Genomic DNA, 129,937 nt, shown 5'->3' with positions numbered 1-129,937 from the left:
GAAATGGAACTGGGAACTCAGCAGGGGCCAGATGGAGAGGGATTTGCAAGCCTTGTTAAAGATTCTTTTTTAAAAAATTTTTAATTGGAGGATGATCGCTTACAATGTTGTGTTAGTTTCTGCTGTACAATGAAGTGAATCAGCTATGTGTATACAAACAGCCCCTCCCTCTGGGACCTCCCTCCCACCTCCCATCCCACTCCTCTGGGTCATCACAGAGTGCCAGGCTGCCCTGCGCTCTACAGCAGCTTCCCACTAGCTATCTATTTTACATATAGAATCCCACGGGTGGAGGAGCCTGGTGGGCTGCAGTCCATGGGGTCGCTGAGGGTTGGACACGACTGAGCGACTTCACTTTGACTTTTCACTTTCATGCATTGGAGAAGGAAATGGCAACCCACTCCAGTGTTCTTGCCTGGAGAATCCCAGGGACGGGGGAGCCTGGTGGGCTGCCGTCTCTGGGGTTGCAGAGAGTCGGACACAACTGACGTGACTTAGCAGCAGCAACAGCAGTGTATACATGCCAATGCTACTCTCCCAATTCATCCCAATAGATTCTTAAGGATTATTTTAAGGGTAATGGGAAGTGATTGAAGAGTTTAAAACAGGAGGATGACAGCATCAAATTCTTTAAACATTTTTAAATGAAAAAGTTAATTGTGGAAGTAATATATGCACGTTACGAACAAAGGAAGAGCACAGAAGAGTACATACAACCGTCTCCTGACTCACCTTGCCTTGGCCCTATTCCTCTCCCTAGAGAAAACCACTTTCAACTTTGTAAACTGTTTTTCGGGTGGTTACCTTCTTATCTCTAAATGTGAGTTGTCATCATTCGGGTTCTCTGGGAAACAAACTGAGATAGAGGTTTGTGTGCAGGTGGCTCACAGAGGGAAGCGCAGGAACAGCTCTGGTCAGAGAAGGAAGTGGGATTGGCCAAGGGAGAAGGGAAGCTACAATGAGAGTTCAGCCAAACCAAGGGGAGATACCAGGCTAGGATTGTGTTGTAATAGAGAAGAGCCTCATATTCTCTAATGAGTTAATCACTAAAGGGATGTTAACCTATAAGTTAAACTATACATAATGGCTCATTGTTGGGAACCCTGCCTCCCAAGTAATGAAAGTTAACATGAAATACCTTTGTTCAGCTCATAGGAAACATCCTGAGCAGGTTCACCTGTGAATGACTGCAGGAAGGAAGAAATTAACACAATCTCTCCTAACTCTGGCTGGAACCAGGACTTTACACCCTCCTCTTTCAGTATAAAAGAAGCCTGAATTCTAACTTTGGGAAGATGGTTCTTTGGGATGCTAACCCACCATCTTCTCAGTCTTATGGCTTTTCCAATGAAACAGCTATTCCTTGCCTCCATAACTCCTCTCTTGATTTATTGGTCTGTCATGAGGTGGCTTTCTGGTATCTCTCTGGTGGCTCAGAATCTGCCTGCAATGCACGAGAACCAGGTTCAATCCCTGGGTTGGGAAGTTCCCTTGGAGAGATAAATGGCAACCCACTCCAGTAGTCTTGCCTGGAGAATTTCATGGACAGATGAACCTGGCAGCTACAGTCCACGGAGTCGCAAAGAGTTGGACACAACTAAGCAACTAACACACACACACATGAGGTGGCACTAGTGGTAAAGAACCCGCTTGCCAGTGTAGGAGACTTAAGAGATGTGGGTTCAATCCCTGGGTCAGAAAGATCCCTTGGAGGAGGGCATGGCAACCCACTCTGTATTCTTGCCTGGAGAAGCCCATGGACAGAGAAACCTACAGTCCACAGTGTTGCAGAGTTGGAAGTGACTTATCATGCATGCATGAGTGGTACAAGCTTGGACTTGTTAACAGGGTGACCCATCAGAGCAGTCCTGAATTAAGGCCATAGGCATATCATCTAGTTTTCAGTATGAACTGTTTCCAGAGAGGTGTGAACTCGGGTGTTGCAGCTGCTTCCGCTGAGAACAAGGCCTGTGAGAGGGCTCCACTGTGAGCTCTCAGAGGACACAATCCCAGCAGATGGGTGAGTAAGTGGCCCTCAAGGGGGAACATGGGCAGCATCACGTGGCATCCATGCAGGTCACCCCTTGGCCTTCTTATCCACTTTCTGTATAATAATTTCATGCCATTTTTTAATCAACCTTTTCAGGATTCTGGTTGATATCTTTTTCTGGAGAAGCTTATGAAAGAAGAGTTATGGCCCCACTATAGCTGTTCTGGGGGCCCCATCTGATCATCATAATCTCCCTTCTTTGTTACTCATTCTAGACTGCTCCTGGCCTTAGATGTTAATAGCACTTTTGCTGACCTAAGGGAAGACATAGCTTGGGGAGCCTGAACCCTTGGTTGGCGTGGCCTTCTCAGGCTGTGAGCCCTTGGTTTCTTCATGTATTCTCCCTGCTCCCTGCAGCCCTGACTCCTCCTGATGGTAAGGAGAGATTCATCCTGCTGGGAGAGTGAATTATATTTTTGCCTACTGCCAACTGCTACATCCCTTGGGCAATTTTTTTTGTTTTGCTGACCTGTTCTCTGCACGGCAAGATGCCAGCATTTGGTTGGCTAAAGGCCTCTAGCATCCCACACAAACAACCACACACATTTTGAGAATACCTTCTAAAGAACAGTACCATCTTAATTGAGAATTACCATTTAAGAGCTTTCTTCCATCTGTGTTTAAGGAACCCCAGTCTCCAGTTCCCTCTCAAACTGAACAGAAGGCAGCAGTTGACCAGGAAATCAGCAATGTGGTCACATGAATGCTCCAAAATCACTGCAGATGGTGACTGCGGCCATAAAATTAAAAGATGCTTACTCCTTGGAAGAAAAGTTATGACCAACTTAGACAGCATATTAAAAAGCAGAGACATTACTTTGCCAGCAAAGGTCTGTCTAGTCGAGGCTATTGTTTTTCCAGTAGTAATGTATGGGTGTGAGAGTTGGACTATAAAGAAAGCTGAGCACCGAAGAATTGATACTTTAGAACTGTGGTGCTTAGAAGACTCTTGAGAGTCCCTTGGACTGCAAGGAGATCCAACCAGTCCATCCTAAAGGAAATCAACCCTGAATATTCATTGGAAGGACTGATGCTGAAGCTGAAACTCCAATACTTTGGCCACCTGATGTGAAGAACGGACTCATTTGAAATGATGCAGGGAAAGATTGAAGGTGGGAGGAGAAGGGGACGACAATGGATGAGATGGTAGGATGGCATCACCAACTCAATGGTCATGAGTCTGAGTAAACTCTGGGAGTTGGTGATGGACAGGGAAGCCTGGAGTGTGCAGTCCATGTAGTTGCAGAGAGTTGGGCACGACTGAGTTACTGAACTGAACTGAATGCTCGGCATGAAACGTCTTGACTTTTCTGAACTTTGCCCTCACTCAGCCTGCGCTACAGCCACTAGACCAGCCTAGGACTCCACTCTGTTTCCTTGGAGTCTCTTAGGTCTGTTCTTCTGTTCTCTGGCTTCCCAAATGGTCTCCATCTCTGTTCTAGCCAATTTGCAGTCCCTAAGCAGTGTTCTCATTTTTTATTTTTGAGGATTAATTTAAAAATTTATGGTAAACACACATAACATAAAATTTACCATCTTAACTTTTTTTGGGGGGGGTTGGGGATGAGGCATGCAGGATCTTAGTTCCCTGACCAGAGATTGAATCCATACCCCTTTCAGTGGAAGCACTGAAATGGAGTTGTAACCTACTGGACTACCAGGGAAGTCCCCATCTTAGCTACTTTTAAGTGAACAGTTCACTAGTGTTAAGTACATTTGTATTGTACAGCCAGTCCCCAAAATCTTTTCATCTTGCAAAACAGAAACTCTATATTCATTAAACAACAACACCCCATTTCCTCCTCTCTTCAGCCCATGACAACCACCATTCTGTTGTCTGTCTCTATGAATTTGACTTTATCATTTAGGTGAAATCACATAGTATTTGCTTCTTTGGAACTAGCTTAATTTATTAGCATAATGTCCTCAAGATTTAGACTGAATAATTATTCTATGTATATACTATGTTTTGTGTATCTATTCATCTGCTGATGGTCTCTTGGGTTGCTTTCACCCTTTTGGCTACTACGAATAATGCTGCTATGAACATGGGTATTCAAATCTCTCTTCAAGACACTGCTTTCAATTCTTTTGTGTCTGTACCTAGAAGTGGAATCGATGCATCATATGGTAACTCTATATTTAACTTTTTTAAGACCTCATATATTATTTTCCCCAGCAATTGCACCATTTTACATTCTCTCCAACAGTGCATAAGGTTCCAATTTCTCCACATCTTTATCAGGACTTGTTTTCTGTTCTTTTGATAACAGTCATCCTAATGTCTATTGTAGTAGGAATTCCTAATAATGTACCTTCCCAGCCTTGAGAAATTTCATAGAAGTAGAATCTGGAAAAACAGCATACATTAAGAAACTATGCTAATGATTATCTTTCATGTTTTTCTTAGAATAATAGCCTTGTTACAAACCCCAAGGCCAGATCCAGAAGGGAGTATGACCGGGATCATGAAGGTATGGACTTTGGAACCCCAGGTCAGTGCCAGGCAGGAATGCTGCCTATGCACTTGCTGATTGCTCCTGAGACTAGCCGGGAAGGGAACAGCCTGGGGTGAAAACCAAGGAGATCTGGACTATGTCAGTGTAATCCATGACATTTAGGAGTACATGATTAAAACAGCGTATGTCTTGAGAAAGATAAGATTAAATGAATTCTTGTGGTCTGCACTTAGGAATAAAGCTGGACTCAGAGTGGGCTCTGCACCTCTGTCCAAGAGAGGCTGCAGGTCCCCTGAACCATTGCACCAGATTTCATGTTTTGTCTTCATTCTCGTCACTTGCTCCCAGACCACTAAGGCAATAGGGTATGAAGTGGTATCTCTTTGTAGTTTTGATTTACCTTTCCTTGATAATTAGTGATGTTGAGTATCTTTTCACGGGCTTGTTGGCCATTTTATGTCTTCTTGGGAGCAATGTCCATTCAAGTCCTTTGCTCATTTTTAAAAAGCTATTTTATTATAAATTTTATTTTTTAATTTTTGGCTGTGCTGGGTCTTTGTTGCTGTGCAGGCTTTCTCGAGCTGTGGCGAGTGGGGGCTACTCTGTAGTTTCGGTGCTCCAGCTTCTCATTGCTGTGGGTTCTCTTGCTGCAGAGCACCGGCTCTAGGGCATGCAGGCTTCAGTAGTTGTGACACGCGGGCTCAGCAGTTGTAGCTCCCAGGCTCTAGAGCACAAGTTCAATAGTTGTGGTATGTGGGTTTAGTTACTCTGTGACATATGGGATCTTCCCTGACTAGGGATTGAAACCGTGTTCCCTGCATTGCCAGGCAATTCTTAACCAAGGGACCACCATGGAAGTCTGTTTGCTCATTTTTTAATTGGGCTTTTTAAAAAAGCTATAGTTGTTTATAGATTCTAGATGTTAAGCCCTTGTCAGACATAGGATTTGCAAATATTTTCTCCCATTCCATAGGCTGCGTTTTCCTGCTATTGTGAAACTGGATGCACAGTTTAAATTTTGATATAGTCCAATTTATCTATTTTTTTACTTTTATTGTCTATGTTTTTGAAGTCATTCAGACTTCACTTTCACTTTTCACTTTCATGCATTGGAGAAGGAAATGGCAACCCACTCCAGTGTTCTTGCCTGGAGAGTCCCAGGGATGGCGGAGCCTGGTGGGCTGCCGTCTATGGGGTCGCACAGAGTCGGACGCGACTGACATGACTTAGCAGCAGCAGCAGCAGTGGCCTCCTTTCATTGCCAGTCTAGAGAACACTTCAGGCTGGGGAACAGGAGGAGGAGGATTGGATTAATCTTTAGAGTCTCACTCAGTTATTGCAATGGTGGTCTTTCTGCCTCCGTGCTTGATCCCACCAATCCATTCTCTGTAAGACAGTGAGAGTGAAGTTAAAACATACTAAAAAGTGTGATTTTGTCACACTGCTTCTTGAAGTTTGAAACACCTATCATTCTCAGGAAAATTATAAAGCCCAGGGATGGTGGTGGAAGTGGGGAAGGAATTTTGTCCCTGATTCTCTTTCCAGCTTTATCTAGCCCTCTAGTTCTTTCTCCTCCTTTTTCATGCTTTTGCTGTACTAAATTATTAATAGATGCCTAACCACTTCATGCCTTTTATTTTTCTTACTTCCAAACCACTATGTACTCCTGGGTTTTCTGCCTAGAAAATTCACCCTCATCTAGGTCAGCTCATACTCAGACTTCAGATTTCAACAAGATGCATCAGCCTCTGGGAAGTGTGCCCTGACCCCAAACAAAAAATTAGGTTAGACAATACTCCTCAACACAGCACTCATTATAATTGCCATTTACTTGTCTTCTCTCCTCTAGACCACTGTAAAATACTGTGTCCTGTTAAATAGTGTTTCCCTGTCCAACACTTTGCTGAAGGAATAGGTAGGCAGCTGGTGTAACAAAGGTTACTGAATCAAACTTGTGTCTGCTTGCCCATGCTGAGTGGAGCCAGCCTACTGACACTGAGTTGTGGTGAAGTAAAGTACAGTGTTTGTTGCACAGGGTCAAGCAAGAAGTCAGGCAGCTAATGCTTAAAAGACCTGAACTCCCTGATGGCTTTCATGGACAGGTTGTAAAAGACGAGGTGAAGGAGTGAGATTGTGGGGTATGTGATCAGGTTGTGAACATTCTCCTGTTTCGCTGGTGGTGAGGTTACTGGGAGTCAACATTATCAACCTTCTGGTTTCAACCAGTCTGGGTCTACGTGCTGTGAGTAACATACGGTTAACTCTTTCCACCTGGTGGGGGTTTCAGTATCTGCAAAACAGCTCAAAGGATATGGTACAGAATATTATCTATAGCCCTTAAAGAGGAACTAAAGGTCCTTGACTTTGTTTAGTGGCTAAACTATCATCGTTTTGCTTGACTATTTTCCTTTATTTCTGAATATTCTGACTTCTCTGATTGAACCCCAGTCCTCTGCATTAGAATTACCAAGTCTTAGCACTGGACCACCGGCGAAGTCCCAAGCTCCATATTTTAAAAAAATGTATTGCTGATTGATTTTGGCTGCGCTGGGTTGTCATTCCTGCATGCAGGCTTTCTCTAGTTGTGGTGAGTGGGGGTTACTCTCTAGTTGTGATGCTCAGGCTTCTCAATGTGGTGGCTTCTCTTACTGCAGAGCACAGGCTCAGTAGTTGTGGTACATGGGCTTAGTTGCCCTGCGTCAGTGTGAGATCTTCCCAGACCAGGGATTGAACTGGTGTCCCTTGCATTGAAAGGCAGATTCTTAACCACTGGACCACCAGGGAAGCCCAAGCTCCACATTTTTAATAGTCTGCCCTTTCCCCACCTTTTTGACATGTTACCTGTATTATATACCAAAGTTTCATATGTGTGAAGGTCTAACTAATGGGCTATGATTGTTTCACCGGTTAATTTTTCCATCCCTACATCAATACCACATCATCTTTATTGTTTTCTCTCTTTTTTCAAAATTGAGGTAGAGTTGACTAACAATAGTACGTAAGTTTTAGCCGGGCAACATAGTGATTCACAATTTTTAAAGGTTATATTCCATTCACAGTTATTATAAAATATCGGCTATATGCCCTCCGTTCTGCGGTATATCCTTGTGGCTTATTTACTTCACACGTAGTAGTTTGCACTGCTTTATCCCCTGTCCGTATCATGCCTCTCTACCCTTCCCCTTCCTAGTAGCCACTAGTTTGTTTTCTATACCTGTGAACCTGCTTCTTGTTTGTTATATTCACTAGTTTGTTTTAGTTTTTAGATTTCACGTGTAAGTGATAACATATTATTCGTCTTTCTCTGACTTTTTTCACTGAGCATAATACCCTCCATGTCCATCCATGTTGTTGCAAACAGCAAAATTTCATCCTTTTCTATGTCTGAGCAGTATTCCATTGCATACGTATGTTACGTCTCTTTTATCCATTCATCCATTGATGGACACTTAGGTTCCTTCCTTATCTTGGCTATTGTAAATAATGCTGCTGTGAACACTGGGGTGCATGTATCTTTTCAAATTGATGTTTTCATTTCCTTCAATATATACCCAGGAGTGGAATTTCTGGATTATATTGTAGTTTTATTTTTAGTTTTTTGAGGAACCTCCATACTTTTCCCCACAGTGGCTGCACCAATATGTATTCCCACCAACAGTGTAAAAGAGTTCTTTTTTCTCCACATCCTCTCCAACATTTGTCACCTGTCGTCTTTCTGATGATTGCCATCCTGACGGATGTGAGGTGATATCTCACTGTGGTTTTGACATTTCTCCAACCACATTATCTTACTTTTTATAACTTTATTATAAATCCTGGCATCTGATAGAGTAAGTTCTAAGCCCTGTTCTTTTCAAGTGTCCTGTTTTGGGCCTTTTACTTTTTCATATAAATTTGGAGTCATTAATAGTTTCATGAAAAACCCTTCCAGAATTTTGTTAGAAAATGAAATAGATTTGTAGATCAGTTTGGGGAGAATTGGTATTTTTATAATATTAAGGCTTTGAATACATGAACATGGTATAGCTTTCCATTTATTTATTTTGAAATGTCTCTTGGTGGTGGTGGTTTAGTCGCTAAGGCATGTCCAACTCTTACAACCCCATAGACTGTAGCCCACCAGTCTCACTTGTCCATGGGATTTCCCAGGCAAGAATACCGAAGTGAAGGAGTGAGTACATTTCCTTCTCTAGGGATTCTTCCCAACCTAGGGATCAAACCCATGTCTCCTGTGTTGCAGGCATATTCTTTACTGCTGAGCCACCAGGAAAGCCCCAAATTGCCTCTTAAGAATGTTTTAAAATTTCCTCTATCTAGGTTATATTTTGGGGGGAGTTATATAGGTTATATTTTGGGGGGAGTTATATTTTTGTTGAATATACTCTGAGACTATGGTAAGTGGTATATTTTTTTAAATTGAAGTATAGTTGATTTAAAATACTAGTTTCAGGTGTATGATATAGTATTCAATTCAATATTTTTAGAGATTATACTCTAAAGTCTTTTTTAAGCTGTTTTTAGTTAATTGTTGGGGTATATAAGTGTTTCCTAATAGTATGTATATTAATCTTATATCTGTTTCATTGCTAAATTCTGTTATTCCTAATCATTTGTTTATATTTTGTTTTGGCATTGTGGAAAATTGTGTCATCTTCAAACAATCACAGCTTTAGTTCTTTTTTTTTGCTCTGTAAACTGTTAATTTGTTTTCCTTGTTGTACTCTGCTGGGTAGGGTCTCTGATACAACATGGAATAAAAATAGGGACACTGGGCATTCTTCTCAGTTCTTAATTTGGAAATGAATCTGCTGTTAGGATAATATTTGTTAAAGGATTTTAGTAGTTACTGTTTATCAGGTTAAGGAATTCCTATCTTGTTCCAATTTACGAAGTTTTTATCCTGCATAGGCATGGGATTTTATTCATGCTTTTTCTGCTTCTATTGAGCTGCTCATGTGGTTTTTCTCTTAACCTGTTTTTGTGGTGAATTACATTTGCAGATTTTCTAATATTAAGCCATTGTTATATAACTGATGTTGGGCTGCACCCCACAGGCCGGTAAACCTTGTAGTTGCCTGGCCTTGAGACCAAAGAAACAGCCTGGAGACAGTGACAGAGACATCAGGGGTTATTGGACAGGGGATCTTATGAAAACAGACTTGGAGCCACACCCACCATGTGCGGCAAACGGTGAGAAGAACACAGCCGTTTTTACTGCTTGCAGGGGTGAGGGGGTAGTGGGAGAAGGAGGCTACCATTTATAGAGAAACTGACACTAGGTGGGCTCAGTTACCAGGGACTAATTAAGCCCTATAAGTAAGAGGATTGGATAGTCATGACGGTGAAGCAGGGACTGGTTGAACAGATGGACAGAGAGCAAGAGAACAGCCATCTTGAATGGTCTGCCATATGACTAGATAAATCCTATTTTGCAGCGGTTCCCTCCTTCCTCCTTTCCTCCCTCTTTCTCTCTCTTCTTTTTTTAACTCGGTTGGATTCAATTTGCTATTTTGTTTAGGATTTTTCCTCTATTTTTCATTAGTGAATTAGGCTTGAAGTTTCTTTGTTGTAGTGTCTTTGATTTTTGTATGGGGGTTATGCTGGCCTCAGTGACTGACTTAAGTAGTATTTTATTTCTTCAATATTTTGGGAGAAATTTAATTTGGGGGGGCATGATAAGTGATTTGCCACCCATTTACTGGTTTTTCAGCTTCTAAACTTTTTTTCCACTTCCTATCTGGTGTTATCTTCATATTCTCCTTGTCTTTTATGGGTATATGCCATTTTAGCAGGGTTTCAGAAGTTAAAGGGGATAAGTACCACATATGTGTTAAGTTTGCAATGTTTAACCCCATTTATTTGTAAAATTGAACTAATTGAGAGTTGATGGTATAAAAAGTAGACTCAGATATGAGCTTGCATATGTAACCTTAAATTATTCATTTTAATGGAAGGACTGAGAAGCCTATATAACATAAAACAGAACATAATTCAAAACAATTTAGCAATCCAGTAGCAATAAGTACCCTTAATGCCTAGGTTCATTTTAGTTGAGTTTAGTCGCTCAGTCGTGTCTGACCACCTGCAAGCCCATGAATTGCAGCACGCCAGGCCTCCCTGTCTATCACCAACTCCCGAAGTTTACCCAAACTCATGTCCATTGAGTTGGTGATGCCATCCAGCCATCTCATCCTCTGTTGTCCCCTTCTCCTCCTGCCCTCAGTCGTTCCCAGCATCAAGGTCTTTTCCAATGAGTCAAATCTTCGCATGAGGTGGCCAAAGTACTGGAGTTTCAGCTTCAGCATCAATCCTTCCAATGAACACCCAGGACTGATCTCCTTTAGGATGGACTGGTTGGATCTCCTTGCAGTTCAAGGGACTCTCAAGAGTCTTCTCCAACACCACAGTTCAAAACCATCAATTCTTCAGCGCTCAGCTTTCTTCACAGTCCAACTCTTGCATCCATACATGACCACTGGAAAAACCATAGCCTTGACTAGACGGACCTTAGTTGGCAAAGTAATGTCTCTGCTTTTGAATATGCTGTCTAGGTTGGTCATAACTTTCCTTCCAAGGAGTAAGCGTCTTTTAATTTCATGGCTGCAGTCACCATCTGCAGTGATTTTGGAGCCAAAAAAAAAAAATAAAGTCTGACACTGTTTCCACTGTTTCCCCATCTATTTCCCATGAAGTGATGGGACCAGTTGCCGTGATCTTCGTTTTCTGAATGTTGAGCTTTAAGCCAACTTTTTCACTCTCCTCTTTCACTTTCATCAAAAGGCTCTTTAGTTCTTCTTCACTTTCTGCCATAAGGGTGGTGTCATCTGCATATCTGAGGTTATTGATATTTCTCCCGGCAATCTTGATTCCAGCTTGAGCTTCTTCCAGCCCAGCATTTCTCATGATGTAATCTGCATATGTTAAATAAGCAGGATGACAATATACAGCCTTGACATACTCCTTTTCCTATTTGGAACCAGTCTGTTGTTCCATGTCCAGTTCTTCCTGACCTGCATGTAGGTTTCTCAAGAGGCAGGTCAGGTGGTCTGGTATTCCCATCTCTTTCAGAATTTTCCACAGTTCATTGTGATCGACACAGTCAAAGGCTTTGGCATAGTCAATAAAGCAGAAATAGATATTTTTCTGGAACTCTCTTGCTTTTTCGATGGTCCAGTGGATGTTGGCAACTTGATTTCTGGTTCCTCTTCCTTTTCTAAAACAAGCTTGAACATCTGGAAGTTCACGGTTTACGTATTGCTGAAGCCTGGCTTGGAAAACTTTGAGCATTATTTTATTAGCGTGAATCCCGGGGACAGGGGAGCCTGGTGGGCTGCCGTCTGTGGGGTTGAACAGAGTTGGACACAATTGAAGTGACTTAGCAGCAGCAGCGGGCCTAAAAAATGATTTCCCACTAGAAGTAATCAAGGATACGTGAAGATTTGTGGATGATTTCAGAGGGCAAGAAATAGACAAGATGAGGCTGGAACATCTTGTCATATGTGTCAAAAAGAGTGTCATGTAAGAAATAACTCTAATGTTATCATGGCCTCCTGATACGTGCGTGCTCTGTCTCTCAGTCGTGTCCGACTCTGGAATGCCTTGGACTGTAGCTGGCCAGGCTCCTCTGTCCATGGGATTCTCCAGGCAAGAATATTGGAGTGGGTTGCCATTTCCTCCTCCAGGAGATCTTCTGGACCCAGGGATTAAACCTGCACCTCCTGTGTCTCCTGCATTGGCAGGCAGATTCTTTACCGTGAGCGCCACCTAGGAAGTCCTAATATATGATATACAAACAATCCCAGAGATCACAGAGCAGAATGGCTTACAGATAAAATGAATACCCTTGATTCATTTTGTGTATTAAATCAATTAGAAACATTTCATGGAAAAGAATCTAAAAAAGAGTAGATATACATACATGCATAACTGATTCACTTTGCTGTACAGTAGAAACTAATACTTTTTTTTTTTTTAGAGAACAATTTCTTGTTACAATGAACCAGAAACAAAAGATTCTACTGAAACTGAAGAGTTGACAGACTATGGTTGAACTTAAACCTTCAAGGGGAATAAGAAGAGGGTCAACAAAGTCGATGAATGGAGAAGCCCAAAACTAGTCTGGGGTAAATAAAAGGAAAACAGCACTCCAGCAAGGTTATCTTCTGACCCCTCCCACCAGGCATCTGTCATCAATTTTCAGCCCTTTTCCTTCTGAGGCATCTGCCAAACCAAAAGGCTTTCTCCTCTTTTGTAGGGTGTTCAGCCAACCCAAAAACATCCCTTAGAGCATGATGCAAAACCAAGAAGAAAAGTTTATAAATCTCATTCCAGGGTAGAAAGTGCACATATCCAACCCAGCACAATGGTTATGTGGTGCAAATGTACATGGTAATAACTTGAATCAAATCAGAGCTGCTACCATGTGTAACATGTTAGGTGGCCCAGTAGATATGTCAATGCTCCCAATTGACTAAAGCATCAGTGTGGCAGAATGCATTTATGAGCTCCAGATTTTCTGAAGCCTTTAAAGAGGCTATTAAAAATGACGTAAAACAGAATTCTATCTCAGAAACCTAGACATTAAGGTGGAACACTGGCGGGCTATTTCTGGATGCCCGCCCACTGCCTGGAGGAAAGGAACATTCTTATCTCCAAAGATCCAGAAAGTTTCCCCCAGTGTAGTATACAATGACCTTATACTCCTCAAAATATTATTCCCCCACAATGGTCCACTCTTTCCTTTAGTATTAAAATTTTTACTTATTTAGCTGCCTCGAGTCTTAGTTGTGGCATGAGAGATCTTTCACTGAGGCATGTGAACTCTCTAATTATGGGGTGCAGGCTTAGTTGCTCTGTAGCATATGGGAGCTTAGATTTCCAATCAGAGATTGAACCCATGCCCCTTGCACTACAAAGTGGTTTCTTAACCACTGAACCAATAGCGAAGTCCCCACAATGGACCACTCTTCATCAAACTCAGCAAAAAATACTCAGGTCTATTTCTTTGAGTCTTCATTTCATTATGAAATCTCCCATGTAGTGCAAAAGTTGCATTAAATCAATATGTAGGTTTTCCTCCTATGAGTCTTTGTTAGTTTAATTTTCAGACCTAGCCAGGGAACCTAAGAGTATCAAGGAAGCCTTTTTGTTGTTCAGTCACTCAGTCCTGTCTGACTCTGCGACCCCATGGACTGCAGCATGCGAATCTTCCCTGTCTTTTATCATCTCCTAGAGTTTGCTCAAATTCATGTCTACTGAGTCGATGATGCCACCCAACCAACTTGTCCTCTGTTGTCCCCTTCTCCTCCTGCCTTCAATCTTTCCCAGCATCAGGGTCTTTTCCAATGAGTCAGTTCTTCGCATCAGGTGGCCAAAGTATTGGACTTTCAGCTTTAGCATCAGTCCTTCAGCAATATTCCCATGAATATTCAGGGTTGATTTCTTTCAGGATTGACTAGTTTGATCTCCTAGCTGTCCAAGTGACTCTAAAGAGTCTTTTCCAGCACCACAGTTTGAAGGTGTCAATTCTTTGGCACTCAGCCTTTTATATTGTCCAGAACTCACATTCCCATATGAGTACTAGAAAAACCATAGCTTTGACTATACAGACCTTTGTTGGCAAAGTAATGTCTCTGCTTTTTAATACACTGTCAAAATTTGTTTGTTTCCAAGGCAAACCATTCAATATCACAGTAATCCAAGTCTATGCCTCAACCAATAATGCTGAAGAAGCTGAAGTTGAACAGTTCTATGAAGACCTACAAGACCTTCTAGAACTAGCACCCAAAAAAGATGTCCTTTTCATTATAGGGGACTGGAATGCAAAAGTAGGAAGTCAAGAAATACCTGGAGTAGCAGGCAAATTTGGCCTTGGAGTACAGAATGAAGCAGGGCAAAAGCTAGCAGAGTTTTGTCAAGAGAACGCACTGGTCATAGCAAACACCCTCTTAAATATAAGAGAAGACTCTACACATGGACATCACTAGGTGGTCAATACCGAAATCAGATTGATTATATTCTTTGCAGCCAAAGATGGACTGTTTATACAGTCAGCAAAAACAAGACCAGGAGCTGACTGTGGCTCAGATCATGAACTCTTTATTGCCAAATTCAGACTTAAATTGAAGAAAGTAGGGAAAAACCACTAGACCATTCAGGTATGATCTAAATCAAATCCCTTACGACTATACAGTGAAAGTGACAAATAGATTCAAGGGATTAGATCTGATAGAGTGCCTGAAGAACTATGGATGGAGGTTCGTGACATTGTACAGGAGGCAGGGATCAAGACCATCCCCAAGAAAAAGAAATGTAAAAAGGCAAAATGGTTGTCTGAGGAGGCCTTACAAACATCTATGAAAAGAGAAGTGAAAGGCAAAGGAAAAAAGGAAAGATATACCCATTTGAATGCAGAGTTCCAAAGAACAAGGAGAGATAAGAAAGCCTTCCTTAGTGATCAATGGAAAGAAATACAAGAAAACAATAGAATGGGAAAGGCTAGAGATCTCTTCAAGGAAATTAGAGATACCAAGGGAATATTTCAGGCAAAGATGGCATAATAACAGACAGAAATGGTAGGGACCTAACAGAAGCAGAAGATGTTAAGAAGAGGTGGCAAGAATACACGGAACTGTACGAAAAAGAGCTTCACGACCCAGATAATCACAATGGTATGATCACTCACCTAGAGCCAGACATCCTGGAATAGGAAGTCAAGTGGATCTTAGGGAGCATCACTACAAACAAAGCTAATGGAGGTGATGGAATTCCAGTTGAGCTATTTCAAATCCTAAAAGATGATGCTGTGAACGTGCCACACTCAATATGCCAGCAAATCTGGAAAACTCAGCAGTGGCCGGAAAAGGTCAGTTTTCATTCCAATCCCAAAGAAAGGCAATGCCAAAGAATGCTCAAAGTACCGCACAACTGCACTCATCTCACATGCTAGCAAAGCAATGCTCAAAATTCTCCAAGCCAGGCTTCAACAGTATGTGAACCGTGAATTTTCAGATGTTCAAACTGGATTTATAAAAGGCAGAGGAACCAGAGGTCCAATTGCCAACATCCACTGGATCATCAAAAAAGCAAGAGAGTTCCAGAAAAACATCTATTTCTGCTTTATTGACTATGCCAAAACCTTTGACTATGTGGATCACAACAAGCTGTGGAAAATTCTTCCAGAGATGGGAATACCAGACCACCCGACCTGCTCCTGAGAAATCTGTATGCAGGTCAAGAAGCAACAGTTAGAACTGGACATGGAACAACAGACTGGTTCCAAATAGGAAAAGGAGTATGTCAAGGCTGTATATTGTCACCCTGCTTATTTAACTTATATGCAGAGTACATTATGAGAAAAGCTGAGGTGGAGGAAGCACAAGCTGGAATCAAGATTGCTGGGAGAAATATCAATAACCTCAGATATGCAGATGACACCACCCTTATGGCAGAAAGTGAAGAAGAACTAAAGAGCCTCTTGAGGAAAGTGAAAGAGGAAAGTGAAAAAGTTGGCTTAAAGCTCAACATTCAGAAAACTAAGATCATGGCATCTGGACCCATCACTTCATGGGAAATAGATGGGGAAACAGTGGAAACAGTGACAGACTCTTTTCTTAGGCTCCAAAATCACTGCAGATGGTGACTGCAGCCATGAAATTAAAAGACGCTTGCTCCTTGGAAGAAAAGTAATGACCAACCTAGACAGCATATTCAAAAGCAGAGACATTACTTTGCCAACAAAGGTCCGTCTAGTCAAGGCTATGGTTTTTCCTGTGGTCATGTATGGATGTGAGAGTTGGACTGTGAAGAAAGCTGAGCGCCGAAGAATTGATGCTTTTGAACTGCAGTGCTGGAGAAGACTCTTGAGAGTCCCTTGGACTGCAAGGAAATCCAACCAGTCCATCCTAAAGGAGATCAGTCCTGGGTGTTCATTGGAAGGACTGATGCTGAAGCTGAAAGTCCAATACTTTGGCCACCTGATGTGAAGAACTGACTCATTTGAAAAGACCCTGATGCTGGGAAAGGTTGAAGGCAGGAGGAAAAGGGGACGACAGGGGATGAGATGGTTGGATAGCATCACCAACTCAATGGACATGAGTTTGAGTAAATTCTGGGAGTTGGTGATGGACAGGGAGGCCTGGTGTGCTGCAGTCCATGAGGTCGAAAAGAGTCGGACATGACTGAGTGGACTGAACTGAGGTTTGTCATAGTTTTTCTTCCAAAGAGTAAGCATCTTTTAATTTCATGACTGCAGTCACCATCCACAGTGATTTTGGAGCCCAAGAAAATAAAGTCCATCACTGTTTTCATTGTTTCCCCATCTATTTGCCATGAAGTGATGAGACCACATGCTGTGATCATAGTTTTATGAATGTTGAGTTGTAAGCCAGCTTTTTCACTCTCTTCTTTCAATTTCATCAAGAGGCTCTTTAATTTCTATTCACTTTCTGTCATTAGAGTGGTATCATCTGCATATCTGAGGTTATTGATATTTCTCCCTGCAATCCTGATTCCAGCTTGTGTTTCAAGGAAGAGTTTTCCCTCTCCTATATTCCTTTGGAGGATTCCCAGGTGGCATAGTGGTAAAGAACCCGACTGTCAATGCAAGAGACATAAAGAGATGGGTCGATCCCTGGGTTGGGAAGATCCCCTGGAGAAGGGCATGGCAACCCAGTCCAGGATTCTTGCCTGGAATCCCATGGACAGAGGAGCCTGGCGAGTTACAGTCCATAATGTCGCAAAGAGTTGGACATGACTGAAGCGACTTCACACACGCACACGCACACACACACACATGCACACGCACACGCACATGCACACACACACGTAGACACATGCTCTGCTGCAGAAACACAAGGGCAAGAATTCCAGGCTGCAGCTGTAGTGTGCCAGTTACCATAATAGGCAGCCATGCGTTCTACCTGCATATCTTTTCACTCTCCTCTTTCACCCTCATCAAGAGGTTCTTTAGTTCCTCTCCACTGGAGTGGTGTCATCTGCATATCTGAGGTTGTTGATGTTTGTACCTGCATGCTAAGTCCCTTGGGTCATTTCTGACTCTTTGTGACCCTATGGACTGTAGCCCGCCAGTCTCCTCTGTCCGTGGGATTCTCCAGGCAAGAATACCAGAGTGGGTTGCTGTCCCTGCCTCCAGGGGATCTTCCTGACCCAGGGATCAAATCCCTGTCTCTTGTGTCTCCTGCACTGGCTAGCGGGCCACCTGGGAATGATTATTTGCAATGCGTTGAATATGTTTAACGCCATGAGTTTATAATGACCTACAAACAAACAAACGCATACACAGAAAATCCCTAAGTGGTAACCATTGGACGATGCTAGTGAACTAGCTGGGTAACCATTTTGTAGATGAGGGAAATTCTCTTCCTAGAAGTAGCCAGGCTAGTAACTGAAGCAGGAATGATAGAATTAGAACTCATTGTTTTGTAACACCTAATGAAGGAGTAGTTCTAGACACTGAGTATCAAAGACTGCTGCTGCTGCTGCTAAGTCGCTTCAGTCGTGTCCGACTCTGTGCGACCCCATAGACGGCAGCCCACCAGGCTCCCCTGTCCCTGGGATTCTCCAGGCAAGAACACTGGAGTGGGTTGCCATTTCCTTCTCCATCAAAGACTGCTAACATCACCAAAAAAAAGACAGGAAGAACACCACATCACCCATGAGGAAAAATCAACTCTGAATCTGACTGAGGCTTGGCCAAGTCTACAGCCTGACTCGTAGGTGTGGTCAGCATCACCTGACAACCTGTTAGAAATGTAAAATTTCAGAACTCGCCTCAGACCAGAAACAGAAGTGCTCAAGGTGAGGTCCAGCAATCTGTTTTGACAAACCATTCAGAAGAGACTCTGATGCCCACTAAAGACTGAGAATCATTGCTCTAAATCCGATAGCAATTTATAGGAAATACAGAGGAATATATTATGTAATATCCTACCAACGCAAGCCAAAAATTCAGACTGTGGAAAAATCCAGAGACAAGTGACCCAGTTTCTTTACATGTAATTTGCAAGGAAATAAAAAAAGAGATGAAGAGGAACATATAGATTAAAAAAGACTTAGGAAATATATAGATCAATTGCAAATTTTGCACATTATTTTGATCGTAATTCAAATATATAAACTGAAGGGACTCCCCTGGTAGTCTAGTGGTTAAAACTCTGCACTTCCACTTGAGGGGCAGGTTCGATCCCTGGATGGGGAATTAAGATCCCACAACCCATGCGGCACAGCCAAGAAAAAAAAATGATAAGCTGTAAAAGCATTTAAAACATTTATGATATAATTGGAAATTTTAACACTAGATACTTAATATTTAGGAAATGTTCATTCTTTTTATGTGTGACAATGGCATTGAAATTACATTTATGGGTGAAATGGTATGATTTCTTCAATTTGTTCAAAATAGGATTGGATGGGTAGGTCAAGGTATAAATGTGAAAAAGTTGACTGTGGGTTGCTTATAGTTGGAGCTGGGTGATAGGTACCTAGGGGTCATTATACCATTTTGTATACTGTTGTATGTGTTTGAAATTCTCTATAGTAAAAAGCTAGACAAGAAATTGCCTTTGACTCTGTGGGGCTTTGTGAAAAACCCATGGGAAAAGTTTTGGATTTAAATACAGAATTCCCAGACTGGGCCCCGATTCTTCCATATACTTTATCGGGGGACTGAGCTGGATAGCGAGGGTAATCACTTCATATCACCATTCTCATTTTCTTCATCTGTTAAAAAGAATATTGAGAATTAAAGGATGCAATGTCTTCAAATGCTTTGCACAGTGCTTTGCAGATGGAAGGTTCTAGTATCAACGATCTGAATTTCTTAAAGCTGGCTAAGGCATCTTCTAACGTTTCTTCAGCACAGTGTGGGACATATATCAGGTGATACTTAAGTGTAGACTCAATTTCTTTAATCAAATCATTATTATTTATTAAATAAATGAGTGACAGAGTACATTCCGAATTCTATTACAGAACTCTAGGTTGAATCATTCATTCCATAATTAAGACCTAGAATGACTGAATAAAAGTAGGAGACATATCCCGACAATTATAATTTAATATATTACATTATCCATTTTCAAATAGAATCTGCTATATATTATAGACTATAGTTGCTCCCCGCCTTTCATGATCACTCCTAGGCTGAAAATAGTGTAAGGTGGAAACCTGTTGATCAGTGTGCAACGTTCAGTCATGAATGATCTTTGCGTGGGTGTGTGCTCAGCTGTGTTCCACTCTTTGGACTCTATGGCCTGGAGCCCATCAGGTTCCTCTGTCCATGAGATTTCCCAGACAAGAATACTGGAGCGGGTTGCCATTTCCTTCTCCAGGGGATCTTCCCGACCCAGGGATCTTTGTGTGCTAAGTCGCTTCAGTGGTGTCCGACTCTTTGAGACCCTATGGACTGTAGCCCACCAGGTTCCTCTGTCCATGGGATTCTCCAGGCAAGAATACTGGAGTGGGTTGCTATTTACTTCTCCAGGGGATCTTTCCGATCCAGGGATCGAACTGCATCTCTCGCATCTCCTGCATTGGCAGTCGGGTTCTTTATGACTAGCGCCACCTGGGATCTTTGCTGAGATACAAAAATAAGCAAAGTTAAAACTGGAACTTAGTTTTAGGTCTTTACCCTGGAGCTTCTTTGGGTTCCACCAGAGGGCGCTCCATATCGCATGCCTTTGCTGAGATGTGGAGCCCACAGGAACCTGTTCTGTAAGCACGCAGTCACCCCTTTAGCAAATGTACATTGAGCGTCTACCATGTGCCTAGAAGTTGTAGGTGCTGAGGACACAGAGGTGAAAAGACCTGGACCTGTCCTCAAGGGACTCAGACAGACATGTAAACAAGAAATGATGGCACAGTGCAGCAAGGGCTATAATAAAGGTATTACAAGGTGTAAGGAACTATTAATTCTGGCTCCAGAAGTTAGGGAAGGCTTCATACAATGTGAGATTAAATTTGAAAGGCAAGTAAGAATTCATCAGGCGGACAAAGTAGACAGAATAGCAAGTACAGATACATGTGTGTGTTTATGTGTTAGTTGCTCAGTGTGTCCAACTCTTTGCAACCCCATAGACTATATCCCAGGCAAAAATACTGGAGTGGGGTGCCATTTCCTTCTCCAGGGGATCTTCTCTACCCAGAGATCGAACTTGTGTCTCTTGCATTGCAGATTCTTTACTGCCTGAGCCACCAGGGAAGCCCACAGATATATATACATGAAGGTAAGAACATACATATAGTTAGTTTGCCATGGCCAAGAATAAGTTTCAAGGAACCTGAAAAGTGGGGAGGTGGGGCTGGATAGGTGGTGGGGCCAGATCATAAAAGGCCTTATTCTGTGAAGAGGAATGCGTCCCTTAGCATTTTTTAATTTTATTTTTATTTTTAGGCCTTGTGCATGCAGCATGTGGGATCCTAATCGCCTAATCAGGGATCAAACCTGCAGCCCCTCTATTTGAAGGGTGGAGTTCTAACCACTGGACCGCCAGGGAAGTCCTCCCCTTTATGGTCTGTGTTCAGCTCAGTAACTATAGGGGCAATGTTAAACTCTAGGAGAGATTATCTCCTCATCACAGTTGTGCACAAAATGGTTCCAGAGTTTTTTGTCTTTGAAAGGATCCTTAGGGAGCACATACCCTTCACAAGATCTTCATTCTCCCAATTTTATAATTAGAGGCATTTGGTTGCTCATTTTCTCATGATTTTTAGATTTGATTAATGTGTCAGAGAATCAAACTAGCTCTCAAAAGTGTGATGATTTGCCATTATTAAGGATCTAAAGAAACTGTGGTTCAAGATGCTAAGAATCATTCTAGAAATGTTTGGAGTAATGTTAGCATCCTTAGAGTAAGAGCTTGCACTTGACAGTTTTAAACGGTCATTTTTTGCTGTTTTTCTTTGAAAATCTCGTTTCCTTTAGTTCCTGCTACAATAACTCAGCAGACGCTGACGCTAGTTTAGTCGCTGAGTCGTGTCCGACTCTGTGCGACCGCATGGACTGTACCCTACCAGGCTCCTCTGTCCATGGGGTTTCCCAGGCAAGAGTGGGAACTGACACTGAGAGACTGTAAACACAGGGACATTTGGGAAGAAAAAAACAGCAACGTTGCTGAGACTTTTCTCCAGTCTTCTGGGGGAAGCTGGGGTTGGGGCTGGGGGGCTGGGGGCGGGTGGTGGTGCGTGGGGGCGGGGAATCCCCCAAGGGACTGGGCAGGTGTGCTTTCTCTCTTAGTCTCTTACTTAGCAGGAAAGACTCATACTCTGTTTGCCTGGACAAGCAGCGGATCTGCCCTTTTTACCCAGAAACACTTCTGAGCAAACGAGTCCAACGTTCCCTTGCAGGCATCAGACCGCCATGGGAAGTGGAGGGGAGGGCAGAGAGGATGGCCTTCGCTAAGTCAGCACCTTGGCCGCTTCTCAGCATTCAGCGAATCTGTGATGGGAAAGAGTGGTTCTGAGACCTTGTGGCATCTGAGGTTTCCTGAGCAAGACTGAACTTCATGGATGAAGCACTTTAAATCAGAACAGCAGACTCTTCGAAGGTTAAGACTGGAAGGGTCAGGAGTTCCCTGGTGGTCTAGTGGCCAAGACTCTAGACTTCCAATGCAGGGGGCTGGGGTTTAACCCCTGGTCAGGAAACGAGATCCTGAATGCTGCAACTAAGACCTGAAGCAGCTAAAAAAAAGGAAGAGGAGACTGGAAGAGTCCTTAAAAGTCACTTGTTCCAAACCCCTCATTTTATTAAGGTGGAAACTGAGGACACGAGAGTTTAAAACAGGGTGATACTATGTTTTAGTGTCCCTGGAAAAGTTCTGGTTTATGCCTGTTTTTCCAGTGAAAATATCAATCATGCCAGTTTCACTCTCAAAACTGTTCCAGTTTGGACAATAAATGATATGATCACTCACATCCACCATAAAAGAGAAGAAAGGGTGTGAATAGGTGAGAAGCAGTGAAGAAGGAATGTTAGAGGAAAGAAACAGTTTGGAAAAGGTATAGAGATGAACATAAGAATGAGTCTAGTACAGCAGAGTTCTTCTTCAGTTTTTCTTCTAAATTACATTTTGTTTCATAGAGGTTTTGCTTCTCCAGATAAAATTGAGAGGAATAAATATTAAAGTCTTGGTCATTTTCAGTTTCTCGTTACTAGTACTATGGTTAAATTCTGTTTGGCTGTTATAAACAAATTACATAAATTGGTCATATAAAAATACCAAAGAAATAAATGAGGTCAGGGGAAAATCTCAAAGTGCTAGTGGGTTTTTTTTTTGGTGAAAGAACACCTTGATTTTTGTTTTGTGAAGAAGAAAGAATTTTTAGTCAAAATTTATGCTTCTTCTCTGAGAAGGCAATGGCACCCCTCTCCAGTACTCTTGCCTGGAAAATCCCATGGATGGAGGAGCCTGGTGGGCTGCAGTCCATGGGGTCGCTAAGAGTCAGACATGACTGAGAGACTTCACTTTCACTTTTCACTTTCATGCATTGGAGAAGGAAATGGCAACCCACTCCAGTGTTCTTGCCTGGAGAATCCCAGGGACTGGGGAGCCTGGTGGGCTGCCATCTATGGGGTCGCACAGAGTCGGACACGACTGAAGCGACTTAGCAGCAGCAGCAGCATGCTTCCTCTGTTATCCTAAAAGTACTTGTTTCTGCTAATCTGAGACCAGTTTACTCAAATTACCAGTGTTTACTGAACACCTACAGTGTGCTAAGAACTGTGTTTGATCAGTAAGACAGAGCATGTTTTTCCCCAAGGAGCCGGTAAACTTTTTTTTTAAATTGAAGTATATTTGATTTACAATATTGTTTTAGTTTCAGGTATACAGCATAGTGATTTCGTTTTTTGTATTTTTTTGGAGATTATATTTTATTTGGAAAACTCAGCAGTGGCCACAGGACTGGAAAAGGTAAGTTTTCATTCTAATTCCTAAGAAAGGCAATGCCAAAAAATGCTCAAACTACTGCACAATTGCACTCACCTCACATGCTAGTAACGTAATGCTCAAAATTCTCCAAGCCAGGCTTCAGCAATACGTGAACCGTGAACTCCCTGATGTCAAGGTGGTTTTTGAAAAGGCAGAGGAACCAGAGATCAAATTGCCAACATCCGCTGGATCATGGAAAAAGCGAGAAAGTTCCAGAAAAACATCTATTTCTGCTTTATTGACTATTCCAAAGCCTTTGACTGTGTGGATCACAATAAACTGTGGAAAATTCTGAGAGATGGGAATACCAGACCACCTGATCTGCCTCTTGAGAAATCTGTATGCAGGCCAGGAAGGAACAGTTAGAACTGGACATGGAACAACAGACTGGTTCCAAATAGGAAAAGGAGTATGTCAAGGCTCTATATTGTCACCCTGCTTATTTAACTTCTATGCAGAGTACATCATGAGAAATGCTGGATTGGAAGAAGCACAAGCTGGAATCAAGATTGCCGGGAGAAATATCAATAACCTCAGATATGCAGATGACACCACCCTTATGGCAGAAAGTGAAGAAGAACTAAAAAGCCTCTCGATGAAACTGAAAGAGCAGAGTGAAAAAGTTGGCTTAAAGCTCAACATTCAGAAAACAAACATCATGGCATCTGGTCCCATCACTTCACTGGGGAAACAGTGGAAACAGTGTCAGACTTTATTTTGGGGGCTCCAAAATCACTGCAGATGGTGATGGCAGCCGTGAAATTAAAAGACGCTTACTCCTTGGAAGAAAACTTATGACCAACCTAGATAGCATATTCAAAAGCAGAGACATTACTTTGCCAACTAAGGTCCGTCTAGTCAAGGCTATGGTTTTTCCTGTGGTCATGTATGGATGTGAGAGTTGGACTGTGAAGAAGGCTGAGCGCCGAAGAATTGATGCTTTTGAACTGTGGTGTTGCAGAAGACTCTTGAGAGTCCCTTGGACTGCAAGGAGATCCAACCAGTCCATTCTGAAGGAGATCAACTCTGGGATTTCTTTGGAAGAAATGATGCTAAAGCTGAAACTCCAGTACTTTGGCCACCTCATGCAAAGAGTCGACTCATTAGAAAAGACTTTGATGCTGGGAGGGATTGGGGGCAGGAGAAGAAGGGGACGACAGAGGATGAGATGGCTGGATGGCATCACTGACTCGATGGATGTGAGTCTGAGTGAACTCCGGGAGTTGGTGATGGACAGGGAGGCCTGGCATGCTGCGATTCATGGGGTCGCAAAGAGTCAGACACGACTGAGCAACTGAACTGAACTGAACTGATAGGTTATTTTAACTTATTAAAATAATTTCCTGTTCTATACAGTAAATCTGTTGCTTATCTCTTTTAAGTATTATAGTTTGTATCTGCTAATCTCATACTCCTAGTTTATTTATTCCTACCTCCCTGTTCCATTCAGTAAACATAAATTTGTTTTCTATGTCGATGAGTCTGTTTCTGTTTTGTATACAGATTAATTTGTATAATTTTTTAGATTCTACATATAAGTAACATCATATGATATTTGTCTTTCTCTGTCTTGAGTTTCTGCATGTAGTATGATAATCTCTAAGTCAATCCATGTAGCTGCAAATGGCAAAATTTAATTCTTTTTTGTGGTTAATATTCCATTGTGTGTGTATATATATCTAAATATATATATAAAACATCTAAATATATATAAAACACATATATATAAAACATCATATTATATATATATGTGTGTGTATATATATATAAAACATTCATCTATCGATGGACATTTAGGTTGCTTCCAACCAGTGACTATTGTAAATAGTGCTGCTATGAACACTGGGGTGTATGTGTCTTCTCAAATTAGATTTTTTGTTTTTCCCATGTCCAGGAGTGGGATTGCTGAATCATGGGGTTTTTAGTTTTTTAAGGAACCTCCATACCATTTTCCGTAGTGGCTGCACCAGTTGACATTGCTACCAACAGTATAGGAGGATTCCCCTTTCTCTATGCCTTGTCTAGTAGACTTTTTAATGATGGCCATTCTGACTCACTGTTCTTTTGCTTTGCATTCCTCTAAAAATTAACGGTGTTGAGTATCTGTATGCTTTTGGAGAAATATGAATTTAGGTCTTCTGCCCATCTTTTGGTTGGGTTTATTTATTTATTTATTTAGATATTGAATTGTATGAGCTGTTAGTATATTTTGGAGATTAACCTCTTGTTGGTTGCATCATTTGCAAATATTTCCTCCCAGTCCATAGGTTGTCTTTGTTTTGTTGGTGGCTTCCTTTGCTGTGCAAAAGCTTATACGTTTAACTAGGTCCCATTTATTTCTTTTTGCTTTCATTTCTTTTGTCTTGGAAGACTTATTTGAGAAAAGATTGCTACAGGAATTCCCTAGCAGTCCAGTGATTAACGCTCTGTGCTTCCACTGCAGGAAGCATGGGTTTGATCCCTGGCTGGGGAACTAAGATCCTATATGCTGTATTAAAGAAAAAAATGTTTTAATGTAAATTCATTGTCAATATTTATAGAATGAATATTTTCACCAAAAACCCAGATTTTCCGTTTCTTTTCAAAAAATGATGTGACAGGATCCTTGTGGAGATGGAAATGCTCTGCATTTTGACTGAATCCGTATCAGTATCCTGTTGTGATATTGCACTGAAAGAAAGTGAAAGTGTTGGTCGCTCAGTCTTGGCCCACTCTTTTCAACCCCAAGGACTGTAGCCCACCCGGCTCCTCTGTCCATGGGGTTCTCCAGGCAAGAATGGGTTGTCATGCCCTTCTCCAGGGGATCTTTCTGACCCAGGAAACAAAGCTGGGCCTCCTGCATTGTAAGTGGATTCTTTACTGTATGAGGATATTGCACCAGAACCTGGCAATATGTTATCATTGGGAGAAACTGAGTAAAAGGTACAGCTATCTATATTACTTCTGAGACAGACTGGGACCTGGGACCCTTTGCTGCAGTGCTTTGCACCTGGACAAACATCTCAACAACAGAATACAAAGAAAGTATAAGGGATTCAAAATAACTGCATGTGCAGTTGGGGCAAATTATGAACAAGATACAAAAAGGCCCAAAACCCACATAACACCATCAAGGCAGACCACCTGAGCCACCCCCTCAGGCCCCACCCCTGGACCCAACCTTACCCTTATCCCATATAAGGAACCGGCTCGGCCCTCCTTAGGGAGTGAACAAGGAAACCAGTTCTTTGTTTTGGCTCCCTCCTTGTAAAGTCCCTGTAAAGCCTTGTCTGAATTTCTTATCTGGCCTCCTATCAATTTCTATTGATTAAGGAGGCCAAGAACCCTGGTGGGTAACACTTCTTACAGCCACATGTGCATCTGTAAGTATCTCAAGACAAAAAGTCAAAGATGAAAATAATATACTAAAGAAGATGTGATAGTGCTAGGCCTGCATTTCTCATGGCGGCAGCTGGCTAGAGCTGAGGAGCAGAGGTGCCTGTGGGCAAGGTCACCTTCTCTCTGGTTGGCCGCAGTCCCTGCTGGCCTCCTCCTACCTGTCCCTTGGCCAGCTTCACTCATTTGTTACCTGCCTGCTCCTGAGTCTGGGTCAATGCCAGACAAAGGAAGGAGCTACACCCTGTTCTCCCACGGTTTCCAGGTATGAACTATTTCAAGACTGAATTTCCTCAGTCCTGCTTATCATGGAGGTTATTAGCAGATTTCAGCATTAGCTTTGTCTAGCTGACTGAATTTTCATTTTCTTTGTAGGGATCCTGGGAAGGGCTGCATGGAGACCTGCTAGATAAATGCCACTTAAAAATCAGAACCACTGTCATGAAATCATTTTCAAGTGGCATTTTTCTTCTATTTTTAATTTTTCCTTCCATCTGGCTCCCCTGGTGGGCAATCCTTAGAGTCAGCCCTTTGCTACTGACCCTCATGACCTTGAACAAGTCACTTTATGTCTCTTGAGTGTCAACACCCAGTGTGTACAACAGAGATTGGGTTCATCAGTGTTTCTTAAACCAGTGATCGGCAAACTCTGCTGTGCAATCTGTATGTGATTCTGCTGCACGTGACTAGGACAAGGCTAACACCCTATGCCACCTGCCCTGCAACCTGCAACACCCACACTGTTCTGTACCTTATACAACAAGCCCTCTGATCATGGCCTTGGATATTGTGGCAATCAGATTACTTATAATAGCTTTGAACGCTTTGTTTCCGGTTGTTTGTTTGCTTGTTGTTTATCTCTTGGAGGATCTGTGAGAGTTTTGGGGATTCTGCAGATCGCACTTTGAGAAGCACTGTCCCCAAGTTTTTCAGTGAACAGAGTTCTAGAAGGATTAACAGATGATGTGTAAGAAAACTGGCTTCATGCTAGCATTTTAAAAGCCCTGAGAAATATTGTAGCGAAAACCAAAAATAAACCAGTATCTGTTTAGTTTAATTGAGCATTTCCCCATGAGTACAGAATCCTCTTTTCATTCAGTACCTACTCACATCTTGGGGAGTGGTCTTTGTCTGAATGCCAATTAAGGGGCGTGTGGCTCAGTGGTAAAGAATCGACCTGCCAATGAGGGAGACATGGGTTCGATCCCTGGGTTGGGAAGATCCTGTACAGAAGGAAATGGCAACCCACTTCAGCACTTTTGCCTGGAAAACTCCATGAACAGAGGAGCCTGGAGGGCTACAGTCCATGGGGTTGCAAAGAGTCAGACACGACAGAGTGACTACATGCATGTGTGCATAGTGTAACAGGTCTCCAGACTTCTTGCAGTGCTTAGAATTTGACCTATGATCCTGTGCTCTCTTCTCGGCTACCCTAGGATCAGACCACTCCTTCCTATTGCCTCAGTTACAGATTCCATACTGTTCCTGCTTATGACATCACCACAAACCTAGTGTGACTGAACTCTTTTTCTCTGACGGTTGCTGCAAAAAGAGTAAAGAGCAAGAGGTGGTCTTACAATATATCAAGGACTCTGGACAGAAAATTGCTAGCACTAAACAATAAAGTCCTACTATATAGCACAGAGAACTATATTCAAAATCTTATGATAAACCATAATGGCAAAGATATAAAAAAGTATATATATATATAACTGAATCACTTTGCTGTGCAGCAGAAACTAACACAATACTATTTTTAAAACAATCAAGTTGTTTTTTCGGTTGCTAAGTTGTATCTGACTCTTTGAGATCCCATGGACTGTAATACACCAGGCTCCTCTGTCCGTGGGATTTCCCAGGCAATAATACTCCAGTGGGTTGCCATTTCCTTCTCTAGGGGATCTTTCTGACCGAGGGATCCAACTTGTGTCTCCTGCATTGGCAGGTGGATTCTTTACCACTGAGCCACCAGGGAAGCCTGTATATCAACTATATTTCAATTAAAAACAAAAACCCTAAGAACAGAATTGATGATTTGGATTATAAGTCACTTAAAATCAAAAGTTGCAAGTTTCTTTAGTCAGCTTCTACTTGCTGTTATTCTGTAAGCAGGCTAATTGCAAGGTCAGCTTCCTCCAGGAAGCTCAAGTCTCTTTCTAAAGGTAAGTGCACAGTCTCAGTGATACTTACGGAGCAAAATATATGAAGGTGTTGGAAAAGGTGAAGCTTTTTCCCACCCTACCTGGCACAGTGTTGCACATTTGGAGACTCCATCTTTTAGTGAACTAACAGATTATTCTCTTACTGTTATAATTCACTGAGTGCTTGATGCAACTACTTTTTAAAAAATTAATTAATTTTTAAATTGAAGGATAAATGTTTTACAGAATTGTGTTGGTTTCTGCCAAGCATTAACATAAGTCAGCCATAGGTATGTATATGTCCCCTCCTTCTGGAACCTCCCTCCCACCTCCCACCCCTCTAGGTTGCTACAGAGCCCCAGTTTGAGTTCCCTGAGTCATACAGCAAATTCCCATTGGCTATCTATTTTACATAGGGTAATGTAATCAGCCCTGGGATTTCTTTGGAAGGAATGATGCTAAAGCTGAAACTCCAGTACTTTAGCCACCTCATGGGAAGAGTTGACTCATTGGAAAAGATTCTGATGCTGGGAGGGATTGGGGGCAGGAGAAGAAGGGGACGACCGAGGATGAGATGGCTGGATGGCATCACTGACTCGATGGACAAGAGTCTGAGTGAACTCTGGGAGTTGGTGATGGACAGGGAGGCCTGGCGTGCTGCGATTCATGGGGTCGCAGAGTCGGACACGACTAAGCTACTGAACTGAACTGAACTGAGTGTAAGTTTCCATGTTACTCTCTCCATACATCCCAACCTCTCCTGCCTTCTCCCCACCCCTGTGTCCATAAGTCTGTTCTCTATGTCTGTGTCTCCCCTGCAAATAATTTCATCAGTACCATCTTTCGGGTTCCATATATACGTGTTAGTATATGATATTTATCTTTCTCTTTCTGACTTACTTCACTCTGTATAATAGGCTCTAGGTTCATCTGCCTCAATAGAACTGACTCAAATGTGTTCCTTTTTATGGCTGAGTCATATCCCATTGTGTGTATGTACCACAACTTCTTTATCCATTTATTTGTCAATGGACATCTAGGCTGCTTCCATGTTCTAGCTACTGTAAATAGCACTGCAGTGAACACTGGGGGTACATGTGTCCTTTTCAACTTTGGTTTCCGCAGGGTATATGCCTAGTAGTGGGATTCTTGGGTCATATGGTGGTTTTATTCCTATTTTATAAAGGAATCTCCACACTGTCTTCCATAGTGGCTCTGTCAATTTACATTCCCAACAACGGTGCAAGAGGGTTCCCTTTTCTCTACATTCTTTCCATCTTTTGTGGAGACTCCATCTTTCAATTAACTAACATATTATTGTCCATCCCACTTACTGTTATACTTCATGGAATGCTTGATGCAACGGCTTAAAAAAATTATTTATTTATGGCTGTGCTGGGTCTTCGTTGCTGAACAAGGGCTTTCTCTAGTTGCGGTGGGCAGGGGCTACTCTTCATGGTGGTGTATGGGCTTCTCACTGGGGTGGCTTCTTTTATTGTAGAGCGGAGGCTCTAGAGTGAGCAGGCTTCAGTAGTTGTGGCACACGGGCTTAGTTGCTGCACTGTATGTGGAATCATCCTGGGCCAAGGATAGAACCTGTGTTCCCTGTGTTGACTTCTGCATCGGCAGGCAGATTCTTGTCCACTGGACCACCAGTGGTATTTTGATTATCTATGCTTAAATCCTTAAATGTGTGTAAAACCCTTCAATATCTTTCCCTTTAGAAAAAAGTAAAACCTCTTTAGCATACTGTCAAGTTGCCATTGCCTTACTCTTTTAAAAGTTTCATTACTCATTAGAATCTCCCTTACTTTATTAGAGTTTAACTGAAAACCCTTGTAATGCAATGCAGATGAAAGAATCTCACCTTCAAATAGCTCCTTTCCTGCTGTTTTCCCTCTTGTTTTTCTGAACTTGTTTTATAGAGGAACAATTCTAGAGTCCAGAGTTCAAGGCCAGCTGATACTGTTTCCTAGCTACATGACTTTGGGCAGGTTACTAATCTCCCAGCCTCATTTTACTCATCTGTATAATGAGATTAGTGAAGTACTTTCAAGGGTTGTTGTGGATGTGAAGATACTAAAACTAAGTTATGTAACAGATGGTGGTTATTATTAGTACTATGAGCAAGCCCCAGCATCCTCCTTGGAGTTCCTACACAAGCCATGCTGGTCCACCCCTAACTCAAGGCCTTAGCCCAGAGTGCCCTCCTCTTTTGTCAACTGGTCTTCCTTTTTCAGGATGCCTTGTATATTTAACCCTTTCAGAGAAGGTTCCCTAGTGCTCCCAAGCAGAGTTTATCCTTATTCTTGTGTGATCACTGGTTATCTGGTATGTACTTCTGCACTGCTTCTCAGCCTGTATTGTGACTATTTTTTTTGTTGTTATTAGCCTGATCATGCCTTGAGGGCTATGATCTTATCTCTTTTTTTTGTTCCTGAGTTCCTGAGGACAGTGTCTGATGCCTGGTAGCTGCTCAAAACTATTAAAAAAAAAAAAGAAGAAGAAAAACACCAACAATAAACAAATGAGTAACAAGACACAGAAGGAACAACATGGTGATATTTGGGCACAATCCAAACTGCATTTTTGACAAAATTTCCAAGTAATTTCCCACCAAATCTTTTCTTTTAGGAGACATGCCAAGAAGAGGATGCCTAATGTTTATTTCATTTCCTTGTGCTTGGAAAGTCTTCCAGAATGGTGGTGATGGTTGTGATGGGGAGAGGCAAAAGGCACCCCTGCTCAAAGAGTGGCCTGAACATACAATAGAGGGCAGACATGATAGATACATTCTAATGAGGAGGGGAGACTGGTATTATAGAAAGAATGCAAACTATCTCTGGAGTTGACTTCAGAGCTGGGCAGGACTGGTTTTGAATTCTGACCATGTCACCAGGTAGGTGACCTTGGAGATGCCACTTGACTTTGGCCAGTTTCTCCTCTCATTCCTGTCATAAACTGTCCGAATCCATCTCTCTTTCTGGCTTCTGCTCCTCCATCTCTAACAGCAGGGAAAGGGGCAGGACACAATTTTGAAAGAATGACATAGTCCATTACTTCATGGCAAATAGACAGGGAAACAATGGAAACAGTGAGAGACTTTATTTTCTTCGGCTCCAAAATCACTGCAGATGGTGACTGCAGCCATGAAATTAAAAGGCGCTCCTTGAAAGAAAAGCTACAACCAACCTAGACAGCATATTAAAAAGCAGAGACATTACTTTGCCGACAAGGGTCCGTCTAGTCAAAGCTATGGTTTTTCCAGTAGTCATGTATGGATATGAGAGTTGGACCATAAAGAAAGCTGAGTGTCGAAGAATTGATGCTTTTGAACTGTGGTGTTGGAATAGACTCTTGAGAGTCCCTTGGACTGCAAGGAGGTCAAACCAGTCAGCGTTAAAGGAAATCAGTCCTGAATATTCATTGGAAGGACTGATGCCGAAGCTGAAGCTCCAATACTTTGACCACCTGATGCAAAGAACTGACTCATTAGAAAAGACCCTGATTTGGGGAAAGATTGAGGGCAGGAGAAGGGGATGACAGAGAATGAGATGGTTAGATGGCATCACTGACTCGATGGACATGAGTTTAAGCAAGCTCTGGAAGTTGGTGATGGACAGGGAAGCCTGGGGTGCTGCAGTCCATTGGGCCACAAAGAGCTGGACACAACTGAGCAAATGAACTGAACTGAAGGACACAACATAGGCCAGTTAGAACCAAATGGGACCAAGATGGCAGACAAGACCAGACCTTGATCCTCAATCAGCAAGTGAAATGACAGACACAGAGGTGCCATGACAGTTCCATGCACTGTCAAAAGACCAAGGAGTGGGTGGTGGCCCAAATCCTGGAAATCTCCACTTTTCCCCAAAATAGTTGGAATAATCCTCCCACTCATTAGCATATGAAATTACCCAGCCTCTAGAAACTAACCAGGCCACATTTCATGGCTGCACTTGCCCTCTGCGATGGCCCACACTCTGTCTGTGGAGTGTGCTTCTCTCTAAGTCTGAATAAATAAATTTCTTACCTATCACTTTGTCTCTCACTGAATTCTTTCTGTGATGAGACATCAAGAACCTGAGCTTTATTAGGCCCTAAAACCAGGTACCATTGGTTTTGGCTGGGTTTGAGTCCCAGCCATGTGGGTTCAAGTCCCAAACTGGGTTTTGACTGGGTTCAAGTCCCAAGCAGGGTTTTGGCTGAGTTTGAGTCCCAGCTACTGGGTTCGAGTCCCAAAGTGGGTTTTGGCTGGGCTTGAGTCCCTATCTGAGATAAATGGTTTCACATCTCCCTAAGACTGGGACATTTCTTCCCTAGTACACAAAGGAAGTAGAAACCACTAGATGAGAACTCTCTCAGGAGGGGGGAAAAAAAAAACAACCAAAACTAAATATACATAGATGAAAACTTCAATTTTGGGGCCCAATTCTTTCATTTTCAACATTAGCCAAATCTGGACCCATCCTGGGCTTCCCCCTTGTTTAGGCTGACCATAAAAATTATCTCCCACATTGTCACAGTGTGAAGTGTGAAAGAGGTACTGTTAACCATTACAGTGGCACAGCAAGTATAAACCAGGGCTGTCCTGAGCATTCCAAACATTCTTAACCCCTTGTTAATAATGAGGGAGGTACAATTTTTCCTGTTTACTGGCTCATTTTAACATGCTAATACTTTACCTTCTTAAAACCAACAAATGAAGTGAAGTGACAGTCACGTCCCACTCTTTGCCAGAATACTGGAGTGGGTGGCCTTTCCCTTCTCCAGGGGATCTTCCTGACCCAGGGATCAAACTCAGGTCTACCTGCATTGCAAGGCAGATGCTTTACCAGCTGAGCCACAAGGGAAGCCCAAGAATACTGTAGTGGGTAGCCTATCCCTTCTCCAGTGAATCTTCCTGACCCAGGAATCCAACCAGGGCCTCCTGCATTGCATACTAACACTTTACCTTCTTAAAACCAACAAATGAACCCCAAACTAAAAAACTTCTTTCTCCCTTCCAGCTATGAGCTTCCCAGGGAAAAGGGAACCCGGGTTCAATCACTGGTCAGGGAAGATCCCACATGCCTCAGGACAACTAAGCCTGTGTACCGCAACTACTGAGCCCACATACTGCAACTAGAGAGTAGCCTGCCCGCAGTAATGAGGGCCCAGCATAGCCAAAAATAAATGAATATGAAAAAAAGTATTCAATAAATGACAAGACCAAACTTAGAAATACAATGTTTGAGTCATTATTTTATATCACTTGAGTTTAGACATCATTTCTTAGAATATTGGTTATATTTTAACAAAAGTTACTATTAGTTTAAAAGTTCCCATTTATCAAGTGCCTACTATGCACCCAGCAATGCAGCAGGCATGTCACAGATAATTATTTCTGATTATCATAATTGCAAGAGAAGCAGATGTCTCCATCTTATAGATGAGAAAATTGAGGCACAAAGATACTCATTCATTCTAATACCTATTGAACCTATTCATTCTAATACTTAGTGGAGAGAAAAAGGGAAAAAGGAGAGTGAATGACCAGGGATGGGACTGAAACTCTAACCAGGGTCCAGACCCTAAAGATCCTTGATAAGGGTTAAAGAGTGTAGACTTTATCTAGAGGGCAATGGGGCAACATTGAAAACTTTTCAGGGGAAAGGGACCTGATCAGATTTGTGTAATTAAAAGAGCATGGGGATTTCTCTGGTGCTCCAGTGGCTAAGATGCCGTGCTCTCAATGCAGGGGGCCCAGGTTCAATCCCTGCTTAGGGAATGAGATCCCACAGGCCACAAAGAAGATCCAGCCCAACCAGATAAAGAAAATGAATAAGTATTTTTAAAAAATAATAAATAAAAGAGCACACAAATACAATTTGGAGAAAGACAATGCAGTGAAACAAGGCTGAAAGCAAGAAGCTGCTTCTGGGAACAGTAATCCAGATGGATGATTTGACCGGAACTGAAACAACGGCGGAGGGAATGGAGAGAAGTTAGGATCTGAGAGCTAGGAGGTAGAATGCAAGAAGACTGGTTTACCACTGAGCCACCAGAGAAGCCCCTATTCAATACTTAATGCTAAGGAAACTTGGTAAATGAGGAAGCAGATTTTTGCCAACATTTTATTATGAAAATTTTCAAACATGCAGAAAAGTTGGAAGAACTTTATAGTGAACACCTATATTCCCTACCTAGGTTCTTCAGTTAACATTTTACTATGTACATGCTTTATTGCATATCTATTCAATCTTTTTCATCCTTCAATCCACCTATCCATTAATATGTTATTTATTTATTTTTTTGATGCATTTTAAAATTGCAGACAAGGGAGGTGGGAGGGGGGTTCAGGTTGTGGGGACACCTGTACACCAGTGCCTGATACATGTCGATGTATGGCAAAAACCACCACAATATTGTAAAGTAATTAGCTTCCAATTAAAATTAATAAATTAATTTAAAAAATAAAATTGCAGACAGTGGGACACATCTCCCTATATATTTCAGCATTAGTGAAAGTTCAATATTTATTTACAATTCTTTTTAAGAATATACTGAAATAAAATTTGAATACAATGTAACACACAAGACTTAAGCATATACATTCAAATAACTTTGGCAAATTCAAAGCCTGTGTAACACAAATCTATATCAAGGTGCAGAACATAAATATTACTCTAGAAATTCCCCTCATGCCTGTCCAGTCACTTGCCCAAGGGAAACACCATTAGGATATTTTTCCACCAAACATTAGTTTTGCCTGTTCTAGAACTTCATATAAATAGAATCAAAGAGTAAGTACTGCTTTATGTCTGGCTAATTTTGTTCAGCATAATGTATTTGAGATTCATCAATGTTGCTGTATGTATAAGTAGTTTACTCCTTTTTATTGTTGGAGAAGACTCTTGAGAGTCCCTTGGACTGCAAGGAGATCAAACCAGTCCATCCTAAAGGAAATCAGTCTTGAATATTCATTGGATGTACTGATGCTGAAGATGAAGCTCCAATAATTTGGCCACCTGATGCGAAGAACTGACTCATTGGAAAAGACCCTGATGCTGGGAAAGATTGAAGGCAAGAGAAGAAGGGGACGGCAGAGGATGAGATGGTTGGATGGCATCACCGACTCAGTGGACATAGGTTTGGGTGGACTTGGGGAATTGGTGATGGACAGGGAAGCCTGGTGTGCTGCAGTCCATGGGGTCACAAAGAGTTGGATGCTACTGAGCAACTGAACTGAACTGAACTGATTGTTGAGTAGTATCCCAAGGCATGAGTACTCTACAGAGTGTTTATCTCTTGATGGACCCTTGGGCTATTTCCAGTTTGGGCTTAATATGAATAAAGCTTCTTCAAATATTCTTATACAAACCTTTTTGTGGGTATATTACTTCATCTCTCATGGATAAATACTAAGGGTTAGGGAGTGGAATTGCTAAGGTGATCAGCTTTGTGGAGGAGCTGGAAGGTTTTAAGCAAATACTGAAAATGTATTTGCTCCACTCATGAGGAAGGTTGAAAGCTGAAACAAACATAACAAAGGGTTATGAGTGTTCACCGAGTGCTGGAGGCTGGGAACGGATAACAAAGGGTTATACGCCCGGCCTTGAGGCGTTCAAAGGCTTCTTCTGACCACCAGTTTCTGGGAGCAAGGACTGTTGTTTCTAGAGAAGACTCCCTTTAGAGTTTCACCAAAGCTATGTTATGGCTTGGGCGGTGGGAACTGTATTTTATGCTTAAATGCTTTGATGTTTATCTAAAATGGATATGTGCAAGTCTGTCTTATGCTCTATTCCATAAAAATTATAAAACTACACAATTAGATAATAAACTTTGTCAGTCCACTAGAAAGTGAAAGTAAAGTCGCTCAGTCCAGGCAAGAGTACTGGAGTGGGTGGCCATTTCCTTCTCCAGGGGATCTTCCCCACCCATGGATCGAACCCAGGTCTCCCGCATTGCAGGCGGACGCTTTAACCTCTGAGCCATCTGAAGGTCCACTAGAGGTGATCCCTAAATGTCCTTTTCAGAGCGAGGTTCTCCGAGCCTTACAAATGGCGCCCAACGTGGGGCTCAAAGCAACAGACTGATTTTAAAAAAGGGCCGCACTCCTGCAGAAGCGAGGTAAGCAGGATGGGACATCAGACAAGTAAAATTCCTTTTGTTCATCTCATGCATCATTTCTTGAAACAATACGGGGTTAATCTGCCTAAAGAGCAGTTAACTAGCTGTTACCAGACAGTGGTTGAATATAATCCATGGTTCCCGGAGGAAGGATCCTTAGATTTACAAACTTAGACTAGAGTAAAAAATAATGTTTTAAAAGCTTATAGACAGGGGGTAAAAATTCCCCCACAATGGTGGGTAACTTGGTCTCTTTTACGGGCTGTTATGGAACAATTAGATGGCTCAGGAAGAGATTTAGAGGTTAAAACTGTTCGATCCCTGCATAAATGTGAATTAAAAGAAAAAGATCTATCGAAGGTTTTAAATCAAAAAAATGTCATGCTAGAATAGAATACAGACAAACAAGGGTCACAGATGCTGAAAGCAGTTAAACAATCAACTTTGCCAGAGGCCCCTGAACCGCCTTTACCTTGCTTTTCGTGAGCTCATATTCAGTTCAGTTCAGTTGCTCAGTCGTGTCCGACTCTTTGCGACCCCATGAATCGCAGCACACCAGGCCTCCCTGTCCATCACCATCTCCCGGAGTTCACTCAGACTCATGTCCATCGAGTCCGTGATGCCATCCAGCCATCTCATCCTCTGTCGTCCCCTTTTCCTCCTGCCCCCAATCCCTCCCAGCATCAGAGTCTTTTCCAATGAGTCAACTCTTCACATGAGGTGGCCAAAGTACTGGAGCTTCAGCTTTAGCATCATTCCTTCCAAAGAAATCCCAGGGTTGATCTCCTTCAGAATGGACTCGTTGGATCTCCTTGCAGTCCAAGGGACTCTCAAGAGTCTTCTCCAACACCACAGTTCAAAAGCATCAATTCTCTCTCCGGCGCTCAGCCTTCTTCACAGTCCAACTCTCACATCCATACATGACCACAGGAAAAACCATAGCCTTGACTAGACGGACCTTAGTCGGCAAAGTAATGTCTCTGCTTTTGAATATACTATCTAGGTTGGTCATAACTTTTCTTCCAAAGAGTAAGCTCCTATTAACCAGCCTCTAACACTGGCCTTTCCGCCCGCTGCAACGCTGTCCGCTGCTGCTACTGCTCCCCTATTTCCTAGCGTTCCTCCTCGGGACATGCCTCTTTGTGCGTGGGTTTTTCCGGTCCAATGTAATAATCCTCAACCTGGACATAATCAATGGCAATCACCTGATTTTGGTTTGCTCACGCAATTCAAAAAGGCATGTACGCTATATGGACCTACCTCACCCTACTGTTTGGAATTTCTTAGGGGCCAGGCGGATCAGTGGCTTCATGCACATTTTTTTACAGTTGCTAAAATGGTTATGACTCCACAACAGCTATTACAATAGCAAATATGGGTCACAGATAAAGCCAAATTAATCTTGCAAGAACAACAAAGCAGGGAAAACCCTGCTAAACTAAATTTTAAAATTCTCACCGGCACCAAAACTATAGCTAAAACTGCTGCGCAATTACAATTTGTGCAGCCGCCCATGTTACACTAGATTAAAAAAGTAGCTATCAGAACATGGGCTACAGTTCCACCTCTGATAGATCTTTTGTAAAAATATTGCAGAGACCAACTAAAAAATATGTTCAATTTATTGATAAATTAAAGGAGGCCATCGATCACAGTCTTAAAGATACATCTTTGCAAAAAATCATTTTAAAACAATTAGCCTTTGATAATGCTAATAAAGATTGTCAGGCTATTATCAGACCTATTAAGAAGCAAGAATGAGTTATAAAATACTTAAAAGCCTCCAAAAATATGGGGACGATTCAACATAAAGCTAAAATAGCCTCTTTAAAAACCTTAAATGTTTCCCAAAAGTCTAACGTTAAATGTTTTAACTGCGGCAAGCCGGGACACATGCAAAAGCAGTGTCACTTGCCTCGGCAAACAGGTCTTTCTCCTGACAAAGGAGGGGCTATTAAAACTAAGCCCCCTGGGATCTGCCCAAGATATAAAAAAATCATTGGCTGAGTAAATGCCGCTCTAGATTTGATAAACAAGATAATGCTTTACCCATTCAGACACCTCCTTCGAAAAACTAAAACAGGGGCTCTCCTCTAGCCCCGTTAAACAAAGACGACGACCAAATATTACTAAATTAACAGCGGCTACCAGACATAGCGCATGTATAGACATTCCTGCTCCACGAGATATAAAATTATTAATGGTAAATAATCCTATGAAAATCTTAACTTGATATTTTGGCCCTATACCAAAAAATACTATAGGCCTCCTGTTAAAACAAAGCAATAGTACCATGTACAAGATAATTGTTCATACTGAGATCATTGATAAAGATTACACAGGTAAAATTGCAGTAGTGTTACATGTGATTCGCAACTTGTATTTACAAAAGGGTGACAGATTTGCTCAGCTATTGCTATTACCTTATGTGCCCCCACTTAATAAAAAAACAGATACCAGAACAGGTGGCTTTGAGAGTACCAACGTTACTGCAGCCCTTTCTACTGTTATAAAAAAAAATCAATAGGCCCATGTTAAAATTAAAAAAAAAAAAACTTTAAAAAAAATGTTAGACACTGGGACAAATATCTCCATCATAAAAACAAAACAAAACAAAAAAAATGGGCTTCAGATTGGCCTACGGTTTTAGCCTCCCACCAGCTGGTGGAAATAAAAACTACAGATACAGCTCAAACTTCTGTTAGTTCATCTTACAAGCCCTGGGCCCTGATCAATTAATTAGTCGTTTAGATTAAACCATATATTGCCCCATTACCATTAAATCTGTGAGAAAAAGACTTTCTATAACAAACTCAGGCGACTATACAATTAAATGAACATTTTTCTTAGGGGTCACGAGATAAAGCCACTAAAGTTAAAATAAAAGTCTGATAAACCTATCTAAACAACTCAGTGGCCCCTATCAAAAAAAAAACTGTCCACTTTGCATACTTTGGTGGCTAAACTACTACAACAAACTAAAATAAAAACTGCTCAATCACCATGAAAGTTACCCGTTTTTGTCATTAAAAAAAAATCAGATAAATAAAAAATGCTAACAAATTTAAAAAATATTAACACTATAATGATTCCTATAAAAACATTACAATCAAGACTCCCAAGCCCTGCTATGGCCCCTAAAGACTGGGCCATTATGATTATTGATTTAAAAGATTGCTTTTTCACTATACCTTTACATCCAGATGACAGGCAATGCTTTGCCTTCTCAATACCTTCTATTGATAATCAATCCCCTGTTCAACGATATCAATAGAAGGTCCTACCCCAAGGTATGATAAACTCCCCTACGGTCTGTCAATTCGTTGTTGATAAAATTTTGCAGCCCATCAGACAACAATTCCCTTAGGCATATCTCATTCATTACATAGATGATATTTTATTGGCTTCTCCCTCAAAATCTCAATTAAGTTCATTACATAATGAGGTCATAACTAATTTAACTAATCATGGGCTGCTAATAACAAAAGATAAATTGCAACACCATTCCCCTTTTAAATATCTTAGATATCTTATGGACTGCTCCACTGTAAAGCCACAAAAACTTTCTATTAAAAAAAATAATTTACAAACACTTAATGATTTCCAAAAACTTCTTGGAAATATTAATTGGCTATGACCTACCTTAAAAATTCCCACATATGCTTTACAAAACTTATTCAAATTATTAAAAGGTTCCTCTGATTTAAATAGTCCCTGACAACTTACCCTTAAAGCTAAAAAAAAGTTACAATTGATAAAACAAAAAATTCAACAAACATTTGTTTACCATATTAATTACAATTCCCCGTTTCAGATATATGTCTTTGGTACTAAGATATCTCCTACTGCCATTATAGTACAAGATAATCACCCTATTGAATGGGTATATCTCCATTCCAAACAGACTAAACACATTGTTTCCCATAGAGACTTAACAAAAAAATAATTTTTCTTACATGCTCTCATTTGTGTGCTATAGCTAGATATGACCCTACTCAAATTTACCTACCTTTGACAAAAACAAAAATTGATAATGCTCTCCAGGTGTCCACTACCATTCAGATAGCCCTTGCTGATTATTCAAGAGAGTTATTGGCCAACCCACCTAAAAAAAATTATAAAATTTCTTACAAAATACTTCTTTTATCATCAACAATATTGTTTCTAAACACCCTCTCATAAATACACCTAATTATTTTATAGATAAAAATAAGGCAAGATGGACAGCCATAATAGGTCCCAACCTACAAAAAAACATTAAAAGTCCTTATCAAAAAAAAAAGTCCTTATCAATCTGTTCAAAACACAAAATTATTCACATTATATTGTTTACTTATTCTAATAAAAACCCCACTAAATATTTTAACTGATTCTCGCTACACGACACATCTTTTTCCATCCTTTATAACGGCTCATTTTATACCCAATAAAAGTGATCTTATACATTTGTTCTTACTGATTCAGCAAAAAATAAAAGCTAGACTCCATCCCTTCTTTATTACTCACATTCGTGCTCATTCCCATTTACCAAGACCCCTCAGTTTAGACAATGATTTGGCTGATCGCCTCATCGCCCCTATTATTTTCTTCCCCCAAACAAAAACATCAGCTCTTCCATACTAACACTAATAGACTACACGTTCAATATAAAATACTGTTGCTGCTGCTGCTGCTGCTAAGTTGCTTCAGTTGTGTCCGACTCTGTGCGACCCCATAGATGGTAGCCGTTATAAACGGCTAAAAAAATTGTTCCAGACTGTGCTACATGTTCCCCCTTTCATTTGACCACTAATCCCCAAAGGACTAATCCTAGAGGCTTACAAGCAAATATTTTATGGCAAGCTGATTTTATACATTACAAACTGCCCCCTTTTAAATTGTTGTTTATAGTCATAAATACCTTTTCCGGCTTCATTTGGGCAGTTCCTTCCACTGCCAAGACTACTAAAGCTGCCATCACAGCTCTTCTACAATGTTTTTCAGTGATGGAGATCCCTACCTCCATCAAAACAGACAATGGTCCTGCTTTTACAGCCAATGCTTTTCATGATTTCATACATCAATGCGGTATTTTCCATCTTACTGGCATCCCATAGAAGTCTCAAGGTCAAGCCATCATTAAACGGGCCCACCATACACTCAAGCTCGTTCTTAATAAACAAAACAGAGAAAATAAGCTAAGAGACCCCTATAGACCTAAAGCCATTTTGCCTATAGTCCTTCTAACAATCAATTATTTTAATTTGCCTCTACACAGTCAAGAGACACAGGGTTAAATGTCTTAATCAATGGCGGCCAAAAACACTTAAGTTCCTAGACAAGAGATATTATCTTGTCATTTTAGATGATAAAACCAAACAGTGGGTCCCACTCAAAAGAGTCAAAAGACAGACAGATCTTGCTTCACACCCCCCGACTGGCCACAACACTAAAACAAAAATTACAACAGATGCCTTCTGAGCCTCCTTGTGACAGCATATCTTAAAAAAAAAAATCATCTGTGCCAGAGATGGACTGGTCCACCTATAAAAAAAGATTTTAAAAAGTCTCTGTTCACGCCAACATGACTTTTGTCGATTGGGGGCCTCATAGACTCTTTGTAAATTGCTCAAAATCACAAAAAAATAATAACACCTGCCAATAATATAATGTTTCAACACCACATTTTAACAAAACACAAACAAGACTTTGACATCAACGCGATAAACTTTTAAACTGGTACAACAAAGGTCCTTCACCTCCCAGACCCCAGACAATCAGTCCAGTCCTGGGGCCTAAACACTGACATCTTTAAAAAATTCCTACTTGTCTCGATTTAGCGTCTCATATACTTATACACGTTTCCATCCTACAAAATTATACTATTAAATATAATTATACCGGTTATGTTTGTGCTTGTATAAATGCGCCCTATCTTTTTGCTATTAGACAATTTAAAAATAATGGCTCAATTCTGTCCTACACTAAGTGTCATTTATATACTTGTTTAAATCATTAATGTGCCAATTAATGTTACTAAAGACTGTTTTTTTTTTTAAGTCCGACAAAAGACTAATTTGTGGGTTTCAGTTAAAATTTCTAAACCCTGGTCAAATTCCATGTTGTTGTCTTTTGTTCTAAAAAAATTCCTAAAAAAACCCAAACGCTTTATTGGCTAGATTATAGCTGCCATAGTGAATATTATTTCAGTTGTAACTGTTGGTACAGTTTCTAAAATGGCATTATATAATTCTATTCAAAATCATAATTTCATTACTTCTTTAAAAAAAAGATTCTCATGATCTCTGGGCCCGACAAGCTCAAACAGATCAACAAATACAAATCACGTCTACCTTCAACAACATTCCCCCTATGTGATATAACACTGACTTCTATGATACACTATCCGCTAATACTTCCTTTCTAAATCCAAAAAATTGGGTACCCCATACGGTGGCTTCTTATGCGCTGATCTGTTTGTTGTTTGTTATTGTTCTTATAAAATTCCAAACGTTATGTGCTCAAGCCACCGCCGCTCAAAAAACAGAAATAACCATGGCTGCAGCAGTCCTTGCTCTTAAAAAAAAAAGAAAAAATGTGGAGGAGCTGAAAGGTTTTAAGCAAATACTGAAAATGTATTTGCTCCACTCATGACAAAGGTTGAAAACTGAAACAAACATAACAAACGGTTAACAAAGGGTTATACGCCCAGCCTTGAGGCATTCAAAGGCTTCCTTCTGACCACCTGTTTCTCGGAGCAAGGACTGTTGTTTCTCGGAGCAAGGACTGTTGTTTCTTGAGACGACTCCCTTTAGAGTTTCGCCAAAGCTATGTTATGGCTTGGGCGGTGGGAACTGTATTTTATGCTTAAATGCTTTGATGTTTATCTAAAATGGCTACGTGCAAGTCTGTCTTATGCTCTATTCCCTAAAAATTATAAAACTACACAATTAGATAATAAATTTTGTCAGTCCACTAGAGACTGTCCCTAAATGTTCTTTTCAGAGCGAGGTTCTCCAAGCCTTACAAGCTTTATATGAAGCTTAGCTTTATGAGAAACTGCTAGACCTTTTGGACTTCACCTTTGTGGTCCAGTGGTTAAGAATCCACCTGCCAACATAGGGGGCATGGGTTCAATCCCTGGCCTGGGCAGATCCCACATGCCTTGGGAAAACTAAGCCCCAGCACCACGACTACTGAAGCCCTTGCGCCTAGAGCCAGTGCTCTGCAACAAGAGAAGCCACTGTAATGAGAAGCCCGCACGTCACGGCTAGGAAGTAGCCCCCACTTGCCACGGCTAGAGAAAGCATGCCTGCAGCAAGACCCAGCACAGCTAAAAAACAAACAAAAGACTGCCAGACCTCTTTTCAACACGGTCATGGGAACAGCTTTCAAAAGCCAACTAAGTATAACCACAAACAACTAAATCTACTGAGTGTAAATTTCTATGGGAACTGAGCATAGAGCTTTACTTAAATATAGCATTTCATCTGATTCTTATAGCAAGTGTATGGGGAAGAAATTATTATTCTCATTTCTCATGTAAGATAATTGAGGCACAGAGAATTAAATATCTGCCCAAGGTCACACAGCTAGTAAGTGGCCAAGGTTGGATCAGGACTCCAGCTCCTCTGTCTCATGATTCTAGCAAAACAGAAGAAAAGAAGAAGGAAGTGGCTATTTCTTTTCTTAAGGATGAAAATTGGTCCTGGTAAACAAGAGATACTGAATTCATCAATAAACACTATACAAATGTAAATTGTCCTCAGTTAGTTAAATGTGCTGCATATGATTAACAGGGAGATAGGCAGATACATCCATTGAGGATTCTTTATCTTCCTGGGAGACTCTTCAAGGTTATCTTAAAAACACCCCATCTATCCAGCTCTGGGCAAATCCGTCTAATGTCTCTTTAGAATATGAAGGGTTAAACTTCAGAGTCTCTTCCTTGGGCTGATTAACTAGATTATGATGCCTCCTCTATAATTAAGAAAAGAGTCTGAGGTTTTACTGGGGAAGTGTTCACATCAGCTGCCAAAAGACTGAGAGACAGGAGCACATTCCTGCCCACGGTTTTACTAAGTAGAGCTCAGTTTCAGATCCCAACTTGCCCTGGACCATCTGTAGGGAATTTGAGGCAAGGAGGAGGACCCATGTGAACACATGTCTCCCTTGGGCTGAGAGCCCACCTCTCATCTAGGACTTTGACATCCTCTCTCATCTTTGAGAGACCATCCCCATGGAAAAGAAATGCAAAAAAGCAAAATGGCTTTCTGGGGAGGCCTTACAAATAGCTGTGAAAAGAAGAGAAGAGAAAAGCAAAGGAGAAAAGGAAAGATATAAGTATCTGAATGCAGAGTTCCAAAGAATAGCAAGAAGAGATAAGAAAGCCTTCCTCAGCAATCAATGCAAAAAAATAGAGGAAAACAACAGAACGGGAGACTAGAGATCTCTTCAAGAAAATTAGAGATACCAAGGGAACATTTCATGCAAAGATGAGCACAATAAAGGAGAGAAATGGTATGGACATAACAGAAGCAGAAGATATTAAGAAGAGGTGGCAAGAATACACAGAAGAACTGTACAAAAAAAGATCTTCACGACCAAGATAATCACAATGGTGTGATCACTCACCTAGAGCCAGACATCCTGGAATGTGAAGTCAAGTGGGCCTTAGAAAGCATTCCTATGAACAAAGCAAGTGGAGGTGATGGAATCCCAGTTGAGCTATTTCAAATCCTAAAAGATGATGCTGTGAAAGTGCTGCACTCAATATGTCAGCAAATTTGGAAAACTCAGCAGTGGCCATAAGACTGGAAAAAAGGTCAGTTTATATTCCAATCCCAAAGAAAGGCAATGCCAAAAATGCTCAAACTACCGCACAACTGCACTCATCTCACACGCTAGTAAAGTAATGCTCAAAATTCTCCAAGCCAGGCTTCAGCAATACGTGAACTGTGAACTTCCTGATGTTCAAGCTGGTTTTAGAAAAGGAAGAGGAACCAGAGATCAAATTGTCAACATCTGCTGGATCATGGAAAAAGCAAGAGAGTTCCAGAAAAACATCTATTTCTGCTTTATTGACTATTCCAAAGCCTTTGACTGTGTGGATCACGATAAACTGTGGAAAATTCTGAAAGAGATGGGAATACCAGACCACCTGACCTGCCTCTTGAGAAACCTATATGCAGGCCAGGAAGCAAGAGTTAGAACTGGACATGGAACAACAGCCTGGTTCCAAATAGGAAAAGGAGTATGTCAAGGCTGTATATTGTCACCCTGCTTATTTACCTTATATGCAGAGTACATCATGAGAAACGCTGGGCTGGAAGAAGCACAAGCTGGAATCAAGATTGCTGGGAGAAATATCAATAACCTCAGATATGCAGATGACACCACTCTTATGGCAGAAAGTGAAGAGGAACTAAAAAGCCTCTTGATGAAAGTGAAAGAGCAGACTGAAAAAGTTGGCTTAAAGCTCAACATCCAGAAAATGAAGACCATGGCATCTGATCCCATCACTTCATGGGAAATAGATGGGGAAACAGTGGAAACAGCATCAGACTTCATTTTTGGGGGCTCCAAAATCACTGCAGATGGTGATGGCAGCTGTGAAATTAAAAGACGCTTACTCCTTGGAAGAAAACTTATGACCAACCTAGAGAGCATATTCAAAAGCAGAGACATTACTTTGCCAACAAAGGCCTGTCTAGTCAAGGCTATGGTTTTTCCAGTGGTCATGTATGGATGTGAGAGTTGGACTGTAAACAAAGCTGAGCACCAAAGAATTGATGCTTTTCAACTGTGGTGTTGGAGAAGACTCTTGAGAGTCCCTTAGACTGCAAGGAGATTCAACCAGTCCAGTTTGAAGGAGATCAGCCCTGGGATTTCTTTGGAGGGAATGATGCTAAAGCTGAAACTCCAGTACTTTGGCCATCTCATGGAAAGAGTTGATTCATTGGAAAAGACTCTGATGCTGGGAGGGATTGGAGGCAGGAGGAGAAGGTGACAACAGAGGATGAGATGGCTGGAACTCCGGGGTTGGTGATGGACAGGGAGGCCTGGCGTGCTGCGATTCATGGGGTCGCAAAGAGTAGGACACGACTGAGTGACTGAACTGAACTAAGTAAGAAAAAAGTAAGAAGGCAAAGCTTTGAGTCATCAACCAGCACATACTCTACCAACTGTCTCATAGGCCCCTGGCCTAGGAGCCACAATGAAAGGTAAACTTTTTACTTGTTTTCTGAAGACTCGGACTTCTAGCCTTCCCTAACCAGCAAATCCAATCTACAGCCCCTTTTCCTTTTTTTTTTTTTTTTTTTAAACTTTTTCTGGTTTAGAAGGTCTTCTGCCTGCAATGCAGGAGTCTGGGGTTCAATCTCTAGGTCAGTAAGATCCCCTGGAGAAGGAATGGCAACCCACTCCAGTATTCTGGCCTGGGAAATCCCAGGGACAGAGGAGCCTGGTGGGCTACAGTCCATGGGGTTGTAAAGACACGACTTAGCGTCTGAAAGTGAAAGTGAAGTCACTCAGTCATGTCCGACTCTTTGGGACCCCATGGACTGTAGCCTACCAGGCTCCTCCCTCCATGGGATTCTCCAGAGTACTGGAGTTGGTTGCCATTTCCTTCTCCTGGGATCTTCCCGACCCGGGGATCGAACCTGGGTCTCCTGAATTCCAGGCAGACGCTTTAACCTCTGAGCCACCAGGGAAGAAACAACAACCCTGTGGATACCACATTCCACCCATCTGCTTCTTCTCTCTATTCATCCTTTTAGGGCTGGGTCAAAAGTCACAAAAATGGTGATTACTTGTTTACATCCACCCTCCACCTTTCAATCCTCTTCAGGCTGATTCCTCCCTGCCCCAGACCCAGGCAGAAATGTCTAATTCTACTTTGCGTTTCTAGCCTAGCAACACAGTAATAAAAATTTCATAAAGCTTTTCTAGTAAGAAAGACATATGGACCAAAACTTTTGAGTAAATAAATACTTTATTTGAATCACCCTAAGAGCTAAATTATCTGTTTCCCTTGTTTCACAGAATGTTATTTTCATCTTGTAGTGAAAAAAAAATTTTTTTCCTAGGATGCTAAGATAACAAATTTTACATATACTGATACGGGTCAATTAACCTTTTTGTCTTCTGAGCCCCCAGTGAGTTTCCTCCTGACCAGAGCCTAGGTATCCATTAGAAATATTTTTAGGAGGGACTTCCCTAGCAGTCCAGTGGCTAAGAGTCTGGTCTCCTAATGCAGGGGGCCTGGGTTTGACACCAGTTGGGGAACTAGATTCCACATGCCACACAACTAAGACCCAGGTATCAGTTCAGTTCAGTTCAGTGGCTCAGTCGTGTCTGACTCTTTGCGACCCCATGAATCTCAGCACGCCAGGCCTCCCTGTCCATCACCAACTCCTGGAGTTCATCCAAACTCATGTCCATCGAGTCTGTGATGCCATCCAACGATCTCATCCTCTGTCGTCCCCTTCTCCTCCTGCCCTCAATCTTTCCCAGCATCAGGGGTCTTTTCAAATGAGTCAGCTCTTCACATCAGGTGGCCAAGGTACTGGAGTTTCAGCTTCAGCATCAGTCTTTCCAATGAACACCCAGGACTGATCTCCTTTAGGATGGACTGGTTGGATCTCCTTGCAGTCCAAGGGACTCTCAAGAGTCTTCTCCAACACCACAGTTCAAAAGACCCAGGTATAGCCAAATGAAGTCGTGTCTGACTCTATGCGACCCCATAGTCGGCAGCCCACCAGGCTGCCCTGTCCCTGGGATTCTCCAGGCAAGAACACTGGAGTGGGTTGCCATTTCCTTTTCCAGTGCATGAAAGTGAAAAGTAAAAGTGAAGTCGCTCAATCGTGTCTGACTCTTAGCGACCCCATGGCCTGCAGCCTACCAGGCTCCTCTGTCCATGGGATTTTCCAGGCAAGAGTACTGGAGTGGGTTGCCATTGCCTTCTTCGATATAAGTAAGTGAATTTGGGGGAAAAAAAAAAAAAGAAACATTTTTAGGGAATGTGTAGCGGGAGTGATAGATGGGGTGCTTTCAAAACTTAGTACACTGTAAAATTTTAATGACAATCAGAATTTTTCTCTGGAGAAGTTTAAATAGACAAAGTGATGTCTCTGAAAACTTCACTTTTCTTCCTTTTTAACTGTTTTTTTGTTTCACTGGGTCTTTGTTGCTGCATGTGGGCTTTCTCTAACTGTGATGAGCGGGGGCTTCTTCTTGCGGTGGTGCTTCTTGTGCAGAGCACAGGCTCTAGAGTGTGGGCTCAGTAGTTGTGGCATGTGGACTTAGTTGCTCCACGGCATGTGGAATCTTCCAGGATCAGGAATTGAACCTGTGTCCCCTGCATTGGCAGGCAGACTCCTATCCACTGGGCCACCAGGGGAGTCCATTTCTCTTCCTCTCAATCTCCAGAAGTCCTCTTCTTTTTCTCTCACTTGCCCAGATACAAACTGTAACTAAGGCCTCACCCAGATGTCTCCATCTCTGATCAGAGTCCTGCTGAATGGCACCCTGGGGACTCTTAGGGACAGGCCTCCTTTTTCTTTAGTGTTCTCTCTACTTAGCAAGTCCAGCCCTTGGCCTCTCCCCTCCCCACCCAGGGAGGGGAACCAGGTGACTCTGCTGTTAACTGGAAGGAATTGGGCGTTGTTGGGCACCCCGCCAGGAACTTTAACTCTGCTGAGGAGGAATGGGCTCTGGGCAGCGGCTAACTTCCAGAGCAGCGCTGTCTGCCTGCTCAAAGGGCGCCTGGCTACCTAGGGAAGGGTGGGGAGGAGGAGTCTTCCCTCCTGATAACAGTTTGTTCAGCTCTTCCTGCCCTGATTCCCCTCCTGCGGCTGTTTGCTGCATCCTCTGAGCCTTGTGGTAACTCTGCTGCTGCTGCTGCTGCTAAGTCGCTTCAGTCGTGTCCGATTCTGTGCGACCCCATAGATGGCAGCCCACCAGGCTCCACCATCCCTGGGATTCTCCAGGCAAGAATACTGGAGTGGGTTGACATTTCCTTCTCCAATGCATGAAAGTGAAAAGTCAAAGTGAAGTTGCTCAGTTGTGTCCGACTCTTAGCAACGTCATGGACTGCAGCCCACCAGGCTCCTTCGTCCATGGGATTTTCCAGGCAGTGGTAACTCTACCTCTCACCAAAAATTTGCAGTTTGTGGCAGACTTCAAAACCTTAGGCTTCTCCTCTCCTTCCTTTAGAGCTGGACTGCCCTGCAAGTTGAAAGCCAGCCAAAGCTCAAGTTTCCTTAACTGCTTTTCTTTCCAGCTCTTGGAGCTGAACTCTTTCAACCTGCATGCCAGAAAGGCTCTTTTATCCTATCACCATTTAAAATGTTTCCCCAGCATTCTGATTTGAGGTTGACTGCTGACTGCGTGTGATTTCTGACCTAGAGGTTGACAAAGGAGCCAAACATCCTGTGTTCAGGAGCACTCTTCCTAGGACACTCACGCGTGGGGCGCCATGCCTCTTCACGTGTGGAGCCCCTGGTTTCTCAGTTCTGATGGGGGCTATTTTGGTTGTTGTTAACTTTTTAAATGACACATCTTTCTCCTGCTGCTTTTCTCTCTTTTGCTTTTTTCTTCTGTAATCTGCCTCTCAGTGGAATTTTCTCTTTGCTTCCCTCTTTATGCTGTTTTATTTTTTCTAGTCAGCCTGCCCCTTCCTCCAGGTCCTAGAAACTTCTTTGTTCTGCGGTTTCACTGGGAGATTTTATGAATCACTTAAGAGTATCTAGATCGCTAATCCAGGGATAGCAATTTATTTCTTCTGTTCTGGGTTAGATTACCGGTCAAGCCTGCTTCTTTTCTTTTTGGCTGTGCCACACAGATTGTGGGATCTTAGTTCCCCACTCAGGGATTAAACCCTGGACCCAGGGCAGTGAGAGATTACGTCTTAATTGTATGGGTAACCTTCATCCTCCTTCTACTGAGTTTCCATACAGCTTCACTAATTTGTAACAATTACCCATCATCCTTCCAGACAAGGAGACATCTTGTCTCACTTCAAATCTTCAGCTCTTCAGATTTCTCAGACAGTTGACTGACCCCAAAATGGCAAATAAAACCTGAAGTACAAAAAAGTTATTAGGAAAAGCTTTTCCTTGAGGATCCTCTGTCTGATTGCTCACATGAGCTATGATTTTTGTGGAAAGAGCACTAGACTGAGTCAAAAAAGAGAACTTCCCTGGCAGTCGAGGGGTTAACAGGCATAGCTTCCGCTGCAGGGGGCAGGGGTTCGATCCCTGGGGAACTAAGATCCCGCATGCTGTGTGGCCAAAAACAAAAAAAGAGTCAAAACAAGTTCCAGTTCTGCTACCTACTGGTTGCACAAATAAATCACCTCTGGGTTTTTAGTGTCTGTCTTCACTGGTGAAATGGGAACACTTCAGGGCAGGGTCGTGTCAATGAAAGCACTTTGCAAAGTGTCTTGAGATAGCACGTGATTCCTCTTTAAATCCTTCAAACATAAAGGGTCATTAAACACAGATTTATTTTGGTCAGCCTGTTTTAGATGGGGCAGGGGTGTGGAGGGAAGGGGGTTTTCAGGGGAAATCTACCAGCTAGAAAAAGCACAGGGATCCTTGTGGTAACATTTGGTTAAAATCAAGTATACAAACTCTAGGACTTTGTGAATACAGAGGGTCCTAAGGAATTCTGATTATTTTGGAGGTGGTAATCCAGTTCAGGCTACTGTGGCCTGAGGGCGGTGCTTTGATAAGTGAAATCACTGCAGATAAGTTCAACATTCACTTCTTAGGCAAGCTTAAAACCTGTTTTTTAAAAAAAATGTGTGCGTGTGGGCCAGACCCAAAGCAGCCTGGGACCTTTCAGACAGGCACCACCTCCTCTGGCTGTTTCTGAGGCCATCCAGAGGCCAGGGTCCAGATGAGCTGAAAAGACAGACCTGCAGAGTCTGGGACTTTGTGTAGACGTGTCTGTAGCGCAGAGGGTGGAAGGGAGGCAAGGAAGGAGGGGAGGAGGGTGTTAGGAGCTGAAGCCCCACCTTTCATTCCAGCAAAGTGCACTGGCAGAGCAGGAATGACTCACAGGCACGGGTGCTCAGGTTCCCACAGGTGAGGCGACAGACTCCTTTCTCCGGAAAAACGCCGAGGTGCTCTCTCCACCAGGAGTGGCCTTGGCAGGGTGCTGGCGTGCTTGGTCTGCCCGGTCTGGTCTCTGGGGCCAGGGCTGGGTTTCCCTCATGTATGGCAAGAGCCCTACGCGTGCTGTGCTTTTTCTCCTTGGCTTACAGCTAACAGGTAAGAGCTCACGGGCTTTTCTGAGGATTTCCTCCACTGCCTACCCTATAAAGTTAGCTCATTGTCCCAGAAGTTGCAAGAGTCTTTTACTGGAGCCTGAGCCACAGTTACATTTTGCTTTAGTGTTAACTTTAATGAAACTGAAGTGGGGGGTTGTTTCGGGGGAACTGCTTTTGGAAAAACAGGTTTAGGTGTTTTCTGGTTGCCAGTGATTGGGGCACAGAGAGGGTTTTCTAATCTCAGGTTACACTCCATTTTTTTGGTGGCTGCTCTCCACCTCCCACTACAGGCAGAACCCGGCTCTTGGATTTCTGTGTGTGGGTCTTGTCTGAGACTCTGGACAGCATTGGGAAAGCGGAGCTGGTTAAGGAGAGAGACCCACTGTGGCTTGCTAACTGCCCCAGCATGCACACACGAAATGTAAATATCATGCTAAAAAAACGCTATGTGGTATAAAGGTTCCAGCCGTTCAAGCAAGCTAAATTGTCTGGGGATGATTAATTCCATTTTTTTGCAGAAGACTAGGAATAGTAGGAAATTCACTTAACAAGGACCCTTTCTGGAAAACTTACTGCTAGGGGACCATGATACACATAATGTATTATGGTTAATCTGAACAGAGGTCTAATTCATGTTTTGACTAGTTTTTTTTGTTTCTGCCTTCAATCTTATTTTCCAATGCTTATAGTTTGTTAGAGCAGTTTTGAAGTGGGTACCATGAGGCTAGGGTATCCTGTTTTAGAGAAAATGTGACTGCTAAGTAAAGTTTACTGGGTGCTATTTTTAGTTGTTAAAGGAATGGGAGGGTCAAGGTTACATGTAGGTAGGAATATGTGGTGGGTGAAGCTGAGTTTGAGTGAGAGCTGGGGCATCTCAGATCTGTTGGATGCCCTACTCAGACCTTTATTTTGGTAGTGTCAGCAGAAATTCTCTTAAGACACATCTCCTGTTAACCCTTCATTGCCTTTTTTCCATTGCAGCTCTTTGGCCAATAGCAGCTGTGGAAATTTACACTCCCCGCGTGCTGGAGGCTGTCAATGGGACAGATATTCGGTTAAAATGCACTTTCTCCAGCTTTGCCCCAGTGGGTGATGCTCTCACGGTGACCTGGAATTTCCGTCCTCGAGATGGGGGTCCTGAGCAGTTTGTAAGTTTGGGGCCCTGGATAAGAAAAATAAGCCAGTCCATTGCTCCTGGCCCTTTTGTATTTTTCTTGGCGATAAGCACAGGGTAAAGCTGGGGAACGATTCTTGGCACAGAGACAGAACTGAGAGGCTGGTGAAGGGGAAAGCAAGAGGTTGTTGCAGGAGAGCTGCAGACCGGACAGTCAGGCTTGCTGATGTTTCTCTTTTGAAGATTTTTCTTTTTGATGTGGGCCATTTAAAAAGTCTTTATTGGATGTGCTCCAATATTGTTTCTGCCTTATTGTTTTGGTATTTTGGCCACGAGGCAAGTGGGAACTTAGCTCCCTGACCGGGCATCACACCCACACCCGTGCACTGGAAGGTGAAGCCTCAACCCCTGGGCCGCCAGGGACGGCCCTGCTGTTTCTTTTCTGCTCCTGCCACCCGTCTCCCTGCCCAGGTGCCGAGTAAAACCTCTGGCGTGACTCCTCTCTAGGTTTTCTACTACCATGTGGATCCCTTCAAACCCATGAGTGGGCGCTTCAAGGACCGAGTGGTCTGGGATGGGAACCCTGAGCGGTATGATGTCTCCATCCTCCTCTGGAAGCTGCAGTTTGATGACAACGGGACATACACCTGTCAGGTGAAGAACCCGCCTGACGTTGATGGGCTGATCGGGGAGATCCAGCTCAGCGTCGTGCAGACCGGTAGGTGATGCAGAGACAAGTGTTTTTGGAAAGTATGAGAGCTTGTAGGAAACAGAAGGGCAAAGTTTTGTGATGGCTGAAAGAGTAGAGAGGAGGACCAACTCTTTGGATCTGGAGATTGCAGAGGCAGAGTGAAGAGTCCTGGGGTAAGAAGAGAAAGGCTTTGTTTGGCTGTGGAAAGAAACAGAAAATAAGGCAAAGGGACCTAGGGAACTGGTTACAAAAATGGCATTGAGATCATGAAAGGGAGAGGAAGCAACTCTCTGATAAAAGGCTAACAATAAGTCCATTCATCCACTCATCTAGTCACAAGATTGAGTACCTACTTGCTGTCCAAAGTGCTTGACATGTACCATCTCATTTAATTCTCACACTCACTGTTGGAAGTAGATAGCAATAATGGTACCTATTGTTTATTGAGCCCTTCCCGAATGCTAGGAGATTTATGTAACACATCTAATCTTTGTTGTTGTTCAGTGCTAAGTCATGTCCAACTCTTTGCAACCCCAGGGACTGCAGCGACCCCATGGACTGCAGTATGCCAGGCTTCCCTGTCCTTCACCATCTCCCGGGGTTTGCTCAAGCTCATGCTCGTTGAGTTGGCGATGCCCTCCAGTCACTGCGTCCTCGGTCTAATCTTTACACATGTCAATCCACTGTGCTCTTAGTGCTCCCTTCCCCCCATCTTACTAACGAGGAAACCAGCACTCATACAGGTTAAGTCACTTGTCCAAAGTCATGGAGCAGATAACTGGAGTCACTCACAACTCAAACCCAAGCATCTCTATCTCCAAAACTGTGCTCCATCTAATGCACTGTATTGCCTGCAGGCCTAGAAAGGACAACCCGGAAAACTGCCAGATAACAAAAATAAAAGACCACAAAACTTAAGAGTTGTAAATTTGGGTCTGAGTCACTGCTACAGTTTATCAGCTGTAAATAAATTTTTTTTCTTCTGTAAAGTGAGACTAATAGAGCTAAGATTATGATGAGGATAAAATGACATAATAAAAGTAAAAATCCCCAAAGTGTGAATTGTACTGAAAATTATAATAGCTAACATATATTGAAAGTATTATGTGCAGGCACAGCGTGGAACAATTTACATAAGCAATTTTATTTTTTTATAAGAAATGAGTATTGTCATCTCTGCTTTATACATTGAAGAAACTGAGGCTACCCAAGTCACATAGGAGCTGGTATTTTAACCTAGCTGTCGTTGGTGTATTCTCTTAACCAACATGTTACTATCCAAACATAAAAGCCTATAAAATGGTATGAATTCCTTTCAGTCCTAGCATCATCCTTCAAGGCCCTATCAATAGAGAGCTGTGTGACCTTAGAGAAGTCATCTAAGTGTTGAAAGAAGTAATGTAATGTCTTTGGATCTCAGTTACCTCTTTGCAAAATGAACAGGTAGATAAGAACCCACGGGTCTTAAACATACTAGGATGACTACTCTGAGGACCTCACGAAAGCGATAAGCCGTTTACCACAAACAAGGCACACAATCTGACATGGATTTCGTGGGTTTGTTCTCCTTCACCGTCCCCCGCCCCCCCCCCCCGCCCCCGCCCTCTTCCTTTATACAGACTTGAGGCTCGGGAACCCCTGGGCTAGATATTCGCTAATGTCCTTTCTAGCTTTGTAGGTTTTTTGAAATTTAAATCAGAAATCAAGCTCAAAATCAAGAGATTCAGACTTCACAGTCTCTAACCTTGTTTAGGGACCCTTCCCTCTGGGTTGGACTTCCCTGGTGGCTCAGATGGTAAAGCATCTGTCTACAATGCGGGAGACCTGGGTTCGATACCTGGGTTGGGAAGATCCCCTGGAGAAGGAAATGGCAATCCACTCCAGGACTATTGCCTGGAAAATCCCATGGACAGAGGAGCCTGGTAGGATACAGCCCATGGGGTCGCAAAGAGTCAGACACGACTGAGCGACTTCGCGTCACTTCCCTCTGGGTTCCCTCTTACATCATTGATCCACTAGACTACAGTTACTTGCCTCTCTTTCCTGTGGGCTTCAGTTCCTTGAAGGTAATGTCTTTTCTGGCTTTGTATTTCCACCAAAGTGCTAGGACATAATAAACTCTTAATAAACCTGAATAAATGACTGACTGAATGACAGAGGTTAAGAAGGATTCAGGGAGAAATAAACACTGGATTTGATGAGGTCAGCAATAACCTTACCCCATTAGCTAGGTTACCTGCCCCAGTGAGTCTCAAATTTTTTGCATGCATCAGAATCACCTGGAGAACAAGTTAAAACAGATTGCTGGGCCCCACCTGTAATTGGGTAGATCTGGGGTGGGGCCTGATGGAACTCGCCTTTTGAAGTTCTCAAGTCATTCTGTAGCTGCTCCTCCTAGGACCATAGTTTGAGAACCACTAAAGAAGTCTGCATGGCTTTCCTATTGCTACCAGTTTACACAGTTAGTATGGTAGAAGAAAGGAATATTTCATTTAAGGGTGAAAACACACCCCTATTATATCTTTAGATTTCATCACAGTCCTCCTTTTCAGAATCCCAACTTGATCTTTTCTCCTTACAGTACGCTTCTCTGAGATCCACTTCCTGGCTCTGGCCATTGGCTCCGCCTGTGCACTGATGGTCATAATAGTAATTGTGGTGGTCCTCTTCCAGCATTTCCGGAAAAAGCGACGGGCTGAAAGAGCACATAAAGTGGTGGAGATAAAATCGTAAGGCTGGGCAGTTCTGGAAAAGTCTTCTTCTAACACTGTTTTATGGCAACTGTTGGTATTTTATAATCATTCTTGAACAAATGCCCTTTCTTTTGGATAAATCTCATACAGAATTCAAATTCACAGGATGGATAAATTAGGGTGTGAATTAGTAAATTTAGCTTTTTCTGTGTCAAAATACAGTTGATTTACACTGTTGTGTTAGTTTCAGGTGTATAATAAAGCGATTCAATTATTTACACACATATATATATATATTCTTTTCCAGACTCAATTCCCTTATAGGTTATTACAAAATATTGAGTATATTTCCCTGTGCTATACAGTAGGTCCTTGTTGGTTCACTATTTTATATATTATAGCATGTATATGTTAGTTCCAAACTCCTAACTTACCCCCCCGCCAACCCTTTCTGGCTTGGTAGCCGTAAGTTTGTTTCCTCTGGGGTGTTTATAGTTTCTTAATTTTAGGGAAGATTTCATCATAGGCTTTCTTTACTATGTAGGATTTGATATACAAAAATTTGCTTATGTAAAGCTTTTCTAGGATATTCCTTCCTTTTAATGTAAAGCATACATTTCTAAGAACCACTGGGCTGTCAGCAGGGCCTCTGAATCAGTGCCTAGGGAAGTCAGCCATGCTGATGTAAGGTACACTATACATATATATATATATATATTAGATAAAATTTACATATAATAAAATTCATTATTTAATGTTCACAAAGTTGTGTAACCATTAACGCTAATTCCAGAACATTTTCATCACCTGCAAAAGAAACTCCATACCTTTTAGCTATCACTCCCTATCTTCCTCTCCCACCTGCCCCTGACAGCTACTAATCAATCTGCTTTCTGTCTGTATGGATTTGCCTGTTCTGGACATTTCATGTAAAGAGAATCATATAACAGGTGACCTTTAAAAAAAATTATATTTTTGTAATTTGAAAAAAAATTTTATTTTTTTATTATTTAAAAAAATAATGTAGCCTTTTATGTCTGGCTTCTTTGACTTAGTATAATGCTTTCAAGCTTAAACCATGTTATAGTATGTCATTCCTTTTTGTGGCTGCATTATATTCCATCGTATACATATACCACATTTAAAAAAAGTATTTATTTTTAAATTTATTTGGCTGTGTCAGGTATTAGTTGTGGCACATAGGAACTTTCCTCACAGCATGAAAGTCTTCTCTAGTTGCAGGGCACATAGGCTTAGTTGCCCCAGGGCATGGGGCATCTTAGTTCCCCAACCGGGGGTTGAACCCATGTCCCCTTCATTGGAAGGAAAATTCTTAACCACTGAACCACTAGGGAAGTCCCCACATTTTGTTATTTCATTCAATTGATGGACATTTAAAATTTCCCCACTTTTTGACTATTAGGATTAATGCTACTGTGAATATTCATCTACAAGTTTCTGTGTAGGCATATGTTTTCCAATTTTCTGGAGTATATAAATAGGAGTGGAATTACTGGGATATATAGTAACTCTGGAGAAGGCAATGGCACCCCACTCCAGCACTCTTGCCTGGAAAATCCCATGGACAGAGGAGCCTGGTAGGCTGCAGTCCATGGGGTTGCTACTAGTCGCTACGACTGAGCGACTTCACTTTGACTTTTCACTTTCATGCACTGGAGAAGGAAATGGCAACCCACTCCAGTGTTCTTGCCTGGAGAATCCCAGGGACGGGGGAGCCTGGTGGGCTGCCATCTATGGGGTCGCATAGAGTTGGACACAACTGAAGCGACTTAGCAGCATAGTAACTCTATGTTACCTTCTGTCTGTCCTTTTGATTATAGCCATCTAGTGTGTATGAAGTGGTATCTCATTAAGGTTTTGATTTGTATTTTTCTAACGACTAATGCAATGGCAGCCCACTCCAATACTCTGGCCTGGAAAATCCCATGGACAGAAGAGCCTGGTAGGCTGCAATCCATGGGGTCGAAAAGAGTCAGACACGACTGAGCGACTTCACTTTCAATTTTCACTGTCATGCATTAGAAAAGGAAATGGCAACCCACTCCAAATGTTCTTGTCTGGAGAATCCCAGGGACGGGGGAGCCTGGTGGGCTGCCATCTATGGGGTCTCACAGAGTCGGACACGACTGAAGCGACTTAGCAGTAGCAGCAGCAATGACTAATGATGTTGGGCATCTTTCCATGTGTTTATTGGCTATTTTAACATCTAATTTGGAAAGATATTATTCAAATATGTTAAATATTTGAATTTTTGAATATTTGAAACCATTTCCAAATTAGGGTATTTGTCTTTTTACTGTTAAGTTTTTAAGGTCTTTATATATTTTGGAGTATACAAGAGCACCTTGTTAGATAAAGGATTGGCAATTATTTTCTCTCATTCTGTGGGTTGCCTTTCCATTATTGTGATTGATGTCCTCTGCAGCACAAAAGTTTTAAATTTTGAAGAATTCCAGTTTATCTTTTTTCTTTTGTTGCTTGTGTTGGTGTCATACTAAGAAACCATGGTTTAATCCAAGGTCAAAAAGCTTTCTGCCTGTTTTCTTCTAAGAGTTTTACAGTTTAGTTCTTATATTTAGGCCTTTAATTCTTTTATTATTATTATTTTTTGATTTATTTTCAGTTAATTCTCATACATGGTGTGAAGTAGGAGTCCAAATTCATTCTCTCACAGTCGTAATTTTTTTCAGCTGTCTCAGCATCATTTGTTTCTTTCCCTCAAGAAATATTTACTACAGTAAACAGAACTGATTTTTAAGGAGCTTAATGAATCCAACTCTGAGTTGATTTGAATAGAATACAATTGATAAACATGATTTCTAGGTCAGTCTTTTTTTGTCTTTGTTTGTTTTGGTTTTGATTTTATGCTTTTTTCTTTTTTGAACAAGAAGTAGAATTAGAAGTAGAATACTAATGCTAAACTAAAGTATCTGTTTTAAATACCTGGAGTTCCCAAATGATATTTCCCTCTAGCAACATTCTTGAAAGTGTCTAAATCCACATACCCAGGGTCATGTGGAGGCATGAGTATTATTAGTTAGACAGTGCTAGTGGTTTAGTGCTCTGTAAGCCTGATCTATTCCCAGGTGCATATAATTCTTACCCAAATTTGGGGGAATATATATCTAACCTGAATCTTTGTATACAGATTTGCCTCCCTTGTTCCTAGTCTTGTTCTCCTGACAATGGTTTCTGCTTCTATGTTACAGAAAAGAAGAAGAAAAGCTCAACCAGGAAAAAAAGGCTTCCGTTTCTTTAGAATACACAGACTAACATTCTTACATTGTAAGTTTCACAACTGGGTTGATTTCTTTCCTTAGCTTACTTGCACGTCTCATCTCTACTGCAGATCTCCTAGATGATATGTTGTTCAGTGTTTCCTGTATAAAATGAGAGGAGCTGGGCAGAGAGATAAGTCTTTTCTTGTTATGGATGGCTTCCTCTTTGAGCGTGTTTTGTGCAAAGGACTAGAAAGCTAGAACCTCCTATCATTAAAGCTGAAAATTCTACGATTATTTGAAACTTTGGGGTTATATTTACCACCTCCAATAATAAATTAACTTTCAATATGTAAGTAAATTTTTTTAATGAAAGAATTAATATTCACTCTTGTAAACTAATCATGGCAGTTAAGAGAGTGACTCAATAGATATGCTTGACATTTTGACAAGAGAACTTTTGTATTCTTTGGAACTGATTTCAACTCCTCTCATTTAGTTTTTGGGACTATGAACCTAATTTTAGTGGTGTGTAAGTTTGTTTTTCCAGTTTTTAGGTTTATTAGGCTTAAAAGGTAGGTTGATTTATTTTAATATGATTATAATTTCTATTCCCTGAAGTCAGCCCACTATTATCATTTGCAAAAAGAGCCACAATTTTACAGCCTAAAGCTCCAGGGAAAGTTCACAAGAATTTATAAAAACAGAGTATGGAGAAAAATGATTCTATTGTAAACCTAGGAAAAAAATTTGGTATCACAGAGATTTTTACCAAGGGCTATTTTTAAAATCAAGCAGATTTTCTAAGTCAGGGGCATGGAAAATAAAGACAGAGGCTGTTTAAGATTAAAAGAAATTTAAGGGAGTGATACAATCAAGTGCAGTGTATGACTTTTGACTGGATGGATACTAGTTGTAAAAAGAGTTGGGGGTACAATTGGGAAAGTCTTAATATGAAAAATGTCAATATGGATAATATTAGAGCATTATCATTAATTTTTATTAGGTATATTAAAGATATTGTGCTTACCCAGGAAGACATACATATTTTAAAAATGCATATTGGAGTACTTAGGGGTAAAATGTCAGTAATTTGTTTTAAAAACTCTGAAGTGAAGTGAAGTCGCTCAGCCGTGTCCGACTCTTTGCGACCCGTGGACTGTAGCCCACAAAGCTCCTCCGTCCATGGGATTCTCCAGGCAAGAATACTGGAGTGGGTTGCCATTTCTAAGCCGCCCATATATGTTATTTATAGCAGGTACAATTTATAGCTATACAATTAAGTGAGAGTATATGCCACACACTGACTTCTTTGCTTTTCTGTATATTTGATTTTCTTTATTATAAAGGGGTTGTGGGGAGACAGAGAGAGAGAATGTATATATGTGAGTAAGCAGCTATGGATCATCCAAGGGTCTATGCAAGGCAGGGATTATGAATTAAGGACACTGAACCTGAGAACTATGTAATAAAGATCAGGAAATTTTTTTTTTAAGTTAAATTAGGAGGGGACAAATATACTTAAGAATATTTTTCTTCACAATGGAAAATAGATCTAGTAATATATATGTATTCATGTCAGGTATTCCTATTGTACTCTTGCCAAATGCATTATCCATTTAAACTTCTGCTTTGTATTTCAGGAAGCTGAAGATTTCCCAGAACAAGAACCCTAAGATAAGCTGGAGTTAATGGAAGCTTTTCTTTGGCTTTTTCAGTTGTGACCTGCCTTCCAACCAACACTGCAGTATATAACCACCTAGACCAGCAACGTTCCTCTGGAGCCAGCATAGGGCCCTTCTTGAGTAAATACCACCAGACTCACAAACAGCTCTGTTACTAAGGTTTTATTTAATTTCAGAGTGCAAATATTTTTCAAATGCTCACTAGGTTTTATATACTAAGAAGCTATATTTTTGCCCTTAAACACTCCTTGAGGATTATGATTTATATTCACATATATTGGCCTCAAATGAGATAAAAACCAAACTATTATGTTTACTTTGATATATTAATTTCTTTAGAGCAGCGTTTTAGCTACTAAAGTTAACATGTTTATTCTTTCCTTCTCACCTGCTTGATTAAAAGGTGAGCTAATTCTCTCAACAGTTTTGATTAATTAACAGAAAATCCTAAATTCAAACTGTTAAAGAACAGTTTGATTTTTATGACTCTCCTTAAGCATGAGACACATCTTATTTTATTGAATTTCTTTCAATACCCTAGATGGCAGGGTTTTGTTTTTGTTTGTTTTTGGTCAGTTGACCTAGGGTTTACAGTAGCACAAGCCGAAATCACAGAGTAACTAACTAGGGAAGGTGACACCAATGCTAATAGATCGACTAATGCCACCTCAGGATGAAACGCTTGTCACCTTTTTTCTGTGCTCTGATAAGTGATCAACAGCTCTGATTTTTCACAAGCAGTGAATGACTGTTTAGATTACTATATTCCCCACTTCCAATTCAATTATTTATAACAACAGAGCAAAATCTATGCTCATTTGTAGACTGGAATCATTACGCAGTTAAACAGAAGGATTCTGAAGTAGTATATTACAATTTAAAATTTTAAGGGTAATGAAAAAAAATCAACCCTAAGTGGTGATAATTTTCTCTAGTGTTACCCAAAGCTCTGAGAACTGGAAGAGGTTACATTTTTTCTTTCTTTATTTTTTGTTTTAAGACAGCTTGATACTTTGTTTTCACCAACTAGGTTGAAGATATTATTTCTTTTAACAAACTGGAATTTCAAAGCAGTTTATTTGTATTTAAAGATGATGAACTTTGATTTTTTCCCCCCAATACTGGAAAAAAAAAACAACCTCACCCTGGTATAATTTACTTATGAACTTGAAATGCTTCTCGTATCTGTCTCATTTTGCTTTTTATGCTGTCTGAAAAAGTAGTTTCAGTACCCAGTTTTGAAACTAAAAATCAGATTTAAAGTCCATATTACCTTTCATTCACATTTTCTTTTTTTTCCTCTACATTCAACCTTTGAAAATATAGTAACTGGATATTTCTTCAAACAGATGGCCTGGATAAAGAGTAAAGAGGTAGTTAAAAACTCATGGAAGGTGTTTCCAGCAAAACTTCTGGTTTCCGTGTCTTGGTTAAATGCTCAAGGGTTAATACAGCCCCATTGTTCAGTGTCTTCTACTTAAAGAGAACTTTTGTATTGTAATTTATTTTTTATTGTGCCTTAAACACTATGTAAATAACCATCAGTAATAAAGCATTACAATTATATAATTTGCTTATACAAAAATCTAAAATTTTTACATAGCAGGTAACAGAAAACTAATGGCAATGTATTTTACCTCTATTGAAAAATTTTCTGAGGAGCAGCCTGGAAGTCAATAATAGAATTAGTTTCTACGGGATAAATAAACCTATATGAATTTCCACAGAATTTTCACATTGCTTTGAATAACAGAATTGAGCACAACAAACTACTTAGTTTGGGGACTCTTTTGAAGAAACAGTATTATCTATTCCATCTGATACTCTTACATTATCTTCTTAATAGAGGAAACTACCAGCTTTCAAGTCTAGTAAAGAAATGCGAGTTGAAAAATGTAAAGTTATTAACTATTCCAAAAGCTGAAGCATATTTTCGTTCCATTGCTTTCATTAAGCATGCGTAGATTCCAGAATAGACTAATAATTAAAGGAAGGTACCATCCCATTTCTTTTTCAGAAGAATCTGACACCACCTCTTCATTGCACTTCAAGCGCTGTGAAAACACTTTCTCGCTTTTCCAGCCAAAAGAAGCATAAGTCTCAGCTCCTTTTTGTAATGATTTCATCATTGCCACTGTCAGCAGTAACTTAAGTGAAAGAAAGTGAAGTCGCTCAGTGGTGTCCGACTCTTTGCGACCCCATGGACTGTAGCCTACCAGGTTCCTCTGTCCATGGGATTTCCCAGGCAAGATTACTGGTGTGGGTTGCCATTTACTTCTCCAGGGGAACTTCCCGACCCAGGGATCGAACCCAAGTCTCCAGCAATTTCACACACACCTAATTTAAATCTAGGTACGTACTGAGATGGATGCTGTATTAGCTACACATACACACAAAATACAAATCAGTCTTGTACAAACTGCCCACGAAGGCCTAATACAAATTTATCTATTCACTGAATAACCCTGTATGCTCTCCAGGGTTCCTGTGAACTCTTAAATGCATAGAAATCTATTCCGAAAGCGTTCAATAAAATAATCTGTAAGGAGTTAAAGGATTTCTGGCTTAGAGTCAGAGGATCAAGACGATAAAGTCCTGCAGAATTCCATTACAAAAGTCAATTCTCCAAAGCCTGTCTGACTTCATTTCGAGTAAAAGAGAAGAATGAACTCCTACTTGAGAGTTAAGCATCGCTGACTAGAAGTGAGCAAGTCCAGGTGTGGCTCTGGAAAGAAGCCACGTTGCTATGGCAACTTGAATCGCCATTTTAGGTCTTGCGGCCTCCCGCCCAAGCGTCACTTCCGGTGTTACCTGTGTGGTGATCGGGAGCCGTAAACAAGGTGTGCAAACTTCTGGAGACCTGTCGGGATGCAGCAGAGCGGGGTTCCTGGAAGCCGTGGCTGCGCTCTGTGCCCACTGCTGGGTGTCTTGTTTTTCCAGGGTGAGTGAGCCGGCGGCGGGCTCGACACACTTCCGGCCGGGGGCTCAGGGAAGATGGTCGCTTTTCCGGTTCCGGTGGGGGGTCTGAGGAAAGCCCCCACTGAGCTTCTGGGAAGGAAGGAAGTAAGCGGGAGGCGGTGGCGGGGGATGTTCTCGGAATTACCACCCACTGAGCGGAGTCGGTGGCTTGTCAGTGTTTTCCCGAGCCCCTGAGAGCTCGACCACCTTGCGTGACTCTTGTACTGGGGCGAGGGGGCGACTTGATAGAAACACGGAGGGCACTGACTTTAGGGGGCACCTGGCATTATCTCGTGATGAGTTATCAACGGTTGACTCGGCTGTGGTTTTGTGGGCCTTATCTCCTGCTTGGGAGAGAACAGTTCTAGTCTTCAGCAGTTTGTCCCAGTAATTTTGGGAAAGTGCATTCGTGATTGTTGGCAGTTTTATTTTTTGTAAGAGATTGTCAGGGTCTAGGAAGTAAAACATTTGTTAGCCGCAGAAAGGATGTGCTTTGATCTCTTGATAGTGATGCATTTGTTGAGGAAAAGCAACTGCTTTAGTATTTTAATTTCTTTTTTTTTTTTAAATAGAAGATAGGGAATGTCAGTTCTGTTAAAATTTTAATTAAATATCAGTTAATATTCACTCTATGACATAATCTTAAAATTTGGATAAGTTTTGCTTTCATGCAGTTTTCAAGTTGCATAAATTTCAGTCAACCTAATTACCTTCATCTAGGGTGCAATTATTTCCTGGATTTTTGTGTATGTATGTGTTTGTCTTCCCCAGGAAATCATATGTTAGTAGAGCTAGCATTAGAGTGAATTGTTAACTTTGTAAAAAATTTCCCTGTGGGAATTTCTGAGGAGGACCTTTGACATAAAGGCTTCAGGTGTTGTAAGATTCAGCAGGTAGGGCTAGGGAGTTTTTATTTATTTGATGATGACTAGTATTTATGCCGCCAGGACACTCCCTGATCCCTCCCAGCTTTTCAGCTAAATTATTTTGCAATATAATATTTAGGCTGAATTGCTGTCACTCTAAATAATCCTGGTTTCCTATCTCCCTCTTATTCTCTCTCACACAAATGTTTAAATATTACCCTATTGAAAAAAAATTCTAGAAATAGTGGGTGATTTTGGAGGTGTCTTGAAAGATGGATATTCTTGAAGAATAGAAAATGGAGCTTCCCTTGTGGCTCAAATGGTAAAGAATCTGCCTGCAATGCAGCAGACCCAGGTTCACTGTCTGGGTTGGGAAGATTCCCTGGAGAAGGGACTGGCTACCCCATGGACAGAAGAGCCTGGTGGGCTACAGTCCATGGGATCGCAAAGAGTCGGACAGGACTGAGCTACTAACACCACAACAACAGAGAAAGAGAGTAAGGAAAATTCCAGACATAGAAACATAAACAAGGGATGGTGGTATTAAGTAATTTTCCAAACATTTGATTCAGTTCAGTTCAGTTGCTCAGTCGTGTCCGACTCTTTGTGACCCCATGAATCACAGCACACCAGTCCTCCCTGTCCATCACCAACTCCCGGAGTTCACTCAGTCTCACCTCCATCGAGTCAGTGATGCCATCCAGCCATCTCATCCTCTGTCGTCCCTTTCTCCTCCTGCCCCCAATCCCTCTCAACATCAAAGTCTTTTCCAATGAGTCAACTCTGCATGAGGTGGCCAAAGTACTGGAGTTTCAGCTTCAGCATCATTCTTTCCAAAGAAATCCCAGGGCTGATCTCCTTCAGAATGGACTGGTTGGATCTCCTTGCAGTCCAAGGGACTCTCAAGAGTCTTCTCCAGCACCACAGTTCAAAACCATCAATTCTTTGGCGCTCAGCCTTCTTCACAGTCCAACTCTCACATCCATACATGACCACTGGGAAAACCATAGCCTTGACTAGATGGACCTTAGTCAGCAAAGTAATGTCTCTGCTTTTGAATATGCTATCTAGGTCGGTCATAACTTTTCTTCCAAGGAGTAGGCGTCTTTTAATATCCCATGTTGACCCCAGATATATCTCTGTGGTCAGGAGGATGGTGTGCTGGATCTAGTTCCTACTGGCTTTCAAGAGTTGATCATGCACGTGTCTTCCTAACTCAGCGTTCACAGACTTTGCATTTGTAGCTTGAAAATGGCCATGGTGGGAGTATCTGTACCACAGAAATTGTCAAACCCTACACACCTGGGTTTTCTGTTTTTAGTTTTTCACCAGCACACCTCTGGATGTAATGATTGGTTTAGGTCAATCTGAGGCACCATTCTGAGCTGGGAGTGAAAGTTAAAGTGAAAAGTGAAAGTTAAGTCGCTCAGTTGTGTCCGACTCTTTGGACCCTGTGGACTGTAGCCCACCAGGCTCCTCTGTCCATGGGATTCTCCAGGCAAGAATACTGGAGTGGGTTGCCATTTCCTTCTCCAGAGGATCTTCCCAACCCAGGGATCGAACCCAGGTCTCCCACATTGCAGGCAGATGCTTTAACCTCTGAGCCACCAGGGAAGCTGGGAGTAGGGTCTATTTATTCTTAATTTGCTCCTCTCTCACCAAATCCATTCACTTTTCTTCCCTGTTTTTCCTGCTCCCCGGAGAGCTAACCTATAAACTACCTCATCCAGGTTCCCATCCTCTGGCTTCCAATTAGGTTTGGTCAATGGGAGGCATTGGCAGGAGATTGGAAGGCAGGATGAGAAAGACATTTTTCTTCCATGCTCCCTCCCTGTCATGGTGCCATGGTTGATAGTGGCTGTGTTCTACTGTGGCTATAGCTTCTGTCAAGTGGCCCACACATCCACCTCTTACCAGGCTGCAGTAACACCATTTCCTTCCTTGCCCCTCAGGACTGGAGTGGTAAAGACTTTCTGCCTTTGTTGGCTTCCCTGACCCTGAGAAAAGTCCCTCTGAAGAGTGGCCCATACACTTTGCAAAGTCTTAGCTGACTCTGCCTTCTGTTTCCTGCCTGGACCCTGACAGAGGCCTGCAAGCTCTTGGGCTATGTGGGAAAGCTGGATATCCCAAGAAAATCTGGGTATCATGAGGAAAGGAGATGAGGGGAATGGGTATTGAGCTGGTAACAAGAGTTCACTGCCTTCAGGTTAGAGTCCTGTGGTGGTGATAGTCAAGTGAGTATATGCTGTAATAGTTGGACACTCAGAGGCAGGTCATGGCAAGCAACATACTTTGGGGAATCATTAGCCCATTGGTCGTTGTGAAATCTGTAAAACTGGATAGGGTTGTCTAAAGAGAGCATGTTGAAAGAAGGACCATGGGCTCAGGGTGAACTCTGAGCAACACCAGTGTTTAAGGGATGGGGTAGGAAAAAAGGAGCCTTAGAAGGAAATTTGATAGAAACTCTCAGAGAAGTGAAGTGTGTACTTGTATATGTATATGTAACACAGTCAGTGTGGAGATTTGGTTGGAGGGAGACTAATGAGATTCTGATTTTATAGCTCTAATCCATATTTCTTCTTTGCTATAAACCAGGATTGGCAAACTTTTGTAAAGGGCCAGATAGTCTTTTAGGCTTTGTAGGCAACATAATCTCTGTTGCAACTATTCAATTTTGTTGGAGTAGCATAAAGGGATCCCTACACAATACATAAATAAATGGAGCTGGCTGTGTTTGAATAAAAATTTATCTATAAAAAGATGTTATGATACACACTACTTATATATAAAATAGATAACTAATAAGGACCTACTGGGTAGCACAGTGAACTCTATTAAATACTCTGTAATGACCTATGTGGGAAAAGAATCTAAAAAAATAGATACCTGTATATGTATAACTGATTCACTTTGCTGTACAGCAGAAACTAGCACAACATTGTAAATCAACAATAAAAGTTTTTTAAAAAGAATGTAGAGAATAGAATATAACCGTTTTGCAATCCTAATAAATAAAGCAAATTGACGATTAAAAAAAGGATGATGTGGGCTAGATTTGGCCCATGGTCCATAGTTTGCTGACCCCTGCCCTAAATCAACTGCCTCCCCACCCCCCACCCCCCAATATTATCCCTTGGATATCTCAAAGTCACCTTAAACTTGATCCAAAATCAAACTCATTTTCTTTCTTGCCGAGCCTGGTACCTTTCTAGTCTTCCCTGTGTCAGTGAATAGTATCACCAAGACATAAACTTGGGAGTTACCCTTGATATTTCTCTTACCCAATCATTCCACGTATGACCTGTCACCAGCTCTTGCTGGTTTTACATTGTAAGGAGTGTCTTCTGAGTTCTCTCCACGTCCACTGCCACCAAGTTAGTTCAAGCTTTCCTTATTTCCCCCTTTGACTATTTAAGTAGCTTCTTAGGTTATTTCTTTATATATACTCTTGGCTCACTCTAAGTGTCTTTGCTAGAGTGATGTTTTAAAAATGCAGACTTCGTCATGCCCCTTCTCATTCCGTCCCATACTTAAGGATTTTCGACTTACTTTGAAAATACGACTTCCCATTACTCTGAGAATAAGGACCCAAATCTTTAAAGTCCTGCCTAATCTGGTTTCTGCTTACCTCCTAGTAATGTCCTATTCTTCTCTCTTGTGGTTTTGTGTTGCTGCCATTCTGCTTTTCTTTCTGTTCCCTGACTGACTGTCCTTTTTCTGGCACAAGACCTTTGCATATGCAGAATTCTCTGCCCGGAATGCTCCTGGTCTCCTCACCTTGTTACCCTTCCTTCAGAACTCAACCCAAAAGTAACCTTTTCAGGAAGACTTTCATTAACCACTCCCTGCTCCCCTATCATAACTGATATAGTTCTCATAGCACTCTCTTTGTCTTTTCCATGTAGTGCGTATCAGAGTTTGTAATACATTTGTCCTTATGATTATTTGATTAGTATATTGAACTTCTGCTACCTTTTAAAAAATATTTATTTGGCTATACTTGGTCTTAGTTGCGGCATGTGAGATCTTTTGTTGCAGCTCGTGGGATCTAGTTTCCTGGTCAGGGATCAAACCCCAACCCTGAGAGTGTGGAGTTGTAGCCACTGGACCACCAGGGAAGTCCCCTTCTGCTGCATTTTAAACTCCAAAACAGGGAGTATATGTATTTTGCTCACATTTAATCTTGGACTCAGAGGGTGGCACAAAACAGATGCTCAATAAATCTATGTTTGAAGAATGAGTGAATGAATGAGAGTATCATCCTGGAAACCTTGAGACAGAGAAGGTCATGGAGCAAATGGTCACTCTTGCAGAGGGAGCCAGTAAAGTCAGGAGAGAAAAGTCAGTTTTGATCCCTTGGATTTTTCAGGTTTAAGACAATACTTCCTTTTATTAGAGGTGGTAGTGGAGTCCAGGTTGTGTGGTAGGGGTCCAGGAGTGGATAGGCAGGAAAGAAAGGGAGATGTTAGATGTAGACAACTTTTGCACAAACTTGGCTTAGGAAAGAGAGGGCAGTGGTTGGTAATGAATAGTATGACAGGGTTAAGGAAATTTTGTTATTAAAACAATAACAAAATTTCCTTAACCCTGTCATACTGTAACTGTAATACTGTAACAATAGTTATATGTTTTTATAGATGAGAGAGACTCCTATGTTTTTAGAGGCTGAGGGAAGAGACAGTCCTTCTTGAAAGGGGTAAGCTGAAGATACTGAGAGGGTTTTTGTTTTTGTTTGTTTTTTTCTGGAGCAGGGCTTGGAAGGGAGGGATCCAGGCAGAGAAGGGCTTGATCTTGCATATAAAAAGGGACACCACACCCTTTCAGATTGGAGGTAAGCATGGGTACAGACACACGAAGGTGTGTGACTAAGCAGTTTGTATTGCTTCAAGTTTCTTGAAGAAGAGAGATGTTTTCTTTTGAGAATGAGGTGTTTATAGGTTGTACAGGGGATAAAAGAGAATGGCAAAGTTTGAGGAGTCAGAGGAGCTGACCAAGGCTGGTTAAAGAGTCGTCATAACTTGGGACTTCCCTGGTGGTTCAGTGGTTAAGACTCTGGGCAGAGTGTGTGTTTGATCCCTGGTCAGGGAACTAAGATCCCACATGTTGTGCAATGTGGCAGAAAAAAAAAAAAAGTCTAGATAATTAAAAAAATGTCATCTTGCCTCATTAAAGGCTTAGCTGTGATAGAATTCATGAGTTTCTTATGGTAACTATTTGTGCAATGGTGTGATTTTTCTCCTTCAGTAGATACCAGCTATAGTCTAGAAGTGGTCATTTAGGCTGAGTTTTCCCTGCTGCTGCTGCTGTTGCTGCTAAGTCGCTTCAGTCGTGTCCAACTCTGTGCGACCACATAGATGGCAGCCCACCAGGCTCCACCGTCCCTGGGATTCTCCAGGCAAGAACACTGAAGTGGGTTGCCCTTTCCTTCTCCAATGCATGAAAGTGAAAAGTGAAAGTGAAGTCGCTCAGTCGTGTCCGACTCTTAGCGACCCCATGGACTGCAGCCCACCAGGCTCCTCCATCCATGGTATTTTCTAGGCAAGAGTACTGGAATAGGTTGCCATTGCCTTCTCCAAGTTTTTCCTGAATCAGTGCAAAGAAAAGAGAGGTGTCTAGGAGGCTTAAAAATGTTGAAAAAACTATAAAAATGGGAAAGGAGGAGAGTGAGGGACTAATAAGCACACTTTGTTCCTATATGAGAACTTTGGTGACCTGTCCACCTCTTTCTCTCAGCCTGCTTCTCTTCCTCTGAATTTTGCCCTTAAGTTACTTCTATTTAATGGAGGAAATCATCTTTACAAATTGAGTACAAACAGTGGTATATGTGCTTGAGTAGCATTATATGCTAAATTTTATGTGAAAATTGAAAAAAATAATAAACTGCATCAGAGAATTTGGGAGGGCATTGTAAGGGAGCTGATATTTGAGCTGAGTTTTGAAGGGTGTGGGGGATATTGTGTTGTGGGAACAACCCAGGCAGGTTTGGTAGGGATGGGGAGAGCATTCTAGACAAAGACATATTCAACGAAAGTCACAGTAGCATGAAGGATATAGTAAATTTGGGAAATGGTAGGACATTTTGGGCATAGTGAAAGGGATGGGATGGGTAGTGGGTACAGTAGCAGAAGGAGGCCAGGTTGGCACTATTTAGATTTTATGTTATAGCCCAATAGAAAATTCCTGAAGGTTTTTGAATCTTTGTGGTGTTCATTTTAATGATAATAGCTAGCATTTATCGAAAGGTTCAATTTCAGGTTCTATGCTAAGCATTTTATGTTACCTTCTTTAATCTTATTAGATCCTCCCAGTGACTCAGTGGAGTAGGTCTTTTTTATTATTCCCACTTAAAGTGAGAAAACTGAGTCTGGAACAGATTAGGTAACTAATATCAAGATTTCATAGGCAGAAAGTAGCTAGGCTAGAACTCAAGTTCAAGTCTGTCTAATTCTAAATCCAAACTTTAAAATCTCTCTGGTATTCTTATGTTTTAAGATAAAGATAGTGGGCTGGTCAAAAAGTTTGTTTGGGTTTTTCCATAAGTTCTTATGTAAAACCTGAGTGACCTTTTTGGCCAATCCAAATGTATAAAGGATATGAGGAGAATGTAGATTTGCTAAGTCACTTCAGTCGTGTCTGACTCTGTGCGACCCCATAGACGGCAGCCCACCAGGCTCCCCCGTCCCTGGGATTCTCCAGGCAAGAACACTGGAGTGGGTTGCCATTGCCTTCTCCAATGCATGAAAGTGAAAAGTGAAAGTGAAGTCGCTCAGTCGTGTCCGACTCTTAGCGACCCCATGGACTGCAGCCCACCAGGCTCCTCTGTCCATGGGATTCTCCAGGTAAGAGTATTGGAGTGGGGTGCCATTGCCTTCTCCAAGAATGTAGATTATCTGTTTATTATTTATTTCTGCTTTCCAGTTTTTAGAGCTGTATCTTTAGTACAGAGACCCTGTATCTTGGATCAGGAGTGAGGGCTTAGGAGTGACAAGGTTTTGAAGGATGAAGTCTTTCCAGGCAGAGGAGCAGCATTTGCAAAGGCATGGGAGGAATGACAAGTTTAGCATGGCAAAGTCAGGATGTTTTAGATGAACGAGCCAGAAATAGTCCTCATTTTGGGGATGGGCTTAGTCTTGGTCTTGTAAGCTTAGTCTTGGTCTCCTCCTTTTAAGAGGAATGTGAACAGACTGGATTGTCCAGAGAGGAGAGAAAAAAGTGATTAAAAGCAGCAGAGGTAAAGGGAGTGGAATGGATGACTCATAAGTATGTCTGTGTTAAGAAAGGTTGAGAGCGTAAGTTGAGTTCAGTTCAGTTGCTAAGTTGTGTCTGACTCTTTGCAATCCATGGACTGCAGCATGCCAAGCTTCCCTGTCCTTCACCATCTCCTGGAGTTTGCTCAAATTCATGTCTTTGAGTTGATGATGCCATCCAACAATCTCATTCTCTGTCACCCCCTTCTCCTCCTGCCCTCAGTCTTTCCTAGCACCAGGGGCTCATGCAATGAGTCAGCTCCTTGTATCAGGTGGCCAAAGTATTGGAGCTTTAGCATCAGTCCATCCAATGAATATTCAGGGTTGATTTCCTTTAGGATTTACTGGTTTGATCTTACTGTCCAAGGGACTCTCAAGAGCCTTCTACAGAACCACAGTTCAAAAGCATCAACTCTTTGGCGCTCAGTCGTCTTTTTTTTTTTTTTCTCTAGGCCTTCTTTTTGGTCCAACTCTCACATCCCTACTTGACTACTAGATAAACCATAGCGTTGACTATATGGATCTTTTTTGCAAAGAGATGTTTCTGTTTTTTAGTACGGTGTTTATCAGTTAGTTTATCAGGACTTCCCTGGTGGCTAAGGCGGTAAAGCGTCTGTCTACAGTGAGGGAGACCTGGGTTCGATCCCTGGGTCGGGAAGATTCCCCTGGAGAAGGAAATGGCAATCCACTCCAGTACTATTGCCTGGAAAATCTCATGGACAGAGGAGCCTGGTAGGCTACAGTCCATGGGGTTGCAAAGAGTCATAATTTTTCTTCCAAGGAGCAGGTGTCTTTTAATTTCATGGCTGAAGTCACTGTCCTTAGTGATTTTGGAAGCCAAGAAAATAAAGTCTGTCACTGTTTCCATTTTTCCCCAATCTGTTTGCCATGAAGTGATGGGACCAGATGCCATGGTCTTAGTTTTTTTAATATTTAGTTTTAAGTCATCCTTTTCACTCTTCTCTTTCACCCTCATCAAGAGGCTCTTTAGTTCCTCTTCACTTTCTGGCATTAAGGTGGTATCCTCTGCATTTCTGAGGTGGTTAAGGACGGAACTAAAGAGGTGGCAGTAAGGATGATGAAGCTAGCTAATGCGCATTGATCACTTACCCTGGGTTAGGTAGGCTTCTTAATGTGGCACCTGTTTTAATTCAAACATTTCTCACAGTTACCTACTAAGGTAAGTGTTGTTATTCTCATTCCTACCAGAACGAGAAGCTGAAGAAATCAAGTATGAAGACCACAGAGTCAGCAATTGATAGGGCTGGGATTTGTATACTGTCTCAACCAGAGGGACTGCTGGTTTTCAGAATGGTGTGTGGGTTTGTTCTCTTTTGAAACCTTGCTGCTCTCTTTGCCTTTGGCCTGCCAGATAAATCATAGCTCATTGTGGTGGAGAAGGAAGCAGGAAAAACGAACTGCTAGTGGCTTACTTTCCTAAAAAGTGGCTCCCTAGTGGGAGAGAATTTGCTACTACTGTTCTCTGAAAGTAGAGGGAATTGTCCAAAGAAAGTGCCAACTCTTTTAGGGGAGACAGGGTTTCAGAGTTGGATCTATGGGGGTGGTTTTGGACAGAGGAAGTCTCTAGAGAGTTTTAAAATCATATTTTTACATTTTAAAATGCATTAAATTGCCTAGAGGCTGTCATGCAGAGTGAGGTAAGTCAGAAAGAGAAAAAAATATCATATATTAACATATATTTGGAATCTAGAAAAATGGTACTGATGAACAGATTTGCAGGGCAGAAATAGGGATGCAGAGAATGGACTTGTGGACACGGCAGGGGAAGGAGAGGGTGGGACAATTGACATGAGTAACACTGACACATATATGCTGCCATGCGTAAAGTAGATAGCTAGTGGGATGTAGCTGGACAGCACAGAATACTAAGCTCTGCAGTGACCTAGCAAGGTGAGATGGGGGAGGGGGGAGGCGCAAGAGGGAGGGGATACATGTATACTTACAGCTGAATCACGTTGTTGTGCAGCAGAAATGAACACAACATTGTAAAGCAATTATCCTCCAATAAAAAAAAAGAACCTTACCAAGCCAAAAAAATGCATTAAATTGCAAATTTAATAAACTTTTTCTTGCCCCTGATTTACTTTTAATGAGTATGTGATTCATTCAGATTCAGATCAGTCACTCAGTTGTGTCTGACTCTTTGTGACCCCATGAATCCCAGCACGCCAGACCTCCCTGTCCATCACCATCTCCCGGAGTTCACTCAAACTCACATCCATCAAGTCGGTGATGCCATCCAGCCATCTCATCCTCTGTCGTCCCCTTCTTCTCCTGCCCCCAATCCCTCCCAGCATCAAAGTCTTTTCCAATGAGTCGACTCTTCACATGAGGTGGCCAAAGTACTGGAGTTTCAGCTTCAGCATCATTCCTTCCAAAGAAATCCCAGGGTTGATCTCCTTCAGAATGGACTGGTTGGATCTCCTTGCAGTCCAAGGGACTCTCAAGAGTCTTCTCCAACACCACAGTTCAAAAGCATCAATTCTTCGGCGCTCAGCCTTCTTCACAGTCCAACTCTCACATCCATACATGACTACTGCCTTGACTAGACAGACCTTTGCTGGCAAAGTAATGTCTCTGCTTTTGAATATGCTATCTAGGTTGGTCATAACTTTCCTTCCAAGGAGTCAGCGTCTTTTAATTTCATGGCTGCAGTCACCATCTGCAGTGATTTTGGAACCCAAAAAAATAAAGTCTGACACTGTTTCCACTGTTTCCCATCTATTTCATTAACCACCTTTAAGAAAGGGAAAAACAAAACCAAACCAGAGAGAACCTCAAGGTAGATTTATAAAATTCTTTGAAAAAAATTCCAATTCTTATTTCTGCTGGTGGTTGGGACAGTGATAGCTTTAGGTTAACAGCTGAGCTGTATTTGGGGTAAATCCCTCAGATACAATAGTTGTCATACTCCCGCAGTGTAAGTGTGTCAAGGGAGTGGGTGGCATTGCCTTTTAGCCTTTTGTGGGCTGACATGCTTCATTATAGTTAATTTAACCACAAGTCTATTGGAAAAATGCTGGTATGACCAGGTTTAAAATTTTTACCCAGACTTTCATTCTATGACTTCATTTTGTAAAATGATGAACCACCACCCCACTGTTAATTAATGTAGATATCCACTCCTTATTGTTTTGGGCCTGCCTGAGAAGATATTTATTCCCATAGCTTTTTGATGAGAGACCTAAAAATGATACCTAGTGCTTCTGTGTTGTTCACTCACATCTATGTATTCCATCCAGTGCACACATTTTAAAAGTTTGGGCTTGCTTTGATTAGGTGTTTATGTCGTCTTTTCCCTGGAGATTAAAGCGGATGCCCATGTCCGGGGTTATGTTGGAGAAAATATCAAGTTGAGATGCACCTTCAAGTCATCCTCTTCTATCACAGACAAACTCACCATAGACTGGACATACCGACCTCCGAGCAGCAGTCGCACGGAATCAGTAAGTGTATACTTTAATTTTTACAACATTTATTTATTTGGCTGTGTAGACTCACATGGGCTCTTTAGTTGTGGCACGTGGCTTAGTTGCCCCACGGCATGTGGGGTCTTAGTTTCCCAACCAGGGATAGAACCCACGTCCCCTGCGTTGCAAGGTGGATTCTTAACCACTAGACCACCAAGGAAATCCCAGTAAGTGTATACTTTTATGGCTGTTTCTTTGAGCTTTCTGTGGTCAACAACTCTGGAACCCTTTTATTCTAAGTCACAGGCATACTTCAGGCCTTCTCATCTTCAAATAGAAGATGAGCTTCTATTAAATAGAAGGAGATGAGCTTCTACTCTGTATGACAGCCATTTTTGGTCATGGAGGGCTTTTTCTTCTATGTAAGAATCTTGCAAATATGCTATAGGAAAAAACCAGTCAGAAACTCAGAGGAAATGTGGTTTAATTTTGTTTCCCCTTTGTTGTTTCATTTTGCTTGGCTTCATAGCTTGAGTTTAAGATTTGTTGTACCAAAAGGGTACCTCCAGGCTGTTGGATAGAAAAATTCTATAGGTCCCAGTCTTAGACATCCTTTCACTTAATACTGCTCATTTCCTGTCATGTGAGGTCATCTCTGTGGGTGTATCTGTTTGTATATCAGCACTGTGTAGATTTATCTTGGCATCTTCTCCAGTATATAAACATCTGCGTTGATTTACATAACTCCCTTTGAAGGATGTGGTGGCACCTTATGTTGATGACAGATGCTGTTGGTGACAGATGGTCTTGAAATATTAGAAGCAATATATTTTAATCACACACATAAAACACGTTTATGGCTCAAATCCATTGTGGATGTCTAATTGAAGATTGCAGTGCTATTAAAAAATACTTTCTCTGTATGCTTCCAGCAACATCCTAGGTCAGGATACATTTTATCAAGAAAGTGAATGTCATAGCAGTATGTAAGATTGTGTTTTTGAAAGTATCCTTCATTTGTTATCCTATTTCCTTCACTAGAAGTAATTTCTCTTTGATTTTAATATGTAAGCTTTGGACTTTGTTTTAGGAGTCATTATTGAATGCCATGTAGCATCTCCCAGTAGCTACAGTAGGTGTCCCAGTGGGTTGTTCTAGTGAAGGTGGCTCCAGGGAGGGAAGCAAGGCTGTATTTGCAGTCCTTTTTCTTTAGACTTAAAATAGGTCACTTTATTTTGAGTGGCCAGGAAATTATGGCTGGCTTTATATGACTCCTTTGGCCAAAAGTAGGACAGAATAAACAATGGGGATTTTCTAGGGGTAGAAACCTGAAATGCAAACAGCAGTTCTCATATGGTGCTGCTTTTTCTGAGGCTAGTCAGGAAATCAGCAAACGCACCCAAGCTGGAATTATTGGACCCTTAAAGTTTGCATTATGCTATGTTGCAGTTATGTGCTCAGTCAGGATTCTATCAAACTAATCAGATAACAGGATTTGAATATCACTAGTTTAACTTGAAATTTACAGATTAGATTAATCTTGAAGATTCACAGCAGGCTTTGTTTTGTCAATCAGTTCAGTTCAGTTCAGTCACTCAGTCGTGTCCAACTCTGCGACCCCATGGACTGCAGCATGCCAGGCCTCGCTGTCCATCACCAACTCCTGGAATTTACTCAAACTCATGTCCACTGAGTCGGTGATGCCATCCAACCATCTCATCCTCTGTCGTCCCCTTCTCCTCTCACCTTCAAACTTTCCCAGCATCAGGGTCTTTTCAAATGAGTCAGCTCTTCGCATCAGATAACCAAAGTATTGGAGTTTCAGCTTCAGCATCAGTCCTTCCAATGAACACCCAGGACTGATCTCCTTTAGGATGGACTGGTTGGATCTCCTTGCAGTCCAAGGGACTCTCGAGTCTTCTCCAACACCACAGTTCAAAAGCATCAAAGCACTCAGCTTTCTTCACAGTCCAACTCTCACATCCATACATGACTACTGGAAAAACCATAGCCTTGACTAGATAGACCTTTGTTGGCAAAGTAATGTCTCTGCTTTTTAATATGCTGTCTAAGTTGGTCATAACTTTTCTTCCAAGGAATAAGTGTCTTTTAATTTCATGGCTGCAGTCACTATCTGCAGTGATTTTGGAACCCCCCAAATAGTCTACCACTGTTTCCACTGTTTCTCCATCTATTTGCCATGAAGTGATGGGACCAGATGACATGATCTTTGTTTTCTGAACAAAAATTGTTTTGTCAATAAGGAGTTTTAAATCCTTTTATGCTGATGCTGATAATCTATGATAGTTATTCTTTACCTCCATCTTTGGAACACTCAAAGAGTGTTCCAGCTGTGTAAATCAATTAGTAAACAAATATTGTTTACTAATATCTGTATTTCCCACTAGCTGGTAAATTCCTGCCTGAATCCCACTGTATCATTTTGCTAAACACAGTGACTAAGGGCATGTAGTATGTGTGCAACAAGTATTCATTGAATGAATGCCTGAACCAGGAAGTGATTTAGTGTCTTCTCTGGGAAATTGCTTTTCACAATTGGGCAATGCAGTGTTTGTAAAAGCCTGGGCTCCTAAGTGGGGAGGATACCAAGTAAGAAAAGAACGAGGAAAGGCTAGAGTCTTGCAAAAGAGAGAAAGATGATATTGTAGTGTAGGGCCTGCCCAACATACCATCAGGTGTAATGAGGTGTTTTTTGGTGATTAGGTAGGTGATCACCAATCTGAATCAGTGTTGTTTTAAATCAGTGTATATTCATTGAGTACCAGTCACACATCTGACTTGGGGTTTTATTAATTTCTAAGATAGATGACTTGAGAGAGGCTTATGTTATAGCCTCTTGGTGATTCTGACGATAAATGAAAACTCCCTCCTTTCCCGCTTATTCGTTGTGTGCCTTTGAGGAACTCACTTAATTTTTTGTTTTTGGCCTTGTTTCCCTGTCTGCCCCATGGATAGTTCAGTGTTGTTGTGAAGGTCAGGTGAGTGAATGTGTAGAGATTGATTGGACCCTATAAAGTTCCATATGATAGTAGATGCTGCTTTAGAATAGGATTTATTGACTTTGGCACTATTGGCATTTTGATCCAGATAATTCTTTGTTGTGGGGGGCTAGCCTATGCACTGTAGGATTTTCAGCAATATCCCCTGGCCTTTACCCTCCAGATACCAGTAATACAACAAAAAATATCTCCAGATGGTGCCAAATGTCTTGAGGGTAAAATTGCCCCTAGTTGAGACCTGCTACTTTAGTACTTTGGGGAGAAGAGGTTCAAGAATCAGAATTCTTGGATTCTTTCATTAGGACTGTTTTGGGGACAAGTTTCATAAACCTGTCTTTTTAACCTATAGTACAGAAGTGAACAAAGCATAAGAAAAAATTGTCCAACTGGGAAAACCCATTATACATTTGTATTTTATTTTGGACCTACTTAGCTTTACGTTTCATTGCATTTTCCATATTAACTCTTTTTTTTTTCTCTCATTGTGTTGCTTTCCTAGATTTTTCATTATCAGTCTTTCCAGTACCCAACCACAGCAGGCACTTTTCGGGATCGAATTTCCTGGGTTGGGGATGTATACAAAGGGGATGCATCCATAAGCATAAACAATCCTACCATGAAGGACAATGGGACATTCAGCTGTGCTGTGAAAAACCCCCCGGATGTGCACCATAATATTCCGGCGACAGAGCTGACAGTCACAGAAAGGGGTAAGCTAACTGCCACCAACTCTGTGCTGCAGTGAGTGCTCTGGGACTTCTGTGGTGGTTTGTGGAGAGATCAGTGATAAGCAGAACTTACCCTATCTTTATCAGAACATTCTGCCATCTTGAAGTGTCTTTGAGAATGAGTTCTTTATTTTGCAAACTAAAGCTTTTTTTTTTTTTCAAATATCGTCATAGTTTTGCCATGATTCTTCTTTAAATTTTCATTTCAGGTTCTTGTGGAATGTAATGCAAACCCCTGAGTAAATAGAGGGTTGCTATCTTTGTGAAACAGATGTCATTCTGGTTTCCCTAATGTGTTCATACCCTCAGTTATGAGACTGTGTTTTTGCCTGAGTCTTGAAAGGGTACCTCCTTTAAATATGGAGGCTGCACATTTCTTTTCTGTTGCAAAGAGCAGCTGTTTGCATTCGGTATGAAACATGAGTGGGATAAGGACCCTCCTTTTTTCTTCCACCATTCCCTGGTGACTATTGAGTGGTCATTCTAGTCCTTATTTGGATTTGAACCAAAGATTTAGAGATAGAGACCTGCATTATGGTTCATTACAGCTACCTTGTCATTTCTCAAATCTTTCTGTATGTCCCTCTCTTTCTCCCTTCCCTTTCTTTTTCTTTATTTTTTTAGGACAACTCATAGATTTCAAAGACATGGACACATTCATACTGCTGGTGGGAGTAGATACTGGTATAGTTTTTCTGGCAGACTGTTTGATAGTATAAATCAGATACCTTAAAATTATATATCCTTTGATCCAGCAATTCCATTTTAAACTGTTTTAAAAAATAGAGCTAAGTATGAACGTTTATATACAAGGATGATCATCATTATATAACTCATAGATTCAAAGAATTGGAAACAACTTGAATATCCAGCATTAGCAGATTGATTCAATAAATTATTCAATATGCAGAATACTCTGCAGCCCTTAAAAAAAGTCACACCTGTACTGATGAAGCTATTTGCAGGGCAGGAAAAGAGATGCAGACTTGGAGAACAGACTTTGTGGATACAGTGGGAGCAGGAGAGGATGGGGTGAACTGGAAGAGCGGCATTGACACACGTGCACACCACAGGCAAAATAGACAGCTAGTGGGAAAGTGCTGTGGGGCACAGGGAGCTCGGCTCAGCTGTGGGATGCCTGGAGGAGTGGGAGAGGCTCAAAGGGGAGGGAGATATGAACACACACAGTTGATTCACACCGTTGCACAGCAGAAACTAACACCCCGTTGTAAGGCAATCATGTGTGTGAGTTAGCCGCTCAGTCGTGTCCAACTCTTTGTGACCCCATGGACTGTAGCCTGCCAGGCTCCTCTGTCCATGGGATTCTCCAGGCAAGAATACTCGAGTAGGTTGCCATTTCCTCCTCCAGGGGATCTTCCCGACCCAGGGATCGAACCGAGTTTCCTGCATTGCAGGTGGACTCTTTACCGTCTGAATCACCAAGGAAGCCACCAATTATAATCCAATGAAAAAAATAAATAAAATGGAAAAAAAAATCACACATGGATGGAATATTTATGGAAAATATTTATATAGTAAATAAAAAAGAGGTTAGAAAAAGTATATAAAGTATAGTCTACACTTCTGAATGTATATTCTCCTCCCTGTATTCCCACTCATACCCACATACTCCTGGGGACTTCCCTGGTGGTCCAGTGGTTAAGACTTCATCTTCCAATGCTGGGGGTGTGTTTTCCATCCCTGTCAGGGGAGCTAAGATCCCACCTGCCTCGTGGCCAAAACCCCAAAACATAAAACAGAGACACATACTCCTAGAAAGAAGAGTGAACAGGTAGATACTGACATGTTGATCCTAGGTATCTAGATTATGGGTAGCTTTTAATTCTTTGTATTTTTGTGTGTTTTCTAGTATTTCTACCATGAATTTATTCATTTTGTAATCAGAAGAAAACTGGAGCAAAAGTAAGACTATCTCATGTCATAGGAAGCACTTCGCACATCCCTCTTTTTTACCTTCTCTTTCCCTCCTTCAGGTTTTGGCACGATGCTGTCCTCTGTGGCCCTTCTTTCCATTCTTGTCTTCATTCCCTCAACTGTAGTGGTTATTCTGCTACTGGTGAGAATGGGAAGGAAGTCTGCGGGGCTGAAGAAGAGGAGCAAGTCTGGCTATAAGAAGTCGTCTATTGAGGTTTCAGATGAGTAAGTCCAGTTGCAGTCCTGAGCTGTCAACCCTCTTCCAAGCCATGCTTTCTGGACAGCACCAGACCTCTGCATCCATGCCTTCCTTTCTTCCAGGCTGACCTCAGTTCTGCTGAAAGGGAAATTTGTGGATATTAACTTGGTGAGAAAGAGATAGAGGAGTTAATAGCATGGTCCTAGTCTCTTTTTTTTTTTTTTGGAAATAAAAATGTAAATTCTGAAATGAATCTCTCATTCCTTCCAAATGAACAGGAGATCACCAAGTCAATTATTTTTTCCTTTTCCTTATTCTGGCACCAAGCTGACAGAAATGTCTGAGCAGTGAAAGAGGCTTTAGAACAGTCATGGAGGGCTACATAATTTAAATAAGCGAGAACTATTCTTGGTCAGCAAATGCTCCAAAGAGGTTAACCGGATTCTGATTATCAAAAGCAAGTGAGCAGGTGTGATCCAGTATTTCCCCTAAGAACAAATCCACTAAAAAAAAAAAAAAAAAGGGTAGCAAAAGTCTACATAAAACTCTGTTGGTTCTCCATTGTCAATTTCAGGGGCTTGGAACCTTGGAAGAGAAATCTTACTTTGAGAGAATCTAAAATCTGTGTGTGTGTGTGTATGCATGTACACATTTATATAATGGGAGTAAGAGTCCACTTTAAAGGAATCTGTGGCCTCCCACAAGGCAAAGAACTCTTGGTAAAAAATACTAAAATGTCTATTTCTAAGCATGGTCTAATAAGACCTCCTTATGATCTAAGCGTGAATCACATTGTTTATTTGCTATTTCTTCTCATTGGTCCCAGTGAGTTGTTTCCTTCTCCAAACCTACTATACTCACTTAGATCTTTAAAAAAGAAAATTTATTTATTTGGTTGCTCTGGGTCTTTGTTGCTGTGCACAGGCTGTCTCTAGTTGCAGCCAGCGGGGGCTACTCTCCCGTTATGGTGCGTGGGCTTCTCTCCCGTTGTGGTGCGTGGGCTTCTCGTTGTGGTGGCTTCTGTTGTTGCAGAGTGTGGGCTCTAGAGCGTAGGCTCAGTAGTTGTAGCACAAAGGTCTAGTTGCCTCACAGCATGTGGGATCTTCCCAGACCAGGGGCTGAACTGGTGTCCCTTGCGTTGCAAGGCAGATTCTTAACCACTAGACCACCAAGGAAGCCCTATTTAGATATTAAAATTTTTTTTCAGTGTGCTTCCCTCTCACCTGGATTCGCCTCCCTCCTTCCCTTGTTTGCCTGGAAAACTCTTCCTTATCTTCCAAGACCCTGCTGCAGCTTCTCCTACTCTTGAATTTCCCTGTCTCTTTCAGGGTAAACTAATCTCTCTCTCCCCTTTGCTGCTGCAGCAGTTTGACGTTAACTCTATGAAAACATTTATCACATTGTATTGTGACATACTTGTTACGTTCTAATGGGTCTCTCACCCTCAGGAAATCAGGAGCTCAAGGGACAGTGCCCAGACATGGTTGATGCCAAGTATAGTTCTAAATGAACAGTTGCCACTGGCTCTTATTTATTGAGCACTTAGTATGTGCCAAGCACTGTGGTCCATGATTTACATGTGCTTATTTTGCATATACTCCTCACCACTGTCCTTTAAGTATAGCTGGTAATACCTGCATTTTGTAGATGAGGAAACAGGCTCCTGGAGCTTAAATAATTTGCCCAGTCACCCTGTTAGTAAGTGGCAGAACTGGAATTTAAAACCACACCCGTCTGACTTCAACACTTGTCCTCTTAACAGTCACTACCAAGGATGGTGACTGTCCATATTTGGTCTGTCCTCTTTCTACAGCACTGACCAGGAAGGGGATGACTGTATGGCGAAGCTTTGTGTTCGTTGTGCCGAGTGTGTGGTAAGCCCATGCCGTTTCACTGTTCATGCTTTGTTTTCCTGCTTAATTAAGGTAATCCTTTGTCCTCAGAGAAGCAGGGGACATGCAGGTAGGTCTGCAGCAAAGTATGAGCCAAGGTCTTTGCCCAGAGCGTTTTAGTCTCAGGGGACCCTTCCCATTTCTAACCACTATTTTATTTTCTGTCCTGTGGGCACTGAGTGGTGTCCTTAGGTTAGGGAAGGGGACTGTGTAGGCAGCCTCTGCTGACTGACAGGAAACATCCTGAAAGAGGAGTGTCCTGTGTTGCTAAGGTCATACTGGGAGAGCTGGCTGAACTGGCTGAAACTAAAGCCAGTGGAACTGAGCTTTTCTGCTGAGCCTCAGTTTTTCCCAGGAAATTAGAGTGATATCACCGTTTAGATGACTTGACTGTTTTGTCCATAAGAAATACCCATGTTGGAAGGCTTGAGTTTTGATTGAAATTACGGAAAGCACTTGCTATGACTGGTAGGCTTGCATGGCTGCCCCAGGATCCTAGGAGGAGAGGCTTTCTGATGTGGTACTGTTGGAAACAGGTCAAAAGCAACTCATGATGTAATATGAAGTATACCTGTCATTTCAGGGTTTAAACTTGAGCCTTCTTTGTACTTACTGCTAAGCTCAGCACTTGGCCAGATGACTGCAGCCCAGTTACTCATCGCAGTGTTCTTTGTTTCTCTTTCTCTCATGTACTTGAGTATTATAAGTGGCTTCTCTGATGAGAGAAAGGTGGATAGTGCCAGTGAATAGAATCTAATTAAAACCCTTTGGGATTTGAATATTTTGATAACACAAAATAAGCTAATGTCCTGAAACTAACACAACAGTTTAAATCAACTATATTCCAAGATAAAATAAAAACTGAAAAAAACAGGGGGAAAAGGAATCATTTTTCTGAAACTAATACAGCATTGTTAATCAACTATATTCCAATATAAGATAAAAATTAAAAAGAAAAAGAATCACTTTGCTGTACAGTGGAAACTACACAACATTGTTAGTTATGTCTCATCCTCCAGGACACAGTTGAAATGTTACCTTCTCTTAAATTGGGGTACAAATAATAGCTAACTATATCTTTTTAAAATTAGTAAGATATAGTGTCTCAGATAGTGCTTCATGCTATAGAGAAAAAATAAAATAGGAAAAAGAGATGCAATGGCTAGATAAGGGGGTGTGGTACTAAATAGGATGGTTGGGGGAATTCTCTAGTGGTCCAGTGCTTAGGACTAGACACTTTCACTGTCGTGGACCAGGTTCAATCCCTGATTGGAGAACTAAGATCCCATAAGCCACATGATGTGGCCAAAAAAAATAAGATGGTTGAGGGCATCCTCATTAAGATGATATTTAAACAGACATCTAAAACAAGCAAGAGACATGGCTACCAGGGAGGAGCATTATTCTAGGCAGAGGAAATGGTCGGTGCAAAGACCCTGGGGAGTGGCCATGATTGGCATGTTCGAGGAACAGCACGGAGGCCAATGTGGCAGGAATGAATAGAGCAAGGCAAAGAATAGTGTTTCTTCAGAGAGATAACGTCATATCTTATAGAACATTGCATGACTGTAATGACCTAGACTTTCAGTCTTACTGAAACAGAGTCCACTGGAGGTTTTTGCAAAGAGAACGCTGAACTGATTAAAGCGCTAAAAATGTCATTCTGGCTTCTGTGTTGAAAACAGGTAGTGAGGGACCATGACAGAAACACAGTCCATTTAGGAGACTTTAGCAATAATGGAGGTGAGGGAAAAGGGTGTTGATCTGGACCAAGGTGGTGATAGTGGGGATGGTGAGAAGTGGTTGTTCTCTGGTTATAGTTTGTAGGTAAAGCCAGAAGGACTTCTTGACGAGTTGCATGTGTCTGTGAACAAATGAGAGGAGTTAAGGGTAAATCTTGACCTGAGCAAATGGTAGAATAGAGTTGCCATTTTCTAATACGTACAAGCCTGTGGGTGGAACAAGTTGTAGGCAGATCAGGAGCTGAGTTTGGATATATTAAATTTGAAATACTTAATAAATTTAGGTGGCTTGAGTCAGTGCCATTTTACTGTTAATGAAGCCCCCAGCTGAGTTCCATTTGGGGGCCCTACCACGTGGTCTTTACCTGAATTCCGACTGTGGCATGTATTTCATAGACACACCGCGACTACTATTCTTTCCTTTCCAGGATTCAGACTATGAAGAGACATATTGATGGAAGTTTTCATGATAGAAGAAGGGTCACCGAACAACAGAAAATGTCCCGTTCCACTGGCAGCTAAAGCCTCGCAGAGAAGTGGAGCTGGCTTGGACAGTAACTGTGGAGAATCCTGGAAGTCATCAGTAAAGACTTTAGGAGTGACTTATTTATTGAAGAAATATTCTTTTTGTATTTATAAACTATTCAAAAACTCTCAGAAGAGACTCATAACTACCCCTGTTAATAACTTATACTCAATTGAAGGAAGGAATTCTTTTCCTAAATAGAAAAATAACTTTTTGTTTATTAGTCTTTGCTCTTGAATATATTACATGTTTTCTTCCAGTTTTTATGAGGGAGAATCCTAGATGCTGGCCACACTGCTGATACCTATATATATATATATATATATATATATATGTATGTATTTAATGAAATGGATCTTAGAGCTTCCTGATGTGCTCCTGGACAAAATGTTTTTTTGGGGATAGTTATTCTTTGTTTTTTGCTCCATGAATATTTTTAGCTGTGAGTTGGTATACAGCATATACTCATTGGTTTAATTATCTCATCATCAGTTGTGTTTGGGAGGCTTGGAGTGTATAACCCCAGTTTTGGAGGGGTTCCCTTCTTTTTCTCACTAGGTGCAATTTGTTGTTTTACTTTTTTACAGCTGAGTGGTTTATGGTTTCCTTCTTGACCTTTCAGATCAGAGGCAAGAAAAACTGTTCATAGGGTTTTTAGTGGGGATAAGTAGAATAACTTTACCAGTTATTTGCAATGAAATAATCTTTTAACCTATGCTGTTCTTAAAAATTTTCTTCTAAAATGCAGAAAATATGAGTGAAAGAAGGTATTCATAAATCCTTTTTTGCATAATATTTGAGATAAGGAAGTGAGGGTGTATACAACTTATACTTCCTTCTTCTGTTCTCTTGATACTTTCTATCAACTTCCTCCATTCTACTGCACCACGTTATTTCAAATATTAATTTACATGGGATTTTCTATAAGCCATTAAGAAGTATGTATGACATATCAGGAAGGGTTGACTGTCTAGTCCTCTGTAATAGAGGGATAGAGTTTGCTTCTTAATTATGAGAGACAAAAAATGTCTCTCATAATTTGATTTTTTTAACAGGATAGCCCCTTTCTGTGATTCTTTGCTAGGTGACTCAGCAGGTTTCTATATTATAGCACAATGCACTGTATGCTGTACAAAAGTCACTTTTATATTTTTTTGCCAAGATCTATTTAAAAAAATTAGATTAGGTTATTCCGTCTCATAGATTTGGCCTGGCCTTTTATGTTAATCTAGTCCATTAATGAGAGAGTCTGATTAGTTAATAGATGTTACGATTTACCTCTGATCATATAAGAAAGAAGAGGCAGAAGCAAGATTGTCAGTCTGCATCTACAGTGGTTAAGTCTCACAGTCTTGGGCTACTTGTTAAGTATGCGGTTGTCTGGGGCCAATCTAGTGAGACAGTCTAGTCTGACACCTCAGCGCAGAAAGGAAAACAGTTTGAGCAACAAGAGTAGATAATTTGGGCTCTGGGACATTTAAAGATAGAGATCTAGTTATGAGATAGACTTCTTATGGGTCCTCATTCTTTGAGAAAGAGATGATGTTACAGGAACCCAGGTAAAGTTATATCCCATTCAATGAGGGACCAGTTTTGACTGAGTTTTCTGGCAGTTTCCTTTCAGGCATGTTATAAGGATTCATTCAGCGGGATATGTTTATCACTTTAGGTAAATAGTGCTGTGTGAATGCCTGGTCATGTTATTTTGTAGTCTTGATTATGGTTTGAATCAGTCCCTTCCTTTTTAAGTGACCAAATGATGAAATCCTTCAGGGTAGGAGAATAAGTTGACCACTAGTCTGCTCCATGGGTTTGTGGTCACATCACAGTCTTAAGGTTGCTCTCAGGCTCTTTCTTCAGCCCTTTTATTGGGGTCTGAGTTACAGCTTTTTTCAGAGAAACACAAAGCAGTGTTTGGATACCTGCCTTTTAAGGATGAAAGGAAAATAAAGTGTTTTTTTTAACTTACCGTTTTAATATTTTCTAAGGTGCTATTCTCTTTTTATTTTTTTCATTTTGCTTTTCCATGAGTTCTTATTACACTTTATGGAGACCAGCCTTGTCTAGAAAGGGAATTGAATTCTGAACCTTCAGAGGGGGTTAAAAGCCTTTCAGAGTTTTTCTTTGGCTGCTGAAGTCTTTACCTGTGGCTACATTGCCTTATGAGTTTTGTGCATTGAGCTCTTAATTCTGTTACCAAATGTGAACTTATAAAATGTTTTGTGTTTCCCATGTGACCTGGTACCTCAAGCTTCTTGGGGGGCGCATTGTCTGCAGCCCTTAAACTGGGCTCTGTGCTTCACGAGGGAATGTTTCATGTCCTTGTTTAGAAAAAATTCTGGTGGCCAAATCCTGAGTCTGCATGTTCTTGGGTGTCACTCAGTTTTGATTCCAAAGGGGAGTTGTAAGAAGACCAATAGGGTGTGGCACAAGACTCTCAACTGCACAATCAAAACTTTGCTGCTAGAAGAGGCAACTCCATCCTTTTGACTCTAGTGTTGGACTGTTACCTGCGGCATTTCACTTTGTTTCTTGTTTGTTAATTTTTGTAGGAGGATATGCACTATTGGGTCATATGCACAGATGTTGTAACTCTTGAGATCTTTACCACATCACAGTTAATAAACTTCTTTGCACTTTCTGGCTACTTTTTGGTGTGTGTGTACATATAAGACTAGAGCTGTCATGTGAAAGAGAAGGGAGATGGTTTATGATTTTCGGCACCCAGTAACCGTTCGTCTCTGAGCTATACCCCAGCAAAAATCTGCACAGATTCAGAGGTGTGATGGAGCCAGCTCACACCTTAAGAGCTGATTGTTAAATTTTTAGGAATTTTTAACAATTGTTAAAAATGTTGGTAGTTTAAAATAGACCACGTTGTGGGTATTTGCTCAGTTGCTGGCTTACCAGCATACCCTTTCTCAAGAACGATGCGACATAGTCCTGGAGAAGAGCAAGCATTCAACAACGTGTCAAACAATACAGAACAAGTTTCAAAAAACAAGTATGCCCATGTGTAAGTCAAACCAAAGCAGGCAAGATTGAAGGTGTGTACACTGAAAACACTTATTTTGAAGTGGTGACTTGAAAGCAAAAGATACCTTGATTCAAAGAAGCTTTGAGTTTTTAATCTAGGATGTCCAAGTCACCCGAGGGATTCTCTGAGGAATAAAATGCTTCTTGTATGCTAGAAATGCTGATGTCACATGGTCAGGGGAGATTGACATGCCTTGGCAGTGAGTTGGAGGACGGGACAGGCATATCTTTGGAAGCAGGGATTGGCTATATTGCCCCTTTGTACTGAGAGGAAAAATAAAATTGCAAGATTGCTATATTTTAGGTACAGAGCAAAATGTTTTGTGTTAATCTTAAATGTATTTTGTTTGCATGAAGCTGACTTCTCAGCTTGTTTACCTGGAACAATTCAACATCCCATCCTAGGAGACTGTCACCTAGAAGAGGAGATGACACCTGCAGAGGTCTGAAGCATGAGGCTTGCCTCAGTAAGGTGAATTTATTACCTCATTTTAGAATGAAAGTGTAAATAAAAATTGAGTAATAGGCCAGCTGACTGAAACGAGAACCTTAATTTGGAGGTTCCTGTTTGTGTCGCTGTAGCCACCTCAGGATGCACGCATATGGTTTGATCTGAGCCTGACCTTCTGTGCAGGCAGAAGTGTCTTCAGTCGGATTTGGGAACTGCAGTAGTGGGAGAATTGAGTGAGTTGCTTCTCCTGGTGTTCATCATCTTGGGTAAGTGCCTGCTTTGTATTTCTTAAGCAGTGACTTGAACTTTTCTCACTTGGAAGAAAGCTGGTTCTGAAGGTTCGGAAGGTTTTCATTTAAAGGCCATCCTTTTGGGCTGTGAGGCAATCCCAGAACTGTGAACCTCTGCAGGAGGACTGCCATAAGGTAGTCTAGTGGGTCCAGTTTTCCTTTCTGCAGTGTAGAGTAACCTGTGTTAAGATCCTCAGAGAAAAAACCAGTAAGGTTTGCTCTTAATAAAAGAGTAAATGATGATGATGATGGTGACAAGCTTTAGCTTTTAAGTTGCTTGCAGCTTTAAGATAGAGCTGTGGCTGGCTGTTCCTTGGACTCATGGCAGAACTCTTCCTTTCTTTTCTCCCAGTCCTACACAGGCCAATATTTAACCGTAAGAAGTCAGGAACTTAAACCTCCCAAGAGGGCTAGGCTGTTCATGCTTGCCTCACCATCTGCATGGCCGGATCTCAGGGAAGATAAAGTAGGATGGTTTAGATAGAAGCTGGTCTAAAGGAGAGAGCAGGAGTAATGACTGCCTGAGTGAGGGAAGGTGGTGAGGTGGTCGGTGGGCTCAGTGGTCACTTGTCCTTACTAGGGGCAAACACTTGACTGAGAGAGAGTGCTTCTCCCTTATTTCGTCCTGTAATATTGTAATATTGAGGGGGTCATTTCCACATCCTGTGTGGTCATCTCATTTCTGAAGATTTTCTGAAGATTTTTCTGAAGATTTTTTTTTCTGTTACAATTGTGCCAAAGACAACAATTCCCTTTCACTTTTAATAATAGAAAAGGGGATCCTGATAGTTACAACTCCCCAGGGGTGATAGAAGATACTAACCAAGAGTTATATTGTGAAAGAACCGTGAGCTCAGCTCCAAACATTTGACCAACACATGAGATAACTCACTGTGCAGAATTACCTCAAGAACATGGGTGAGAAGATAAATCAGCATCTGGGAAGAAAGCTGGCAGAGTCGAAGATTCAGATGGAGTCCATCAAGGTGCTTAAGGTTCATCTGAGTGCTCCTGTTAGATTTTTTAGAGACTGAGATTCATATATATATTCTGAATTATTCATCTGAATAATAAAATTCTGAACTATATGTATATATATATAAAAGCTTATCCATCTACTATTATTTGTCTATCTATATTACATGGTAGGAATTTCTGAATATCTGCCAACTAACTAGGAAACTTGAAACTTGACTCAAGTCATGTTCTTGGCCCATTTAAGTGTTTATTAATTCATCTGATCAGTGGTCTCTGGACTTTCACTCTGGGTCTTACTCTGTGCTGGTGCTGGAGATGCATTGGCCAATAGGCATGGCTCTTGGCCTCATGAAGCTTATAGTCTTAGGGGGTGATGGGATGGAGTACAAGCCTTTAATCAAACAAGCGCTTAAGCAAATAGGTAATTAGAAATTGTGACAAGTGCCCTAAAGAAAGAGAAATAATAGTACTATTAAAACATGTGGCTAGGATGTGCCCTGGATAGGGTGGTTTGGGAGAGGTTTCCTCGAGGAAATTACATTTAATTTGAGATCTGAAAGATGAATAAGAGTTAACTAGGGGCAGGAGGTGGGAAGAACAATCAGGGGGATCAGATTAATCTTGTTTTGTTAAATGAAGTTCAGGAAAGCTTTGCTCTAAAACACTGATTACTTTCACATGCATGGAGGAGACGTCCATAGTAGTAAGGACACAGTCTCTGATCCAGGAGACCCCGTTTTGAATCTGGCTCTGCCACTTGCTCTATGCTGTTAGGCAGGTCACTTCACCAATTTGTGCCTCAGTTTCCTCATGTGTAAAACCTCATAGAGGGTTGTGAGAATTAAATTGGTTAATGGGCAGAGCACTCAGACAGTGCCTGTCACATACTCTTCTCTAGTTTAATGAGTGTCAACTACTGAGTTCTAGCGTGGTGCTAAAACTAGAGAGGAAAAATCTGATCCTTTAATGTTAAGGATAAGGCCCGGGGAGATGGAGTGGTTTCCCAACTATCAAAGAATCAGTTAATGGAATGTCTGATCTGGGGAGAGAATTTTTTAAAAACTTAATGCTCTTACTGTTAAGTCATCACTTCTCTATTCATTCACACAGAGTTCTAATGATGCCTTTGAGTACTTAGGACTGAAAATGGGTATCTTCTATTTGTCAGATTGTTGGCACATTTCTTAGAACTTGTTTGAAAAAGATTTGGGTGTGGCTCTGTGTGTCTTGAGTTTGGTGACTAGATTCAGAATCTTTTTGGAGTCGCTGGTTTCCTCTTAAAATAGAACAGTGCATTTGCAGGATGTCGAAGCTGATTTCAATTTGATGGTTATATTGGCAGCTATCAGCACGTAGCCAGTGCAGACACTTCACCAGTGCTGTAGCACAGGCATGGGACAGTCACAAATGAGATGCATTTTGGTCCTGCCTTTGAGGGTGTAGGCAAGTCTACACTGTAATCAATGATTACTCCTCGGTGCAAATAGTGCACTGCTTTGGGGAATATAGGACAACTATTTGCTGGGGAATGAAGGGAGCGCAACCAACTTCCTGGAGAAAAAATTCATCCAGAATACAACAGGGATTTTAGTTGTCCCAGATATGATGAATTAAAGTTATACTATAAAGGAAGTCCCTTATCATGCTCAGCGATGTATGTGTGGGATAAGGTGGGTGTATCTTTTATACAGAGCTGGAATAAAGCATGCTGTGGCTATCTTGAGAGAGATCTGTATTTTCATTAGAAATACTTATATTGGGGAAAACTTAATGTGACTTTTGGTAGATCTGAGTCAGTGTAATTGTTATCTTCATTGTTGTAATGGATTCAAGAACTGAAACTTAAGAAGTTTCCAGTTCATTCTGATTCATCATTTGCCATTCTTGTAAAGGTAGATTCTCAGAGTCCAAAATCTCCTCTAAAGCTAATAACTCTATTTCCTATATGACTTTTAGGCTTTAAAAAAATGGGATCTTATATAGTAATGCTTTCTATTTTTTTAAGCAGTGAAATCTACATTCTTACATCTGATTCTTGCGTCGTTATCCCCATGTTGTAGGTGAGGAAATTGAGGCTCATCAAGGTCAACTGACTTTCTGCATAAGCAAGACCTAAGAAGGGCTGCCTTGAACAGCTTGACCCTGATTTTCCAGATGGAGAATTTTTTTTAGTGATTATTTATGGCTGTGTTGTGTGTTCGTTGCTATGTGCGGGCTTTCTCTAGTTGTGGTGTGCTGACTTCTCACTGTGGTGGCTTCTCCTGTTGTGGAGCATGGGCTCTGGGCATGCATGCTTCAGTAGCTGTGGCTCCCAGGCTCTAGAGCGCAGAGTTGTGGTGCCCAGACTGAGTTGCTCTGCGGCACGTAGGATCTTCCCAGATCAGGGATTGAACCCATGTCTCCTGCACTGGCAGGCAGATTCTTTACCACTGAGCCACCAGGGAAGACCCAGATGGAGAATTTGTTGATTAAAATTCAGATAAGAAACTCTTAGGTAATCATTTTTTTAAAAGTTGGAATGGCCACCATATATGTGCTGGACTTCAGCAGAGCTGGCTAGGGTAATATGATGTTAATACACCAAGAAGACCTTTCCTTTCGGCAATTCCTGAGGTAGAATTACTCCAGGATGTTAAGGGTTCAGAGATCATGGCCAAGGCCCACCACAGGAGTAGGTTGGAGCCTAAGGCTGGTTGAACTGTGACTCTTTGGAGTTAAGGTATTTCTGTTTTGTTAAGAAAACTGTGGGGCGTTGTGTAGAACAGCAAATCTATTCCCAGGAAATGGTGGATGCAGTGAAATTTATACCACAGAGATAATAGAGATGCTTTTAAAGTACTTTTGCCTGTGTACAGCCCGATTCTCCTTCTACTCATGCTATCCTGCCTGAAAAAGTGAAAAAATAAAATCTCGCCATGGACCTTTCAGGTGGCTTCTTTGTGTCATAGAACTTGGTGAATGCCTTAACTGAGTTTAAAAATTTCCCTCTTATTTGTGTATCTCCTTTCTTACATGTTCAGAACGTTCTTTATATATTTAAGGCAGTTGTTTTAATTTAGTTGGAGTATAGGTAAACATTTCAGGCTGAGTATCCTGTAATTTTTCATTTTTATGAAACTCTCAGACTGTAGATTGTTTAGAGTTGTCATCTTAAGGTTATCCTGGAATTATTTGCTTTTACTTCTCTCGAAAAGCAGCTTTCATATAATCTTCCCTTACAGCCAATCTGAGGCAGCCCCCAAGTGACTCTCCAAACACCACTGTTTTGTTTTATCATAGCAGTTACCAGCATCTGCTGTTTCTTATTCATTCATTTGCTGCTTTTTTCTCTCCATTTCCCTGCCACATGCAAACTGCATGTGACCCAGGACCTTGTCTTCCTTGTTCCATGCTGCATCCTAGTGCTTCAGAGAAAGACTGGCTCACAGAGGTGCTCACTATTGATTGGTTAAATGAATGAATTCCTAACACTATTTTCTGATATATATATTTTTTCTTTTAAGATTGAAAAATTGACAACAGCATGTTTTACCCACTGAAAGTCGTCCTGATGCCGGTGTTACTGGGTAAGTAGAAGCCAAGGGACCAAGGAGGGTATTTGATTTAATTCAAGTCTCATGTGTGTTCAGAAGCCAATTTTATGTATTTTCACTTCCCTTTGCTTTGCTGAAACGGAAACCCCAGCCTGGAACTTTATAGTTTTGTTGAAACAGTTGTTTTAGAAGCCAGGTAGCAGACTCTTTCATGGAAAGCTGAATATTCCTCTGTTTCTATTAGAAACAGAATGCCTTTTGATCCTGACTGGGTGTTCTACGACCTTCCTACAGAATATGAAGAAAGTTTCTCACTGGCATTCCTGCACTTTCAACTGTTATCTTTAAAACCACAGCTTGTTGCAGATCAGGAAATGAAATCATCAAAGAGTCCCTAAGCTCCTGTAATTGTTTTCCTGCTTTAGCCATGCCAGCCTTCTTGCAGTTCCTCAAATGCACTGAGCTCTTGCCCAGTTTTTGATAGTTTCTTTTGCCTAGTACCTTCTCTCCCCACTTCACCCTAGCAAGCCTGCCTAAGCCTTCAGTCTTCTCCTTAAGCTCTACTTCCTTTTAAAAAGCCTGCTCTGGTTGCCTCCCTGAACCGGGTTGGAGTCTCCTGTTCCTACAGTGGTCAAGGCTGCTGCTTTTGGCTCATCTGTTGTCTTTTCATCCTTTAGCTCCTTTTCATCTGTTAGCCCCTTATCTCTCTCTTTATCCCATGGATATGGCTCTGTCAGAAGAATAAATTAATTAGGTGCTTTACTCTCATGACTTTTAAATTTGTTTTCTTAAAAAATTTTTTTTTAAATTTCATTTTAAAATTTATTCTATTTATTTATTTGGCTGTGTTGAGCCTGAGTTGCAGCACTTGGGATCTTTAGTTGTGGCATGTGGGATCAAGTTCCCTGTTGAAGGATTGAACCTGAGGTCCCTGCATTGGGAGCTCAGAGTGTCAGCCACTGGACCACCAGGGAAGTCCAAAATTTTTTATTTTATTGAAGTATAGTTGATTTATAATGTTGTGTTAATTTCTGCTGTGTAGCATAGCAATGCAGTTATACATATATACATACTTTTTCATATTCTTTTCTATTGTGGTTTATCACAGGATATTGACTGTTGTTCCCTGTAATATACAGTAAGACCTTGTTGTTTATCCATTCCATTTTTCTCTTTTTTATTGGCTTTTTGGACTTCATGTGGTAACCTAAAGAATGACTCAGCAAAGTGCGCAAAAGAATGGTCTTTGCTTTAATTCCAGGCAACATAGCATTTGCACACACATGCAGTTAGACATGTGCACGCACAAGAAAATAGTCCATATTAGAGAAGTTTTTTCACCATGGAATCAGGGTTATAATAATCTCAGGGGCTTCCCTGATAACTCAGTTGGTAAAGAATCTGCCTGCAATGCAGGAGACCTGGGTTTGATCCCTGGTTTGGGAAGATCCCCTGGAGAAGGGAACAGCTAGCCACTCCAGTATTCTGGCCTGGAGAATTCCATGGACTGTTTAGTCCATGGGGTTGTAAGAGACTTTCACTTTCACTTTCTTTTCTTTCCAGAGATGGGTGAAGCAGCCTGCAGCATTTTGCCCTTCCATCAGAGACTTAGCGGTCTAACCCCCTGTGGAGTTGCCTGGTGACACTGGGCGACCGGGATTGTACTTCTTGATGGAGAGGTTTTCCTCCTCTGTAGAAGTCTTGATTTCTTCAGTTATTTTTGTACAAAGGCTGCTGGTCAAGTCCAAGTTTCTCTCTGCTTTTCTTGCTGCTCTTACCTTCTAGCAAGCTCATTTAATTCTACAGTCAGCAGTCTTCATATCACATTATATAGCTTCTTATCCCTTTAACCACACTTGAAGCTGCTCAGTTCTTCCTCACAGGAAAATTCCAAATCATTTTTGGAGGTACTTTTGATTTATTTCAAAATAATCCCCTCCAGAGGGTGGTGAGTTCATGTTTTCTTTCCCATCTTCCCCACTGTGTGTGCCTGCTGTTGGGGAGGAAGTTAACAGTCTTTTCTTGGGACAACAGCTTGGATGGAGAGGCCAGCGCATTTTCTGTTTATACCCAACTCCATTCACTTGGCTGTTCTTTGATGGGAACTGGCCAGCAACTGAATGTGTCTTGCTGTGGTTGTCTCTTTGCATAGAGCATGTCTTATGAAAACAGAAAAATCCATGTGACGGTTTTCTCTTTAGAAATGATTTTCTCTTTAAGTGAAAAGAGAAATTACTTGAACAATGGACAGATATTGGAGGGGTATGATGTAGACTAACCCCTAGAGGCTGGAAAGCCAGGCTGAGGGCAGAACTGGAGGGGGCAGGTGGGGAGAAAGCCAACAAAGGAAATTCAAGGGAGGGGCCGCGCTCTGTATTGACCTAATTACAAGGATCTGCACTACGGCCAGAATCAGCCAGCACATCCAGAGATACGCTTTTGTAGAGGAACGATAAAAGGAGAAAAATGGAGGGAAGCAAAGTTACCTGTGAACTGGCCTTTCAGTTAGGGGACTGGTGGGAAACCAGGAGCCGGAGACATCATCACCTGCTTATAGGCGCCTAAATTCACGGCCTCAAGGGAGAGGCTTCAGGATTTCTCTCTTTCTTCTTATTTTTGTTTTGTTTTTTGGCCCTGCTGCGTGCCTTGTAGGATCTTAGTTCCCCAACCAGGGATTGAACCTGTGCCCTCAGCAGTGAAAGCAACTACTGAACTGCCAAGGAATTTCCTCTCTTCTTTCTTTAGAAAGGACATTTCAGGGGTGAAGACTAGAAAAGAGGGAGGGTCTAGCTAGGAGCATTGGACAGTATGAAGACTGTAGAAGTCCTTGACTTGAGCCGCATGGGGGTAACCACAGGGTATTTTTCTTACCCTTGGGAATGCCACGCTGGGTTGAATTAAAGGCCTCTGAATACTTTGTTCACGTTGGGTCATTTGCTTAGTCATATCAGACTCTTTGTGACCCCATTGACTATAGCCCACCAGGCTCCTCTGTCCCTGGAATTCTCCAGGCAAGAATACTGGAGTGGGTAACCATTCCCTTCTCCAGGGTTTTTTCTTGACCCAGGAATTGAACCCGGGTATCCTGCATTGCAGGCAGATTCTTTACCATCTTGAAGTGAAGTGAAGTGAAGTGAAGTGACGTCACTCAGTCGTGCCCGACTCTTTGTGACCCCGTGGACTGTAGTTTACAAGGCTCCTCTGTCCATGGAATTTTCCAGGCAAGAGTACTGGAGTGGGTTGCCATTTCCTTCTCCAGGGGATCTTCCCGACCCAGGGATCGAACCCAGGTCTCCCGCATTGCGGGCAGACGCTTTACCGTCTGAGCCACCTGAGCCACCAGCAAGGTCTGCATCTACTTGGAGATTAATACTAATTTTTGTTGTTGAGTGAGTTTGTCTGATGATGTCTCTCTTGTGTGTTGCCTTCTGTAGGTTATTCCTTGGGCCTGAATGACTTGACTGTTTCCGCCGTGGAGCTAACAGTTCACGTGGGTGATTCAGCCCTTCTGGGATGTGTTTCCCAGAGCACAGGAGAGAAACATGTGACCAAGGTAGACTGGATGTTCTCATCAGAAGAGCACACCAAGGTAACAAGGAGGAAACCCTGCTGTGTATCAGAAGCCCCTGGCCAATGGTGTCAGAATGTGGGGAGAGGGAGAATCAAGTCATCCCGTGCCATGAGGTGGGGTTTCAGGAGCTGGGTTCTGGAGCTCGCCAGAACTGAGCCGCCTCCAGTTTGATCTCTTGGCGGTACATAGCTGATTACAGTCAGCTGGGAATGTTACTCAACCTCTCTGAGCTTCACTTCCCCATCTGTGAATAATGGTAATACTTACTTTTCAGGTCATTGAGAAGCTAATAGGAGACATACACATAAGATTCTTTTAGTTTCTTTCCTTTCCTGTTTCTCCCATTTGTGGAGTAGCATAGGTGGGTGGGAGGGGTGAGAAGAATGAAAACACATTGGTCTAGACAAAAAGAGTTATGGCCCAGGCACAGAAATGATGTCACAGTAATCTTCAGGAGGGTGGAGATTCTTTCAGCATTCTGCTGATCCATTTAAGTGCTGGGGAATCATCTCTTTCTCCCTCATGGCTGCTTAAACTGTTAGGATTGGCAGGTTCAGCATGGCTGAGTGAGGGAGCTCTTTGGATTAGCCAAAGTGTATGAAGCCTCATCTGAGATTCTGTGGAGATACTTGTGTATCGGGCTCATTTGTGAAATATACTCCAAGTAATGTATGACTGGTAATAAAGTCCTAAGGTTTTCAAATGATATATTGTTTCAGTAGCTCAGAGCCTGTTATTTCCATAATATTACTATCACTCAAATTTTTGTTACTATTTACTTTTTTCAAAGATTTTTTTTTTTTGCTGCAGACCATTTTTAAAGTCTTTACTGAATTTGTTACAATATTGCTTCTGTTTTATGTTTTAGTTTTTTGGCCCCAAGACATGTGGGATCTTAGTTCCCTGAGCAGAGATTGAACCCTCCTCACCCTCTGCACTGGAAGGCAAAGTCTTAACCTCCTGACTGTTTATTGTTATAAGAGGGGTATACCCATGGCCTAAGTGAAAATGAGAATTCCCTATGGCTCTTCCCCCCAGTCTGTAAACCATTTCCTTTGATGACTCCTTCTCAAGCCTTATGATGTGCTGCCTGGAGGAGGGTGGAAAGGAGAGGGGTGACAGCTATCGTGGCAGGAGTTCTTACAACAGCCTGTCTGTGGGGTTGCACTGAGATGCCATTGAATCCAGGCGCCATGGCAGAACACAGGGAGGTACTTTTCAAAAGTTCTGAGTTTGTGGAATTCCCTGGAGGTCCTGTGGTTAGAACTCTGTACGCTCACTGCCTAGAGTCCAGGTGCAATCCCTGGTTGGAAAACTAAGCTCCCACATGCTGTGCAGCATGGCCAAACACCAAAAGTTGTGAGTTTGAATCCCCAAAGTGATTTTCAGAGTAGGTGTTATATTTTACCTTAAACTGTAAGAAATGAAAATGTGTTCACCCTGTTTCTCCAGTTGTCTTTGTCTAATAGAAGCCACAGAGTCTTGTGTCAGTTAAAGTATTGTCTGGCATATTCTTCTTCTTCTTAATTGGGTACCAAGTACTTTGATCCTGGTGGTGACGATGACTATGCTGCCTCCATGGAACAGGGGCTTTTGAACTCAGACTTCTGGGTCTGGTGCCATGGGCTTGAAATTTCCTCTGATGTTGTGTTGCCCTCCAGGATGAGTACGTGCTCTTCTATTACTCCAACATCAGCGTGCCTGTGGGGCACTTCCAGAATCGCGTGCGCTTGGTGGGGGACATCTTACACCATGACGGTTCCCTCCTGCTCCAAAACGTGAAAGAGACCGACCAAGGAAACTTTACCTGTGAAATCCGCTTCCAAATGGAGAGCCTCGTGTTCAAAAAAGTGGTCGTCCTGAATGTACTGCCAGAGGAACCCAAAGGTAACATGAATGCTTACTCAGAGAAGGGCAAAGGGCAAGAGATTTGGTGTGCAAAGAGGGATGTGAACTGATTTTGTTGAGCAAATCCTAGTCAGTGGGCTAGGTACTTACCATGAAGTGAGTCCTCAATAAATGGTGCTTGCTATTTATTATTAGTTTTTAAAAGTAACCCACAGAGGATTAAAAAACTATTATCTATTTAATACTTTTGGCTGCTCTGTGTCTTTGTTGCTGCTCGCGGGAGTGGCTACTCTCTACTTGTGGTGTGTGGGCTTCTCGTTGAGGTGACTTCGCTTGTTGTGGGTCATGAGCTCTAGGGTGTGGGCTCCGTAGTTGTGGTGCATGGGTTTAGTTGCCCCATGGCATGTGGGATCTTAGTTCCCAGACCAGGGATTGAACCTGTGCCCCCTGCGTTGGCAGGCAGATTCTTAACCACTGGACCTCCAGGGAAGTCCCAATGGTGCTCTTTAAATAAAAATAATGATGATCATTATTTTATCATTACTTTAAACCTATTTCATCCTTAAGAAAATTCTGTGAAGGAAGTACCGTGTTCTCCTTTTCATTTTATAGACGTGTTAACTGAGGCTTAGAGAGTTTAAGTGACTTGCCTGAGGACATATATTTATTAAGTGGCATATCCAATACTTGGACCCTGGTACCTCTGTCAACATAGTTCATGTTCTTTCCATTATACCCTGCTGTTCCCCATAAGTTTTGCAGATTAATGTTGTCTCCATATTTTGTAGGTAACTATGTTTTCTGGGGGATATAAGACAAATGAGCAGGTTTCCCTAATTTCCTAGGACTTCATGTTCCTGTTTATAAATAGCTTCTGTAGTTTGTTGGTTTTAAAAACATGCTCTGTAGAACACTCAGGGTCCAAGGGACCTGGTGGGCCACACAGGGTGAGAACAAGGCAGGCGGGGACAGAGGACCTAGTCACACCAGGACCTCAGGTTTCCACCTCCACTACAGCTGAGTCCTTTTCCTTTTTTCTGTTGTATTCTTGGACTTCCAGGTAAGATTTTGTTTGAAGAAAGAATTCTGCTGCTTTAAAAAGTTTGAAAATCACAGAATTAGGGATACTCTTCAAATGTGTGAAATGGAGACTTCGCTGGTGGTACAATGGATAAAAATCCACCTGCCCATGCAGGGGACACGGGCTTGATCCCTGATCCAGGAAGATTTTACATGCTGTGGAACAACTAAGCCTGTGCGCCACAACTACTGAAGCCTGTGCACCCTAGAGCCCATGCTCCGCAGCAAGAGAAGCCATGACGGTGAAAAGCCCGCTCAGTGCAACCAGAGACTGGTCCCCGCTCTCCACAGCTAGAATAAGCCTGCACACAGCAATGAAGACCCAGTGCAACCAAACATAAAAGATTGAAAAGAAGAAAACAACAACGAAAAAGTGTGAAATGGAAGTACAGTCTATGTCCTCAGGAGGGTTTGCTGTCTAGTGCAGGAGCTAGGATCTAGACCTGTCTCCCTGCCAGCTTGCTTAGGTCTGTCCTTTCAATGAGCTCCTTTGGAGCACCCAGCTCTCCTCTCTGGTGACACACTCATCACACCTGTTCAGTTGTGTCCGAACACTTGCATCTGTGTTCTTGGTCTCATGACCAGCCCCAGGCACAGCACCTGGCACAGAGTATGCAGTCAATAAACATTTGTCAAATGAATGAAATCCTTAGGTTAGCATCTCTCACTTGCATCTGATTTTTAAAAAAATGAAGTGGTAGACGGAATTGTGGAAAGTGGCCTCTGACCTCACTCCTAACTTCATATTAATACTTTTTATCAATTGCATTTTTTTACTTTGATTTCAAAGCTAGGGCTCTCCCGGAAGAAGAAATGAACCAGCTACCTGTGTCTCCCAAGGAGTATCTTTGAGTTACCCCTTTCTTCTTTGTTCTCTGATGCTGGCCTTGAGAACATGCAAGCATGTCCTACAAAATGGTGCCTTTTCCTGCTTAGAAGAGACACAGAGGGAACAAATCCAAAGCAGGCAATTTTAAGAGTTGAGTCCTTGGGAGTAGGCTAGAGCAATTTTATGGGAGGCAGATATTCTCCAGTAGCCAGTGGAGCAACGGGTATTTACTTTTTCCTTCCAGCCAGAGTGGGAATAGCTCTGAGTGCTAACCACTTGCCTGGTGGCCATCTACTCCCAGGTGGAAACTCATGTACGACTTCCTCCACGAAATTTACTCTTCAGTTTGTAATTTTTCCGTCTTTCTACTGCTTCAACTCTTTTACTCGTAGTTCTTATTTTAAAAGCTAGAGACAGTTTTCTTTTTCTTTGCTTTTCTCTCTCTCTTTTTTAAGAATTTGCTTCCTTGTATTCTGTGAAAGGATTTTAAGGCATCTGAATGTGTGTGTTCACCGATTATATAATTACACTGTATAGATATATAATAGTTAACGAGATGTATAAAGAGAACAAAAAGTAATTGTTGCTCAAGCATGTGCATATTATTTCAATCATGTGATCTGTATTTTTAAGATTCAAAATAGAATTAAAGTTTTCATAGCAGATGAATTGCCTGAACAATGTTTTGAGTTGTTCAGGGAGAGAAAATACTCTTACTGAAGAGACTCATGCACGTGGTAGGTGGCATAGTAGGTGAGCTTTAGGTGACTTCTGGATCCTAACTTCATTCAATTCAGTTCAGTTCAGTCGTGTCCGATTCTTTGTGACCCCATGGACTGCAGCACGCCAGGCCTCCCTGTCCATCACCAACTCCCAGAGTTTACTCAAACTCATGTCCTTTGAGTCGGTGATGCCATCCAACCATGTCATCCTCTGTCGTCCCCTTCTCCTCCTGCCCCCAATCCCTCCCAGCATCAGGGCCTTTTCAAATGAGTCACCTCTTTGCATCAGGTGGCCAGAGTATTGGAGTTTCAGCTTCAGCATCAGTCCTTCATTACTCTAGTTATTTTTATTCTATTCTAATCTCTTCTCAGTTTATGAAGGTCTGTGATACTAGAAAGAAAGAAAGTGAAGTTGAAAGTGGAAGTCACTCAGTCATGTCCGACTCTATGAAACCCCCTGGACTATACAGTCCTTGGAATTGTCCAGGCCAGAATACTGGAGTGGGTAGCCTATCCCTTCTCTAGCAGATCTTTCCAACCCAGGAATTGAACTGAGGTCTTAGGCATTGCAGGCAGAAACTTTATCAACTGATCTATCAGGGAAGCCCCATGATACTAGAAAAAGCCTACAAAGGTCCACCTAGTCAAAGCAATGGTTTTTCCAGTAGTCATGTATGGATGTGAGAGTTGGACCATAAAGAAAGCTGAGCACTGAAGAACTGATGCTTCTTAACTGTGGTATGGAGAAGACTCTTGAGAGTCCCTTGGACTGCAAGGAGATCAAATCTGTCAATCCTAAAGGAAATTAGTCCTGAATATTCATTGGAAGGACTGATGCTGAAGCTGAAACTCCAATACTTTGGCCACCTGATGGGAAGAACTGACTCATTGGAAAAGACCCTGATGCTGGGAAAGATTGAAGGCAGGAGGAGAAGGGGATGACAGAGGATGAGATGGTTGGATGGCATCATTGACTTGATGGACTTGAGTTTGAGCAAGCTCCGGGAGTTGGTGATGGACAGGGAAGCCTGGCCTGCTGCAGTCCATGGGGGTTGCAAAGAGTCAGACACAACTGAGCGACTAAACTGAACTGATGATACTAGAAAGGAGGGAAGATAATGAAATAATTAAAAGTCCATGTTTTAGAATCACATCTGACAGGCTTTAAATTTTAATTTAGAGAAAGTTCCTAATATTTGAAAGACAAATTTCAGTTGAATAGACAGTTTTCTTACAAATAAAAATAATGTTAACTTCCTGTACTTTTGCTCTAGAATCAGCCATCTTTCCACTTATGTGAGGTGGTAACAGTAAAGGGGGTGAGAACGCGTGGGCTTTGTTTTCACTCAGGCCTGGGTGTGAGTTCTGCTCTGCCTTTTACTGGCCATGAAGCGCTGCGCTCATGCAGTTTCTTCCTCTGTGAAATGGGAGGACAATAGTGCATATCTCAAAATATTGTAATGACTAGGTGATAACCTAGGTGTTTACCACATGTCTGGTGTGTTGAAAGAATTCAGAATATTTAGTTCTTATTATTGCATTTAAAATATAGGATTCAATTCTTAATATACTCATAGATTTAGAGGGCATTTTCTTCACTATTGATAGTCTTTGGAGTGAATTTTTATTACTTCCAAAATAATCCCCTCCATAGAGTTCCAAGTTCATAATATTTTCTTTTCTTTTCCTCCCATCGTACATCTTTCCTGCTGAGCGGGAAGTTAGTGTTCTCCCAGGGACACAATTTGGATGAAAAAGTTAGCTGATGTGCTGTGTTGCTTTGTGAGCTTTGCTCAATGCTCTTTTGAACTCTGTCCAAATAAGACCTAGACTTGTGTGTCCCTTAAATACCATCCTGCCTTTCATTTCTTGACTGACTTTGCGGTTCATTTATATAGAGCACTGTTGAAAAATCAGAAGCATCTTTCTAATTATTTTCTTTTTCAGGGACTTCTTAAAATGACATAAGTAGTAAATATATGATGGGATCAGCTGTTTACACAAATAAGCAGGAGGAAAAGACTACGAGTTGGAAAGCCAAGAATGGGAGGAAGGGGGAGCAGGTGCGGAAGGGGGAACAGGTGGGGAAGTGGAGACAGGGATTAAAATGAGAGAAAAGTCAAAAGGAAAACTCTGTTGTTTGACCTAATTAGCAAGCAGTCCTGTGACCTATAGTCTAGCGAGAATTGTCCTAAGCAAGTCCTAAGACAACTTGTAAAAGAATTAAGTAGAAGAGAGTCACCCATGATTCAGTTTTTAACCTGGCAGAGCCAGTGGGTTATTTACAAGAATGAGAGTTATTTCTACTTCCTGTTTATGTTAAGCAGATGTGGTTCCTCAAGTGGGCGAACAGAAAGTGGAGGGCTTCATGGTTTTCCATTCTTTGTTACAGGCTTGAAGTGAAGTTGGGGCTTGTGGGAGAAGTTCTAGGAAAGAAGAAGGAGAAAGGAATTAAAGAGAAGCCAGAAAGTGTTTCTTGACATCAGTGGGACCCTCAGACTTGATGTTGTGCTGACAGCTAGAGGGTGCTCTCTTATCCTTGGGGTATCGTGTTGGTTTGATGAGAGGCCTCCGAATATTCTGGCCGCACAGAGGGAAAGTGTGCAGTGTGTGGTGGTGACATTGGTTTTACTGCTGAGGATCTTTGGCTAAACATGATCTCTTCCAGAAGTTCTTTGGCTTCTAGAGATTATATTTTGAGTGTGACTTGATTTATCATTTTATTTTATCCCCAGAGCTGATGGTTCATGTGGGTGATTCGACTCGGATGGGATGTGTTTTCCACAGCACAGAAGAGAAGCACGTGAGCAGGGTAGACTGGATGTTCTCATCAGGAGAGCCTGCCAAGGTACGGAGGAGACGCCCTTGTTGTGTGGTGCCAGGACAGAGTGGGGACAGCAAGAACCTAGGCATCAGGTGCCACATGGTGGTCTTATGAGGGCTTGGACTTTGGAGTTTGTTAAAAAAAAAAACTGGGCCTCTTAGTTTGGCTGGGCAATTTCAGCTTCCAGTTGGGAAAAATGACTAATGAAGATGGTGAAGAAGTAGATGTTGCTACTGCTCGACTTTTTGGGTTGTCAAGATGCATCCAGGACATGGTGATGTAGAACACTGGTTCATGACTTGGCTGCAGCATCTTGGTTTTATCCTTTCTCTCTCTTTTCCTTTTTATAGAATTCACGGAATAACAAGGGGGAATGCTTTTGGTGACCTAGCCAGGAAAGCAATGGGTTAGGCATAAGAATGACGTCTTATTTGGGTTATTTTTGTGAGTTTTCTTCTGCACCTCTTCACCCCATTTATGTGATGGGATTTTCTTTGTCTTCATGGATGTGTTGAATGTTGGGATTAGTAATCCTGGAGGCCAAGATGAGGAGGGTACTTCACAGGAACACTGAAGCAGTAAACAGCAGGTTAGTTCATTAGACCAGTAGATGTCAACTATGGCATGGTGATGTCCTGATGAGTCAAGCTGTGTCTTGAGAGACATCCCACATAACTTATTGTTAATAAAAGTTAAGATTCAAAGCTTAGAAAAGATTTACCTTTTACAAATGAAGACTTATTCCAGGTCATCCATACAAAATGTCATTTACACTCAGTTGATTCCTATATGCTGTTTGAGTGGATCAGAAAGGATGGCTTCATGGTGGGGTCTGGGGAATTACAGGTAGTTTCAGGTTCACCTCTGGGAACCCACTGTATATTTAATTGTCATCCACCAAACTGAGTCACAGCAGAACATAGGATGATAGTTGAGATTTGTGAGTTATGAATTTGAATCACAAGAGACAACAGGTTAGGTGCCAGGTCTTTTCATTCATATTTGTGTCTGTATCCTCATTTCCTGTTCTTAGAAACTTCTAAAAACTAATGGTATTTATATACTTTTTTGAAAAATTCTGACACTTTTTTATTTAACAAATATTTTTAAAGCGCCTGTTATATGGTGAACACTCAAAGCTCCTGCCCTGGTGGGAGACTTACAATCAAGATGGAGGGAGATACATAGAAAAATAATGAGGAAATAGGAATTTCCCTGGTGATCCAGTGGTTAAGAATTCGTCTTGCAATGTAGGGACACTGGTTTGATCCCTGGTCAGTAAACTAAGATCCCACATGCTGTGGGGCAACTAACACCCAATGCAGCCAAATAATAGTAATAATGAAGAAATATATACGCAGTATGTCAGGTAATAGTAAGAGCCATGGAGAACAAGGAAGCAGGCTTTTGTGATTGTTTTTTTATGTAGGTGGTCAGGGAGGCCTCACCAAAAAGGTAACATTTGAGCAGAGGTCTCGGGGAAGTGAAGGAGGCAACCATGTGTCTGTCTAGGTGGGAAGTGTTCCAGGCATAGGGAGCAGCAAGTGCAAAGGCCCTGAGGCCAGCACTCAGGAGCAGCAAGGAGGCTGGTGTGGACCCGTGTGTCCGTGGCTTTGTGTTTTCTGATACTTTCTGATGATACCTTTACTGCTTCTACACGTAGGGCCTGTGAATCCCGAGAGCTCCCTCCAACCCCAGTCCTTCAGTCTCCTACATTTTGCCTTTCCCTTCTAGGAGGAGATTGTGTTGTGCTATCAGCCCAAACTCAGGGCACCCAAAGGGTACCCCCAGAACTGGGGCCGCTTCCGGAACCGTGTAAACTTGGTGGGAGACACTTCCCGCAATGATGGCTCTATAATGCTCCACGGAGTGAAGGAGTCTGATGGAGGAAACTACACCTGCAGTATCTACCTGGGGAACCTGACCTTCAGGAAAACCACTGTGTTGCAAGTGATCCTGAAAGAGCCCCGAAGTATGTAACATCTGGCCGGGCGGGGAGGAGGCGCTGCATAGCTGGTAGGCAGGGGCAGTGCTAGGGTGAAGCTGGAGAGGCTTCTAGGATGCAAAATTTAAGGAGGCATCACTCTCAGGTCCTGTACTTGCCTGCCCCTGATAAGCCTCGTACTTATCAAGCACTCCTACCCTGTGCTTGCATGACCTTGAGAGTAATCCCTCCTTAAATTTGGTCCCCTAGGCACCTTGCGTGCCTCACCCTAGTGCTTCCCTGATGGTAGGTCAAGGGAAAAAAGGGTAATAATACTGAGTGAATGCCAACCCCTCTGCCAAGCCTCACTCATGGTTTCTGTAATATACCAATTTAAAGATACAGGAGCTCAGAGATGGATTGGGGTCATTTTGACTTGGCTTCAAAGGAGATGCTCTATGCTCTGTAGTAGAAGGGAAGATGCTCCTGAGCTGGTGAGAGACAGCAAAGAACAGAGGAAACAGGAAGGGGAAGGAACCAAAAATAGAAGGAGTTTCTGATCCCAGGTTCTTTATTCTGGCAGTGTGTATTAAGGCCATTGGTGAGGAGGAGAGTAAAGACTCAATTGTGTTGACTGAGAGAGGTTGATAAGTAAGGGGTTAAAGTTAAACCAGAACCCAGTTAGCAGTCAGGATGTGGCCTGTGGACTTTGCCTTTTGCGAGGGCCCCAGGGGTTGGCTGTGGTTGGCTGGGGGCAGGGATAGGGGTGAGGAAGCACCTCTACCCTCAATACCTCCGGCCAGAGACTTAAGTCCATGGAGGCGCCTTCTTGTCAGTAACGGAGGATGCCAGCTGGGGAGGGAAGCAGGACAGATGGCTTTCTTCACTCTCAGAAGTCTTCCCTCTGCCTCACAGGAAAGAGAAGCCATTAGCGGGGGCTCATGCAACTTCTGAGCCCTCCACACCCGCAAGCAGACCTACGTCTACTCCATCCTCGTCTTTGCCTGCCATCCTGAGCTCCCTTCCCTCTGGGGGCTTATCTGAGCCGCTGTGCTTCTCCTCCTTCTCAGGACCCTCACAACATGCCTCTTTAAGCTCACACGGTCCATGGGCTTCTGCCATTAAGCACATGCATACACTCAACTCTTCCCCTTACCCGTGTCCTTGTCTACTTTAGCTCTCACCCTATGTCATGCCTTTTCTTTTTTCCCCTCTTTCACTTGACCTTTATTTATTTATTTATTTTAATTGGAGGATAATTACTTTGCAGTATCGTGGTGGTTTTTGCCACACATCAACATGAATCGGCCACAGGCATACACGTGTCCCTTCCCTCTTGAACTCCTCCCCACGTCCCTCCTCACACCACCCCTCCAGGAGACACAGACATAAAGAACAGACTTTTGGACTCAGTGGGAGGAGTCGAGAGGGTGGGATGATTGGAGAGAATAGCATTGAAAGATATACATTACCATATGTAAAATAGATAGCCAGTGTCTTACTTTTTCTTGAAACACCTTTATTGAGATACAACTCACACGCCGCACAATTCACCCGTTTAAACAGTACAACTCAGTGTTTTTGGTATATTCTGAGTTGTGCAACTTTCATCGTGATAACATTATGCATTTCTTTTTAGACATAGTCAGATAGTTTGCTAAAGGACTGAACTCAGTGTCTTCTGTCTCATCTTGCATTAACTCCTAGTACTCTGCAGTCAGCCTTCTACTTGGACCTCTCCTCCAGTGTAGGTCACCAGTGGCACTCTAACTGTCCATCCTTGACCTTCCCCACCCCAGTAGCATTGAACACCATGTTCTGTGTACATTTAATATATTCTGTTAGACTCAACCTATCTGTCCATCCATCCATCCATCTGTCTCTGTATATGAACTCCACCCAGATATTCCACAAATACTCAAATACAAATAATCCAAATCTACCCCTCACACCTCTCCCCTGCCCACCTCTCCAACCTCAGTCGATGCCACTGCTATCGACACAATTATCCAACTGGATAATCGTACTGGATATTATCCAACTGAATAATTGCCTGGGAGTCGTACTTGATTTTTCCCTTTCCCAGGACCCCTAGTCTAACAAGTCAACAGGTCCTGTCATTTCTACTGCTGACTTTGGATCTGTCTTCTTTCTCATCTGGCACCATCCCCTGGCATCATTCTGCCTGTCGACTTGTCTTAGACTGTAGACCTCTCACCAGTCTCTGCTTTTGCTTAGTCGCTACCCCTCATTCTCGGTGCGATCTTTCTCAATCACAGATCTGAACTTCCTACAACCTTTCAATGTCTTCTCCATTGCCTACAGAAAAAAACAAAACACAAAGCAAAACAAAAAATTGAAACAAACTCCTCATTGAGATAATCAAGGTCCTTCATGACTTAGATCCTATTATCTACCCAGCCTCATTCCCCATCACGCCCTCAAACACAACCTTTGACCCAGAGCTGTGGACCTCTTTCTAGTTTCTCTAAGCACCATCCTGAACCTAAAGGCTCCAGATGTTTAGTTTAATGTCCCTACCTCCCCCACCCCAATCCTTCTCCCATTGTTGCTAAAATCTTTGATAGTTCGTTTCAGACTCAAACTTTAGAACTTTTGCTGACAAAGTCTCAGGTTCTGCTCCCCGTAGAACTGGGAGCCCTTTCCTCAGTGCTGCTTTGTCCCGCATGCGGACTGCTCTCACGGTACCTATAGTGTCCGTGGCGTTCCATGCACACCCTCCCCCTCCTTGAGGGCACGGACCATGCGTCATTGGTCTTTGTATCTTCTGTGCCTAGTACTATCTGGCACCCAGGAGGTGTTTGATGTATGTGTTTGGAGTGAATTGAGGAAATGGGTGAAGGGTTCTATATAGATGGATGGAAGTGTCACGCTTGGTATCACGACTATGGGGCTGTGTTGTAGCCTAGATACCTTTGAAAACAATCACTTCACCACAGAAAGGGCCGCAGCCTCTAACATGTCTGTTTTTGGTGAACCACATTTTAAGATAGAATTGTTAATGTAAACAGAAACTCTGCTGTATGTCAGGTGATATTCTGTTTACCTACCCACCTTCAACTATATTTTAAGGGTAAAAAGGGGTGGGCAAAGGCTGGTTCTCAATCTAAAGGGGTCAGCTGGAGTCCCAGTGATTCCACGTGGGGTGAAGTCTGGCCTTCTCCCCCTGCTTCCTGACGTGGCAGTTGCTGCTTGGCATAGAGCTGGTGAGGCTCCCAGCTCTTCTCTGGAATGTTGCGGCTCTGTCATTGCTCTTCTCCTTTCCCAAGCACTGGTGACGCCGGTAGCCCTCAGACCAGAGATCCTGGATGGTAACCAGCTGGTGATCATCGTGGGGATTGTCTGCGCCACCATCCTGCTGCTTCCGGTTCTGATACTGATTGTGAAGAAGGCCTATGGAAATAAGAGGTACGGGGCTGCTCCCATCTCTTGGACTGGGAGGCTGAGGCGCCTTTAGCCTGAAGTGGAAGACAGTGATAGGACCCTATGTGTACCATTTTCACGGAAGGGTGTATTTTATTTATTTTTAGAAAGGTTTATTTATTTGTTGCGGTGGGTCTTCTCTAGTGGCGACCAGTGGGCTTCTCGTCACAGCGGCTTCTCTTGTTGCCGACACGGGCTCTAGGTGCTCAGGCTTCAGTCATTGCAGCACGTGGGCTCAGTAGCTGTGGTGCACAGGCTTAGCTGCTCCATGGCGTGGGGGATCTTCCTGGACCAGGGAATTGAGCCTGTGTCCCCTGCATTGGCTTGAGGATTTTTAACCAATGAACCACCAGGGAAGCCCAGAAGGGAGTATTTTAAACTAGCCACCATCTGGGGTAATCATGTTAGATGTCGTCATCTAGTGACCCCACCCCTTTTGCTCACTGTTCAGTCTCTAAGTCGCCTCTGACTCTTTCGCGACCCCATGGACTGTAGCCTGCCAGGCTGCTCTGTCCGTGGGATTTCACAGACAAGAATAGTGGAATAGGTTGCCATTCCCTTCTCCAAGGGATCTTCCTGACCCGGGGATCAAACCCATATCTTCTGCATTGGCAGGTGGATTCTTTACCACTGAGCCACCAGGGAAGCCTCCTCTGTTCTTGGTTGTCCTGAAAGGCCTTGCACATTCCCACATCATCCTCATTTTATAAGATTACAAAGATTTACAAATGTTTGTCCAAGTGGAGCATAATTAACAGTATAAATCCTATGCAAGAACCATAATGGTGCTATTCAATGCCTGAGAGAAATGATTTTTGAATTAGCCATAGTACATATACACTTTTTAGAGAAGCTCAGATTTTGAGGGTTGTCAGTGACTTTATTTGAAGGACCACATTTTAATTATGAGAAGCTACTTTTGAATGGACAGCCTCTCAGGTCCTAAATTATTTTTAGGGAATGTATTTTTAAAGGCTTGAAGTTCTCCTGTACATGCATGCTCAGAGTTGTGTCTGACTCTTTGCGACACCATGGACTGTAGTCCTGCAGGCCCCTCTGTCCATGGGATTTTCTAGGCAAGAATACTGGAGTGGGTTGCCATTTTCTCTACCAGGGGATCTTCCCGGCCCAGGGATTGAACCTATATCTGTTTGTTTCCTGCATTGAACAGGCAGATTCTTTACCAGCTGCACCACCTGAAGTTCTCCTAGTATCTCAGAAATTCGCAGATGCTCTGGCGTGAGCATCTTGCTAGGGCAAGTTGACCCTCCTTTTGAAATAGTGTCAAGGGGCAAGAACCCCCATTTAGACTGAGTAGAGCTGGCTTTTAGGTCTCCTTTCCCTATGGAACATGGATCATACAGAAACTGCTGGTGTCTGCTAGGTTTGCATTTGACTCCCCAGGGGCTTTCTGACTTGGTTTTGAAATTGAAAGTCTTTGCTCTGGGCAGGTGGGCAACACAGAACGAAGAGTTAGACAATGTGGCTTCCCTATCAGCTCACTTCCCTGATCTGGACCTCAGTTTCTCTCAAAATGAAGAACAGAACTCCCATGTCTGTGTATCTGTTTATTCTAAAGAATAATCAGATGGATGTGTTGAGATTTGTGCATAAACATGGTTGCTGTAACAAAGGTTATAATTAAAAACTGAAATCATTGCCTGAAAATCAGTGCCTGTCAGAAAGGTAATGATCCAATGAATTGGTATTCCAGTCGATGAAATACTGCTCAGCCCTGTATGTAATGATGGGAAAAGATGTCCAAGAAGTAATATACAATGTATAGTAGGATCTTATTTTAATAAAAAAGTAAATTATGTAATTCTCACTTCAGCAGCACATATACTAAATATATTCTGTGTGAGTATACTTATGCAATGAGAGAAGTTTGGAAGGATAATTTTAAAATACTAATAGTGCTATTTGGGAGAAAAGAAAAGGTGTGTCCTACGAGGGTAGGAGGTTTACTGGAACTTGAACTTCAGACTGTCTACATTTCTGTATTATTTTAATTATTTTACAATCAGAGCATACAGCTTTATAATCAGGAAATATGATTAAAATATTTACACTTTGAGACAAAAAAAACAGATTCCCTTCTAGCTTTAACCCTGGTTGTTGTTTTTAGCTGTACTTCAGGCCAAAGTAGAAAAACGGAAGGCCATTCAGTAGCAAAAGCAGAAGGCAGATGGTCAAGAGATCAAAGGCCAAGGGGCAAGGAAGAGGCCAGAGCTCCTAGCCCTAGGTGTTTGCGGGGTTGATTCTGCTTGTCCTTCCAAGAGTGTCCCAGAGCCTTTGAACTGGTGTCTTGCTGAGTTTCTGCTGCCCCCTGCTGGTCCAGCTTCTTCTCCCTAGTCCTCGGAAATGATATCGAATCCCATGGGGTCCCTCTATTAAATCACTTAGAATTGTTCTGGACAGGAAGTTATTAGGCTGACAGTAGAGAGGCTGAGGGCTTCCCTTGTGGCTCAGCTAGTAAAGAATCCGCCTGCAGTATGGGAGACATGGGTTCGATCCCTGGGTTGGGAAGATCCCCTGGAGAAGGGAAAGGCTACCCACTCCAGTATTCTGGCCTAGAGAATTGTATGGATTGTATAGTCCATGGGGTTGCAAGAGTCAGACACCACTGAGCAACTTTCACTCACTAGAGAGGCTGAAGCTGTCTTCAGCCCAGGCTTTATCTAAATACTTATCTGCTCTCCATTAAAGAGATGCATGCCTCAGATTTTAAGCTGAGCTGTGTAGTGCGGGCTGAAGGTATCTAGAAGTGGGTCCTCCTCTGGGGTCTTTTTTTTGTAAAAACTCTGTGTGGTCTTGTGTTATCACCCTTGACTCTACAATGCCAGGTGGTTAATTGCACGTGCTTTTCATGTCTTTGCAGTTCAGTCACTTCCACCACTCTGGTCAAAAGCCTGGAGAACACAGAGAGGGCTCGTGCAGAGGTAAGAGAGGAATTCTGCCCTTTTGGAACCTCCCTGGCAGTCCAGTGGTTAAGACTCTGTGCCTCCAACGCAGGGGACATGGGTTTGATTCCTGGTCAGGGAACTAAGAGCCCACAGGCCTGCAGGGCCAAATAAATAAATAAAATAATAAAGACGAACCAAAAAACAGAATTATGCTGTTTTGCAGCTGTGCCCCATGAGGACAAGTGGAGACTGCTCCAGCACCCAGGTGGTGTCTTTATCATTCTCCTGAGAACTGTGTCTCATTCATTGTTATGTCTCAGCACCTCCAGTGCCTGGCCCAGAGCAGTGCTTAGGAGATCTCCATCACGCAGTAACAGCCCAGGAGAAGTGAACAGCGTAGTGAGTAGCGGTGGGCGGGGCCAGCCCAGCAGCCCAGCCCAGTCTTGGAGGGTCCTGGGAAAGAGGACTGGACTTGGAATTGAAAAGCCCAGCTCTGCCACTCCCTGAGCCTCTGATTTCTCATCCCCCAAATGAGGATAAGGACAAACATATTTGCCCAGTTGTGAGGTTCAAATGACGTGATGCTGTGTGCAAGTGCACTGTAGTCTCTGAGGCGTTGTATCAGTATGAGGGGTGATTATGATCCACTTTGAGGTTCAGTGAAGGGGTTAATAGTTCAGATTAAATATTCAGGAACCTTTAGAAAGAGAGAATCAAGAACTTTTTCTTGATCATACTAGTTTGTGATAGTTTATATAAATAATAAATAATTGCTACTAGGAACTGAGAAATGGATTAATTTCCTTGAACTCCCTCCCCCCTTTTTGTTCTTTCTCTCCTCCCTCCCTCTCTCCCCTCCCTCCCTCTTTCTTTCTTCCTTCCTGTTTTCCTCCTTCCCGCCTTCCTTTCTTTCCTTTGAAAAACTCTTCTTACATACCTATCCATCTTTTGGGCTGTTTGTGACCCAAGAGTAGGGTTTTCTCATATCATAGTACAGGGGACTCCAGAAGTCCAAGAATTTGTCACTGGATGATATCACTTCCCCAAATAGTGACAGGGACGGGAGTCACAAAGTACCCCTGACCTCACAGACATGAAGTTCAGTGAGGGCTGTTCTTGCCAGTTAAGCCCTATCGGAGAGATGATGACAGTTACGTGCTGATGAATGTTGTCCTGCCAAGACTCTAATTAGGAGGAAATAACCACAAAATTCAAATCATTAGGCAGAATAAGAATTCTCTGCTGCTACCTCCATGCCCATCCAAACAAAGATGTTGGACATTTTTTTTTTCTGGTCATACCATGGGACAAGTGGAATCTTAGTTCTCGGACCAGGGATTGAACCTGGGTCCCCTGCATGGGGTGTGTGGAGTCTTAATCACTGGACCACCAGTGAAGTCCCAGAGATTTGACTTTTGAACCAAAGAATTTGATCCTTAATATAGTGCTCCTTGCCAATGAGTTAATTTTCAGGAAGTCTGAGGACTGGATTATTGTGACCTATGATCATTCTGCAGCTCTCAATAACCCCCAGAACCCACTGATTTTGGGGCTTGTGAACATAGGGGGTGCCCTATGAACATAGGGGGTCATAAGAACATAGAAGAGAAAGCCTTTTTTTCTGGCATGTAAGATTTGTTGAGTATTAAGGATGTTTATATGATTTTCTCCCCTCCAGAAACATATTTATTCCTCAATAACCACACAAGAGGTGAACGATGAGGAAGAATCAAGTGGAAAATCAGAGGCCACCTACATGACCATGGTGAGGAATGTTCTGGGTCCCACTGAGCCCGGTGTCTGGAGGCAGGAAAAGGACTTGGGAAGGATATGGCAGACTCACGGGGGATGGATGTTGCTAGGTTTCCTGGTGGGAGCAGGGGTGGGGTGAGGTGGGGTGGTGGTGGGGTGGGGGGACACTCTGCTGAAGGCAGAACTTTTTCTAGGTAGTTGGAAATTGTAAGAAGTTGAAGCTATGCTGGATAAAAGAGTAGTAACAAACTTGTCCTTATACTCAATTTCGAGTCTTCTGAGCATCTCTAGGGCTAGAGAGGGTTGATCTCAGAGGTAAAAGGAAGTGCCATCATGAGGTTAGACAAAGATCTCTTCCTCATTAGCACAATACTGGTTTAACACAATGTAGTGAAGAGGGACTGGAAGATCCTTGTACAAAAATCATGTCATGAGGAACTGTTTTCCTCCCTTTCAAAAGGTCCCTTCCGACTCAGATTTTTTTGTTCTTGCAGCATAAGATCATTATTTGCACTTTATTAACTGAACACAACACAGATTTGCCATGAGCATTAGATGCTTATATACACATGCCTGCAAGCCCAGCACCAATAACTTCCTAGTGCGTGTTGTGGTAAGGAATTGCTATATACGATTCAAGCCCTAGGTCCCTTAATGAGTTCCATGTCTTTCCCTAAGTCCTCTTTATGCTAGTAACGCTCTTTATTTGATGCACCACTAAATATGAGAACTCTACTGTTTATGCTATTTTACCCAGTGCTCCTTTATTTACAGCCCTTACAGTTTTCCTATGGTGTCGGGATATTTCATTGCTGTTGTTTAGTTGCTAAGTCCTATCTGACTCTTTCGTGACCTCATGGACTGTAGCCCACCAGGCTCCTCTGTCCATGGGATCTCCAGGCAAGAATACTGGAGTGGGTTGCCATTTCCTCCTCCAGGGGATCTTCTTGACTCAGGGATCCAACCTGTGTCTCCTGCATTGGCAGTCAGGTTCCTTGCCACTGAGCCATATCCATTGGGATATTTTATATACTTGCTAATTGCTTTATCATGTTATTAAATTTTATTTTTTTGCATTTCTGAGTATGACCTCTTCTCTGCACAAATCTTTTAGAATTCCTTAGATTACTAATGGTTTTATCTTTACACTGATTTCTGCTGCTGCTGCTGCTACTAAGTTGCTTCAGTCGTGTCTGACTCTGTGCGACCCCATAGATGGCAACCCACCAGGCTCCCCCGTCCCTGGGATTCTCCAGGCAAGAACACTGGAGTGGGTTGCCATTTCCCTCTCTAATGCATGAAAGTGAAAAGTGAAGTCGCTCAGTCATGTCCGACTCTTAGCGACCCCATGGACTGCAGCCCGCCAGGCTCCTCTGTCCAAGGGATTTTCCAGGCAAGAGTACTGGAGTGGGGTGCCATCGCCTTCTCCACACTGATTTATAGTTGGCTCCAATTCTGGATGGCCAATGTATATCCAAATATATATGTTCTAGTATGTCCTGGAGTGTTACATGTCTTCAGTGTTAGCTTGTGAGCTTCTCCTTCACTGGTATTTTCCTATAATTTTCAATGTTTACTAAACTTACCTGTGTGTGCTCAGTCACATCTGACTCTTTGTGGTCCCATGGACTATAGCCCGCCAGACTCCTCTGTCCATGGGATTCTCCAGGCAAGAACACTGGAGTGAGTTGCCATTTCTTGCTCCAGGGAATCCTGCTGACCCAGGGATTGAATGCACACCTCCTGCCCTGGCAGGCAGATTCTTTACACTGGCTCCACATTTGCTGTTGTTTAGTTGCTCAGTCACGTCCCCTCGGGGACTCTTTGCCAACCCCTTGGCCTGCAGCACTCCAGGCTTCCCCGTCCTTCACTGTCTCCTGGAGTTTGCTCAAACTCATGTCCATTGAGTCGAAACTCCACTTGGGAAGCCCTAAACTAAATTTACCCACCAGTTGTATTTAAAGTGAAAGTGAAAGTCAATATTTTGCAACTCTTAGATTTTTAAATTCTGTGACGTATTATACCTTGACATAATCCAACTGCTGGAAGGCTGGATGCTGGATTTCATGTAATAATACAGAGTCTGATTCCTATGTTCTTTTTGTTCAACTCTCCAGGGAAGTCTAGCACCTAGAAAAGACACTGGCTGTGTAGTGAGTAGCGGGTAAGGACAAAAGGAATGAGCTCGCGAGGGACATGATGCTATTTGTAGATAAATAATAGCTAGTCAAGAATCCTCCTACAGTGCGGGAGAACTGGGTTCGATCCCTGAGTTGGGAAGATCCCCTGGAGAAGGGAATGACTATCCACGCCAGTATTCTGGCCTGGAGAATTCCGTGGACTGTGTAGTCCATGGGGTCGCAGAGAGTCGGATACGACTGAGGGACTTTCACAATCGGCACCCCAGGCAAGGAGGGAACAGTGTTCTGCTGTGTTCAGGAAGGCTGGCCTCCTCTGTTTATAGGATGATGGCTTGCTTGTGTGTTTTTCCTGTTACACCAGCTCCAAGGACACATGACTCCCAGATGATTGCAACAGAGAAAGGTTCTGCCAGGGAAGAGTGAGATCAGAATCTGGCCTTGCTCCACCAAGTGAAACATGAGCTCCCCTCTGAAGTTGAACATAGTCATTCCCCTTCCCCCCATCCTTCTCCCATCATTGCCATGTGATGCTACAGCAGCTGCCAGAACCTCGTCTTAGAGACCTGCTGATAACGGTGCCTGCTGCTCAGTGTGTCCGTCACCTGGGCGGTACCGTTTGCAGACGCTCTGTGGGACAGAGGTGACGGAGAAGTGAACCACCTTCAATGCCAGCGTCTCGTGTTTAGCGCCAAGTGTTTGCGATTTAAACTCTGCAGAAAACAGCACCCATGGCCCCTTGAAATGGATCCAATAAAGCAAGTGTAATAGGGGACCAGGGCCACAGACTCAAAGGCCTTCAGGGGCTGGTCAAGTTATTGCAAAGCACTGTGTCAAATTACACACGGCTGTGGGTGAATTCTGGCCTGTGTACCACTTGTTTGAGACTTCAGGTAGGGGGCTGTTATCTGATAGAGAGCAGGGGAAACAAAGAAATTTTGCTTAAAATTTTTTATCATGGATTTTTTTTACATTGATGTTTATTTTTGACTACACCTGCAGTGTGCAGGATCTTAAATCCCCAGCCAGGGATTGAGCCCTTCCCGCTGTGCCTCCCTGGTGTCCTGACCACTGGGCCGCCCGGGAAGTCCCAGAACCTTTGCTTTTCCACAATGGTTAAGATCCCTAGCTTTGGAGTTGGACAGACCAGGGTCTGCATCTTTACCCTGACTTAGAAGCTGGATCACCTTGGGCAGGTAACTAACTTGGTTTCTTGAGGTTCAGTTTCCTCATCCTTGATGAGAATAATATTAATAAAACCTACCTCTCGGGTGGTGAGGAACAAATGAGGTAGTGCAGCATGTGAAATTCAGAACTGGCTCAGAGAGATGGAAGGAGCTCAGTAAATGGTAACTATTATGATTGAAATGCTTCTTACAAATATGCTTTGTTTCTCTCCCCCCCACAGAACCCAGTTTGGCCTTCTCTGAAGTCAGCACCAACTAGCCCACCAGACCAAAGGTCAACTGGGGGAATGGCAAAAACAGAGCAAGCCTTCTGAGAAGAAGGGGTGGTCCTTTTACCCTTGGCTGCACAGAGACTCTCTTTGCTGTGTGTCCTGAGTCCATCCATGTAGCAGTTGTTTCAGACCCTCTGCCCTCCCAGTCCTCTTCCTGTCTCCCTGCTTGGGCAGAGGGCTGACGATGGAGGGCTCGAAGGCCAGCAAAGAGACTGGACAGCCCTGGAGGAAGAAAGGCTGATAAGGGGGAGCGTGGACTTGATCCCCCTAGAGTGAGACCCTGGCCATGGGGACCCTGGTCAGCTGCCGCAGTGGCCTCGAGTGTCCCTTCAGGTCAGACCCTCTGCTTGGACGGTGCTCTCTGTGGAAGGTTCCAGAGAAGAATCAGAGATAAAAACAACCCCAAATGATTATTCCTTTGGCCAATGATCCCTAAATAAATGCAGTCTGTGGCAATCATCCCGTGTCTCTACCCTGGCTGAAGGGCATGTGGAGTGCTGGTGAAGAATCTATTGTTGGGAACTCCTGAAGCAACTGAAGTGACTGGAGGAAAGCCCTGCTGTGACTCACACATTGGGGGCCAGTTTGAGGCCTGAGGAAGTTTGGGGGGCATGAATGGGTTGGAAGTGGGGTACATCTCTTCAATGTAACTCAGTGCTTCTGGATGCCGGCTGGGTATCAGAGTGGCTGGTGGCTCTTGGCTGGGCCCCACCAGAGGTCCGGATAGACTATATTGGTGGATCTGCAGCACTTGTCTTTTTCAGAAGCAACACTCCTGGGTCACCAAAACGGACAGCGACTGATTTAACTCTTGGTCTGAATGTGAGATTCCTTTCCTTTTGGTTCCTTTACTGTTGTAAGATTTAATAAGGCTAGTTGTTTGTTTTTTTAAATCCTCTGGTTCTGAACTCCTGTCTCAGTCTGGGCTCAGCTCAGATCTCTTCGTCTTTACTGCCTCGTGTACGGTGTCCCATTTTCCCCTCTTAGCCATTTAGGGCCTGGATAAAGAGCAGATCCTTTGTAGGTTTCTGACTTCTGATCCAATCTCAAGTTGAGGTAATTTTTAATTTTTTTTAGCTGCACCCCACAGCACGTGGGATCTAAGCTCCCTGACCAGTGATCGAACCCATGCACCTTTCATTGGAAGCGTGGAGTCTTAACCACTGGACCACCAGGGAAGTCCCAGAGCTACATTTATGAGTGAGTTCCCTAACTCTCCAGATTTCAAGGACCCTCCACTAGATACTCATCATTAACTTTCTCTTTTATCAGCTGTCCTCTGGACTCCACTTGGAGGCTTGAAGCCTCTTTTTGTTCAGCCATATCTAAGAGTCATGAAATGTTTCCTCCTCAGTGTTAGCTCTCAGTAAGGAGCATGTCAGTAATTTACAATATGTGGATTAAGGCAATATCCTGTCCAAGACATATCAGAGAGGGGAGACATGTTGACATGATGGGGGGGGGGCACCCTCTTTCATATACTAAAAGTTCATGGGGAGGAAGTGGTTTCATTTCTGACTTATTAGGCAACATGCTCTCCTGGGCTAAGGGGCCCTTTTCCACTTCCTCAAATATTGTTTTCATGTGATGACAACCTTCAGGATACCGAGTGGAGTGGATGGATGGTGATTGTGCATCTCTTGTCCGGATAGAAAGGAATACTTGGGATAAGGGCTGAGTGGGGCAGGCAGCTTCTCCATGTGCTCCTCCGTGCAGAGGGCGCTCTGCCCCGGCAAGTGTGCACAGAGCCCTGCAGGGTTTGACTTGCGCACATCAAATTTGAATTCCATTCATTCAACCTTAAGCTTTCCTTCTGAGGAGGAAGAAGAGGAAGTCTACCTCTCTCCCTCAACCCTGCCTCTCCACAAATCTTCCTCTTACACACAGGCATGGAGTCAAGGTTGAGAGCACAAGTTCATAGCTGTCAAATACAATTTTGCCCCAAACCAAAATAGCCCTGCAGGGAGGGGCCCATGGGAAAGACCTGCCTGCCCACTATGCCCTTCACTTAGGGGTGGTTGTCTACTAAATCCAGGACCATGAAGGCATATGGCGTAGGGAATGGCTTCTAGGTGAAACAAACCTGGTTTAAATCTTGGCTTTGCCTCTTACTCTCTGTTCAATATGACAAAGTTTGTGTCAATTCTTTGAGGCTATTTGCCTGATAGAAAATGATCATGGGAACTAAATGAGGTCGGTTAGGGGCTAGAGCCTGGTCTGGATCCTCCACCCCCTTCCAATATGTTTTCCCCAGTGGATTTGTCATCTGATGATTCAGTCCCCATCTCATTATTTTTTATTTCTATGGGCAGGAAGCCCTGCAACCCTAAATATAATAACTAAGTCCTTCTTTTCATCCAAAGAAAGACTTAGGAAGCCGAACTTGGGGAAGGATTTTGCATAGCTCTGAGGGGTGACGTTCTGAGTGGCAAGACACCAGCTGGAGATGGAGCAAACTGGATCTCCTTGTAGGTCCAAGCAGTTATGTTACTGGAATTTGCAGTATTTTAAGTCTCTAGATGACCAGATGCTCCCATATTCAAAGGCTTCCAGAAGCAAGCAAACTTTTGCCAACAGACAGCAGCCTAAGGGTGGAGGGGGTGGGGCCGCCCAGGAATAATGGAGAATCTGGCACCATCAGTTTGGCTACTGGAACTGAAAACAGTTCAGCCTGTCCCCTGGGGACCTACAGAAGATATGCCTCCTTTAAAAGGCTTCTGCCTTCTGCCAGCCCTTCAGTCTTTTTCTCTTTGCCACCTCACCCTTTCTCCTTTTAGCTAGTCTGTGTGCTTACATGTCTATACTGGGAATTTTCTTTATAAGTCACCAGCTCTTTGTATGTGTATGTGTGTGTGTTTGGAAGTGGTCATGCTACCACTGATTTGGCTCAGTTACTTAGACCTAGAGAACCTTAGGTTGCAAGTTTTGTCCCAACCCAGACCAGTTATCTTCTTACTGAGAACAAACCAAAGTTTCTCAGAACTCCTGACCTTCTGTCCTGGCCAGTTGGTTTGCAAATGTGGTTCGTTCTTCCTCAAGGGAGATCAGGTGGCCCATTACCGCTTCTATAAAAACCAACTCTTGAAACATCCCTTCTTCATCAAAAAATAAGGGAACTTGGAGTTTTCACAGAAAGCTAAACCCTTTCATATTTCCTAGATGGTGAGAGCAATAGCGATTTACTTTGTCCCAGAACTCCCCAGACCCTTGTCTGAACTCCACATTGTATGCTCGTGGCCTTCTGACACTGGGCACCATCTTGTCTACCCATCCACATCTCCCATTTTTTCCCCATGCTCCACATACCTTTGTTTTTTGTGCTTCTGAACCTTTGCTCTTGGTGTTCCCCTGTCTAGCATTCTCTTTTTTTTCTTCAGTTCAGTTCAGCTCAGTTGCTCAGTCGTGTCCGACTCTTTGCGACCCTATGAATCGCAGCACGCCAGGCCTCCCTGTCCATCACCAACTCCCGGAGTTCACTCAGACTCACGTCCATTGAGTCAGTGATGCCATCCAGCCATCTCATCCTCTGTTGTCCCCTTTTCCTCCTACCCCCAATCCCTCCCAGCATCAGAGTCTTTTCCAATGAGTCAACTCTTCGCATGAGGTGGCCAAAGTACTGGAGTTTCAGCTTTAGCATCATTCCTTCCAAAGAAATCCCAGGGTTGATCTCCTTCAGAATGGACTGGTTGGATCTCCTTGTAGTCCAAGGGATTCTCAAGTCTTCTCCAACACCACAGTTCTTCAAGGGCCTGCTTGAGTCTTGCTTGGGTGATGGTCCATTTCTATGTATCTCTACACTTACTGGATTTTATCATCTGATGTTTTCTGACTGTTTCATGGGTGTGGGCTTTATTTTCTCTGAGAGATCTTAAACTCTGTAGAGATCCTGCTTTAGGTCTTCTCTGTGAGCGTTGCAGTATCTGACTCCATGTGGGAAAATCCTTCATTGAATGGAATTCCTAGGGAATGGAGTGGCTGAACCTGGCTCCCTGTCCTGGTTCCACCACACTTTGGCTGTGGAAGGTCAGGTTGATGGAGTTTCTGCTCTTTCCCAAGATACAAAAGATATTCATTCATGCATTCATTCTCATCTGCTCAGGGACTAATAGTGGCCTAGCCACAAACTAAGAAGAATAAGACAGAACCCCTGTCTTTAAGGAACTACAGTCCAGTTGGGGAGGTAAGATATATAAACAAAAAATGACAATACTCCCTGGCTCAAGCAATCCCAGGGGTACCACAGATGAGGTAGATGAGAGTTGATACATTTATCTGTCTAGAGGGTAAACTTTCACAGAGTGAGCTGTATCTCATTCACGTCTATGTCTCTGGTTTCTAGCCTTGTGTCTGGCACATAGGGGACATTAGATATTTGAGTCTGTTGTATGAAGGAACTGATAAATGAGTGGGCGGACCCAGGGTCAAGCAGCACAGAGAGAAGTATGTAGGTACAACAAGGAAGGGGTTACTTTGTAGCAGATTAAAAAAAATTATTTATTTTTTATTTGTTTATGGCTGCACTGCATCTTCATTGCTGGGAGCTGGGTCAACTCTCTAGTTGTAATACATGGGCTGCTCATTGTGGTGGCTTCTCTTGTTGCTGAGCACAGACTCTAGGGTGCGCAGGCTTCAGTAGTTGTAGCATTCAAGCTCTAGAGCATGTGTGATTCTGTGGTTGTGGGGCACGGGCTTAGATGCCCCACTGTATGTGGGATCTTCCCAAACCAGGGATCAAACCTGTGTCCCTTACATTTTTGGCAGGCAGATTCTTAATCACTGGACCACCACGGAAGTCATTTAGTAGATTTTTGAAGAAGGACTAGGAGCTAGCTGAGCAGACAAGGGAGGAAGGACATTCCTGGAAGAGGAAACTTCAAAGGTAGAGACACCATGATGTGAAGCTCTTACATGGGGTAAGAGAAACCTCAAACCTTGCCTGGTGCAGACTGGCTTGGGAAGGGTCAGGGCAGAGAAGAAAGGTGAGTGAAATTGTTATTCCTGAGCAGGCCACTTGATGCTGTACACATTTAATCCTAAGCTTGTTCCTGCTCACCAGTCCCTTCTTCCCAGCCTCCCATACCTGGCCTCTGCAGTGCTTCTTGCTCCTGGGATGCAAACCTTTTAATATTCATTGAAGGCATTACTTAACTTTCGTGTGCTCAAGAAACATCGAAAGATCTTGTTTAACATGCAGATTCCGATTCTTTGGGTCTGAGGTGGGACCCATGACTCTGCATTTCTAAGGAGCTCCCAGGTGAGGCTGAGGATGTTGGTCCAGTAAGGCAGTGGTACCCAGGGAGGCTCTCTGTAGCCTCAACTAAGAATTCCAAAGGCAAAAGGGAACCACCTTCCTTTGGATTATTTGTGACATTCTTCTGCCAGCAGGATAGAAAATTGAGTGTTGTCTAATGCAGTCTTCAGGGAAAAATGGCACTGGGTAGAAATGCTGAGAAGAGGGCCTCATTCCCCAGATAGCCCGTCTTCAACAGTGGTGTCTTGTTTTGCAGATTATTGATTACCTCTTTGAGGTTCTGCTTCCCAGGCTTTTATTGGCTCATGGGGCAAGGCATACCTTTTTGAAGCAGATGGGCATCTGGAAGCCTGGTTGAGCTGTGGGGAAGCTCGAGGTCTGCTCTCCTCCCAATTCTCCCTGCCAGGGTGCCTCTCCCCTGATCCAATGCCTTCTGACTCTTGGTCCTGGAGAGCTGAATTGGACAAAGTCTATACTAAGTCACAGGCTTGGCTTCTCTTAGCCAAATTCTGGATAGAGGCAAAGGAATTTCTGGATCTGTTTCTTAGATGTTCCCCCAGATAGAAGCTTTTGGACCCAGTGTGAGACCAAGTGAGCTGGGTAAGCAAGCAGCTTCCCTGGGCCTCACAGGCATGCTCAACAGCGTTAAGAAAAAGGAGGAGGCCGGCTACATCAAACCAAAACTCTCCGCCTGACATGTGCCTGCGGCAGCGTGGTGCTGCAGACTGGGACCGGGCTGAGGGGCTGGGAGGGAGCTGGGGCCCCTGGGCTGATGCCGGTGTACCCCTGTGAGCGCACCTGAGAGCCAGGCCAGTGCTGATGGCAAAGGCGGCCTGGGATCTTAGTGTTGTGGCCACCAGTAGACCCCTTTCTCCTAGGCTACCCCATCTCTCCTTCTCTGATTTCTCTTCCTTTGGGCTGTGAGCTCTGTGAAGGAGCCAGCTAGAGCCAGACTCTGGTGAAGTGAGAGAGGCACTTTGGTGACAGAGTCCAGAGTAAGATCCAGGCACGGATAAGCACCTCTGGTGTGGAGAAGCTCAGAGGTCTTCTCCCCACACCTCTGCTTTCAGCAGCTGCCACCCAAATTTGACCCACTTCACTCCTCCTCAACCTAGGACGGCTTCAGTGGCCTGGGCTAGATTTCACTGCCTTCTTGATAATGTGGATGATGTCCCATCCCTCTCCAAATTCACTCATTCATTCATTCAGGGTACCCCTGGGCAGCTAGGCAGCACCTGTGTCTGCTCTGAAATGAGGACTGTGCTGGCCTCTCATTTTATTCCTTTGTGCCCTGACTCTTTCTGCATTCTGTTTCACACACACACACACACACACAGAGGCATCTTGCTTCATCTATTCTGGTTTTCTCTTCCCTGTGTCTCTAAACAACCCACGAGAAGTTCTCGTGTCTCCTCCCCTTGGTAACAAGTGATATGGATTACTGGATATATGCAGTGTTTCACACAGACCTCAGCTTGAGTCCTGACTCCAACCCTGCCCTTAACTATTAATATCATAGGTAACTTAAGTGGGCTCAAGTTAAAGATGGGCTCAATAAAGACAGAAATGGTATGGACCTAACAGAAGTAGAAGATATTAAGAAGAGGTGGCAAGAATAAACAGAAGAACTGTACAAAAAAGATCTTCATGACCAAGATAATCACGATGGTCTGATCACTCACCTAGAGCCAGACATCCTGGAATGTGAAGTCAAGTGGGCCTTAGAAAGCATCACTACGAACAAAGCTAGTGGAGGTGATGGCATTCCAGCTGAGCTATTTCAAATCCTGAAAGATGATGCTGTGAAAGTGCTGTACTCAATATGCCAGCAAATTTGGAAAACTCAGCAGTGGCCACAGGACTGGAAAAGGTCAGTTTTCATTTCAATCCCAAAGAAAGGCAATGCCAAAGAACACTCAAACTACCACACAATTGCACTCATCTCACATGCTAGTAAAGTCATGCTCAAAATTCTCCAAGCCAGGCTTCAGCAATACGTGAACCGTGAACTTCCTGATGTTCAAGCTGGTTTTAGAAAAGGCAGAGGAACCAGAGATCAAATTGCCAACATCCGCTGGATCATGGAAAAAGCAAGAGAGTTCCAGAAAAACATCTATTTCTGCTTTATTGACTATGCCAAAGCCTTTGACTGTGGATCACAATAAACTGTGGAAAATTCTGAAAGAGATGGGAATACCAGACCACCTGACCTGCCTCTTGAGAAACCTATATGCAGGTCAGGAAGCAAGAGTTAGAACTGGACATGGAACAACAGACTGGTTCCAAATAGGAAAAGGAGTACGTCAAGGCTGTATATTGTCACCCTGCTTATTTAACTTCTATGCAGAGTACATCATGAGAAACGCTGGGCTGGAAGAAGCAGCAGCTGGAATCAAGATTGCTGGGAGAAATATCAATAACCTCAGATATGCAGATGACACCACGCTTATGGCAGAAAGTGAAGAGGAACTAAAGAGCCTCTTGATGAAATTGAAAGAGGAGAGTGGAAAAAGTTGGCTTAAAGCTCAGTATTCAGAAAACTAAGATCATGGAATCCAGTCCCATCACTTCATGGGAAATAGATGGGGAAACAGTGGCTGACTTTATTTTTCTGGTCTCCAAAATCACTACGGATGGTGATGGCAGCCATGAAATTAAAAGACGCTTACTCCTTGGAAGGAAAGTTATGACCAAATTAGACAGTTTATTAAAAAGGAGAGATTATTTTGCCAGCAAAGGTCCATCTAGTCAAAGCTATGCTTTTTCCAGTAGTTATGTATGAATGTGAGAGTTGGACTATAAAGAAAGCTGAGCGCCAAAGAATTGATGCTTTTGAACTGTGGTGTGGAGAAGACTCTTAAGAGTCTCTTGGACTGCAAGGAGATCCAACCAGTCCATCCTAAAGGAAATCCATTCTGGGTGTTCATTGGAAAGACTCATGTTGAAGCTGAAACTCCAATATTTTGGCCACCTGATGTGAAGAGGTGACTCATTTGAAAAGACCCTGATGCTGGGAAAGATTGAAGGCAGGAAGAGAAGGGGATGACAGAGGATGAGATGGTTGGATGGCATCACCGACTCAATGGACATGAGTTTGAGTGAACTCTGGGAGTTGGTGATGGACAGGGAGGCCTGGCATGCTGCAGTTTATGGGGTCACAAAGATTCGGACATGACCGAGTGACTGAACTGAACTGAACTTGAGAGGGTTAGGCCCTGTTGTCCTCTGTTTCCTCACTGCAATTAACAAAAAGAAAGAGAAAAGGATGAATTGAGAGAGCAGCATTGACACATATACATTACTTATCTCAGGTGGCCTCAGCCTGCAATCGCTTGGAGGGAGGCTTGGGTTCCCAGCCACAAAGCGAGGCCAGGCTGTGGTGGTGAGTGCACCAGATCCTGGCCATTAGACCAGTGGTCAGTGACAAGGGGCCTGGCCCTTTGGCTTTGCAGAAAAGAATTTCCACAAAGACAGAAAGTAGTGAAGCAAGTAGTTATCAAGAGGAAAAGAGAGTACAGGACGTGTGCATAGACACACGTGCAAACTCAGAGGGAAAGTCCTTGAACTGTGTTCCCATGGCAGGTAAAATCACTTACATGGGGCATTTCTTCCTGTTTTCCTTTGGCCAATCATTTCGATTTCCCTGATTCACAGTTTATATTTGGTATATCTCAGGATCCTTCCATGTGTGTACAGGCGTCTCTTAGCCAAGATGAATTCTACCACAAAGGCCTGTGGGTAGAGCATCCATTGACATCAATCCCCCTTTAACCTCCAAGGAGCTTTTCAGTGCACATGTGGTTGGGGAGGTCTCCTGACTTCAAGAATGAGAAGTACGTTGTCTAGGCAGGGCCCAGCCTCCTCCCTTAATTGTCCTGCTCTTACAATATATTAGGGCTTCCCTAGTGGCTCAGACAGTAAAGAAGCTGCCTACAATGCAGGAGACCCGGGTTGGATCCCTGGGTTGAGAAGACCCCCTGGAAAAGGGAATGGCTACCCACTCCAGTATTCTTGCCTAGAGAACTCCAAGAACTGAGGAATCTGGTGGGCTACAGTATTATATCATTTTTATTACTGTAATTATTGAACAACAGCATATAATTGTAATCCACTCATATAATTATTCATATATATTATGAATATTATATGAATACATAATCATATATATTATTCATAATCATATAATTATTGGACAACAACAATTATTATTGTTGTGTTAGTCACTCAGTTATGTCCAACTCTTTGCACCACCATGGACTGTAGCCCACCAGACTCTTCTGTCCATGGGATTCTGTGAAATTATATTATTTCACAGGGAATTATATTATTAATACTTATGTATATACTCTATTATTATTCCACAGGGAATGAATCTCCAATTGCTTTACCCTGGGGGGTGGGCATGCGTCTCCTTTTTCACTACCCTGTGTAAACTAGACAGCTAGTGGGAAGCTGCTGTATAACGCAGGGAGCTGAACTTGGTGCTCTGTGACAACCTAGAGGGCTGGGATGGGAGGAGGTGGGAGGGAGGCTCAAGAGGGAGAGGATATTTGTATACAGATTCTTGTTGTTGTATGGCAGAAACTAACACAACATTGTGAAGAAATTATACTCCAGTTAAAAAATAAACTTAAAAACGAGAGAAGAAATCACTTCTTCCTGGCTTATAATGAGGTAGAGACTTGGTACAGAGTTAATGCTCTAAGATGCAAGTAGCTCCCTCTTGGTTCTTCAGTGGCCCGTCACAAGTGCCTGTAGTGGCTGCATGAGTCTGTGTTCTCCTCAAATGTCTCCTTGGAAGAGTGGGTACTACACCCCAAGTTCTCTTACTTATGATTTTAGCTTTTTTCTTTTTTTTTCCAAAGGAAGTACTTTCCAACATACACAACAGAAAAGTGAACATATAGTAAACCTTTGCACCCATTACTAGTTTCAACAACCAACAAAGACTACGTCTCCTGTGTCACCGACCTCCCCCCATAATTTTTTTTCTTGGAATATTTTAAAGCAAATTTCATCCATCCTATCATTTCAACTATAAACATTCCAGTGTGTATAACAGAAAAAACATTAAAGAACATAATCACAATTTTTTATTACACCCCCAAAATGAAGTATTCTTCATTAATGTAATCTAACACCCAGTCCATATTTGTTTTCTCCCCAGTGATCTCAACAACGTCTTTTTACTACTGATTTGATTGAATCAGGATTCCCCAAAAGTTCACATTACATTTGATTATAAGGTCTCCTAGACATTTTCACACCAATCTGCTGTTCTGTTTTCAGTGGAAATGCTAGAAAAATGAGGAAGTTCTTACTTCCTGAAAATCTCCCAGCCTACTTCCTGAAACCATTCCAAGTAAACAAATATTATCATCTCCTTTTTTGGGTGTTTTTAAATGACAAAAAGAATTCACCCCAAAAAAAGGATTCAGCAGCTTTGAGATAAGTGGGTTCCTCAAACAACTTTCAAACCCCAACAGTCATCCCAGTGAAGGAGAAAGGCAGGCTATACTTCAGTGCTGCTGTTGGAGGGACTTCTTCCTTTGCAGAAAGACTTTTTTATGCCCTCCCACCTGCTTTTCGAAATCCACT

The 129,937-nt window shown here is 42.4% G+C and overlaps 3 protein-coding genes and 1 long non-coding RNA gene across 5 annotated transcripts; 3 read left to right on the top strand and 1 right to left on the bottom strand.

Moving 5' to 3' along the window:
- Positions 1-52,111: 52,111 nt before the first annotated feature.
- Positions 52,112-63,307, top strand: MPZL2 (myelin protein zero like 2). Its single transcript, XM_068988486.1, has 6 exons — positions 52,112-52,338; positions 53,319-53,485; positions 53,959-54,169; positions 56,724-56,871; positions 60,066-60,141; positions 61,718-63,307. Exons 1-5 carry the CDS (start codon positions 52,281-52,283, stop codon positions 60,127-60,129), a joined length of 648 nt encoding a protein of 215 aa, XP_068844587.1. The 5' UTR covers positions 52,112-52,280; the 3' UTR covers positions 60,130-60,141; positions 61,718-63,307.
- LOC138092507 (uncharacterized) lies at positions 55,817-64,696 on the bottom strand. Its single transcript, XR_011146008.1, has 3 exons — positions 64,571-64,696; positions 63,033-63,113; positions 55,817-56,837 (listed from the first exon to the last, which is right to left on the bottom strand). It is a non-coding gene; the product is annotated as an uncharacterized lncRNA (long non-coding RNA).
- MPZL3 (myelin protein zero like 3) lies at positions 64,599-86,308 on the top strand. 2 transcript variants are annotated; one of them, XM_068988483.1, is made up of 6 exons: positions 64,599-64,700; positions 76,131-76,297; positions 79,781-79,991; positions 82,004-82,169; positions 83,957-84,017; positions 86,206-86,308. In XM_068988483.1, exons 1-6 carry the CDS (start codon positions 64,628-64,630, stop codon positions 86,230-86,232), a joined length of 705 nt encoding a protein of 234 aa, XP_068844584.1. In that variant the 5' UTR covers positions 64,599-64,627; the 3' UTR covers positions 86,233-86,308. The 2 variants fall into 2 exon arrangements, with proteins under 2 accessions (XP_068844584.1, XP_068844585.1); XM_068988484.1 differs by having other exon boundaries at positions 64,628-64,700; positions 76,164-76,297.
- An 8,273-nt stretch (positions 86,309-94,581) lies between these two features.
- Positions 94,582-119,469, top strand: JAML (junction adhesion molecule like). Its single transcript, XM_068989097.1, has 10 exons — positions 94,582-94,624; positions 98,026-98,180; positions 99,824-100,049; positions 105,377-105,489; positions 107,200-107,437; positions 110,680-110,818; positions 113,715-113,822; positions 114,117-114,126; positions 115,418-115,504; positions 119,038-119,469. Exons 1-10 carry the CDS (start codon positions 94,582-94,584, stop codon positions 119,128-119,130), a joined length of 1,212 nt encoding a protein of 403 aa, XP_068845198.1. The 3' UTR covers positions 119,131-119,469.
- Positions 119,470-129,937: the final 10,468 nt, after the last annotated feature.

This window comes from Capricornis sumatraensis, chromosome 16, assembly GCF_032405125.1.
Source record: "Capricornis sumatraensis isolate serow.1 chromosome 16, serow.2, whole genome shotgun sequence".
Classification (NCBI taxonomy): Eukaryota; Metazoa; Chordata; class Mammalia; order Artiodactyla; family Bovidae; genus Capricornis; species Capricornis sumatraensis.
The sequence above is the reverse complement of the archived record's forward strand: the minus strand, read 5'-3'. Positions and strand labels throughout refer to the sequence as shown.

Excerpts from the sequence above, each read along its gene's own strand:
- MPZL2 (XM_068988486.1), top strand. The coding sequence starts at position 52,281 with ATGTATGGCAAGAGCCCTACGCGTGCTGTGCTTTTTCTCCTTGGCTTA. Across the intron at positions 54,170-56,723 it reads GCTCAGCGTCGTGCAGACCG|TACGCTTCTCTGAGATCCAC; the intron begins GTAGGTGATGCA and ends TTCTCCTTACAG. Across the intron at positions 56,872-60,065 it reads AAAGTGGTGGAGATAAAATC|AAAAGAAGAAGAAAAGCTCA; the intron begins GTAAGGCTGGGC and ends TCTATGTTACAG.
- MPZL3 (XM_068988483.1), top strand. The coding sequence starts at position 64,628 with ATGCAGCAGAGCGGGGTTCCTGGAAGCCGTGGCTGCGCTCTGTGCCCA. Across the intron at positions 64,701-76,130 it reads GGGTGTCTTGTTTTTCCAGG|GTGTTTATGTCGTCTTTTCC; the intron begins GTGAGTGAGCCG and ends TGCTTTGATTAG. Across the intron at positions 84,018-86,205 it reads TTCGTTGTGCCGAGTGTGTG|GATTCAGACTATGAAGAGAC; the intron begins GTAAGCCCATGC and ends TTTCCTTTCCAG.
- JAML (XM_068989097.1), top strand. The coding sequence starts at position 94,582 with ATGTTTTACCCACTGAAAGTCGTCCTGATGCCGGTGTTACTGG. Across the intron at positions 98,181-99,823 it reads CATCAGAAGAGCACACCAAG|GATGAGTACGTGCTCTTCTA; the intron begins GTAACAAGGAGG and ends GTTGCCCTCCAG. Across the intron at positions 115,505-119,037 it reads AGGCCACCTACATGACCATG|AACCCAGTTTGGCCTTCTCT; the intron begins GTGAGGAATGTT and ends TCCCCCCCACAG.